Below are 144,179 nucleotides of genomic sequence, written 5' to 3' on the forward strand. Positions count from 1 at the left end.
TTCATGCCAGCATAATAAATGTAAATTCAAGATACCCTCAGGGCTTTCACCTAAACCCCCTTTATCAGGTTTGAAGATAGGAACCAGGTGCAGACAGTGTCGAAGTAACAAAAGTTTATTAAACAGAACACGGACAGGAAAAGGTACAGGACGGCAGACAGGCTCAAAGTCAGGTCAGGCAGAGGTCAGTAATCCAGAGTAGTGGGAGAGGGATCTATCAGACGACAGGCAGACTCAGACTCGGCAGGCAGAAAGGTCAAAACCGAGAGAACTAGAAAAACAGGAACTATAGACAAGACAGGAGCAAGGGGAAAACCTCTGGTAGGTTTGATGAACAAAACGAACTGGCAACAGACAAACAGAGAACACAGGTATAAATACACAGAGGATAATGGGGAAGATGGGTGACACCTGGAGGGGGGTGAAGACAATCACAAAGACAGGTGAAACAGATCAGGGTGTGACACAATGTCACTATGTCTATTATATAATTTTATGAGAAACACTTTTAATAACAAGAAAAGTAGTCTTACCTTCATAAAACAATACAATAGTTTCTAAAGGTTTCTAAAAGGTGAAAAATGTAATAAATACAAATATATATGTTTTTTAAAAACTCTAATCATACAACTACAATAATACAAAAATAATGGTTAAAAAAGCAGTCTTCAATAACAGCAAATTATTCCTATCCCCAACTGAACATCAATACCCCTACTAAACTCCTCTACTCAGTACATACCCCAACTTCACCAAATATATATTTTTTTGCTCTCATCGTATTTTCCATAACATGTTTATTTCATCAACCCAGTCATAGTTTATTCATTTTCAACAACACTCTCTGCATGTTCTTTTATTTCATCAATACAGTCATAGTTCCACCCATTTCATCAACACTTCTCAATTCCTTTCTGTCCCCATCAACTACCCAACCACTCTGTACTGTGATCGTGTCTGTGCCCAAGCTTGTATGTATTTAGGCTCTGGACGACCTTATAAGGACTTCTCATGAAGTAATGTTTACGTGTGTGTGAATGTGCACGTGTAATTCTGTGTGTGTGTGTGGGTATTTGCAGGCTAAAACAAAAACAACTCAACTCAAATCTGCCTATCCAATAGCAGTCAGTTATTCCTAGTCATTAATCTCTCAGATCTGATAGATCCCTCTCTGCCTTACCACTCAGCTAGTTTACAGCTAGGGACTGTTCCTCAAACTCAACAGTAATGGCCTTTACAATAAAGTGTGCTATCCTCAGAGCCTAGTGTCGTGACGTTGTATTAGTTAATGTGACGACTGTTGCTCATCGAATGATTAACGGTTTATAATTGCGTGATTAAATGAATTAAGCAATGAATCAAGCAATTATTAACTCATCAACCTGGGGCACCATGGGAAAATTATTTTGATTGAGTTTCTATTTCCCAAATTAACTCAAAGAATATCAGAATATCGATTTTACAACAGTCGCTAAATTAATCAACCTCTTGTCTCATGTCTGAATGTCGCATAATCCGTGAATCTGCACGAACCCGGGCTACACCAATGAGTTTACCACACCAATCTTAGTTGATTATTTATTTACTAGCAAGCTAAAATGATGATAAAAATACACATACACAAAACACAGTCTAGGCTATTGATTAGGACTTAGTATAACGGGCCAACACACTATGGCGCGTGTTACCCAAAATGGGGATTTAAAAGAGAGAGAAACAAAGAAAGTACACGAGAGAAATATACATTTGGGTTCATTTGTCAGCTATGCTTATCTAAACCTAGCCTTGCCCCGAACTGCCGCTCTTATGGGTCAGAATATAATGATGTAATTACGTGTTGGAGGTCTCAGGTGGGAAGCTCCGCGTGGGTCGTTTAGGCTTCTCAATGACGCACTTCTCCGGCGCAACTCTCTGGTTGTCCTCACGATGTCAGTGTCCTTCTTGGTTTAGTGGTCTGATCCCTCGCCCTTGATCTGAAAGGGGTCTTCTGAGGACAGACAGCTCTGTAGCTCAGAGCTCACAGCTTAGGACTCGAACGGTGTAGATACCACGATTCAATGGAGAGTGGAGGCTGGGTGGTTCGGCTTGAATTCACCCGCTTAGACACAGCTACTCGTCCGTAGCTCGTGTAGAAAAATATTCCTTTGTCTTCAACCTTGTGTTTCGTTTTGGGGTTCGTTGACTTTGTTAGACCTTCGCTGCAGCTTGGGGTCACTTAGTCTGATATGTTAATTCTTCACTCTCCTGTCTTATACCCTCGGGTCAGAAGTGGGCGTAACCGCCTTTAGGGAAATTCTCTGGGTGTACCAAGTTAAGGGACAAGGCCTAGATTTGACTAAAATCCAATTTTAGACACTAACTTCACATTTCATCCTTACCAAAACATTCTCTTTGGTTTGGATATTTTCCACACAACGTACAATGTATAAACATCAGGCATATACTGGGAAAACTCTTAAAGGTACAATGTTTTCATAATAACGTAATCTCTTAAACTTTAATAACAATACAAAAGTTACATACATTTTCATATTCCACCTCTCGTCATGACCACCATTGTGGCTGACGGAAACCATTGTTCCAAAGTCCCTATATTGCATGTTTAATGTTCTGAGGCCAGTTCTCCATTGTGAGGACAAAGGAATTTCTCTGTGACCTAAGGTTTATTATTGGCGTGAGGGGTCATAAAACCCCCACATCTTCAGACCCCTAGATCTCTCCTCCTCTGTTGGGGGTTTGGGAGATAATCTGTAGGGTGGTGGTCTCCTGTACCCTGACCTGATCAGGACAGTCATGACACTAGTGTCTATGCTGCCTCACTCCCGTTCCACCTGGTGCCTTCCCAGGATCATCCAGGGCAGAGCTTCCATCGTAGACAACTATAAGGGCCCCTATTTCCTGAGTTGACTGCGCACAGAATCACCCCTCCTACGACTCCTTACCAATGCACTCAGTACTACTAATATAGCCTCAAGTTCCCTTTACTCCAGTGACTCAGTCACGCAGTTGACTAATTAACCAGATGCAAAAAAAATCCTCAATCAAGTCACTTACAGAAACCCAGAGTAAAACGACATGCACTTGTATGACTCTTTGATGACACAGGGTTTCAGAACAATAAAGCAAGTTTATTCAAAATTCCAGAAACAGGCATAAAAAGTCCTGGCTCAATCAATCTATATCACAAATCAATAATCACACAAGCAATTACAATAAAATTATTATTATCTAAACCCCTATCAGGCTGCCAAAGCAATATTTTTGGTCTATTACAATTTTATGAAAAGCCCAGAATTTAATAATAATAAAAACAATCTCTTACCTTCTACAACTATAAACAGTCTTTTGTCACCCCCCCCCCCCCCCCGAAGATGATCAGTCCCTCAGTTGGTGATTCAAAACTGTAATAGCTACTTAAAACTTCTATCAATAAGGTAACCTTAAGGATTCCTTCTAGAAGTTTACTTTAACACTAAGAATAAAACCAAGTATAGTAAATAATAAAAATATTTATAAGCTAAAAAGCTACAGCAAAATTATTCTTCAGCAGACAAAGGTTCTTTTAGCGAGCCAAAGGAGACTCGTACCAACTAAACATTCCTGCCTCTTTTATGTCCTAATCCTTGTCCTAATGACGCCTCGCCTAAAAAACTCTTATGGTTTTGCTGACACCTCTACAAAATCTTGCACCTGCATCTGCAAACCCGCTCCTGACCCTTGAATGGGCTTTTTCAGCTAACCACTAACCACACATTTTTCCGTTAACCTAGGCTTTCTAAAACCACAGGCTCCTCCCCGCCCCAGGATCAAGTGAGTCGTGATGCAAGTAACCACTAACCCCCCAAGAAAGGTGCAGGTTATTGTAGGTCAAGATGGAACCCTTTGGCTTAACATCATCACCACTACTAGTTTTAAACATGAACACTTCCTTTTCCCTTCAAACCAACTGTCATGACTTCCCCCCCTCTCTCCCACCAGAGAGGAAGGGGGAGAAGTGGGCTGGAAGAAGCCACCGCTCCAAAACCACCATAAAAAAGTCAGACTACGGTTTGCAACTGCACATGGGGACAAAGATTGTACTTTTTGGAGAAATGTCCTCTCGTCTGATGAAACAAAAATATAACTATTTGGCCATAATGACCATCATTATGTTTGGAGGAAAAAGGGGGAAACTTGCAAGCCGAAGAACACCATCCCAACCGTGAAGCACGGGGGTGGCAGCATCATGTTGTGGGGGTGCTTTGCTGCAGGAGAGACTGGTGCACTTCACAAAATGGATGGCATCATGAGGCAGGAAAATGATGTGGATATATTGAAGCAACATCTCAAGACATCAGTCAGGAAGTTAAAGCTTGGTCACAAATGGGTCTTCCAAATGGACAATGACCCCAAGCATACTTCCAAAGTTGTGGCAAAATGGCTTAAGGACAACAAAGTCAATGTATTGGAGTGGCTATCACGAAGCACTGACCTCAATCCTATAGAAAATTTGTGGGCAGAACTGAAAAAGTGTGTGCGAGCAAGGAGGCCTATAAAAACCAAAATCAGTTACACCAGCTCTGTCAGGAGGAATGGGCCAAAATTCACCCAACTTATTGTGGGAAGCTTGTGGAAGGCTACCCAAAACGTTTGACCCAAGTTTAACACTTTAAAGGCAATGCTACCAAATACTAATTGAGTGTATGTAAACTTCTGACCCACTGGGAATGTGATGAAAGAAATAAATGCTGAAATAAATCATTCTCTCTACTATTATTCTGACATTTCACATTCTTAAAATAAAGTAGTGATCCTAACTGACCTAAAACAGGGAATTTTTACTAGGATTAAATGTCAGGAATTGTGAAAAACTGAGTTTAAATGTATTTGGCTAAGGTGTATGTAAACTTCCGACTTCAACTGTATCCAATAATTTTGCAACATTCAGAATGAGACTGATATGATTAATGGATATGAATAAAGATTAATGGATGACTGGTATGATAACGATATATTCTGATATATTCTTGAGTTAATTGGGAATGGTAACTCATTAAACAATTTTTTTCTGTGGTGCTCCAAGTTACTAAGGAGTTAATTGTTACATTATTAATTTAATCACGTAATAATTAAACATAGTTAATTGATTTGATAAAATAGCCGTCATCACTTTAATGGTAGTCACGTCACGACACAACCTTTAATATTCTAATTTCACTCAATTCTTATTTCACTCTAGCCTAACTTATTACTCCAGTGACATCTTAAACATTCAACATCCCATCATCATCCTATTATTTCAACATTATAACATTTCACTATCAATCTTGTCATGGAAATTCTACACAGGGACTCTCAAAGTCAAGCTTAAATGAATCATTCTTTATGGTCAGTTAACTGGAGAGGTTCCAACAAACTTGATGCACCATAATACACATCTGTCTGGAGCTCCGACGGGGTAGTCCCGTTAGATCTCTTATATGCTGCTTACACAGACAAATTATAGTTGCATGATTTAGCTTATTCATTATTCATAATGAATTCATCATTAATGTTTGGTTTATGCATGTGACCGACCAATACCTCATAAGGCTTCCTCTCTCCAAGCTGAGACCTTAAAACTGAGATATCCCTTTTGTTTTCAAAACAAGGTTCTGGGTGTCGTGACGTTGTATTAGTTAATGTGACGACTGTTGCTCATCGAATGATTAACGGTTTATAATTGCGTGATTAAATGAATTAAGCAATGAATCAAGCAATTATTAACTCATCAACCTCGGGCACCATGGGAACAGTATTTTGATTGAGTTTCTATTTCCCAAATTAACTCAAAGGATATCAGAATATCGATTTTACAACAGTCGCTAAATTAATCAATTTCCTCTACAGTCTCATTCTGAACGTCGCATAATCCGGGAATCTGCACGGACCCGGGCTTCACCAATGAGTTTACCACACCAATCTTAGTTGATTATTTATTTACTAGCAAGCTAAAATGATGATAAAAATACACATACACAAAACACAGTCTAGCTATTGATTAGGACTTAGTATAACGGGCCAACACACTATGGCGCGTGTTACCCAAAATGGGGATTTAAAAGAGAGAGAAACCAAGAAAGTACACGAGAGAAATATACATTTGGGTTCATTTGTCAGCCATGCTTATTTAAACCTAGCCTTGCCCCGAACTGCCGCTCTTATGGGTCAGAATATAATGATGTAATTACGTGTTGGAGGTCTCAGGTGGGAAGCTCCGCGTGTGTCGTTTAGGCTTCTCAATGACGCACTTCTCCGGCGCAACTCTCTGGTTGTCCTCACGATGTCAGTGTCCTTCTTGGCTAAGTGGTCTGATCCCTCGCCCTTGATCTGAAAGGGGTCTTCTGAGGACAGACAGCTCTGTAGCTCAGAGCTCACAGCTTCGGACTCGAACGGTGTATATACCACGATTCAATGGAGAGTGGAGGCTGGGTGGTTCGGCTTGAATTCACCCGCTTAGACACAGCTACTCGTCCGTAGCTCGTGTAGAAAAAGATTTCTTTGTCTTCAACCTTGTGTTTCATTTTGGGGTTCGTTGAATTTGTTAGACCTTCGCTGCAGCTTGGGGTCAATTAGTCTGATATGTTAATTCTTCACTCTCCTGTCTTATACCCTAGGGTCAGAAGTGGGCGTAACCGCCTTTAGGGCAATTCTCTGGGCGGACCAAGTTAAGGGACAAGGCCTAGATTTTGACTAAAATCCTATTTTCGACACTACCTTCACATCTCATCTTTACCAAAACATTCTCTTTGATTTGGATATTTTCCACACAACGTACAATGTATAAACATCAGGCATATACTGGGAAAACTCTTAAAGGTACAATGTTTTCATAATAACGTCATCTCTTAACCTTTAATAACAATTCAAAAGTTACATACATTTTCATATTCCACCTCTCGTCATGACCACCATTGTGGCTGACGGAAACCATTGTTCCAAAGTCCCTTTATTGCATGTTTTAATGTTCTGAGGCCAGTTCTCCATAGTGAGAGGACAAAGGAATTTCTCAGTGGCCTAAGGTTTATTATGGGCGTGAGGTGTCATAAAACCCCCCACATCTTCAGACCCCTAGATCTCTCCTCTTCTTTTGGGGGTTTGGGAGATAATCTGTAGGGTGGTGGTCTCCTGTACCCTGACCTGATCAGGACAGTCATGACATGGGCATACTGCCAAATTGCTCTACTGATAGTGAGGATTCCTCCCAGGAACATTCAATCAGTCACTTGCATGAACACAGATATGTGTTATTAGAAAAGCACAAAGTTTTACATCACATTCCCTCCTGTTATCATTCACTCTGTGATAATTATCATTACATTTTATTCATTTGGTTATTACTTAAACTATCAAAGAAGTAAGTAAACCAAATCAACGCATAAAACCAGACACTTTCAAACCCTTCATTCTGGGTAGTAAACAAAATAAACACATAAAACCAGACATTTCATCCGTTCAAACCCTTCATTCTGGGTTGTACAATCCATCTTGTAAAACCATTGCAGTAGAATGTTTTAACTTAACCTGTCTGGGCTAGGGGGCAGTATTTTCACGGCCGGATGAAAAACGTACCCAATTTAAACAGGTTACTACTCTGGCCCAGAAACTAGAATATGCATATTATTAGTAGATTTGGATAGAAAACACTTTCAGTTTCTAAAACTGTTTGAATGGTGTCTGTGAGTATAACAGAACTCATATGGCAGGCAAAAACCTGAGAAAAATTCAAGCAGGAAGTGGAAAGTCTGAGAATTGTAGTTCTTCTTTTGATTCTCTATCAAAGCTACAGTGTCTGTGGGGTGACGTTGCACTTCCTAAGGCTTCCATTGGCTGTCTAAAGCCTTCAGAAAGTGGTTTGAGCATTCTCCTGTCACTGGGCAGAGTATAGGAGCTCATTCACTGAGTGGTCTGCCTGGCAACAAAGGGATTGGATATGCGCAGTCACGCGAGCACGCTGTTCCTTCTTTTTCTTCTTGAATGAATATGCTATTGTCCTGTTGGAATATTATCGCAATTTTACGTAAAAAAATACCATAAAGATTGATTTTAAACAGCGTTTGACATGCTTCTAAGTACGGTAATGGAACATTTTGACTTTTCGTCTCTCGTTCCGCACTCGCTTTGGATAAGTGATCTGTACGCACGAACAAAACGGAGGTATTTGTACATAAATATGGATTATTTGGAACAAAAACAACATTTCTTGTGGAAGTAGCAGTCCTGGGAGTGCATTCTGACAAAGATCAGCAAAGGTAAGAGAACATTTCTAATACTAATTCTGAGTTTAGGTTGCCCCGAACTTGGCGGGTGTCTGAATAGCTCACCGTGATGGCTGAGCTATGTACTCAGAATATTGAAAAATGTGCTTTCCCCGTAAAGCTATTTTAAAATCTGACACAGCGGTTGCATCCAGGAGTAGTCCATCTATAATTCTTTCAATAATTGTTATATATTTTGTCAACGTTTATGATGAGTATTTTTGTAAATTGATGTGCACATTCACCGGATGTTTTGGTGGGAATACATTTTCTGAACATCACGTGGCAATGTAAAATGTTGTTTTTGGATATAAATATGAACTTTATCGAACAAAACATACATGTATTGTATAACATAATGTCCTAGGAGTGTCATCTGATGAAGATCGTCAAAGGTTAGTGCTTCATTTAGCTGTGTTTTGGGTTTTATTGACACATGTCCTTGCTTGGAAAATGGCTGTGTGATTATTTTTGTCTATGTACTCTCCTAACATCATCTAATGTTTTGCTTTCGCTGTAAAGCCTTTTTGAAATCGGACAATGTGGTTACATCAAGGAGAAGTGTATTTTTAAAATGGTGTTAAATAGTTGTATGTTTGAGAAAGTTGAATTATGACATTTTGTCGTTTTTGAATTCGCCCTGATATTTCACTGGCTGTGTCCCGCAGGTTGGACGCTAGCGTCCCACCTAGCCCATAGAAGTTAAGACCTTTGCTTCATACAGTTACACATATGCTTTATTACACAATTTCATTTATGGATTCTGCAATGATATTTCAGCTGGAGCTTTTGTCGTGAGTGGCATGTTAATGACAGATCGGTATATCAATCAGTGGAGGCTCCTCAGAGGAGGAAGGAGAGGACCATCCTCCTCAGTTAATTACATAAAATAAAATGTTTAAAACATTTAAAAAGTTATCCTTTTTAGATAAAACAATGCTAAATATAATCACGTCACCAAATAATTGATTAAAACTCACTATTTTGCAAAGGTTCAACCCCCTCCATAGACTTACACAGTAATTATGACAACTTCCGGAGGACATCCTCCAACCTAATCAGAGCTCTTACAGCATGAACTGACGTTGTCCACCCAATCAAAGGACCAGATAATTAATCTAGTACTGAAAGCATAAGCTACACCTATCTAGCACTGCAATGCATCAAATGTGGTGAGTAGTTGACTCGAAGAGAAAGAAAGAAAATAGTTTAACAGTTTTAAACAAATAATTTTATTCCTAAATGAAGGAGAAACAGAGAGCGATTTTGGCATTTTCTTCACTTTCAGTTTCACTTAGCTAGCAAATGCAGCTAGCTAGTTAATCCTACTGAAACATCCTGCTCAAACAGAGGGATGCTATGTTAGCTAGCTGGCTATCCAACACAACACTGGAACTCTTCCAAGTCAAGGGAAGATTTTGGTTTTACTAATTTATTGCCACCAGGGCCCGCCGATGTAACTGCTAACTGACTGTACACTGTAACGTTACTGCATGATTGTAGCTGGTTTACTAACACATTAGTTCTATTAGCTATGCTAACTATGACTTTACTTTAGCTAATATGGTGACAATGATGTAGGCTGTGTCTCTCTACCTGTGTGCACCTACGTTGTAAACTTTCATTCATAGGCTAGGTTGTAGCAACCTCATGATGGTTATAGGGACAATCTGAGTATCATGTAGTAGCCTAAACCTATCGCTGTTACATTTAACTGGGTGAATGGAATATGAATGACAGTCATTCAATATGCTTTATTAGAAATAAGGCCACGCTCATGATAAAAAAAATTGTCCTCCCTCATCTGAAACGGCACTGATATCAATGAATTTTTGGGTCTAAATTACAATACATTTTGCAGTGTGCAGAACTCCACAATCAAGCAGATACCCCAAATAAACCATTTTGGACAAGTCTGAATCAATTACGGGCATGATTGACCACTCGCACCTCTCTGATTCAGAGGGGTTGTGTTAAATACGGAAGACACATTTCAGTTGAATACATTCAGTTGTACAACTGACTAGGTATCCCCTTTCTCCCTTTCCATCACAGCACTCATTCTTCTGGCGTTTCTTCATTTTCTTATTCAGATAGTAGTTACGTTTGTCCTCCCAATGGCTCATGTTCAAAGTGGATGGCCCTTGATAATGTCCCGATTTCAATATCTGGGGAATAATCTGATTTACCCAAGCAGACAAATCTCTCACATGAGCCGCCACTGTCCTTTACGGTCTGTTATGTCTTGTCCATTTCCCTACCAGTACACCAGTAGCATGAGAGAAGGTTGGACGGGATCTCTCTCCATGCTCAATCCACATGGACTCATGTTGCACACATGAGAGAAAAGGCAGTTGACAGCTTTGACTGGATGCTGTGTACAGGTTGCTGGCTCGGACTCAGGTCTCTCGGTAGAAGTGGTGAAGGACCATAGTCGCCATTACTTCAGCCAGTTAGAGGGGGTGAGGTTCACACTGTTCTTGGTCAAATTATTCCTTCCTTGCGTTAGATACCATCTGTGTCACCTTCGCCATAACCTCGAGAGAGGACAGACCAGAAAAACTCTTTAGTTTAGGCCATTTCTGATTCAGGAAATCCAGACAAACTATTCACTGTATGACAAATTATTACTTCTACAAATATTCTTAATACAAATGTCTAAGACAAATGCCAAGGAGAATAACAACACACAGTTGAAACCATTTTTGCAAATTGGTTTATACTCCCCTATCATCTTGGCTATCTCACCGTTGAGTTAGAGGGCTAATCCTTAGAGAGAAATTCTGATCATCCAGTAGACCCAATCTGGTGAGATTTGTATTGAAGCAAGACAAAAACAAAACAGCAACAACAATACACTTCTTCATATAAAACTCCTTATCCTCCTTTGGACACATGACTCAGATCGTGATTCATGAGTCTCCAAAAAACAACACTTCCGGTTGAATCAAAATAACAAATCAAATAAAAATGACAACCCTTGATAACTCCATCTTAACATAATTGTATCCCATATTCCTGCTTACAAGTAAAAAGTAAAGCAGGAAGTACCAGTGCCTCGCTCAATACGGAAGTAGTCAGATGACGCAGATGCTAGCATTGTTTTGCTAGCACAGACTGGAATATGTTCCATAATTCATCCATTGACATTGAAGAGTATACCACCTCAGTCACCGGCTTCATCAATAAGTGCATCAACGGAGCGCCAAAGTCTAGGGCCAAAAGGCTCCTTAACAGCTTCTTCCTCAAGCCATAAGATTGCTGAACAATTAATCAAATGGCCACTCGGACTGTTTACATTGACCCCCCCCCTGTTTTTATAATGCTGCTACTCGTTGTTTATTATCTATGCATGGTCACTTTACCCATACCTACATGTACAAATTACCTCACCTAACCTGTGCCCCCTCACATTGACTCGGTACAGGTACCCCCTGTATATAGCCTCGTTATAATTATTTTATTGTGTTACTTTATTATTATTATTTTTACTTTTTATTTTTTGTAAATATTTTCTTAACTCTTTCTTGAACTGCGTTGTTGGTTAAGGGCTTGTAAGTAAGCATTTCACGGTAAAGTCTACACCTGTTGTATTCGGCACATGTGACAAATAACATTTGATTTGATTTGATCAGATGATACGGTGTCCCGTCAAGTGGAATAGGCACCTTCTAAAGTAAACAATCCCAGAGCCCCTCTCTTGTAATCTTATCAATTTTACCTGTTGTATTGACATATGATCTTGTGACATCAACTAGTCAAAATATAAAATCTGCTGTTTAACAAATCTGCTAGAAAATTCTGTGCTGGCTGGCTTATCAGCTCAATATTCGGAACAAAAAACATTTACTTGGATTTACTTCAATTCTGGACACAGTTCCACGTAATGGAAACAGATTGTTTTAGATGACATTACCTTCTTGCTTAAATCCTTGGTGCTACCCAAACTATAGATTTGAGTAATAATAATTGCAAATGGTCAAAATCATCTCTTATTTAATTATTCATACCTCTGTCCCAAATGTTCATACTGTGTCCTTTACAGTCTGTTTGAGTTCATTGAGTACTGGCGGCTATCTATTTGTCCACAGGAAAGTTATCTCTAACCCAAACAATGCTCAATCCCTCTGTTCATCATGTGACCTTGTATTAAAACATTTACTTATTCAAGTTACAAAGACATTGCATTATTACGGTGCTATCTGAAAGCCACTAATATTACCATTCACTTTGTTATGTTCACTAGTCTCCATATGTTTCCTTAAACTAGGACTCTTAAGACCCTCTCAATCACTACTGCTAATACACACGGATCACTCTCAAATGTTCTGCTTTCACCCCTATTGTAAGGTTTAAAACAAAACAAACATGATCACTTTTTCCATATTGGAAGGCATTGTTTTCATATTAGTCTACCCTAACAATGTTACTCTTAATATTTCTTATCAATTTCTGTTGGATATTCACTTTCTACTTCACACTTATTAAATGCCTACTATTTTAAGATGAACATGTAATGGGCAAATGTATAAAATGCACCGGTCAATTCAGAAGGGAAGAGAAAAAATGTCTGTGATCAACTTTCACTATAACTGGGCTGGCACTGTCTATCAGTCCCCTATAGATGGGGTGGCAGGTAGCCTAGTGGTTAGAGCGTTGGACTTGTTGCAAGATCAAATCCCTGAGCTGACAAGGTAATAATCTGTCATTCTGCCCCTGAACAAGGCAGTTAACCCACTGTTCCTAGGCCGTCATTGAAAATAAGAATTTGTTCTTAACTGACTTGCCTAGTTAAATTAAGGTAAAATAAAAAAATTGATGGCGTGCTCTGCCCACAATAAGTCTCTACCTAGCAACTTAAACTCTAGTACCCATTATACATTCATACATTGTTACTTTATCAAATCTAGTAACCCATTATACTATTAATTTATCTTAATACTTTTTACACCACTTACGTACGTCTATGAGTATGTATATGTGTATGTATATATGCATGTGTATATACAGTGAGGGAAAAAAGTATTTGACCCCTGCTGATTTTGTACATTTGCCCACTGACAAAGAAATGATCAGTCTATAACTTTAATGGTAGGTTTATTTGAACAGTGAGAGAAAGAATAACAACCAAAAAATCCAGAAAAACGCATGTCAAAAATGTTATAAATTGATTTGCATTTTAATGAGGGAAATAAGTATTTGACCCCCTCTCAATCAGAAAGATTTCTGGCTCCCAGGTGTCTTTTATACAGGTAATGAGCTGAGATTAGGAGCACACTCATAAAGGGAGTGCTCCTAACCGCAGCTTGTTACCTGTATAAAAGACACCTGTCCACAGAAGCAATCAATCAGATTCCAAACTCTCCACCATGGCCAAGACCAAAGAGCTCTCCAAGGATGTCAGGGACAAGATTGTAGACCTACACAAGGCTGGAATGGGCTACAAGACCATCGCCAAGCAGCTTGGTGAGAAGGTGACAACAGTTGGTGCGATTATTCGCAAATGGAAGAAACACAAAATAACTGTCAAATCTCCCTCGGCCTGGGGCTCCATGCAAGATCTCACCTCATGGAGTTGCAATGATCATGAGAACGGTGAGGAATCAGCCCAGAACTACATGGGAGGATCTTGTCAATTATCTCAAGGCAGCTGGGACCATAGTCACCAAGAAAACAATTGGTAACACACTATGCCATGAAGGACTGAAATCCTGCAGCGCCCGCAAGGTCCCCCTGCTCAAGAAAGCACATATACATGCCCGTCTGAAGTTTGCCAATGAACATCTGAATGATTCAGAGGACAACTGGGTGAAAGTGTTGTGGTCAGATGATAGCAAAGAGCTCCATTTTGGTCTCAACTCAACTCGCCGTGTTTGGAGGAGGAGGAATGCTGCCTATGACCCCAAGAACACCATCCCCACCGTCAAACATGGAGGTGGAAACATTATGCTTTGGGGGTGTTTTTATGCTAAGGGGACATGACAACTTCACCGCATCAAAGGGACGATGGACTGGGCCATTTACCGTCAAATCTTGAGTGAGAACCTCCTTCCCTCATCCAGGGCATTGAAAATGGGTCGTGGATGGGTAATCCAGCATGACAATGACCCAAAACACACGGCCAAGTCAACAAAGGAGTGGCTCAAGAAGAAGCACATTAAGGTCCTGGAGTGGAGGGAGCTGAAGGTTCGAGTTGCCAAACGTCAGCCTCGAAACCTTAATGACTTGGAGAAGATCTGCAAAGAGAAGTGGGGATCCCTCCTGAGATGTGTGCAAACCTGGTGGCCAACTACAAGAAACGTCTGACCTCTGTGATTGCCAACAAGGGTTTTGCCACCAAGTACTAAGTCATGTTTTGCAGAGGGGTCAAATACTTATTTCCCTCATTAAAATGCAAATAATTGTATAACATTTTTTGACATGCGTTTTTCTGATTTTTTTTGTTGTTATTCTGCCTCTCACTGTTCAAATAAACCTACCATTAAAATTATAGACTGATAATTTCTTTGTCAGTGGGCAAACATACAAAATCAGCAGGGGATCAAATACTTTTTTCCCTCACTGTATACATATATACACTACCGTTCAAAAGTTTGGGGTCACTTTGAAATGCATTTCTTTGTCAATTAAAAAACATCAAATTGATCAGAAATATAGTGTAGACATTGTTAATGTTGTAAATGACTATTGTAGCTGGATTTTTTTTCTGGTGTTTTGCTGGTACTATTTAATGAAGCTGCCAGTTGAGGACTTGTGAGGCGTCTGTTTCTCAAACTAGACACTCTAATGTACTTGTCTTCTTGCTCAGTTGTGCACTGGGGCATCCCACTCCTCCTTCTATTCTAATTAGAGCCAGTTTACACTGTTCTGTGAAGGGAGTAGTACACAGCGTTGTACAAGATCTTCAGTTTCTTGGCAATTTCTCGCATGGAATAGCCTTCATTTCTCAGAACAAGAATAGACTGACGAGTTTCAGAAGAAATGTTTTTGTTTCTGGCCATTTTGAACCTGTAATCGAATCCATAAATGCTGATGCTCCAGATACTGAACTAGTGAAAAGAAGGCCAGTTATATTGCTTCTTTAATCCGAACAACAGTTTTCAGCTGTGCTAACATAATTGCAAAAGGGTTTTCTAATGATCAATTAGCCTTTTAAAATGAAAAACTTGGATTAGCTAACACAACGTGCCATTGGAACACAGGAGTGATGGTTGCTGCGGTCACGTTCAAGGAGCTCCTTTAGCACCTCAGATTCAGTGACTGCCTGCAGGGAGAAACTTTGTAGTGGGGCAGGGGAAAAAGAGGGAGGAGCATCGGGGCTAGTCGCATTAAAAGGGGTGGGAGATTAGGAAATGTTGGACGGGCAAGGAGCCATGGCTGAGTCAAATAGGAATCCTGACTTAATGAAGTGGTGATTAAAGAGCTCAGCCATGTGCTTCTTGTCAGTAACAACCACATCATCAAGCTTAAGGGACATAACACAACCGAATATAATACCATATTATAGTAGGCCTATAATGCTACTGTTACACCAAAACACAGGAGGTTGGTGGCACCTAATTGGGGAGAACGGGCTCGTGGTAACAACTGGAGTAGAAAAAGTGGAATGGTAACAGATACAGTGCATTCGTTAAGTATTCAGACCCCTTGACTTTTCCCACATTTTGTTACGTTACAGTCTTATTCTAAATTTGATTAAATTGTTTGTCATCTGCCTTTTACTGAGGAGTGGCTTCCGTCTGGCCACTCTACCATAAAGGCCTGATTGATGGAGTGCTGCTGAGATGGTTGTCCTGGAAGTTTCTCCCATCTCCACAGAGGAACTCTGGAGCTCTGATCACCTCCATGACCAAGGCCCTTCTCCGATGTCTCAGTTTGGCTGGGCAGCCAGCTCTAGGAAGAGTCTTGGTGGTTCCAAACTTCTTCAATTTAAGAATGTGTTCTTGGGGACCTTCAATGCTTTAGAATTGTTTTGGTACCCTTCCCCAGATCTGTGCCTCGACACAATCCTGTCTCGGAGCTCTACGGACAATTCCTTGGTTTTTGCTCTGACATGCACTGTCAATTGTGGGACCTTATATAGACAGGTGTGTGCCTTTCCAAATCATGTCCAATCAATTGAATTTACCACAGGTGAACTTCACAATTATCACAACACATACAGTAGGTTGTAATATAAAAAAAATGTCTGCCATGGCTTCCCCAGTGATTTTACCCACGCAACACTACTGTTTATATAGCATCCAAAATATTTTTTACAATTGAGGAGTGCCAAGATGGGTGCTTCAATACAGCGCCCCCTGTCAGTCATCCAGGGTGTATACACATCATTGGTCCCAACCCACGTTTTGACAACTGAATGGGAACTTGCCTGCCTGCCCTCCCTACCATTTGAGTGATGCCAAATACATTTTATTGACAACGAAGATATGTGCTAACTGTGAATAAGTCGTTGAAGTGCAGCATAGCTATCTAGCAAAGTGATTCACATTTCTTGCTAGCTAACAACTGCACCTCTAGCTGTACCCATGCGTGAGTGAACCTAAAAGGAACTTCAGGGAGATAGCCCATACTAGTCACCTCGACATCATGCTCTCAGACGCCATAATGGGCAGATACAATGTTGCATCCTCTAAGTATCCCCATGATATTTATAGTGAGCTGCTGCCCCATAGCGGTCATGCTGCAGTACTGCATGGGCTGACACAGGAGAACACACCCTCAGACCAGCCAACATTGTTTTAGAGAATTTGGCAGTACATCCAACCAGCCTCACAACTGCAGACCATGTGTAACCACACCAACCCAGGACCTCCACATCTAGCTTCTTCACCTGCTGGATTGTCTGAAGGGGGGTGCTGAGGTGTATTTCTGTCTGTAATAATGCCCTTTTGTGCGGGGAAAACCATTCTGATTGGCTGGGCCTGGCTTCCCAGTGGGTGGACCTGGCTCCCAAGTGGGTGGACCTATGCCCTCCTATGGCAGAACCTCTGCCTAGTCATGTGAAATCCATAGATTAGGGCCTAATTGATTTCTTTTCATTGACTGATTTCCTTCTATGAACTGTAACTCAGTAACATTTTTGAAGTTGTTGCATATTTATTTCAGTATATTTGTTCAACGAAACGTTGAACTCATCGGTCCTCACTCTATAAAGTCAGAAGTTCCTGGGCACAGGTCATTCCGCCGTGTCCTCCTGACAGTGGTGGTTGCTGTTCTCTATCTGTCCCTGGTAATGTTAACCCGGGCTGGGGACAGGACAGAGGGAACTTCTTGTCCATCCTGCGTGGCCGCAGTCTACGAGCATCAGGTGATTCTGAACCCAGAGCCGCACATGCGTCTGTCCCTAACCGCGGCGCTCAAGCACATGATGAGAAACCTGAAGGTCTATGAGGAGCAGGCCGTGCAGGCAGCAGAACAGGTAGGTATACCTTGTTCCTTCATAACACACAGAGAAACAACCTCCACATCCCTCTCTCTTGCTCTCTCTCTCTGTCTCGGTCTTTCTAATTCAAAAGGCTTTATTGGCATGGAAAGTGTTGTACATTGCCAAAGCAAACATAGACACTCTGACTCTTTCCTCCAGGGGGCTCAGATCATTGTATTTCCAGAGGACGGTATCCATGGGTTCAACTTCAGTCGTCTGTCCATCTCTGGTTACCTTGAGACCATCCCTGACCCACTGACTGAGGACTGGAACCCCTGTACACAGCCTGACAGACACAATCACACTGAGGTATACGCACGCACGTGCACACACACCTTTACTTACCACTGTGGATCCATGTCTAATGTCATCAAATGTCTGTTAATGTGTGTTCTGCCCTGTTCTCTGTCAGGTCCTCCAGAGTTTGAGCTGCATGGCTCGACGTCACCAACTATACCTGGTGGCCAACATGCCTGACCTCCAGCCCTGCCCTCTCATCCCCACCTTGACCCCTCTCAAACCCCCTGCCCCCCCGATGGGCGCTGGCAGTTCAACACTGATGTAGTCTTCAGGTTGGTGATAAATGGGTTGTTTCGGTTTTAAACACGTTTCTTGATCCTGTGAGAAAATAATTTATTGTACAGGGAGCACTACAGGTATTCTAAACCTCCAGAGGTTCTCTTGGAATAGGGGAATTGATTTTCATTGATTTCCAAAACCTTTTTAGTTATACAGGAGGGACTTGGAATTATGTTTTTGCTTTTCATCCTAAGCGCACCCTACCAGCAACCATTTTCTACAGGAATTTATTTTATTTGTATAATAATTGTATTACTTTTACAAGGATTTGGGTTATATAGATGAAAATACATTTGGTTTTCTCATTCACTGCAGGTCTGATGGTTCCCTGGCGGCTCGCTACCACAAACAAAACCTGTACTTCGAGAAGGAATTCGATACCCCGCCCAGACTAGAGGTGGTGACCTTTGACACGCCGTTCGCCGGACGGTTTGGAGTGTTCACCTGCTTTGACATCCTGTTTCATGACCCTACTGTCAGACTACTGGAGAAGGTACACAAAGTCGCACAATGTTTCATTATGGATGCAAATGAATTCATCAAAAGTCTTAATGTTTATCTGCATCTCTCTCAGGGTATAAGACAGATGATCTTCCCCACAGCCTGGATGAATCTGCTTCCTCTACTAACAGCGATTCAGATCCAGAGAGCGGTCAGTCTGGGAGCTAACGTCACTCTGCTGGCGGCTAACCTCAGGCATGACAGCAAGGCTATGACGGGCAGCGGCATCTTCACCCCTAGTACTTCCATCTATCACCACGCCTTCCACCACCCTGGGGGGCCAGAGGAGGGGAAGCTGCTGGTGTTGAGGATACCTGTACTGGACAGTGACTGGCTGGCAACACAGAAGCAGGCAAAGAGGCAGGGGGAGAAAGGAGGAAAGAGTGAGGCAAAGGGGCAGGGGGAGATAGGAGGAGAGGGTGAACCTCCCTCTGCCGCTGTTCCTTCCTTCCCTCTCTCCCACTCCCTCCCCCTTTCAATGCCTCTATGATGGGTGACCTGTTCTTCTTCAGGTTGCTGCTTGATTCAGAGGGCCAGCTGACTGTGTGACGGTCTGCTCTGCTGCCACCTGCAATACCAACGGTCCACACAGGGTGGCAATACGGAGCTCTATGCTCTTGGGGTGTTCGCTGGCAATCACACGTTTGCCGGACGCTTCACCTTGCAGGTAGGGAGAAACATTTACATTACATGCATGCATTACAACCAGGGTTAGGGTCAATTCCATTTACATTTCAGTCAATTCAGGAAGTACACTGAAATGTAAATTCCAAATCTCTTCAATGCTTCTTAATGAGGAAATGTAGAATTGGAATTTTTACTTTCTGAATGAAATTGACCCCAACCCTGATTACAACTTACATTTGAAACTGGTAGGGATCCTGTGTTTATGTATACATGCAATGTTTTTTTATTTACTACAGCTGTGATCTTACATTTACATTTTAGTCATTTAGCAGATGTTCTTATCCAGAGCGACTTACAGATGCAATTAGGGTTAAGTGCCTTGCTCAAGGGGGTATCGACAGATTTGTCATCTAGTTGGCTCATGGCATTAATGATTACCCCCTCCCCCTCCAGGTGTGTGCGTTGGTCCGGTGCTCGGGGTCAGAGGTCAGCTCCTGTGTAAAGGAAGTGGAGGAGGCAGAGTCTAGAGTGGACTTCCGGTTGGAGGGGAAGTTCGGAACGCGTTACGTTTACCCGTCGTTGCTAGGTAGCGGCATGGTTGTAGATAAACCCTACCGGATCGAGAAGACCACCGATGGTCGAGTGACCATGGAACACTCAGGGATGTCTGTCGGACTGGTGACTGCATGTCTCTACGGCAGGGTGTACGACCAGGACTAGGGTGTGTGAGTGCGAGAGAGAACAATAAAATAAATGTTCTCCAACCTCTGTTCTCTAGGAGACAGAACGCGTCTCCTTCCTGAGTGGTATGACGGCTGCGTGGTCCCATGGTGTTTATACTTGCGTACTATTGTTTGTACAGATGAACGTGGTACCTTCAGGCGTTTGGAAATTGCTCCCAAGGATGAACCAGACTTGTGGAGGTCTAAAAAAAAATTCTGAGGTCTTGGCTGATTTATTTTGATTTTCCCATGATGTCAAGCAAAGAGGCACTAAGTTTGAAGGTAGGCCTTGACATACATCCACAGGTACACCTCCAATTGACTCAAATTATGTAAATTAGCTTATCAGCAGCTTCTAAAGCCATGGCATCTTTTTCTGGAATTTTCCAAGCTGTTTAAAGGCACAGTCAACTTAGTGCATGTAAACTTCTGAACCACTGGAATAGTGACAGTGAATTCTAAATGAAATCTGTCTGTAAACAATTGTTGGAAAAATTACTTGTGTCATGTACAAAGTAGATGTCCTAACCAACTTGCCAAAACTATAGTTTGTTAACAAGAAATTTGTGGAGTGGTTGAAAAACAAGTTAATGACTCCAACCTAAGTGCATGTAAACTTCTGACTTCAAATGTAGTTGAATACATCATGACTGTTCCCTATAATATAGTTGAATACATAATGCCACCTAGTGCTCTACATGACACCCTTGGTCCTGAAGTGTGCACTACTAAAAGCATTGGCTTGGTTTAGGTATTTCCTTACAAATTGTTGAAGGAAAGTGAACAAGTGCACACTTCAGAAGGAGATTGGGACGCACCCTCTATTCCTTACATGTGCTTCATCTATTCCCACCATCATTTGGAGAACTCAAGCATTTCAAAATAATCAATCATTGTTTTATTCGTTATCAGTCATTATTGAGAACATTGCACCATATTAAGTCCATATTTTGTCTTGACTTCTCTCCCCTGGAAAAGGCAACATTTCACTCATGTTTCCTTTCTCAGGTAGTGTAGAAACATTCAGGGTGTGAAGTGTTAAGACTGACGATACCTTAGTGACTGAGGCCTTACTAACTCACTACTAACTCCTCTCCTGGAGGAATCAACTCTATGAATCAGACAGTAGTAACTAGTATTATAACTCTTCTGTGAGATTCAGTGACTTGATTCAGTATTGACTCCGCATTAGGTGAACAATGATAAGTTCTGTCTCTGTCCATTATAATAAATTAAACTTAACTAGAATAAAACTAGTCTGGGTACTAGTCTGTTTAGCTATCATTCCACTCCTGTCATGCTAAACAGCTTTGGCATATGACACAGAGTACAAGGAGTGGAATATTCACTAAACACACTGGTACCCAGGCTATAACAGACTGGTACCCAGGCTAGAAGAAAACCCCTAAAGGAAGAGCTCTGGAGATGCAGAAGAAATTAGAGATGTAAAGTCTGTTGGTCCGTTTGGCTAGGATTGTCCCTCTGCTCTCTCCATACGTACAGCCCCAGCCCTTTCATTGTCATAGGGCAGATGTTTGGTAACAAGGACCAATCCTAGAGGACCGGAGCTACCCACCCTTGCCACTCAGTCCAGAAGACGCCAGTCCTCATTTTACTTTAGTATTAAACCTCTTCTTGGTAAGGGACGAGAGGACAGAATGTCGTGGAGTGAGTGGTTCAGAGAGTAGAGTCCTAAAATCCTGCCAAAGAGGAGGTGGTATATTCAAGGTAGGCGTGTCTTCAGTAGGTCTCAGAATCAGAGTCGTTAAACTCATTATCGTCGTCGGGGGAAACGCAGAGTAGGCGGTCCTGCCTGCAGTAGGAGGTGTGGTCAGTTCTTAGAGGGGGAGGGGACTCAAATGCTACTCCTTTTGATTGGTGATTGGAGTAGTGATTGACAGATTGTAGCGTTGCCATCGTGACACGAGGGGAAGCAGGACGCGTTGCTATGGAGACCAGGGGAGAGGCGGGCAGCATGGAGTTAAGAATGAGAGCAAGACAGTCGGCTACATCCCTGTTAGGTGCACAGGACAGGGCTGGAGTATAACCTAGGAGGGAGAGAGAGAAAGAGGGCGAGTGTGTGTGAGAGAGGGAATGTGTGTGCATAACACCTCACATAACTCTGCCCCAAAACAATGAAAACTTCCCACCCAGTGGCATATGGGCTATTAAAGTGAGTGCTGATGCAGAGCCATGATAAGCAGTACCCACTTTGCCAAAGGCAGGGGCGCAAAATATGTATCTTGCCCATTGCGTCTCCCCATGGTGCGGTTGGAGATGCTGCGCCAACAATGCTCTGTCAATGTCATCTAACATATCATGTAGGCTCGTCCAGGGTTTCCCAACCCTCTCCTCGGCCCCCCAGACGTTTCACATTTTGGTTTTAACCCTAAACTGGCACACCCGATTCAATTAGTCAAAGCCTTTGATTAGTTGATTAAATGAATCAGGTTTTCCAGTTTAGGGTTAAAACAAAAATGTGAAATGTCTGGAGTGGCCTTAAGAGAAGGTTGGGAAACCCTGGACTAGCCTATACGGTACAAATAACATATAGCCTCGGTGGCCTTTTCTGTAGCTTACAGACAGACCAAATTTATGACAATGTCATGAGAAACTTTAGGCCTACATCATGTGTTTCTCCAATCCAATAGCTAATCATGATAATTAGCGATTTCAAGTTTTTAGCTCTATTCATCAATTTATAAGCTGACCATGGCTGAGAAAAATACAAACCGCATTTTCCAATATAATGCGATGCTTGATAAAGCCGGAACAGTTTCCTTTCAATAATAACGTTTTGTTCCTCAAAATCATTGTCACGTGGTTAATAATACAATGAATAAAAATACAAATCTAAAATTCAACTAATGCGAGAGCACTAGCCTCTGTCATATATATGGACACACTGATACACCGTGAGCTATTGGCGGCTAAAGAAATGAGCACATGGAACTTATAGATTGCCTATAGGTCAATGCAACAGTGCTGTAGGCCTATAACTTTCATTGCCAACTAAGTAAAAATAAGGAAAAATCCTGATGAAAATACAGGTTCTTTCAATCGCATTCAACCCTCTACTCTGCCTGTCAGCCTCCCTTTCTATCGGTCTTGATTTGAGCATTTGCTAGTAAAGTGCAACATTGTATAGAATCAATCAACTGGGTCTGTCCAGAAGGGGTCACTATAGCGAACTCGCAACAACTAGCTGGGCCCTAAGAGTTTCTTGCACCAGTGAGCTTGGGACGGACACAGCTGTTTTTGGGCAAAGGATACGTTTTCAGGTATTTTATGACGTTTCCACTGGATATTTGGGATCCTCCGAGCGTGACATTTTGCTCTTTCACACGGAGGCTTGGTGATTATCGAGGGGGAGAGTGTTGGACATTCTTTTTCATATATTAGAGACCGATTTTCATACGAATATTCTAAAATTTACAAAGGCAAAAGAAATGAGCGCATTTTCCCACCACACAATCGTTTCCATCAAACTGACTTGTTGCGGATAAAAGACTGATGACAGTGCACCTACAAATACCTTTTGCGGTTAAATTCCCATGTACCGAATAAAACATTAGAAAGTTAAATGGGTTTCCATCACATTTGACTCTACTGATGGTTTACTCACAATACATGTTGTGTTATATAGTGAGTGTGCCCACTCTGGTATTGGCACGTGCACTCTAGCCAACAGCTCACGGACACAGTGCGGGTATATCCTACATGATGAGATTAGACACAGTGCGGGTATAGCCTACATGATGAGATTAGACACAGTGCGGGTATATCCTACATGATGAGATTAGACACAGTGCGGGTATATCCTACATGATGAGATTAGACACAGTGCGGGTATATCCTACATGATGAGATTAGACACAGTGCGGGTATATCCTACATGATGAGATTAGACACAGTGCGGGTATATCCTACATGATGATTAGACACAGTGCGGGTATATCCTACATGATGATATTAGACACAGTGCGGGTATATCCTACATGATGAGATTAGACACAGTGCGGGTATAGCCTACATGATGAGATTAGACACAGTGCGGGTATATCCTACATGATGATTAGACACAGTGCGGGTATATCCTACATGATGAGATTAGACACAGTGCGGGTATAGCCTACATGATGAGATTAGACACAGTGCGGGTATAGCCTACATGATGATTAGACACAGTGCGGGTATATCCTACATGATGAGATTAGACACAGTGCGGGTATATCCTACATGATGAGATTAGACACAGTGCGGGGATAGCCTACATGATGATTAAACACAGTGCGGATTTATCCTACATGATGATATTAGACACAGTGCGGGTATATCCTACATGATGAGATTAGACACAGTGCGGGTATATCCTACATGATGAGATTAGACAGTGCGGTTATAGCCTACATGATTACATTATTATAGACAAAATAACTAAATTATTTTTATTTGTCAAATGGGAGCCAAGCATCGATGATCATGTCACTAGAATAAGACCCTCAATATTTATTGGAAAGGAGCATCAAGCTCATCACCTTGCACTTTCCCCGGCCTATGTGGGAGAACCACACAACCTGTCATCGCGTGACTCCAAGTTTACATCAATATGATGGGTTATTATAACAATATTTGAGTTTCCGCCGATATTTATCACATAATTCATTTTACCGACACAAAAACATCCCACCTTGTCTAGGGCATTTTGTTTTGTCGACATTTGGAAAGTTTACTGACATATTTTCTGTTTCCATCGGGCCTGTCTGTGATGTCATTTTTTTATCCAAGATGTACTTTACGCGCATAAAAAGGTTGGCTGGAAACATGATTTGTGAGGAACTATTATCGTTCACAATGGATAAAAAATAAAGACGACTTACTGTGGTGGTGAATTATAGCTGCAATATGTAACTTTTTGGGCAACCACCAAATTCACATAAAGGTGAGTTATAGATCTGTCATTCTTCATTGAAAGCAAGTCTAAGAAGCTGTAGATATTTTCTGTGTGTGCTATTTCTGTGCTTCCCATTCTTAAATGTAGTTTTTGCATCTTTAACTTTCAGTTTTCTACAGCAGCTTCAAACAGCTGAAAATACATATCTTTGGTTATGAAAAACATATTTCACAGCAGTTTAGCGGGTACAATTATTCTTTAGACTATACGTGCTTGTTTTGTCACAAACAGAAATTAGGCAAACTATTTGAATTTTAGCAACAAGGAAACGGCAGAGAAATTCTGCATAGTGCAGCTTTAAGACTAAAAATCTGACATCCCCAAATGGGCACTTTCCTGCAGCAGGCCAGGTAGGGTCAATTCAGAAAACGTGGGACATCATATAAACTGGGACAGCTTAATCTGACATGTTTATTTCTTGTTCTGAAAATCAAAACTATTGTTACTAAGCCTTTGCAGAGAAATCACATTACTTCATTGGTGTGACAGAGGGTGGCAGAGCAATCTTCAACCAGGGAGCTCACCCTCAAAGTACATAGATCAGTCACATAGCCTTTTTCCCTGTTTCGATGTTAAAGTTGTAAAAATGGTGATGTATGTGCATTCTATGTTCTGGTGCATCAAAATAAAATAAGTTGCCAATCTAATGTTTATATTTTGTACATTTCTGAAATCCTCAAGATGTTTCCTAAATCACACAAAATGGAATTATCATTGGGGTACAATTAGGACTGTCCCAGTTTATCTAACCTGCTGTCCTAGTTTATCAAATGCAAACTGAAAATATGGTTTTGGTTCAGCGTACACAAACGGGTGTGTCATGCAGTCTGTAAATATGATAAACATTTGTCATTCTTGTGTGATTAGGAAACATCTTGAGGATTTCAGAAATGTATCATGTGTTGGGCTAATATGTTGGATAGATGTCGAAACATGTTACAGAAGAGGGAAATGCAAAAAGTGTCCCATGTATTCCCAGTTCCCCCTATTATGCGTGCTCCGGCATGCGCAATAATTGTCGGGAGACAGGTGAGTACATTCTGGAGAGAGACTCGCCTATATCTTCGCTACACACCCCTCCCCTTCCTCGTCTCAACATTTCACATTTTTATTAAAAAAATGATATTTCAGATCCTTATCACCAACAGCTACAACTCAATGAGCTAGGTCTATTGTCACGCACGCGGCCCACATTTACGGCCTTTCCAACTCGGCATAGGCTCGCCCGCTGGTGATTTGAAACAATACACAGCAATTTTGTTAAAGAAGCTAATGAGCCTCTGGCTAAGTCATGCTCTCTGGTGAAGTATTTTATTTATTTATGTATAGATGAGTAATTATATCATTTTGGCAAATGTATAAAAATTTACTTTAGGGGAAGTTTAGCGGTAGCTGATTTTCAGAGTTTGAATAGCAAAAATGATTAGTCTTATGTCTGTCAGGTATCAGGACTATAAAGCCAATGCAACTGCATGTTTTACAAATGGTAATAAATGCATGGATGTGCATTCATAAAAGTGCATTGCGGGCCAACACTGAAGGCCAGGGTTCCCCAACTGACGGCCCGGGGGCCGAATTAGACCCGCGGGTGATTTTATTTGGCCCCCCAAGTTTTCTGAGCATTTTTTATTTTGGAAAACTGTTCCAAAGTATAACACATAAGAGAGAGATATGTCATAAACACATGTCAGCAAGGTTTGAAATGATTGTGTCTAATAAAATATATCTGTTTGGGCTTCTTGCGGTCAATTTACAGTTTACAAATGATTAGTAATTATGTTCTGGCCCCCTGACCATCCACTCCAGAAAATAAATCAGGCCACGGCTGAATCTAGTTGATGAACCCTTCTGTAGGCTATAGTCTAGGCTACTATTCTACTTTGCAGGGATACGAGGATGGTTGGAATTTTTTGGTGTCTTGCCTTGCGCAGCATACTGGCCAGGACCGGGCCTGTGTGTGTATGCTTGCGTGTCAGTATGTGTGCTTGTATGAGAGTTTGAGGGTGTGTGTGTGTGACAGTATTATGATACTGACCGTTCTCATCCACCGCTAGAACACTGGCTCCTTTCCCCAGCAGCTCCTGAACTACGACGGTCAGACCATTCCTCGCTGCTACATGGAGGGGCCTGAGAGAGGCCGCGAGAGAGAGAGGAGAAAGAGGGAGAGAGAGACAAACACACACACCTGCAGAGTGAAGTCATACTAGCCTAATAACATGCTCACTAATAACACTATGTTGGGTTGTGGTGTGTTCCATTTCTGAAAATCATTTGGGGTACGTACGTCTGTAGAGAAGTGTTGGTGCAGTTGATAAAGTTTCTGTCTGATATCTTCTCTAGTATCAACAACGCACTGGTCTCATGGCCCTGATGGTGAGAGAGAGATGGAGGAGAGAGGGATAGAGAGAGGGTAAAACATTTAACAAACAGTAATTTGATTAACAATATATGGTGCATGTGTGAGTATTACCTTGCTACAGGCCAGGTGAAGAGCTGTGTTCTTGTTAGTATCCTGTAGTGTGAGGTCTGCCTTAGCACTCCTCACCAACACCTCTATATGAGAGAGACACCAGAAGAGGTAAGGCGTGAGGGATAGGTAGAGGGGAGGAGAAGGGTAGAGAGTGTGTACTGACCCACAGCGTTGGTCTGTCCGTTGTGAGCTGCCATCATCAGCGGCGTGGTCTGTGTGTGTGTGTCGGAGGTGTTCGCCTGAGCTCCGTGACTCAACAACAACGACACACACTCCACGTGGTCCGAGAATGCTGCCGCATGGAGGGGAGACCTACAAAAGGGTGACAATATTCACTGTTACATACACTACCTCACGTTCTGCGAGTCTGTAGGGGTGGACCTCCCAACACCTCCCCAAAAAACTCAGTCGGGTCTCAACTTAGAAGGGCTCGTGCGCATGGGCTCTGACATCCTGGGGGCCCACATTGATTTTATTTACTCTCACTAAGATATCATATTAACATGGTCATGGCAAAATTCATGGCAACATTTGGAAAATTGCAGGAAATTTGCTTTAAACTGCAAAAATGTCTCAACCCTATGGCAAAATGTGTAGAGTTTCATGAAATTAACTATAAAACTGCTAAATGTTCTCTGCCCCATTGCAAAATTTGTAGAATTGCATGAAATTGGAAAAACACAAAAAAAAAAGGGGGGGGGGGCTAACATGTTTTGCCCGTTAGGTACGACATTTCGCTTAGGGCCCCCAAAAGACTAGTGTGTGTGTTTAATAGTGTGTAATAAAACACTACTGGACAGTTTATTAGGTACACCATCCCATTCACAAAAATGGATCGCTCCTACAGACCGTGAGTCACATGGCCTTGGCTTGCTATATAAAGCAGGCAGACAGGCATCCAGTTACTGTTTGATTGAATGTTAGAATTGGGCAAAACAAGTGACTGAAGCGACTTTGAGCGTGGTATGATCGTCGGTGCCAGGCGCACCAGATGCACTACCTCAGCAACAGCTGCGCTCCTAGGCTTTTCATGCACGACAGTGTTTATCGTTTACCGAGAATGGTGCAACCAAAAACATCCAGTCAGCGGCAATCCTGTGGGTGAAAACAGCTCGTTGATGAGAGAGGTCGAAGGAGAATGGCAAGAATTGTGCAAGCTAACAGGAGGGCCACAAACTGACAAATAACAGTGCAGTACAACAGTGGTGTGCAGAACGGCATCTCAGAACAAACTATTTGTCGGTCCTTGTCACAGATGGGCTATTGCAGCAGACGACCACACCGGGTTCCACTCCTATCAGCTAAAAACAACAAGAAACAACTTCAGTTGGCACACAATCACCAACACTGGACAATTAAGGACTGGAAAAACATCGCCTGGTCCGACAAATCCCGGGCCCTGTTGCGTCACGCTGATGGCAGAGTCAGGATTTGTCCATGGCCCCATCCTGCCTAATACAGGCTGGTGGTGGTGGTGTAATGGTGTTGGTGGTGTAATGGTGTGGGGAATAGTTTCCCGGCACACGTTAGGTCCCTTGATACCAACTGAGCAATGAACGTTTCCGACAACTTGTAGAATCCATGCCCCGAAGAAGTCAGACTGTTCTGGAGGCAAAGGTGGGTCCGAGCCAGTACTAGATGGGTGTACCTAATAAACGGTCCAGTGAGTGTATATATGCGTGTAATAATGTGTCTCACCTGCCCTTGGTGTCTGTAGTGTTGACTATAGCAGAACCCAGAGAGTTGATCAACATCTCAGCAACTCCCTCGTTGTCATTCATACTGAAACAAGCAGAGAGGAAACACTTTCTTTCTCCTTTAGGTGCTAGATCAGCTTTAATATTACAGATAGATTGAGGCTTCTATCAATGTCATTGCCTGGATGATTTCCAATCACACTTTTACACTCATTTAATATTTTATTTACCCGATGTAACACAAATGACACCTTTTTAGTGATCATATATTTATTTAGGTGGTCATACACATACTAGGACCTGTGAATCTCAGCACACGAGTGACTGACTGGGTTCGAACCCTCAAGACTGTGTTAGCACCCTGAGCTTAAGCCTAGACATTAGTTGTGAGAGTTGAGGCTTACACAGCACAGTGCAGAGGGCTGAAGTTGTTTCCCTGTGTCTTCTTGAACACGTCCTGTTCCAACAACAACTCTACACACCCATCATAACCTGGAGCGACAGAGAAACAGTCAAGAGCAAATCACCGTATTGTCTATATATCATTCTAGTTGATCATTCATTCAGATCAGTTAACCAACATTAATCTGATGATTCTCTAACGCTGTGTGTTTACCATTGTAGCAGGCCCAGTGCAGAGGTGTGTATCCGTGGTTGTCGGTAAGAAGTGTGTGTGTGTGCAAAGCATTAGTAGCCTGTAGTAGTGCTCCCAGCACCCCGGTGTGTCCGCAAGCTGCTGCCAGGTGTAGCGGAGAGCGCCCTGCCCGGTCACATACACACACACTCGCCCCGCGCTGCAACAACGCCTCCACACACTCTTCATGACCCGACACCGCCTGGAGAAACAAAACAGATCATTAAAAGTGTGTGTGTGTGTAGTGTGTACGGTGTACAGTGCATTCGGAAGGTATTCCGTTTTTCACTTTGTCATTATGGGGTATTGTGTGAAGATTGATATGGGGGAAAAACGATTTAATCCATTTTAGAATAAGGCTGTAACGTAACTAAATATGGAAAAAGTGAAGGGGTCTGAATACTTTCCAAATGCACTGTATGTGTATATGGTGTGTGTGTGTGTGTGTGTTTCTGCGTTTGTTCTTGTGTGTATGTGAATATATAGTGTGTGTGTGTTTGACTGTATAGGGACTAGGGAGTTTGTGTGTCTCACCCCGCGGTGTAGTGCAGTCCTGCCCCAGAGGTCTTTAGCCTCTACATCAGCTCCTCTACTCAGTAGAGAATACACACTCTCTGTGTGTCCGCTCAGTACCGCCAGCATCAGAGGGGTCCTACACACAATCAATATATTTACCAATCACTCAATCAATCCATCATTGATTAATCAGGCAAATCTAAAAGTTAGCTAGCTCACACAGTCAATACATTAGTCTCTCACACACACTTACTGTCCGTTGGCATCTTGTACGTCTACAGAGTTGTGTGTGTCTGTGTTGTTGATGAGGAGACGGAGACAGTCAGAGTGGCCGTTCATCGCTGCAGGAGACACACACTCAGGGTTAGGGAAAAAGATGGGTATGCAATGTGTGTGCGTGTAGTCATTGCGCGCCTGCTGGCGCTGTGGCGCGCCTGCTGGCGCTGTGGCGCGCCTGCTGGCGCTGTGGCGCGCCTGCTGGCTCTCATATACATATAATACCTGCAGCATGTAAGGCTGTCCTCTTCAGTGTGTAATCCTTGGTGTGTGTGTGAGCTCCATGGTGCAGTAACAGTGACACACACTCCTGGTGGCCCCTGGAGCAGGCTAGGGAGAGCGGGGTCCAGCCCTCAGGGGTCCGAATGTCCACCTCCAACAGACCGGCAGCCAACACCTCCAACACGCCACAGTGACCATGGTACGCCTGGAGAACACACACCAATCAATACAAATCTATATGTTTATCACAGTGCTTCCCAAACTCCCTTGCATTGTGCCCCATGTAAAGCATTTAGGTTTTTCTAGTAACCTACAGACTAACTGGCAGCAGAGTGTGTGTGACTCACCGCGAGGTGAAGGGGGCTGATGAGGGCGTGGTTATCAGAGTCACTCAGGATGTCTGTTCCTGATGTCTCCATCAGCTGAGAGACAGAATGCCTTCGTTATTATTCTCTAAAAAGCTAGAACATTAGAACAAGCAGCAGGGTACTCCTCTCCCGTGTCATCAGACCACTAATGTAGTCCAGCTACTTACCACGTCTAGAGGAGTCTCCCTGGATATCTGAAAAACAACAAGACACCATGTCAAACCCAGTCACTACTTGTAGTGGGAAGTAGGTAATGGTGTCCAGGTAGGTCATGTACGAGCAGGATGTACTAACCAGTTCAAGGCAAAGTGTGTGTCCGTATGCCGATGCATAGTGGACTGGGTTGTAGCCCTGTCGGTCTCTGATCCCTGGGTTGGCATCGCTCCTCAACAGATACTCTACACACCTGACACACACACACACACACACACACACACACACACACACACACACACACACACACACACACACACACACACACACACACACACACACACACACACACACACACACACACACACACACACACACACACACACACAGAGGGTCAGACAGGACAGACAGGACAGGCAAGACAGACAGACAGGACAAACAACTACTAACTTTCCCTCTGTGCCAGCAGCAGCATAGTGTAGAGGAGAACAGCCCCTCTCATCCAGCTCGTTGACTCCAGCACCAGACCCCACGAGGGCAAACACACACTGAGATTTACTGTTACAACAGGCATAGTGAAGAGGAGTCCTGGAGAGAAGAGAGTTACTGTCACAACAGGCATGGAGTCCATTTGCTTCCTTTTAAGAAATGTTTTGCAACAGAATCGACATAATGAATACACCCCTGGAGAGAAGAGGAAGAACAATACTTCATCTTCTTTGCATAGAATGGAAAAGTGTCTTTATGCAGGCATGTACGCACACAAACACATAGGCTGAATGTAAAGCTGACTTTTCCACTGACCTTCCAAACCTGTCCTTTCTGTTGAAATCTGCTCCTGTATTCAACAACAGATTCAAACACTCCAGGTTCCTGATGGAGAGAGGGAGACCGAGAGAGAAATGGAAATTGTACAGTAGAACATTGGATAGAACAGCTAACTGCAGAAAGGACTTAAAAATCCAAGAGCAAAGGACAGAGAGAGACTAAAAAAGGGAGGGTTTAAAGAGTTCTTGTTTCACCCTCCTGCAGCTGCAGCATGAAGACATGTCCTTCCAAAGTGGTCAGGAGTGTCTATGTGGAAGTCTGAGGAGAGCAGTTTCCTGCAGCAGTCAGAGAAGCCACTGAGAGCTGCCAGATGGAGGGGGAACATGCCATGGACGCCACGCCTGTAACAAACATCACGTCAGCGGTGCTTAGCCAGGTGTGTGTCACAATGATAGTCTCCACTCCGTCTAGTAAGTGAGTGTAGACTTAGCGGTGTTGTCGCCATGTGTGATAAGTCTGTCTGTGTGTATACATACAGTATATATACAGTACCAGTCAAAAGTTTGGACACACCTACTCATTCAAGGGTTTTTCTTTATTTTTACTATTTTCTACATAGTAGAATAATAGTGAAGACATCAAAACTATGAAATAACATATGGAATCAAGTAGTAACCAAAAAAGTGTTAAACAAATCAAAATGTGTATATTTGAGATTCTTCAAAGTAGCCACCCTTTGCCTTGATGACAACTTTGTCACCTGGAATGCATTTAAATGAACATATGTGCCTTGTTAAAAGTTCATTTGTGGAATTTCTTTCCTTCTTCATGCATTTGAGCCAATCAGTTGTGTTGTGGTGGTATACAGAAGACAGCCCTATTTGGTAAAAGACCAAGTCCATATTATGGCAAGAACAGCCCAAATAAGCAAAAGAGAAATGACAGTCCATCATTACTTTAAGACATGAAGGTCAGTCAATAAGGAACATTTCAAGAACTTTTAAAGTTTATCCAAGTGCAGTCGCAAAAACCATCAGGCACTATGATTTAACTGGCTTTCATGGGGACCGCCTCAGGAAAGGAAGACCCAGAGTTAACTGTAAGTTCATTCGAGTTACCAGCCTCAGAACGTGTAGCCCAAATAAATGCTTCACAGAGTTCAATTATCAGACACATCTCAACATGTTCAGAGGAGACTGCGTGAATCAGGCCTTCATGGTTGAATTGCTGCAAAGAAACCACTACTAAAGGATACCAATACTAAGAAGAGACTTGCTTGGGCCAAGAAACACGAGCAATGGACATTAGACCGGTGGAAACTGGTCCTTTGGTTTGATGAGCCCAAATTTGAGATTTTTGGTTCCAACTGCCGTGTCTTTGTGAGACGCAGAGTAGGTGAAAGGATGATCTCCGCATGTGTGGTTCCCACCATGAAGCATGGAGGTGGTGGTGTGATGGTGCTTTGCTGGTGATACTGTCTGTGATTTATTTAGCATGTTTAGCACAGCATTCTGCAGCGATATGCCATCCCATCTGGTTTGCACTTAGTGGAACAATCATTTGTTTTTCAACAGGACAATGACCCAACACACCTCGGCAGCTGTGTAAGGGCTATTTGACCAAGAAGGAGAGTGATGGAGTGCTGCATCAGATGACCTGGCTTCCACTGTCACCCAATTGAGATGGTTTGGGATGAGTTGGACCGCAGAGTGAAGGAAAAGCAGCCACCATGTGCTCAGTATATGTGGGAACTCCTTCAAGACTGTTGGAAAAGCATTCCAGGTGTAGCTGGTTGAGAGGCAAAGGGTGGCTACTTTGAAGAATCCAAATACAAAATATATTTTGATTTGTTAAATAGTTTTTTGGTTACTACATGATTCCATGTGTGTCATTTCATAGCTTTGATGTCTTCACTATTATGCTACAATGTAGAAAATAGTAAAAATAAAGAAAAACCCAGGAATGAGTAGATTTGTCCAAACTTGAACTACCGTTCAAAATTTTGGGGTCACTTAGAAATGTCCATGTTTTTGAAAGAAAATACAAAAAATTGTATTTTAAAATAACATGAAATTGATCAGAAATACAGTGTAGACATTGTTAATGTTGTAATTGACTATTGTATCTGGAAACGGCTGATTTTTAATGGAATATCTACAGGGCCCATTATCAGCAAACATCACTCCTGTGTTTCAATGGAAAGCTGTGTTAGCTAATCCAAGTTTATCATTTTAAAAAGGCTAATTGATCATTAGAAAACCCTTTTGCAATTATGTTAGCACAGCTGAAAACTGTTGTTCTGATTAAAGCAATAAAACTGGCCTTCTTTAGACTACTTGAGTATCTGGAGCATCAGCATTTATGGGTTCAATTACAGGCTCAAAATGGCCAAAAACAAAGACATTTCTTCTGAAACTTGTCAGTCTATTCTTGTTCTGAGAAATGAAGGCTATTCCGTGCGAGAAATTGCCAAGAAACTGAAGATCTCGTACAACGCTGTGTACTACTCCCTTCACAGAACAGCGCAAACTGGCTCTAACCAAAATAGAAAGAGGAGTGGGAGGCAAGTTCAGCCGTTTCCAGCTACAATAGTAATTTACAGTATTAATGTCTAGACTGTATTTATGATCAATTTTATGTTATTTTAAATATACTTTTTTTTGTGCTTTTCTTTCAAAAACAAGGACATTTCTAAGTGACCCCAAACTTTTGTATGGTAGTGTGTATCCATCCATCTATCGATATACAGTGCATTCGGAAAGTATTCAGACCCCTTACCTTTTTACATTACAGCGTTATTCTAAAATTGATTTTTAAAAGAAATCTCAAACTACACACATAAGGACAAAGCAAAAACAGGTTTATATAAATGTTTGCAAATGTATTAAAAGTAAAAAACAGAAATACCTTATTTCCGTAAGAATTCAGACCCTTTGCTGTGAGACTCAAAATTGAGCTCAGGTGCATCCTGTTTCCATTGGTCATCCTTGAGATGTTTCTACAACTTGATTGGAGTCCACCTGTGGTAAATTCAGTTGATTGGACATGATTTGGAAAGGCATACACCTGTCTATATAAGGTCCCACAGTTGACAGTGCATTTCAGAGCAAAATCCAAGCCACGAGGTAGATGGAATTGTCCGTAGAGCTCCGAGACAGGATTGTGTCGAGGCACAGATCTAAAGAAAGGTACCAAAACATTTCTGAAGGTCCCCAAGAACAGTGGCCTCCATCATTCTTAAATATAAGAAGTTTGGAACCACTAACACTCTTCCTAGAGCTGGACTGAGCAGTCGGGGGAGAAGGGCCTTGGTCAGGGAGGTGACCAAGAACCCGATGGTCACTCCGATAGAGCTCCAGAGTCCCTCTGTGAAGACGGGAGAACCTTCCAGAAGGACAACCATCTCTGCAGCACTCCACCAATCTAGCCTTTATGGTAGAGTGGCCAGACGGAAGCCACTCCTCAGTAAAAAAGGTACATCACAGCCCTCTTGGAGTTTGCCAAAAGGCACCTAAAAGACTCGAAGACCACGAGAAACAAGATTATCTGGTCTGATGAAACCAAAATTGAACTCTTTGGCCTGAATGCCAAGCGTCTAGAGGAAACCTGGCACCATCCCTACAGTGAAGCATGGTGGCAGCATCATGCTGTGGGATGTTTTTCAGCAGAAGGGACTGGGAGACTAGTCAGGATCAAGGGAAAGATGAATGGAGCAAAGTACTGAGTGATCCTTCATGAAAACCTGCTCCAGAGCCCTCAGACTGGGGCGAAGGTTCACCTTTCAACAGGACAACGACCCTATGCACACAGCCAAGACAACGCAGGAGTGGCTTCAGGCCAAGTCTCCAATGTCCTTGAGTGGCCCAGCCAGAGCCCGGACTTGAACTCGATCTAACATATCTGGAGAGACCTGAAAATAGCTGTGCAGCAACGCTCCCCATCCAACCTGACAGAGCTTGAGAGTATCTGTAGAGAAGAATGGGAGAAACTCCCAAATACATGTGTGCCAAGCTTGTAGCGTCATACCCACGAAGACTCGAGGCTGTAATCTCTGCCAAAGGTGTTTCAAAAAAGTATTGAGTAAAGGTTCTGAATACTTATGTAAATGTGATATCATTTTTTATTTTATTTGCTGAAATGTCTAAAAACCTGTTTTTGCTTTGTCATTGTGGGTTATTGTGTGTAGATTGATGAGGGAAAAAAACTTTAATCCATTTTAGAATTAAGGCTGTACCGTAACAAAATGTGGAAAAGGTCAAGGGGTCTGAACACTTTCTGAATGCACTGTATATACACTTAACAGAAAAATAAACACAGAATGCAACAATTTTAATGAGTTACAGTTCATAGAAGCAAATCAGTCAATTGAAATAAAATGTATTAGGCCCTAATCTATGGAATTCACATGACTGGGCAGGGGTGCAGCCATGCGTGGGCCTGGGAGGGCATAGGCTCACCCACTGGAGAGCCAGGCCCAGCCAATCAGAATTTGTTTTTCCTCCCCAAAAAAGGTCTGTATTACAGACAGAAATACTCCTCAGTTTCATCAGTTGTCCGAGTGGCTGGTCTCAAGACAATATCGCAGGTGAAGAAGCCGGATGTGGAGTTCCTGGGCTGGCGTGGTTACACTTGGTCTGCGGTTGTGAGGCCGGTTGGATATACTGCCAGATTCTCTAAAACGGCGTTGAAGGCGGCTTATGGTAGAGAAATTCCCATTAAATTCTCTGGCAACAGTTCTGGTGGTTAATCCTGTAGTCAGCATGCCAATTGTACGCTCCTTCTAAACCTGAGACATCTGTGGCATTGTGTTGTGTGACAAAACGTAACATTTTAAAGTGCAGTTGTGTATTGATCAGGCTGTTAAAACCCTTCCTACAATTGAGGAGTAGAAAAACATTGCCTGTTCCGATGAATCCCGTTTCCTGATGAATCATGCTGACAGGCAGAGTGAGAATTTGGCTTAAGCAGCATGAGTCCATGGACCCATTTGGCCTGGTGTCAACGGTACAGGCTGGTGGTGGTGGTGGTGTAATGGTGTGGGGAATAGTTTCCTGGCACACGTTAGGTCCCTTGATACCAACTGAGCAATGTTTGAACACCACAGTGCATCTGAACATTGTTGCTGACCAGGTTCATCTTTTCATGGCTACAGGGCGGTCCGACACAATAATAGATGGGTGAACCTAATAAACTGACCACTGAGTGTTTATATATGTGTGTGTGTGTGTGTGTCTTACTTGGCGGTGTTGGCTCCGTGTGTGAGCAGAGTGTTGATCAGTAACTGGTGTCCGTAGCGAGCAGCGATGTGAAGAGGAGAGTTCCCATTCTTATCCTCACAGTCCACCTCCGCACCTACACACACACACGCACACGCACACACACGCACAGACAGACAAAGAGCAAATAGTAGGATGTTTGAAATATTAATAGACCAATAGAAGTGAGTGTGTGTGTGTGGTGTTTTGGGGCGGGCCTCACCGTTTTGAATGACAGCCTGAGAACGAGAGAACCTTCCATGGACCGCTGCCATGTGGAGAGGGGTCTTTCCATCCTTACTCTGGAGGGGGGAAAGAGAGAAAGAAAGCAAGACATTTCATTCTGTTTGTCAAAAGAATTAACTATTAGCTGTGATGTCCCCTGTGTTATAAACCTTCCTATTCAGATCAGGACTGGGTGATGTTCCCTGTGTTATAAACCTTCCTATTCAGATCAGGACTGGGTGATGTCCCCTGTGTTATAAACCTTCCTATTCAGATCAGGACTGGGTGATGTTCCCTGTGTTATAAACCTTCCTATTCAGATCAGGACTGGGTGATGTCCCCTGTGTTATAAACCTTCCTATTCAGATCAGGACTGGGTGATGTCCCCTGTGTTATAAACCTTCCTATTCAGATCAGGACTGGGTGATGTTCCCTGTGCTATAAACCTTCCTATTCAGATCAGGACTGGGTGATGTCCCCTGTGTTATAAACCTTCCTATTCAGATCAGGACTGGGTGATGTTCCCTGTGTTATAAACCTTCCTATTCAGATCAGCACTGGGTGATGTCCCCTGTGTTATAAACCTTCCTATTCAGATCAGGACTGGGTGATGTCCCCTGTGTTATAAACCTTCCTATTCAGATCAGGACTGGGTGATGTTCCCTGTGTTATAAACCTTCCTATTCACACCCCACACCATATGTCCCACTACTACCCTGTGTGCCTAGGAGCAGTGTGTGTGTGTGTGTACCCTGATGTTGACGTTAGCTCCGTTCCCAAGCAGTAGTTCCAGACACAGCGCCCCCTGGCGGGAACAGGCTGAGAAGTGCAGCGCAGACAGACCCCTCTCATTCACCTGTTAGAGAGAGAGATAAAGTTACAATATACACACCAACACACGTACACACACGTACACACACACACACACACACACACACACACTTGTACCTGGTTGATGGAGGCTCCAGCCTCTATGAGTTCGTTGACCACCACATCCTGGCCATTATAACTGGCCATATGGAGAGCAGAGTTACCATAAATATTACCCTGGTTTATCTAGAGAGATGCAGGGAGAGAGCGGGAGGGAGCGGGGAGAGAGAGGGAGCAAGCGCGGGGGGAGAGGGCGGGGGGATAGGGAGCGAGGGCGGGGAGAGAGGGAGCGAGGGCGGGGAGAGAGGGAGCGAGGGCGGGAGAGCGAGGCGGGGAGAGAGGGAGCGAGGGCGGGGAGAGAGGGAGCGAGGGCGGGGAGGCGAGGGCGGGGAGAGAGGGCGGGGGAGAGAGGCGGGGAGAGAGGGCGGGGAGAGAGGGCGGGGAGAGAGGGAGCGAGGGCGGGGAGAGAGAGAGCGAGGGCGGGGAGAGAGGAGCGAGGCGGGGGAGAGAGAGCGAGGCGGGGAGAGAGGGAGCGAGGGCGGGGAGAGAGGGAGCGAGGGCGGGGAGAGAGGGAGCGAGGGCGGGGAGAGAGGAGCGAGGGCGGGGGAGAGGCGGGGAGAGAGGGCGGGAGAGAGAGGCGGGTGGAGAGGGCGGGGGAGAGGGAGCGAGGCGGGGAGAGAGGCGGGTGGAGAGGGCGGGGAGAGGGCGGGGGAGAGGGAGCGAGGCGGGGGAGAGGGAGCGAGGGCGGGGAGAGGAGCGGGAAGGGCGGGGGAGAGGGAGCGAGGCGGGGGAGAGGGAGCGAGGCGGGGAGAGCGAGAGCGAGGCGGGGGAGAGGGAGCGAGGCGGGGGAGAGCGAGAGAGGGAGCGAGGGCGGGGAGAGCGAGAGAGGGAGCGAGGGGCGGGGAGAGCGAGAGAGGGAGCGAGGGCGGGGGGAGAGCGAGAGAGGGAGCGAGGGCGGGGGGAGAGCGAGAGAGGGAGCGAGGGCGGGGGGAGAGCGAGAGAGGGAGCGAGGGCGGGGGGAGAGCGAGAGCGGGAGAGAGGGCGGGGGGAGAGCGAGAGCGGGAGAGAGGGAGAGGGCGGGGGAGAGAGCGAGAGCGGGGAGAGAGAGAAGCAGTTAGTTTGTGTATCTCAATAAACAAATGTACACCCAGCCCCAGCAGGTATTGGATGATGTGTGTGTACCTGTACACCCAGCCCCAGCAGGTATTGGATGATGTGTGTGTACCTGTACACCCAGCCCCAGCAGGTATTGGATGATGTGTGTGTACCTGTACACCCAGCAGGTATTGGATGATGTGTGTGTACCTGTACACCCAGCCCCAGCAGGTATTGGATGATGTGTGTGTACCTGTACACCCAGCCCCAGCAGGTATTGGATGATGTGTGTGTACCTGTACACCCAGCCCCAGCAGGTATTGAATGATGTGTGTGTACCTGTACACCCAGCCCCAGCAGGTATTGAATGATGTGTGTGTACCTGTACACCCAGCCCCAGCAGGTATTGAATGATGTGTGTGTACCTGTACACCCAGCCCCAGCAGGTATTGAATGATGTGTGTTTACCTGTACACCCAGCCCCAGCAGGTATTGGATGATGTGTGTGTACCTGTACACCCAGCCCCAGCAGGTATTGGATGATGTGTGTGTACCTGTACACCCAGCAGGTATTGGATGATGTGTGTGTACCTGTACACCCAGCCCCAGCAGGTATTGGACAGTGGTAGTCATCCCACTAGAGGCAGCAGCATGTAGAGGAGTATAAGAGTTCTTATCTTTACAGTCTATCTCTGCTCCACTCGACACCAACAACCTCACCACCTCCATATGACCTGGAGGGAGATGTAGAGAGAGAGGAAGAGAACATTTTGTTAGCATACCATTTCATACCATTTTGTTAGCATACCATTTCATAACATTTGTTAGCATACCATTTCATAACATTTGTTAGCATACCATTTCATACCATTTTGTTAGCATACCATTTCATAACATTTGTTAGCATACTATTTCATAACATTTGTTAGCATACCATTTCATAACATTTGTTAGCATACCATTTCATAACATTTGTTAGCATACCATTTCATACCATTTTGTTTCTAGAAAAAAATCTAATCATCAAATCAAAATGTATTGATACAAGCGTTTTAACATTATAATCCCTGTGTAGTCTATATCTCTTACCCATGTAGGCAGCCCAGTGGATGGCTCGCCTGTCTTTCTTATCAAAGGCGTCGATGTTAGCTCCTCTGGAGAGAAGCAGCTTCACCATCTGAGACACACACACACACACACACGTGAAGTCATACTAGCCTCATGAAACGGAAACAAATTTGTCTGTGAATGTGTGTGTGTTACCTCCAGGTGTCTGCTGAAGGCAGCATGGTGCAGGGCTGTGTGAATGTGTGTGTGTTACCTCCAGGTGTCCGCTGAAGGCAGCATGGTGCAGGGCTGTGTGAATGTGTGTGTGTTACCTCCAGGTGTCCGCTGAAGGCAGCATGGTGCAGGGCTGTGTGAATGTGTGTGTGTTACCTCCAGGTGTCCGCTGAAGGCAGCATGGTGCAGGGCTGTGTGAATGTGTGCGTGTTACCTCCAGGTGTCCGCTGAAGGCAGCATGGTGCAGGGCTGTGTGAATGTGTGTGTGTTACCTCCAGGTGTCCGCTGAAGGCAGCATGGTGCAGGGCTGTGTGAATGTGTGTGTGTTACCTCCAGGTGTCCGCTGAAGGCAGCATGGTGCAGGGCTGTGTGAATGTGTGTGTGTTACCTCCAGGTGTCCGCTGAAGGCAGCATGGTGCAGGGCTGTGTGAATGTGTGTGTGTTACCTCCAGGTGTCCGCTGAAGGCAGCATGGTGCAGGGCTGTGTGAATGTGTGTGTGTTACCTCCAGGTGTCCGCTGAAGGCAGCATGGTGCAGGGCTGTGTGAATGTGTGTGTGTTACCTCCAGGTGTCCGCTGAAGGCAGCATGGTGCAGGGCTGTGTGAATGTGTGTGTGTTACCTCCAGGTGTCCGCTGAAGGCAGCATGGTGCAGGGCTGTGTGAATGTGTGTGTGTTACCTCCAGGTGTCCGCTGAAGGCAGCATGGTGCAGGGCTGTGTGAATGTGTGTGTGTTACCTCCAGGTGTCCGCTGAAGGCAGCATGGTGCAGGGCTGTGTGAATGTGTGTGTGTTACCTCCAGGTGTCCGCTGAAGGCAGCATGGTGCAGGGCTGTGTGAATGTGTGTGTGTTACCTCCAGGTGTCCGCTGAAGGCAGCATGGTGCAGGGCTGTGTGAATGTGTGTGTGTTACCTCCAGGTGTCCGCTGAAGGCAGCATGGTGCAGGGCTGTGTGAATGTGTGTGTGTTACCTCCAGGTGTCCGCTGAAGGCAGCATGGTGCAGGGCTGTGTGAATGTGTGTGTGTTACCTCCAGGTGTCCGCTGAAGGCAGCATGGTGCAGGGCTGTGTGAATGTGTGTGTGTTACCTCCAGGTGTCCGCTGAAGGCAGCATGGTGCAGGGCTGTGTGAATGTGTGTGTGTTACCTCCGGGTGTCCGCTGAAGGCAGCATGGTGCAGGGCTGTGTGAATGTGTGTGCGTTACCTCCGGGTGTCCGCTGAAGGCAGCATGGTGCAGGGCTGTGTGAATGTGTGTGCGTTACCTCCAGGTGTCCGCTGAAGGCAGCATGGTGCAGGGCTGTGTGAATGTGTGTGCGTTACCTCCAGGTGTCCGCTGAAGGCAGCATGGTGCAGGGCTGTGTGAATGTGTGTGCGTTACCTCCAGGTGTCCGCTGAAGGCAGCATGGTGCAGGGCTGTGTGAATGTGTGTGTGTTACCTCCAGGTGTCCGCTGAAGGCAGCATGGTGCAGGGCTGTGTGAATGTGTGTGTGTTACCTCCAGGTGTCCGCTGAAGGCAGCATGGTGCAGGGCTGTGTGAATGTGTGTGTGTTACCTCCAGGTGTCCGCTGAAGGCAGCATGGTGCAGGGCTGTGTGAATGTGTGTGTGTTACCGCCAGGTGTCCGCTGAAGGCAGCATGGTGCAGGGCTGTGTGAATGTGTGTGTGTTACCTCCAGGTGTCCGCTGAAGGCAGCATGGTGCAGGGCTGTGTGAATGTGTGTGTGTTACCTCCAGGTGTCCGCTGAAGGCAGCATGGTGCAGGGCTGTGTGAATGTGTGTGTGTTACCTCCAGGTGTCCGCTGAAGGCAGCATGGTGCAGGGCTGTGTGAATGTGTGTGTGTTACCTCCAGGTGTCCGCTGAAGGCAGCATGGTGCAGGGCTGTGTGAATGTGTGTGTGTTACCTCCAGGTGTCCGCTGAAGGCAGCATGGTGCAGGGCTGTGTGAATGTGTGTGTGTTACCTCCAGGTGTCCGCTGAAGGCAGCATGGTGCAGGGCGGTACGTCCACCCCGGTCCGACACATTGACGTTGCTAAGCAATGGGACGAGTGCCTCGGCAACGCGGATAGCCTTGTTGTTGGCAGCAACATGGAGAGGAGTCTGCCAGTTCTTATCCCGCGCGTTCACATCAGCACTGTGTTTTATCAACATACACACTGCATCCTGCGTACACACACACACACACAAAGAAAGAGAGTTGACATAATCACTGTTTCAACAAGACTGATGCAGTATGATCTAGAGAAAGAGCATTGATGAAGGTGTGTGTGTGGTGTGAGTGACAGTCTGTTACCTCGCTGCAGGAGGCAACAGCTCGGTGAAGAGGAGTTAACCACTTATTGTCTTTAGCATTTACTCTGGCTCCTAAAAAAACACAGGGAGAGAAAAGGTTAACTTTCCTCGGACAGAGAGTGGGTGGGGACCCACGAGCTACTAGGGGAAACCCCCATGATCCTTTGAGAGGCCCATACGTGTAAGGGGTTAAAATAGACCATCGCATCACCTGATACTGTTCCATCACAACACACAGGGAAACAACCTCCACATGTCTCTCCCTATCATTTCCTCTCCATCAATGGCTGATGTCAACATTGGCTGCTGTGACCAAATTCTCATACTAAGTCTTCCAATTGAATAGGCATCTTAGTTTTTTCAGGTATAACAGGCAGACGGGTACAACAAACAGGCAGACGGGTACAACAAACAGGCAGACGGGTACAACAAACAGGCAGACGGGTACAGGTATAACAGGCAGACGGGTACAATATAACAGGCAGACAGGTACAACAAACAGGTAGACGGGTACAGGTATAACAGGTCCAGTACAACAGGCAGACAGGTACAACAAACAGGCAGACAGGTACAACAAACAGGCACAACATAACAGGCAGACGGGTACAACATAACAGGCAGACGGGTACAACAAACAGGCAGACGGGTACAACAAACAGGCAGACGGGTACAACATAACAGGCAGACGGGTACAACATAACAGGCAGACGGGTACAACATAACAGGCAGACAGGTACAACATAACAGGCAGACAGGTACAACATAACAGGCAGACAGGTACAACATAACAGGCAGACAGGTACAACATAACAGGCAGACAGGTACAACATAACAGGCAGACAGGTACAACATAACAGGCAGACAGGTACAACATAACAGGCAGACAGGTACAACAAACAGGCAGACAGGTACAACATAACAGGCAGACAGGTACAACATAAACAAGCCAAATTTAGCCCTCGTACAACAGCTGATATTCTCAAAGCTGACAGAACCCAGCCAAACCCCAAACAGCAAGCAAACATGTAACAGGCATGACAGGAAACATAACAAAACATAACAGGCAGACAGGTACAACAAACAGGCACAACAAACAGGTACAACAAACAGGTACAACAAACAGGCAGACAGGTACAACAAACAGGCAGACAGGTACAACAAACAGGCAGACAGGTACAGGTATAACAGGCAGACAGGTACAGGTATAACAGGCAGACAGGTACAGGTATAGTATAACAGGCAGACAGGTACAGTATAACAGGCAGACAGGTACAACAAGCAAACAGGTACAGTATAACAGGTACAGTACAACAGGCAGACCGGCACAGTATAACAGGCAGACCGGCACAGTATAACAGGCAGACAGGCACAGTATAACAGGCAGACAGGCACAGTATAACAGGCAGACAGGCACAGTATAACAGGCAGACCGACACAGTATAACAGGCAGACAGACACAGTATAACAGGCAGACCGACACAGTATAACAGGCAGACCGACACAGCATAACAGGCAGACCGGTACAGTATAACAGGCAGACCGGTACAGTATAACAGGCAGACCGGTACAGTATAACAGGCAGACAGGTGAGATGTGTACCTGAGAGGATGAGGAGTTCGATGATGTCAGTGTCTCCTAGGTAGGCTGCAGCGTGGAGCGGGGTCCTTTTCTCACTGTCCTGGTAGAGACCAGAGCAGAAACAAATGTCACACACACACCTTTTATGTTAATTTTAGGAGGGAGGTACATCTAATTTCAAACTAGCTTCAATGTTCATAATAAACTTGAACACACACACACACCTTCTCACTATGCTGCCAGTAGACAAGAGGGAGCACAACTATGTCCCACACAACAGCGCAGCCAGCCAAGTGTGACAGGGTAGCTTCCTGGATCACAACCAAGTGGATGACTTGACTTCCCCTCTCTCCCTGTCCCCCTCTCTCCCTGTCCCCCTCCCTCCTCATTTCCAGGAGTCTGGTAGACACTGCAGGGCAGCTGGGAGGAGGGTCAACTACTACTGTACTTGGCAGGGATCTCACTAGAAGCCAGACTAATGACAGCATCACTCCTCCACTCCTCTTACCCAACATCTTTGGGCAGCTTTCCCGGACAGAGATTAAGCCTAGTCCTGGACAAAAAAAATCTAGCTCAATGGAGAGTCTCCATTGACATTTCTTTGTTATCCAGAACAAGGTTTAATTGGTATACGGGAAACCGCCAAAAGATGTCACAATCAACTGTTTAAGAGAGCATCTTCATTTTCACCTGCAATTAACTCAGGAAAGGTTGACAACAGTGTGTTAGATTGTTGTGGCCAATCATTGGTCAGTGTGTGTAGTTTTGACCAGGGTTCTGTCAGACCACCAGGGAGCCAGGGAACAAGGTAATAAAGGCAGGATGACAGGATGATGGAGGGATTTCTCTCCTCCCACTGCTCTCCCTGGGGGGTGGCCTATCGACCAGTGGTCCTGTGTGTGTGTGTGTGTGTCTCGCTGGTGTGAGAGTGACCGATGAGTGAGTACAAGAGTACCTCTGTCGCTGTCCCTCTTCATTTCTGTAATGAGGATGTTTTACCGTCTGTCTCACCATACAAAGCAGGTCCTCTGTAGAACTAACTAACCACGCTAGTCAATCTGGATGGACGGAACAATCAATTCCAGCTCTTTCTCTCCCTCCCTCCCTTCCATGCCCTCCCCCTCTTCCTCTGCATTTCTCCATTACTTGCCTGCCGCCCTCTTCTCTTTCTCTGCATCTCTATCCCTTGCCCATTCCTCTCTCTAACCCCCCCAGTCTAACTCCCTCCCTCTCTCTTTCTCTACTTCCCTCCATCTCTTGTTCTCTCCATGCAGCAGAGGGCAATCAGGGGAGTACCGTAGGTCGTAAACAAAGTCACATGACGGAGAGGGAGGCCTGTAATAGGTCAGACTGAAAACTGCTGACTCAAACAATATAGAGACAGGGGGAGTAGATAGAGAGGGGTTGGGAGAGAGGGAGAGAAAGAGGGCGCGGGGGTGAGAGGGAGGGATGACGGGGGAGTGAGAGGGAAAGAGAGTGGGCTGAACAGAAAGGGAGTTGAAAAGAAGAAAGGTAAGGGCAGGTTAGTTCCTGATTGATTGGCTGAAAGACTCTGGCCTCTCAACATTGATTTAGTAAGACACCGAGAGTACAGACACATTGGCTATTCCTCAATTGTCTAAAAACTCTGTCCTCTCTTCCTGTCCTTCAATGCACTGGTCTGAAAGAACTGACCAGGAAAGCCAGCCTAATAATGAGAACTGACCAGGAAAGCCAGCCTAATGATGAGAACTGACCAGGAAAGCCAGCCTAATGATGAGAACTGACCAGGAAAGCCAGCCTAATGATGAGAACTGACCAGGAAAGCCAGCCTAATGATGAGAACTGACCAGGAAAGCCAGCCTAATAATGAGAACTGACCAGGAAAGCCAGCCTAATGATGAGAACTGACCAGGAAAGCCAGCCTAATGATGAGAACTGACCAGGAAAGCCAGCCTAATAATGAGAACTGACCAGGAAAGCCAGCCTAATGATGAGAACTGACCAGGAAAGCCAGCCTAATGATGAGAACTGACCAGGAAAGCCAGCCTAATAATGAGAACTGACCAGGAAAGCCAGCCTAATGATGAGAACTGACCAGGAAAGCCAGCCTAATAATGAGAACTGACCAGGAAAGCCAGCCTAATGATGAGAACTGACCAGGAAAGCCAGCCTAATAATGAGAACTGACCAGGAAAGCCAGCCTAATAATGAGAACTGACCAGGAAAGCCAGCCTAATGATGAGCTTCCACCTGTCAAGTCTTTGACAATCATTGCAGATGAAGGGTGAAGAGGAGATGAGGAGTGGATGGATTTGCACGCAATTCAGAGCAAGAGATACTTATGGACTGACTGACTCCTGTCTGTGTGTGTGTACAGTAATGTTACCTGTACGTTGACATCCTCCTTCTTGAATATGAGGGAGCGGACTTCATTAGGGTCCACACTGAAGATGGCTTTCAGCAGAGAGGGCTGTATGGGAGGACAGAGAGAACTCAGTCACTGTGTGTCTGTGAAAAAATATATGTATTTATTTTGGATTATTTAGTATTATAGCTACTATTATTATTGTTGTCGCTGTCATAATATTTAGGTGCATCACTTCACCTTGGCAACATTGACTATCATTCATGTCATTAAAGCAGATTGAATTTGAGTGAGTGAGAGAGAGACACAACAAGAGCAAACAATGGAAAGAATAGATAGCGAGAAAAACAGAGAGAGAGATGGAAAGGTGTTAGATAATTTTCCTCTGAATGACTTGGCTAGATGACTAACAAGACAGAACCTGTTAACATCCTGCTTGCTAACGTTACTACAGTTTGGTTACATGCTGACGATTACGACAGGGCTTTCTCATCTAAAAGGACCCATGAGCACCAACATCTGAAGGTCATAGGAGCAAAAAGCTAAGAGTCTATATTTGAGATATTAATTCATATAAAAAATGTTCAACCATTTCCCACAGTTATAAGCATAGGCTTTGATTTCTGGTCAAACAGTTGTATTAGACAGCATCTACCAGAATAAGTATTAAAAAGGCATAAAAAAAAAGACCCCTGGCAATGAATAACAACAATTATATTTACACTAAACAAAAATATAAACGCAACATGTAAAGTGTTGGTCCCATTTTTAATGAGCTGAAATAAAAGATTTCAGAAATGTTCCACACAAAAGGCTTTTTCTCTCAAATGATATGCACAAATTTGTTTACATACATATGAGCATTTCTCCTGTGCCAAGATAATCCATCAAGACACTGATTAAACAGCATGATCATTACACCTTGTGCGGGGGACAATAAAAGGCCACTCTAAAATCTGTTTGGTCACACAACACAATGCCACAGAGCGTGCAATCGGCATGCTGACTGCAGGAATGTCCACCAGAGCTGTTGCCAGAGAATTTAATGTTAATTTCTCTACCATAAGCCGCTTCCGTCGTTTTAGAGAATTTGGCAGTATGTCCAACCGGCCTCACAACCGCAGACCACGTGTATGGCATCACGTGGGCGAGCAGTTTGCTGATGTCAACGTTGTGAACAGAGTGCACAAACAAGTGCATTTTATCAATGGCAATTTGAATGCACAGAGATACTGTGACGAGATCCTGAGGCTCATTGTTGTGCCATTCAGCCACTGAAATCACCTGTTTTAGCATGATAAAGCACAGCTAAATGTTGCAAGGACCTGTACACAATTCCTGGATGCTGAAAATGTCAAGGTTTTTCCATGGCCTGCATACTCACCCATTGAGCATTTTTGGGATACAGCGTGTTCCAATTCCCAGCAACTTCACACAACCACTGAAGAGGAGTGGGACAACATTCCACAGGCCACAATCGACTGCCTGATCAACTCTATGTGAAGGAGATGTCGCGCTGTATGAGGCAAATGCTGGTCACACCAGATACTGACAGATTTTCTGATCCACACCCCTACCGTTTTTTTAAGGCATCTGACCAACCGATGCATATCTGTATTCCCAGTCATATAAATCCATAGATTAGGGCCTAATGAATTTCAATTGACTGATTTCCTTATATGAACTGTAACTCAGTAAAATCTTTGAAATTGTTGCATGTTGCGTTTATATTTTTGTTCAGTATAGTTTTGGAAAATTATTATCCTTCTGTTTAAGAAACATTGCCTTGCCCCTTTCTGTTACCAGTAACCCACATACACCACATGGCCAAAAGTACGTGGACACGCATTCAAATGAGTGGATTCGGCTATTCCAGCCACACCTGTTGCTGACAGGGTATAAAATCGAGAACACCGCCATGCAATCTCCATAGACAAACATTGGCAGTAGAATGGCCCGTAATGAAGAGCTCAGTGATTTTCAACGTGGCAATGTCATAGGATGCCACCTTTCCAACAAGTCAACTGTAAGTGTTGTTATTGTGAAGTGGAAACATCTAGGAGCAACAACGGCTTAACCGCGAAGTGGGAGGCAACGCAAGCTCACAGAACAGGACCACCGAGTGCTAATGCGCGTAAAAATCGTCTGCAACACTCACTACCAGGTTCCAAAATGCCTCTGGAAGCAACGTCAGCACAACAACTGTTTCGTTGAAATGGGTTTCCATGGCTGAGCAGCCTCACTCAAGCCTGAGATCACCATGCACAATGCCGAGCATCGGATAGTGGTGTAAAGATCACCGCCATTTGACTCTGGAGCAGTGGAAACAGGTTCTCTGGAGTGATGAATCACGATTCACCATCTGGCAGTCAGACGGACTAATCTGGGTTTGGCGAATGCCAGGAGAACGCTACCTGCCTGAATGCATAGTGCCAACAGTAAAGTTTGGTGGAGGAGGAACAATGGTCTGGGGCTGTTTTTCATGGTTCGGGCTAGGCCCCTTAGTTCCAGTGAAGGGAAATCTTAACGATACAGCATACAATGACATTCTAGACGATTCTGTGTTTCCAACTTTGTGGCAACAGTTTTGGGAAAGCCCTTTCCTGTTTCAGCATGACAATGCCCCTGTGCACAAAGTGAGGTCCACACAGAAATTGTTTGTCGAGATCTGTGTAGAGGAACTTGGCTGGTATGCACAGAGCCCTGACTTCAACCCCATCGAACACCTTTGGGATTAATTGGAACGCAAGATCAGTGCCCAAACTCACTAATGCTTGTGGCTGAATGGAAGCAAGTCCCTGCAGCAATGTCAGAAAAGTGGAGGCTGTTACAGCAGCAAAGGAGGACTAACTCCATATTACTGCCCATGATTTTGGAATGAGATGTTCGACATCCACATAGTTTGTTATTGTACAGTGCATTCTGAAAGTATTCAGACCCCTTGACTTTTTCCACATTGTTACGTTACAACCTTATTCTAAAATGGATTAAATAGTTTTTTCCCCTCAACAATCCACACACAATACCCCATAATGATAAAGCAAACAGGTTTTTATATTTTTTTTGCAAAAATAAAAAACGTAATATATTTACCTAAGTATTCAGACCATTTACTCAGTGCTTTGTTGAAGCACCTTTGGCAGTGATTACAGCCTTGAGTTCTATGGGTATGATGCTACAAGCTTGGCACACCAGTACTTGGGGAGTTAATTCCATTCTTCTCTGCAGAGCCTCTCAAACTCTGTCAGGTTGGATGGGGAGCGTCGCTGCACAGCTATTTTCAGGTCTCTCCAGAGATGTTCGATCGAGTTCAAGTCTGGGCTCTGGCTGGGCCACTCAAGGACATTTGGAGACTTGTCCTGAAGCCACTCATGAGTTGTCTTGGTTGGGTGCTTAGGGTCGTTGTCCTGTTGGAAGGTGAACCGTCGCCCCAGTCTGAGGTCCTGAGGGCTCTGGAGCAGGTTTTCATCAAGGATCTCTCTGTATTTGCTCCGTTCATCTTTCCCTCGATCCTGACTAGTCTCCCAGTCGCTTCCGCTGAAAAACATCCCCACAGCATGTTGCTGCCACCACAGTTCACCGTAGGGATGGTGCCAGGTTTCGAGCAGATGTGACTCTTGGTATTCAGGCCAAAGAGTTCATCAGACCAGATAATCTTGTTTCTCATGGACAGAGTCCTTTAGTTTCCTTTTGGCAAACTCCAAGCGGGTTGTCATGTGCCTTTTACTGAGGAGTGGCTTCCGTTTGGCCACTCTACCATAAAAAAACCAAGATTGGTGGAGTGCTGCAGATGTCCTTCTGGAAGGTTCGCCCATCTCCACAGAGAAACTCTAGAGCTCTGTCAGAGTGACCATTGGGTTCTTGGTCCACTCCAGACCAAGGCCATTCTCCCCTGATTGCTCAGTTTGGCTGGGCGGCCAGCTCTAGGAAAGGTCTTGGTGGTTCCAAACTTCTTCCATTTAAGAATGATGGAGGCCACTGTATTCTTGGGGACCTTCAATGCTGCAGACATTTTTTGGTACCCTTCCCCAGATCTGTGCTTCGAAACAATCCTGTCTCGGAGCTCTACGGACAATTCCTTCCACCTCATGGCTTGTTTATTTCTCTGAAATGCAGTCAATGGTGGGACCTTATATAGAAAGGTGCGTTCCTTCCCAAATCATGTCCAATCAATTGAATTTACCACAGGTGGACTCAAATCAAGTTGTAGAAACATCGCAAGGACGATCAATGGAAACAGGATGCACCTAAGCTCAATTTCGAGTCTCATTGCAAAGGTTCTGAATACTTACAGTTTAAGTCGGAAGTTTACATACAGCTTAGCTAAATACATTTAAACTCAGTTTTTCACAATTCCTGACATTTAATCCTAGTAAAAATTCCCTGTCTTAGGTCAGTTAGGATCACCACTTTATTTTAAGAATGTGAAATGTCAGAATAATAGCAGAGAGAATGATTTATATTAGCTTTTTTTTTCTTTCATCACATTCCCTGTGGGTCAGAAGTTTTAATACACTCAATTAGTATTTGGTAGTAGAGGTCGACCGATTAATTGGAATGGCCGATTAATTAGGGCCGATTTAAAGTTTTCATTTAAAAAAAAAAAACGATATCGGTAAATCGGCATTTTTGGACACTGATCATGGCCGATTACATTGCACTCCACGAGGAGACTGCGTGGCAGGCTGACTACCTGTTATGCGAGTGCAGCAAGGAGCCAAGGTAAGGTGCTAGCTAGCATTAAACATATCTTACATATCTTACATGGCATATATTGCACTTTTATACTTTCTTCAACACTTTGTTTTTGCATTATTTAAACCAAATTGAACATGTTTCATTATTTATTTGAGACTAAATTGATTTTATTGATGTATTATATTAATAAGTTAAAATATGTGTTCATTGTTCATTCAGTATTGTCATTATTACAAATATATATATATACACTGCTCAAAAAAATAAAAGGGAACACTTAAACAACACAATGTAACTCCAAGTCAATCACACTTCTGTGAAATCAAACTGTCCACTTAGGAAGCAGCACTGATTGACAATACATTTCACATGCTGTTGTGCAAATGGAATAGACAACAGGTGGAAATTATAGGCAATTAGCAAGACACCCCCAATAAAGGAGTGGTTCTGCAGGTGGTAACCACAGACCACTTCTCAGTTCCTATGCTTCCTGGCTGATGTTTTGGTCACTTCTGAATGCTGGCGGTGCTCTCACTCTTGTGGTAGGATGAGACGGAGTCTACAACCCACACAAGTGGCTCAGGTAGTGCAGCTCATCCAGGATGGCACATCAATGCGAGCTGTGGCAGAAAGGTTTGCTGTGTCTGTCAGCGTAGTGTCCAGAGCATGGAGGCGCTACCAGGAGACAGGCCAGTACATCAGGAGACGTGGAGGAGGCCGTAGGAGGGCAACAACCCAGCAGCAGGACCGCTACCTCCGCCTTTGTGCAAGGAGGAGCAGGAGGAGCACTGCCAGAGCCCTGCAAAATGACCTCCAGCAGGCCACAAATGTGCATGTGTCTGCTCAAACAGTCAGAAACAGACTCCATGAGGGTGGTATGAGGGCCCGACGTCCACAGGTGGGGGTTGTGCTTACAGCCCAACACCGTGCAGGACGTTTGGCATTTGCCAGAGAACACCAAGATTGGCAAATTCGCCACTGGCGCCCTGTGCTCTTCACAGATGAAAGCAGGTTCACACTGAGCATGTGACAGACGTGACAGAGTCTGGAGACGCCGTGGAGAACGTTCTGCTGCCTGCAACATCCTCCAGAATGACCGGTTTGGCGGTGGGTCAGTCATGGTGTGGGGTGGCATTTCTTTGGGGTGCCGCACAGCCCTCCATGTGCTCGCCAGAGGTAGCCTGACTGCCATTAGGTACCGAGATGAGATCCTCAGACCCCTTGTGAGACCATATGCTGGTGCAGTTGGCCCTGGGTTCCTCCTAATGCAAGACAATGCTAGATCTCATGTGGCTGGAGTGTGTCAGCAGTTCCTGCAAGAGGAAGGCATTGATGCTATGGACTGGCCCGCCCGTTCCCCAGACCTGAATCCAATTGAGCACATCTGGGACATCATGTCTCGCTCCATCCACCAACGCCACGTTGCACCACAGACTGTCCAGGAGTTGGCGGATGCTTTAGTCCAGGTCTGGGAGGAGATCCCTCAGGAGACCATCTGCCACCTCGTCAGGAGCATGCCCAGGCATTGTAGGGAGGTCATACAGGCACGTGGAGGCCACACACACTACTGAGCCTCATTTTGACTTGTTTTAAGGACATTACATCAAAGTTGGATCAGCCTGTAGTGTGGTTTTCCACTTTAATTTTGAGTGTGACTCCAAATCCAGACCTCCATGGGTTGATAAATTGGATTTCCATTGATTATTTTTGAGTGATTTTGTTGTCAGCACATTCAACTATGTAAAGAAAAAAGTATTTAATAAGATTATTTCATTCATTCAGATCTAGGATGTGTTATTTAAGTGTTCCCTTTATTTTTTTGAGCAGTGTATATATTAAAAAAAAATTGCTGATTAATCGGTATCCGCTTTTTACAATTATTTTTAAAATCGGTATCGGTGTTGAAAAATCATTAAAAAAAATTAAAAAAAATAATAATAATAAAAATCAAAAATATATAGAAAAAAAAAAATAATCGGTCGACCTCTATTTGGTAGCATTGCCTTTAAATGGTTTAACTTGGGCCAAACGTTTCAGGTAACCTTCCACAAGCTTCCCACAATAAGTTGGGTGAATTTTGGCCCATTCCTCATGACAGAGCTGGTGAAACTGAGTCAGGTTTGTAGGCCTCCTTGCTCGCACACGCTTTTTCAGTACTGCCCATGGGATTGAGGTCAGGGCTTTGTGATGCCCACTCCAATACCTTGACTTTGTTTTCCTTAAGCCATTTCGCCACAACTGTGGAAGTATGCTTGTGGTCATTGTCCATTTGGAAGACCCATTTGCGACCAACCTTTAACTTCCTGACCGATGTCTTGAGATGTTGCTTCAATATATCCACGTAATTTTCCTTTCTCATCATGCCATCTATTTTGTGAAGTGCACCAGTCCCTCCTGCAGCAAAGCACCCCCACAACATGATGCTGCCACGGTGGTGTTCTTCAGCTTGCAAGCGTCCCCCTTTTTCCTCCAAACATAACGATGGTCATTATGGCCAAACAGTTCTATTTTTGTTTCATCAAACCAGAGGACATTTCTCCAAAAAGTACAATCTTTGTCCCCATGTGCAGTTGCAAACTGTAGTCTAGCTTTTATTATGGCGGTTTTGGAGCAGTGGCTTCTTCCTTGGTGAGCTGCCTTTCAGGTTATGTCGATATTGGACTTGTTTTACTGTGGTTATAGATATCTTTGTACTCGTTTCCTCCAGCATCTTCACAAGGTCCTTTGCTGTTGTTCTGGGATTGATTTGCACTTTTCGCACCAAAGTACGTTCATCTCTAGGAGACAGAACGCGTCTCCTTCCTGAGCGGTATGATGGCTGCGTGGTCCCATGGTGTTTATACTTTCGTACTATTGTTTGTACAGATGAATGTGGTACCTTCAGGCATTTGGAAATTGCTCCCAAGGATGAACCAGACTTGTGGAGGTCTACAATTATTTTCTGAGGTCTTGGCTGATTTCTTTTGATTTGAGTTAAAGAGTTAGAAGGTAGGCCTTGAAATACATCCACAGGAACACCTCCAATTGACTCAAATGATGTCAATTAGCCAATCAGAAGCTTCTAAAGCCATGCCATCATTTTCTGGAATTCTCCAAGCTGTTTAAAGGCACAGTCAACTTAGTGTATGTAAACTTCTGACCCACTGGAATTGTGATACAGTGAGTTAGAAGTGAAATAATCTGTCTGTAAGCAATTGTTGGAAAAATTACTTGTGTCATGCACAAAGTAGGATGTCCTAACCGACTTGCCAAAACTATAGTTTGTTAACAAGAAATTTGTGGAGTGGTTGAAAAATTAGTTTGAATGACTCTAACCTAAGTGTATGTAAATTTCCGACTTCAACTGTATGTCAATAAGGTATTATTTTTTATTTGAAATTTGCACACATTTCAAAAACCTGTTTTCGCTTTGTCATCAAGGGGTATTGTGTGAAGATAGAGGATTTAAAAAAAATGTAATACATTTCAGAAGACTAACAAAATGTGGAAAAAGTCAAGGGGTCTGAATACTTTCCAAATGTACTGTATCTTTAAGATATTTTCTAATTTCTCTCCCTCATGAGGTAGAATAAAAAAAGTTCACAGAAGTAACAAGGTAGACCTAATAATTAGTTATAGTTTTGACTGATATCAAGTTTGTTTATGAATTATTAAGTGAATAAAACTCGTAATTCTGTAACAAATCAGTTTCGGAATTACTGCAATTGAATTAGCTACAATGGGAAATCATAGTAGTCACAAACCACAGTTGGGTTATCAGCTACAGTCCACTGGAATACTGTTATGTTCAGCTCATAACAGTTTTTTACCCCTCTTTCTGTCGTCTGCTGGTCAAAGCATATTATGACAACAACATCTCAAATAAGCAAAGAGAAACGGCAGTCCATCGTTACTTTAAGACATGAAGGTCAGTCAATCCGGAACATTTCAAGAACTTTCTTCAAGTGCAGTCACAAAAACCATCAAGTGCTATGATGAAACTGGCTCTCATGAGGACCGCCACAGGAAAGGAAGACCCAGAGCTACTGCTTCTGCAGAAGATAACTACACCTCGCAGGCCAAATAAATGCTTCACGGAGTTCAAGTAACAGACAACATCAACTGTTCAGAGGAGACTGCGTGAATCAGGCCTTCATGGTCGAATTGATGCAAAGAAACCACTACTAAAGGACACCAATAAGAAGAAGAGACTTGCTTAGGCCAAGAAACACAAGCAATGGACATTAGACCGGTGGAAATCTGTCCTTTGGTCTGATGAGTCCAAATTTGAGGAGATTTTTGGTTCCACCCGCAGTGTCTTTGTGAGATGCAGAGTAGGTGAACGGATGATCTCCGCATGTGTGGTTCCCACTGTGAAACATGGTGGTGGTGGTGTGATGGTACTTTGCTGGTGACACTATCAGTGATTTATTTAGAATTCAAGGAAAAAAACACAGCATTCTGCAGCGACACGCCATCCAATCTGATTTGCGCTTAGTGGGACTATCATTTGTTTTTCAACAGGACAATGACCCCAAAAACACACCTCCAGGCTGTGTAAGGGCTATTTGACCAAGAAGGAGAGTGATGGAGTGGTGACCAAGAAGGAGTGGTGCATCAGATGACCTGACCCCCACTATCACCTGACCTCAACCCAATTGAGATGGTTTGGGATGAGTTGGATCGCAGAGTGAAGGAAAAGCAGCCAACAAGTGCTCAGCATATGTGGGAACTCCTTCAAGACTGTTGGAAAAGCATTCCTCACAAAGCTGGTTGAGAGAATGCCAAGAGAGTGTGCAAAGCTGTCTTCAAGGCAAAGGGTGGCTACTTTGAAGAATCTCAAATGTAAAATCTATTTTGATTTGTTGAACAATTTTTTGGTTACTACATGATTCAATATGTGTTATTTCATAGTTTTGATGTCTTCACTATTATTCTACAATGTAGAAAATAGTACAAATAAAGAAAAACCCTTAAATGAGTAGGTGTGTCTAAACTTTTGACTGGTATTCTATATTCAAGCATGGTGGTGGCTGCATCATGTTATGGGTATGCTTGTCATCGGCTAGGACTAGGGAGTTTTTGGGGATAAAAAGAAACGGAATAGAGCTAAGCACAGGCAAAATCCTAGAGGAAAACCTGGTTCAGTCTGCTTTCCAACAGACACTGGGAGACAAATTCACCTTTCAGCAGGACAATAAACTAAAACACAAAGCCAAATATACACTGGAGCTGCTTACAAAGACGACATTGATAGGGCTTGAACAATTTTTGATAGGGCTTGAACAAATTTTGTACAATCCAGGTCTTCAAAGCTCTTAGAGACTTACTCAGAAAGACTCACAGCTGTAAATTGCGGCCAAATGTTATTCTAAAGTTTATTGGCTCAGGGATGTGAATACTTACGTAAATTAGATATTTCTGTATTTAATTTTTAATACATTTGCAAAATGTTCTAAAAACATGTTTTCACTTTTTCATTATGAGTATTGTGCAATTGCTTTAAATGTAATCTATTTTGAATTCAGGCTGTAACAACAAAATATGGAATACGTCAAGTGGTATGAACACTTTCTGAAGGCACTGTATGTTTCCATCTTAATTCGGAACAGAGTTTTTGGCAAACCTGGTCACATAAAAAAATTAGGGAGATTACCCTAATTTTGTTACCAAACTTTGCATCTGCACAGTTCTTCCAGTAAATGTGTTTTTGTTATATTCTCTGTGTAAATTGTTCAAAGTATTGTTCAAAGTAGTCCTTGTGCATGGAGTTGTATGGTTTGTCAAACTTTGAAATCAATGGTTTTGGTTTAGAATACATTTTAAAGTGAACATTGAGTCAAAGCATCATTCCGTTACAGTGGAATTGCCCTATAGCAGCTTTATTCTGGGCTACAGTAGTGAGTTTGTGTGTATCAAACAGCATACTGGACCACAGTCCCCATGTTTTTCTATAAACCACCTCAATCCATTCTGACCCTAAAACCAACTCTGCCAGTCAGCACTGCCGCCCCCCTCTTCTCAGGTGTCTGGCATAACAGGAGTACAGGCACGGGGGGGGGGATCAGTCAGTGTATATGGGAAGGGGGTCAGTTTTATGACACTGGCAGCTGCAAAGCCCAAAAGAATTCACTCACAAACACACACATGCCTGACACGCACTCTCTGAAAGGTCCCCCCTCCACACACACACACACACACACACACACACACACACACACACACACACACACACACACACACACACACACACACACACACACACACACACACACACACACACACACACACACACACACACACACACACACACACACACACACTAGCCGTATCACTCTGTTTGCCACTTGTGTCTGCAACAGAAAGCCAGCCAGGCTGTAAGGGGTTAAAACACAACCTGGCCACCTGGTCTGTCAGACTCCAGCTGGTCTGAGGAGAGAAGGAGTGTAAAAGAGGAATGAAGGCTTCTGTCTGAGGAGTCCTTATTGAGAGAGAGAGAGAAAGGGTGAATGAATCTCCTCCATCCATTCATCTCTCACTCCCTCCTTTTGCGGGTGTGGGAGAGCATGGTGATGCCTGATACTGGCTGTGATTAGTACACAGATGTGCCCCCCACACACACACACACACCACCAATGTTTAACATGGGGTTATTTAAATCAAAGCATAGCTATCATTTTCTCGCCTATAAATAACAATACAACAGTGAGGCATGTTAGTATCTGTCTGTACAGGCCATTATAATTATGACACTGACTGACTACAAGACAAGAACCAACAACACTCCTATTCTTCTCTCTAATAGGCAATTCTCTAACTTCCCATGGAAAGCTATATGGACTAGTCAATGGAGTCCCCATTTAAATCGTTTTTTAGTCCAGGACTAGGCTTCATCTGTGACCGGGAAATCTTTAGAGTGGCAGGTTCTACCCTCTTATCTAAAACTCCATACCGGATCTGCAGCCACATTGGTTGGGTCTCTTTTAACAAATGTAGTTCATTATGCAGAGGACTATGCAAAATGTTAGGCCCATGTCAAAACTACAAATGTAAATCTTCTACTGGCAGCCAGTATCTTCCTTATCACTACCAGTTAGGATGTTTGAACCATTATAACACTAGCCATAACCAAACACTAGCTAAAGGCTTGGTGCATAGTTCACTATTAGCAACATTCAACCTTATATTGTGTGTGCTGTGCAGTATACGCATCTGTATTGTTTTGCCGGGTGCTATTTAAATTGTGCGTGACAGATTCCCTCTCGAGGACAACAAATTATTCTATTGAAAACATTCACAAGCTAAGTGCATCTCTAACCCTGGCAAAAACGTTAGGCTAATCCACAGCCAACCAAAACAGCGGATGTGGTCCCTCAGTCTCACCTTGTCTTCCTGAGCTCTGCGACATACGGCATGATGGGACTTGCGGTCCGGAGAGGGTTTGGGGTGAAGGAGGGGAGAGGGGTGAGGAGGAGAGGGACGAGGAGGAGAGATATGTTCATCTTCCTCCTCCTCCTCCAGCACCACGATACACACACGGCTCGCACGCTCCGACCGCATCGTTAACACACATATACAACGTACCCCCCTTATACAGACACACACATTGTACCGCTCACATACACACACGGCTCTGTAGTTCCAACTGCCCTCGTTCTCTTAAAAACACACTGTACCCCCTCTCCACACACCAGCCCCCCCACTGTAACAGTGCAGCTCCTGGGGTATAATATAATCCAAGCTGAAAGCAGCTCTGTCCTCTCGATGTCCTCCACTGTTCCCGAGCTACAGCAGTCTGGCAGCTCCCTCTCCCTCACACACACACACTCTCTCTCTCTCTCTCTCTCTCTCGACACACAGTGGCTAGGGATTCCTCAGTATAATGGCAGCAGCGGCATGCGGCAGACTGATCTGCCTGGCTAGCACACAGGAAGCTACATATCCTCACTGCCGCCTGTGCTGCTGTAGCCAAACACACGCTCACATACATACACACACACACACACACGCCCTATGATTAGTGAGGACAATGCTGTGAGCCGGAGCTGTGTGTATTTGTCTGCATTTGTTGCTCTATTCAGAAAGCTGCTGAAACCAGCGCTTTCAGAGAGACAGAGAGAGAGAGAGAGATGAGAGAGAGAAGGGGGAGGGGGCGAGAGATAGAGAGAAAAAGAGGGGATGGGGTATGGTGAAAGGGGGAGGGGAGAGGGAGAGCGAGGGGACAGCTAGCAGTAGGTAGGTAGCTCAGCAGCATAGCTATCCTCTTGTTCTCAGTCCAGACAGACAAGCACTGACAAAAAGGTCACATCCTGGATCTGGTGCAGCAGTACTGGTCTACACTGTAGAAGTCTGCATTGTTCTGTAGTGGTCTGTACTATATAAGTCTGTATTGTTCTATAGTGGTCTGTACTATATAAGTCTATTGTTCTATAGTGGTCTGTACTATATAAGTCTGCATTGTTCTATAGTGGTCTGTACTATATAAGTCTGCATTGTTCTATAGTGGTCTGTACTATATACAGTGGGGCAAAAAAGTATTTAGTCAGCCACCAATTGTGCAAGTTCTCCCACTTAAAAAGATGAGAGAGGCCTGTAAGTTTCATCATAGGTACACTTCAACTATGACAGACAAAATGAGAGAAAAAAAATCCAGAAAATCACATTGTAGGATTTTTTATGAATTTATTTGCAAATTATGGTGGAAAATAAGTATTTGGTCAATAACAAAAGTTTAATCTCAATACTTTGTTATATACCCTTTGTTGGCAATGACACAGGTCAAATGTTTTCTGTAAGTCTTCACAAGGTTTTCACACACTGTTGCTGGTATTTTGGCCCATTCCTCCATGCAGATCTCCTCTAGAGCAGTGATGTTTTGGGGCTGTTGCTGGGCAACACGGACTATCAACTCCCTCCAAAGATTTTCTATGGGGTTGAGATCTGGAGACTGGCTAGGCCACTCCAGGACCTTGAAATGCTTCTTACGAAGCCACTCCTTCGTTGCCTGGGCGGTGTGTTTGGGATCATTGTCATGCTGAAAGACCCAGCCACGTTTCATCTTCAATGCCCTTGCTGATGGAAGGAGGTTTTCACTCAAAATCTCACGATACATGGCCCCATTCATTCTTTCCTTTACACGGATCAGTCGTCCTGGTCCCTTTGCAGAAAAACAGCCCCAAAGCATGATGTTTCCACCCCCATGCTTCACAGTAGGTATGGTGTTCTTTGGATGCAACTCAGCATTCTTTGTCCTCCAAACACGACAAGTTGAGTTTTTACCAAAAAGTTATATTTTGGTTTCATCTGACCATATGACATTCTCCCATCCTCTTCTGGATCATCCAAATGCGCTCTAGCAAACTTCAGACGGGCCTGGACATGTACTGGCTTAAGCAGGGGGACACGTCTGGCACTGCAGGATTTGAGTCCCTGGCGGCGTAGTGTGTTACTGATGGTAGGCTTTGTTACTTTGGTCCCAGATCTCTGCAGGTCATTCACTAGGTCCCCCCCGTGTGCTTCTGGGATTTTTGCTCACCGTTCTTGTGATAATTTTGACCCCACGGGGTGAGATCTTGCGTGGAGCCCCAGATCGAGGGAGATTATCAGTGGTCTTGTATGTCTTCCATTTCCTAATAATTGCTCCCACAGTTGATTTCTTCAAACCAAGCTGCTTACCTATTGCAGATTCAGTCTTCCCAGCCTGGTGCAGGTCTACAATTTTGTTTCTGGTGTCCTTTGACAGCTCTTTGGTCTTGGCCATAGTGGAGTTTGGAGTGTGACTGTTTGAGGTTGTGGACAGGTGTCTTTTATACTGATAACAAGTTCAAACAGGTGCCATTAATACAGTTAACGAGTGGAGGACAGAGGAGCCTCTTAAAGAAGAAGTTACAGGTCTGTGAGAGCCGGAAATCTTGCTTGTTTGTAGGTGACCAAATACTTATTTTCCACCATAATTTGCAAATAAATTCATTCAAAATCCTACAATGTGATTTTCTGGAATTTTTTTCTCATTTTGTCTGTCATAGTTGACGTGTACCTATGATGAAAATTACAGGCCTCTCTCATCTTTTTAAGTGGGAGAACTTGCACAATTGGTGGCTGACTAAATACTTTTTTGCCCCACTGTAAGTCTGTATTGTTCTATAGTGGTCTGTACTATATAAGTCTGTATTGTTCTATAGTGGTCTGTACTATATAAGTCTGCATTGTTCTATAGTGGTCTGTACTATATAAGTCTGTATTGTTCTATAGTGGTCTGTACTATATAAGTCTGTACTATTCTATAGTGGTCTGTACTATATAAGTCTGTATTGTTCTATAGTGGTCTGTACTATATAAGTCTGTATTGTTCTATAGTGGTCTGTACTATATAAGTCTGCATTGTTCTGTAGTGGTCTGTACTATATAAGTGTACTGTTTTATAGTGGTCTGTACTATATAAGTCTGCATTGTTCCATAGTGGTCTGTACTATATAAGTCTGCATTGTTCTATAGTGGTCTGTACTATATAAGTCTGCATTGTTCTATAGTGGTCTGTACTATATAAGTCTGCATTGTTCTATAGTGGTCTGTACTATATAAGTCTGCATTGTTCTATAGTGGTCTGTACTATATAAGTCTGCATTGTTCTATAGTGGTCTGTACTATATAAGTCTGTATTGTTCTATAGTGGTCTGTACTATATAAGTCTGCATTGTTCTATAGTGGTCTGTACTATATAAGTCTGTACTGTTTTATAGTGGTCTGTACTATATAAGTCTGCATTGTTCTATAGTGGTCTGTACTATACAAGTCTGTATTGTTCTATAGTGGTCTGTACTATATAAGTCTGTATTGTTCTATAGTGGTCTGTACTATATAAGTCTGTATTGTTCTATAGTGGTCTGCACTATATAAGTCTGTATTGTTCTATAGTGGTCTGCACTGGTCCTTAATGGTGTCTATGTTGCTGTGTCTATGTTGCTTTGTAGTGGTCTATAAGACTGTAGGGGCCTGAACTGGTCTGTAATTATGTCTGCACTGGTCTGGTCCATAGTTTCTGTACTGCTGGTTTGTAGTGGCCTGTACTGGTTGGTGTTTTTATTCAGGCACAAAGGCTCTGCTGTGTTCTCCATTAGGATAAGAGAGGCTTTATCCCGCTCACAGAACTTAAAGAGAAGTGTATGCCAGTGTGTGTATGTGTGTGTGTGTGTGTGTGTGTGTGTGTGTGTATGCCAGTAACCCCATTGGTGCATTGGTGGCTGAGCTTCCCCTATTCCCTCATTATAAAAACTGGAACAAACTGGCAAGACAACTAGAGCAGTGTGTGTGTGTGTGTGTGTGTGTGTGGTCTGTTGTAACTGTTTTCATATGGGAGGCAGAGCCTGAGAGCCTAGAGGAGCATTCTAGCCTAGCCACAAAACCCCATTAAATCAGTGTGTGCGCGCGTGTGTGCATGCATTCTCCCGCTTTGCTTTGTGTGTGTGTGTTGGAAGACTTGCAATAGAGCAGATGTAAATCATATGACCAGTCTGTGTCCCCAGTCTGTCTCTATGGTATAGACATCGGAGGGGCTATCAACACCAGATTTGGTCCATTTACAGAAAAACAGCACCAGTTAGAAGAACCACAGAACATGTCTATTCTGGGAAACATTGTCCCATAAGGGTGTACTGACATATAGTAACATCCCACGGATGATCAAAAGAAATAGGATGCACCTGAGCCCAATTTGGATTTTCATAGCAAAGAGGTGTGAATACTTAGGTAAAGAGATGTGTGTGTGTGAGAGAGAGAGAGAACAGGCATGCTTACCCTGATCTTTTCTCTAACCCTGCTCACAGGAATCTGTGTGTGTTTGTAATGTAAGACTCATTCACACATGGATGCTCACACGTACCCAAACACACCCAAGGCCTACACACCCACGGCAACGGGTAAGTATTTGTATTCAGTAACATAGGGACAACCAGCTCCAGCCTCATGTGAACGGATCCACACACAGTCCTGCATCAATCAATACAATTTGGGTTTGCGCTTTGAGGCTTGAAAACTGACAAACCACATGTGTGGTTCCCATTGTGAAGCATGGAGGAGGAAGCGTGATGGTGCTTTGCTGGTGACACTGTCAGTGATTTATTTAGAATTCAAGGCACACTTAACCAGTATGGCTACCACAGCATTCTGCAGCGACACACCATCCAATCTGATATGTGCTTAGCGAGACTATCATTTGTTTTTCAACAGGACAATGACCCCAAAACACACCTTCAGGCTGTGTAAGGGCTATTTGACCAAAAAGGAGAGTGATGGAGTGCTGCATCAGATGACCTGGCCTCCACAATCACCTGACCTCAACCCAATTGAGATGGTTTGGGATGAGTTGGACCACAGAATGAAGGACAAGACTGTTGTAAAAGCATTCCAGGTGACAACTTCATGAAGCTGGTTGAGAGATTGCCAAGAGTGTGCAAAGCAGTCATAAAGTCAAAGGGTGGCTAATTTAGATATATTTAACACTTTTTTGGATACTACATGATTCCATACGTGTTATTTCGTAGTTTTGATGTCATCACTATTATTCTACAATGCAGAAAATAGTCAAATAAAGAAAAACCCTTGAATGAGAAGGTGTGTCCAAACTTTACACACACACACACACACACACACACACACACACACACACACACACACACACACACACACACACCCTTATTTTTGGCACTAAACAGTCTAAACCCTGTCTACGCCAGGGGAAGGGTTCTACTAAGCTATATGGAATTGTTTTAAGGTCATACCAAGGATAATTTTACTATTTGATTTAGAATTTTAAGACCCCTTGAAGTATCAAAATATATATACATTTGTATATTATTTGATGAAAATGTGTATTTCTTCTTACTGCTATTAGCCCATACAAACGCATTGAATAACAGATACTTTTTTGGGGACTATCTAATAAGGAAGTTTGTTCTCAAGTCCGTCCTATATAAAATTCAGAAAGCATTCAGAATCCTTGACTTTACACATTTTGTTGTTACAGCCTTATTCTAAAATGTATTACATAGTTTCCCCCCCCAATCTATACACAATACCCCACAATGAATAACCAAAAACAGGTTATTCAAATTCTTTGCAAACGTATTAAAAATATAAAACTGAAATATACCATGTACATAAGTATTCAGACCCTTTACGCAGTACTTTGTTGAAGCACCTTTGGCAGCGATTACAGCCTTGAGTCTTCTTGGTTATGACGCTACAAGCTTGGCACACCTGTATTTGGGGAGTTACTCCCATTCTTCTCTGTAAATCCTCTCAGCTCCGTCAGGTTGGATGGGGAGCGCCGCTGCACAGCTATTTTCAGGTCTCTCCAGAGATGTTCGATCACGTTCAAGTCCGGGGTCTGGCTGGTCCAATCAAGGACATTGAGACTTGTCCCGAAGCCACTCCTGCCATGTCTTGGCTGCGTGCTTAGGGTCGTTGTCCTGTTGGAAGGTGAACCTTCGCCCCAGTCTGAGGTCCTGGGGGCTCTGGAGCAGGTTCTCATCAAGGATCACTCTGTGCTTTGCTCCGTTCATCTTTCCCTCGATCCTGACTAGTCTCCCAGTCCCTGCTGCTGAAAAACATCCCCAGCGCATGATGCTGCCACCACCACGCTTCACCGTAGGGATGGTGCCAGGTTTCCTCCAGAAGTGACGCTTGGCATTCAGGCCGAAGAGTTCAATCTTGGTTTCATCAGACCAGAGAATCTTGTTTCTCATGGTCTGAGTCCTTTAGCAAACTCCAAGCGGGCTGTCACATGCCTTTTACTGAAGAGTGTCTTCCGTCTGGCTACTCTACCATAAAAGGCCAGATTGGTGGAGTGCTGCAGAGATGGGAGAACCTTCCAGAAGGACAACCATCTCCACAGAGGAACTCTAGAGCTCTGTCAGAGTTACCATTGGGTTCTTGGTCCACTCCTTGACCAAGGCCCTTCTCCCCCGATTGCTCAATTTGGCCAGGCGGCAAGGTCTAGGAAGAGTCTTGGTGGTTCCAAACTTCTTCCATTTAAGAATGATGGTGTTCTTGGGGACCTTCAATACTGCAGACATTTTTTGGTACCCTTCCCCAGATCTATGCCTCGACACAATCAGGTCTTGGAGCTCTACGTATAATTCCTTCGACCTCATGTTTTGGATTTTGCTCTGACATGCACTGCCAACTGTGGGACCTTATATATAGATGTGTGTGCGCCTTTTCAAATCATGTCCAATCAACTAAATTTACCACAGGTGGACTCCAATCAAGTTGTAGAAACATCTCAAGGACGATCAATGTTTTTGCTTTGTCATTATGGAGTATTGTGCGTAGATTTGTCCTCATCAATATATATTTAATCAATTTTAGAACAAGGCTGTAACGTAACCAAATGTGGAAAAAGGGAAAGGGTCTGAATAATTTCCGAATGCACCATAAGAAAGATCAAGATTTTTCATTTTATATTTAACCCATTATTTTTAGCACTAAACAGTCCCAATACATTCACTGTACTTCCATTCATTTTTTCAACTGGTACCTGGGGACCTTCAGATGAGTCTTGTGAGCATCCTAGAGCAAAACATGTGCGTGTTCGTGAGAGAGGGGTCATATTAGTGTGTAACCCAAACTGGTCGGACGCTACAGACAAAAGTTGGCAGATCAGCTGTACCAAATTCAGGAAAGTCCTAAGACGCTTGTGTGTGTGTGTGTGTGGGGGGGGGTCTTGGCGCAAAACGGAGACCACCATTGTGTTCGTGAGAGTCTCATCTATATATACTGAATAAAAATATAAACGCAACATGCAACAATTTCAATGATTCATATAAGGAAATCAGTCAATTTAAAATGCATTAGGCCCTAATCTATGGATTTCACAAGACTGGGAATACAGATATGCATCTGTTGGTCACAGTTACCTTACATTTAAAAAATAAAATAAAACCAGTTCCTGGTGTGACCTCCATTTGCGTCATGCAGCGCAATACAACTACTTCGGAATAGAGTTGCTCAGGCTGTTTATTGTGGCCTGTGGAATGTTGTTCCACTCCTCTTCAACAGCTGTGTGAAGTTGCTGGATATTGGCGGGAACTGGAACACGCAGTCGTACACGTCGATCCAAAGCATCCCAAACATGCTCAATAAACATGCTCAATGTGTGACATGTCAGGTGAGTATGCAGGCTATGGAATAACTGGGACATTTTCAGCTTCCATGAATTGTGTACATATCCTTGAGACATGTTGCCGAGCGGAGGATGAATGGCACAACAATTGGACTTAGGATCTCGTCACGGTATCTGTGCATTCAAACTGCCATAGATAAAATGCAATTGTGTTCATCGTCCGTAGTTTATGCCTGCCCATACCATAACCACCCGCCCCCGTCGGGCACTCTGTTCACAACCTTGACACAATGTCAGCAAACCGCTCGCCCACACAACGCCATACACGAGGCCGGTTGAACATACTGGCAACTTTATGTTGGAGGCGGCTTAAATTCTCTGACAACAGCTCTGTTGGACATTGCTGTAGTCATCATGCTAATTGCACAATCCCTCAAAACTTGAGACATCTGTGGCATTGCGTTGTGTGACAAAACTGCACTTTTTAGAGTGGCCTTTTATTGTCCTCAGCACAATGTGCACCTGTGTAATGATCATGCTGTTTAATCAGTTTCTTCATATGCCATACCTGTCAGGTGGATGGATTATTTTGGCAAAGGAGAAATGCTCACTAACAGGGATGAAATACAAATTTGTGCATTTGAGAGAAATAAGCTTTTTGTGCATACGGAACATTCCTGGGATCTTTCATTTCAGCTTATGAAACCAAAACTTTACATAGTGTTTGTATTTTTGTTCAGTGTAGTTTGTAGGCCAAACCGTTCGGACGCTACAGACGATTTTGAGCGAAGAACGATTTTCGGGATGTCTCATGGTCTGACAAACACCGTTCTAGTTCTGACACCTTTTACCGTAGATGCGGAAGTGCGACATCGGCGGATTGAGACGCATCAGATCTCTAGCTTAAACTAATATATTTTTATGGGGATTTTCTGATTATGCTAACTCAATTTCCGCAGGGGCGCAGACATCAAATCTAGGGGGGTTAAGTTAGATGGAGAGTGGCGGTAAACAGCAACTTTAAAGTCTTTCCACAGATTTTCAAAGGGATTTAAGTCTGGGCTTTAGCTGGGCCACTCAAGGACTTTCACATCCTTGTTCTGAAGCCATTCCAGTATTGCTTTGGGTGTATGTTTGGGGTCATTGACCTTGGGCAAAGATTTACATTCCAGTCTCCCAGGTTGTTTGCACTCTGAAGCAGGTTCTAATCAAGGATTTGCCTATATTAGGGTCCATTCATTGTTCCGTCTATCCTTACCAGTCTCCCAGTCCCTGCCGCTGAAAAGAATCACCATAGCATGATGCTGCCACCACAATACTTCACGGTAGGGATGGTGTAGATGGGTGATGAGCTGTGCCTGGTTCTCTCCAGACATAGTGTTTTTTATTCAGGCCAAAGAGTTACATTTTTGTCTCATCAGATCATAGAATCTTTCACATGCCTTTTTTTGTTGCAAACTCCAGGCGTGATGTCATGTGCCTTTTTCTCAGCACTGGATTCCATCTGGCCACTCCCATAAAGCCCAGATTGGTGAGGTGCTGTAGAGACTGTTGTCCTTCTGACAGGTTCTCCCATCTCAGCCGAGCATCTCTGTATTTCTGTCAGAGTGGTCATTGGGTTCTTGGTCATCAACATGACTAAGGTCCTTCTTGCCCGGTTGCTCAGTTTGTTCGGACGGCAAGCTTTAGGCAGAGTCTGGGTAGTTCCACTCTAGAAAAAGTTTTATACCCTTCCCCAGATATATGCCTCATCACAATTCTATCTCAGAAATCTACAGACAGTTCCTTGGATTTCATGGTATAGTTTGTGCTGACATGCACTGTCAACTGTGGGACCTAAATCATGTCCAAACAATTGAATTGGCCACAGGTGGACTCCAATCAAATTGTAGTGACATCAAGGATGATAACAAAAATAATTGGATGCACCTGAGCTCAATTTGGAGTAAGTGTCATAGCAAAGGGGAGTGAATACATTTATAAAAACATGTTTCCACTTTGTCAATATAGTGTAGTGTGTGTATATGGGTGATACAAATCTATGTAATCCAATTTGAATTCAGGCTATAACACAAAATGTGGAATAAGTCAAGGGGTAGGAATACTTTCTGAAGGCACTAAGAACACAAACAGCACAGAAATACAATATGAAAAAAATAAGGAACAGCATGTCAGAAATTGGCTCAATGTTATTGGAACACACTAAACAAACAAAATGAAGATGTATGGATAAATCACTTCTCAAATATTTTTGGCTCTATAACAAAGAACAAAAACATATACATGATCATTTACAAAACTTAGAATTAGCTATTAAAGACTACCAGAACCCACTGGATTCTCCAATTACCTTGAATGAACTACAGAAAAAAAATACAAACCCTCCAAACCAAAAAGGCCTGTGGGGTTGATGGTATCCTAAATGAAATTATATAATATATTGACCACAACTTCCAATTGCCTATACTTAAACTCAATAACATCATCCTTAGCTCTGGCATCTTCCCCAATATTTGGAACCAAGGAATGATCACCTCGATCCACAAAAGTGGAGACAAATTTGACCCCAATAACAACCGGGGGATATGAGTCAACAGAAACCTTGGGAACATCCTCTGCGCCTTCGGAAAGTATTCAGACCCCTTGACTTTTTCCACATTTTGTTACGTTACAGCCTTATTCTAAAATTGATTAAATAAAAAAAAATCCTCAGCAATCAACACACAATACCCCATAATAAGAAAGCAAATTCAGGTTATACATTTTTGCAAATGTATTAAAAATAAAAAACAATTAACATTATTTCTTGAGACGTTTCTACTAGAGGTCGACCGATTATGATTTTTTTTCAACGCCGATACCGATTATTGGAGGGCCAAAAAGGGCCAATACCGATTAGTCGGCCGATATTTTACCGATGTATTTACTTGTAATAATGACAATTACAACAATACTGAATGAACAACTTATTTTAACTTAAAATAATATATCAATAAAATCAATTTAGCCTCAAATAAATAATTAAACATGTTCAATTTGGTTTAAATAATGCAAAACAAAGTGTTGGAGAAGAAAGTAAAAGTGCAATATGTGCCATGTAAGAAAGCTAACGTTTAAGTGCCTTGCTCAGAACATGGGAACATATGAAAGCTGGTGGTTCCTTTTAACATGAGTCTTCAATATTCCCAGGTAAGAAGTTTTAGGTTGTATTTATTATAGGAATTATAGGACTATTTCTCTCTATACGATTTGTATTTCATATACCTTTGACTATTGGATGTTCTTATAGGCACTTTAGTATTGCCAGTGTAACAGTATAGCTTCCGTCCCTCTCCTCGCTCCTACCTGGGCTCGAACCAAGAACACATCGACAACAGCCACCCTCGAAGCAGCGTTACCCATGCAAAGCAAGGTGAACAACCACTCCCAAGTCTCAGAGCGAGTGACGTTTGAAACGCTATTAGCGCGCACCCGCTAACTAACTAGCCATTTCACATCAGTTAAACCAGCCTTATCTTGGGAGTTGATAGGCTTGAAGGGGTGTGTATAATTTGTGGAACGTTCCAACAGGAATCTGTTACAAAAAACGTAAAGTAAAAGGTTGCCAACCAACAACGCATACAAAGTAGCAACGCATACAAACCTAGCTAACTAGCTGCCGAATAGGCATCAACTCAACACGTAGCTTATTCTTAATTTTTGTCCATAGGCATCCAGAGTGAGGACAGACATTTTTCGGAATAAACGTGATGAGTGAAAAACGCAATGAAATAGACCACTCCCTACCCGGTATCTCATTCTGCCGCTATACAACTTTGTATGCGTTGTATTTTGGCAACCTTGTTATTTACGAAGTTTTTGGAATAGATTCCTGTTGGAACGTTCCACAAATTATACCCACCCGGCTTGAAGTCATAAACAGCTTGAAGCACAGCGAAGACCTGCTGGCAAAACGCAGGAAAGTGCTGTTTGAATGAATGCTTACGAGCGTGCTGGTGCCTACTACCGCTCAGTCAGACTGCTCTATCAAATATCAAATCATAGACTTAATTATAACATAATAACACACAGAAATACGAGCCTTAGCTCATTAACATGGTCGAATCCGGAAACTATCATCTTGAAAACAAAAACGTTTTTTCTTTCAGTGAAATACGGAACCGTTCCGTATTTTATCTAACAGGTGGCATCCCTAAGTCTAAATATTCCTGTTACATTGCACAACCTTCAATGTTATGTCATAATTACGTAGAATTCTGGCAAATTAGTTCGCAACGAGCCAGGTGGCCCAAACTGTTGCATATACCCTGACTGCATGCAATGAACACAAGATAAGTGACACAATTTCCTGTTAGCAGGCAATATTAACTAAATATGCAGGTTTAAAAATATATACTTGTGTATTGGTTTTAAAGAAAGGCATTGATGTTTATGGTTAGGTACATTGGTGCAACGACAGTGCTTTTTTCGCAAATGCGCTTGTTAAATCAACACCCGTTTGTCGAAGTAGGCTGTGATTCAATGATAAATTAACAAGCACCGCATCGATTATATGCAACGCAGGACACGTTAGATAAACTAGTAATATCATCAACCATGTGTAGTTAACTAGTGATTATGTTAAGATTGATAGTTTTTTTATAAGATAAGTTTAATGCTAGCTAGCAACTTACCTTGGCTTCTTGCTGCCCTCGCGTAACAGGTAGTCAGCCTGCCATGCAGGCTCCTCGTGGAGTGCAATGTAAGGCAGGTGGTTAGAGCGTTGGACTAGTAACCGGAAGGTTGCAAAAACGAATCCCCCCTGAACAAGGCAGTTAACCCCCGTTCCTATGCCGTCATTAAAAATAAGAATGTGTTCTTAATCTGACTTGCCTAGTTAAATAAAGGTGTAAAAAAAAAAAAATTATTCATTCATTCATTCATTTATATATATATATATATATATATATAAAAAATGATTAAAAAAAATGAATACCACATTTTTGGGGGCCAAATCGGTGGCCCAAAATACCGATTACCGATTGTTATCAAAACTTGAAATCGTCCCTAATTAATCGGCCATTCCGAGTAATCGGTCGACCTCTAGTTTCTACAACTTCGAGTCAACCTGTGGTAAATTCAATTTATTGGACATGATTTGGAAAGGCACAGATCCTGTCTGTATTTGGAAAGGCACGCACGTCTAGAGTAAACTTGGTACCCTCCCTACGGTGAAGCGTGGTGGTGGCAGCATCATGCTGTGGGGATGTTTTTCAGCAACAGGGACTGGGAGACTAGTCAGGATCGAGGGAGAAATTAACAGAGTAAAGTACAGAGAGCTCCTTGATGAAAACCTGCTCCAGAGCCCTCAGACTGGGGCGAACGTTCACCTTCCAACAGGACAACGACCCTAAGCACACAGCCAAGACAACACAGCAGTGGCTTCGGGACAAGTCTCAATGTCCTTGAGTGGCCCAGCCAGAGCCTGGACTTAAACCCGATCGAACATCTCTGGAGAGACCTGAAAATAGCTGTGCAACAATGCTCCCCATCCAACCTGACAGAGCTTGAGAGGATCTGCAAAGAAGAATGAGAGAAAATCCCCAATTCCACGTGCCAAGCTTGTAGCGTCATACCAAAGAAGACTCGAAGCAGAGTATGATAGCTAAGGAGATGGAAAAAATGTGGGCGTTTGATTGCAAATATGCAGAGGGATTCGAAAAGGGAACACACTAGAAGGCTGTTGTAATCTGGAGACAGGTGTTTTATACATCTTCAAACTAAGGGAAACCATGGCACCCATGACAGAGGGAGAATCGTTCATCCATGGTTGTGAGTGTTCATGATGTCACTGCAACAACTGCCTTTAGTCTTCAAATATTTGGTTGTTTAGTGCACTACAGTACTCGCTCTGTTTAGCACATGGCCTCACGTGAACCCTTAAAGAGATGGGTGGGGATAAGGCTTAACAGGGTGTGAACGATGCTGAATGGATGTAGACAAAGAGCTCTCCAGTAGGTATACCAAAACATTCCAGGGCCATTTTCTCAAAAGTGGGTTTAAAAGTTTATCAACTTTCAAAGCATAATTACTTTCCTATGGTTCCTCAACTGTAGTGTATGATATACCATTTTCTAGAGTCTCAACTTTTGTCCAATGTAAAAAACACAATTTCAAATTTTGCTACGTAAGACCGAATCGAGCCGGTCGGTCACATTTGTATTGTTTATTTTCTTTTGAAACTTTTGTGAGTTTACTGTTCATTTCTGAATGTTTACATTTACTGTACATTTGAGTCAGGGGATTTGGTAATGTTCTCTAGTTGCGCCGTGATTGGCTCAGTGTTCTGTCAGTCATGGAGACATTACGTCACTGCAAAATTTACAGGTAGAGCTAGAAAATTCCCAGCCCCTTGGGTGCTGCCATAGAGTTATATTAGAAGTGCCCATCCAAGAAGGCTCAAGGTCATTGGGCACAGATATACCGTGATTTCATGTCATTTTATCTACCGTAGCTTTGATTGGACTGATCATGTCAACGTCATACTTTCAAAATCTTAGCTACCAAGCTAGCAGTCATCATCATGAATCAAGTCGACAATCTAATGGCAAATCATTTCATGAAGAGAAATTATAGATAAAAACGTATCAGTACGAAATGGCAAATTCAACAATGAGTGGTTTGGAAGGAATCAGTGGCTAACTGCAAGCCTCGCAAAGCAATCCCTAGTCTGCTATTCAGTGGAGTGGGTGTTAGGTCCACGTCTGGGTTTAAGGGTCTCTTTTCCAAGCTTCAAAGGATAAACATTCAACACTGGCCATGCTGTCAATCCAGCATGATTTCTGCCGCATTCAAAACAACTGGAAACTCAGAACTGGGAAATCTCAGATTTCAGTGAGTTCAAGACAATAGGGAACTCTGGGAAAAAAAACAGTCATCCAACTCGGTATTCCAAGTTGGGAATTCAGGCCTCTTTCTATAGCGCCGACCTGAAGATCACTGACGTCATGATTCAACCTTGTTTATTTCCCCAGAGTTCCCAGTTGTCTTGAAAGCACCATAAATCCGGAGAATGCCAGACTTTGATGACAAAGTTTGATGACCAAATTTGCCCACGAAGGACCACCGCGCCACCTTCCTGTTGAAGTGAATACAGTACATCAAGGTGAGTCCAAAAATGTAATGTATGCTGCTGCAAAAATGATGTAATATGCTGTGTATGTTGTGTAGTAAGCTGTTCGTAGCCCATGTGCCTCACCCCCCCAAAAAAAATCCCTTCCCCCACACAATTTAGCCTACTGTTCTGACTTGGTGGTGCACATGTAGCCTATAGCCTGTTTTAGAGAAATGTAATCATTGAATATTGTAAGAGCTTTCATTGTCTGTTTATATGCCCCCTTTATTTATCCTATGGTTCTGACTTGATGTACAAGGAGAATACTGTAAGAACAGCCCATGTTCTGAATTCTGTCGCTGTACATTTCAAAAGTGCTGAACAAATAGTTATATTGACTACATCCGTCCTAGCTCATTAATGCCTTAATTAAGCAATAAGGCCCGAGGGGGTGTGGGTATATGGGCAATATACCATGGCTAAGGGCTGTTCTTAAGCATGACGCAACACGGAGTGCCTGGATACAGCCCTTGGCCATGGTATATTGGCCATATACCACAAACCCCCAAGGAGCCTTATTGCTATTATAAACTGGTTACCAACGCAATTACAGGGGTATAAATAAATGTTTTGTCATATCAGTGGTATTCGGTCTGATATACCACGGCGTTCAGTCAATCAGCATTCAGGGCGTGAACCACCCAGTTTATAATCAAAATTACAGATTGCCTCTTATGCGCTCGTTGTCCACTTATGCAATAGTCAGTAGAAACCACAATTGTTTAAGCAAGTCTAACTACATCGACGGGTCAGCAGTGGAGAAGCTGGAAAGTTCCTCGGTGTACATATCACCGACAAACTGAAATGGTCCATGCACACAGACAGTGTGGTGAAGAAGGCGCAACAGTGCCTCTTCAACCTCAGGAGACTGAACAAAATGTGGCTTGTCACCGAAAACCCTCTAACTTTTACAGGTGCACAATCAAGAGCATCCTGTAGGGCTGTATCACCGCCTGGTACGGCAACTGCACCGCCCACAACCGCAGGGCTCTCCAGAGGGTAGTGAGGTCTGCACAACACATAACTGGGAGCAAACTACCTGCTCTCCAGGACACCTACAACACCCGATGTCATGGGAAGGCAAAAAAGATCATTAAGGACAATATCCACCCGAACTACTGCCTGTTCACCCCGCTTCCATCCAGAAGGCGAGGTCAGTACAGGTGCATCAAAGCTGGGACAGAGATGGTAAAACAGTTTCTATCTCAAGGCCATCAGATTCTTAAATAGCCATCACTAGCACAGAGAGGCAGCTGCCCACCTACAGACTTGATATCATTGGCCACTTTAATAAATGGAACACTTGGCACTTTAATAATACCACTTTAAGAAAGTTTACATATGAGATAAGTAATGCGAGATATGTATCCTGCATTATCTATTCTATACTATCTATTGCATCTTAGCCGCTCTGTCACTGCTCATCCATATATTTTATATATTCTCATGCCATTCCTTTACTAGATTGTGTGTATTAGGTTTTGTTGTGGAATTGTTAGATATTAGGTTTTGTTGTGGAGTTGTTAGATATTACCTGTTAGATACTGCTGCACTGTCAGATCTAGAAGCATAAGCATTTCACTACACTCGTAATAACATCTGCTAAACATGTGTATGTGACCAATAAAATGTGATTTGAAGTCTGGTAAATCAGCTTTGTTTTTTTATAAGGCAGTAAATAAGCCTTAACGAACAGTTTGTGGGCGCCGTTTGTCACCGTTAGTGTTGTGGCTTTGCTGGCATGCATCGATATTTTTGTTGTTGTTGAGTTTGGCCCACCAAGATTTACATGCTGAAATTGACACTGGTGTGTGTATTCCTAAAAACACATTTCAGAAGAATCAAAACACCCTAGGAACTGGAGAATAGACTAGCCGACTACAACAGACAGGGAGTGTTAAGGCAAGTGTGTGTATATTGGAAGGATATTGGCAGACAGAGGGTGCATACTCTTGAGTAGGCAGTACACTAAACAACTTGTAGAGTGTCAAGGACCTTTGGATACACTCACGTGCAAACACCCCTTTTGGACTTTACACCTGTTGCTGACCAGCTGAGAGTTATCTGTCATGACGCCAGGTGACTTTACATGTAGCTATGCTTTGACAAAGTCATTTTCTGGCAAAAATAAGTTGGCTAAAGCAATATAACTTACATATATACCAGGCTTTAACTTCGGCTAAATATATAGCTAGCTAATTATGAGAGTTTCGAGTCGTTTGTACTTTATGCAAACGACCCAAATGTAGGCTAATTTAGCTAAACGACAGGCTGTTTCTTTAAGTAACGTTAGCTCGGATAGTTACTAATAGCTAATTAGCCCTCAACTTACCTGGTCTCGAATCTTTAGAACCATCGTTTTTCTTGGTTCGCCGATGTCTTAGATTTACCGGCGTGTCTAGCTAACCGGCTGCTGAGGGTTATGGCCCGTTATAGTCCCGTTTGCATCACGCTCTCTCCTTCCAAAGACAGGAACGCAAGAAACCAAACAAACCCAACAACATAACAGCCGCTAGTAAGAAGACTATTGATTGGCTAGAGGCAAGTTCCCCCCAGCAGCAATAACGATGCTGGTTAGCCAGCTGCAGATGAGCGTTGCGAATAAGGGATTCGTTTATCTGTCCCGGGTTACCAAGTGTGTGGAGTTTGAACCGGGTGAAAAGTGATTGCATTTGTTTTGGAACCAGGCTGCCTGCCTGCCTGCCTGCCTCCAGGGCGTGAGCCGAGTGCCCCGCTCTGGCCGACTGCGATGTCGACTCAAAACTACAGTGACGCAAAAAAGCATGTGGAGTGATGAGTAGGATTCTGTGTTTTCACATGCAAAAGTGATTGGTTTTGACAAAAATGCTTTTATCTGCCTTCCCAAGGAAAACTAGCTTGAAAATTCAAACATTTATTTTATGGAAAAGAGATGTTGTATGTTTCTGGACGATGCACAATGATGACTTCCTTGTTGACAACATGACCAAGCCAGATTTTGAGAAGGGCATTCCTCCCTGCTTTCCCCGATGGTGACGGGCAATTTCAAGGTTCAGCCCTGGCCAGCCCCAGCCAGCGTAATATAACTCCTTCCGTGTTTCATTGAGAAAATCCATTTAGAAAATATTTGACATAATGGACCTAGAATAAAAATGTGGGATAGATAGGCGCAGGGGAGCAACTTTCACTGGGGATGGGAACGGAGACGACATGTCCCCCACATTATGAAATTGCATTTTTGTCCCCCCAGGTTTATCATTGGAATGGGATACAACACGAGGCTAGGGTGTGCTTTAGGACCAAGCGGACTTCTCCGAGCGGGCTGATGTTTAGAGTGTAACAGAACTGGAGAAAACAACTATATATATATAAGTTATTTGCCCCCACTTCTAAAACCAAAGTTGCGCCCGTGGTCATAGGTCTACTGTATGTGCATCTCTCAGATTTGACAATTGATTGAAAACTCCCACTATTAATCATTATGAAATAGATTAGTTCAACTGTAAACGTTAACTGTAGCTAGTACCTCTACACAGCAATTCTAATAACTACTTTTGCCCTTCCCTGTAGCTCAGTTGGTAGAGCATGGTGTTTGCAACGCCAGGGTTGTGGGTTTGATTCCCACGGGGGCCAGCACAGAAAAAAACAAAAATGTATGAAATGAAATGTTTGAAATGTATGCATTCACTACTGTAAGTCGCTCTGGATAAGAGCATCTGCTAAATGACTAAAATGTAAAAATGTGAGGAGATCTTGTGAAATAAAAACCCTACAACCTGTCAAGCACTAAGGGGATTCGATAAAGCTGGGTGCCCAGGTAAGCAAAGTTGGCACAAAACAAAAGTGACGTAACTAAGTACGTGTGGAGTAATGAGTATGTGTATGTGTTTTCACATGTAAAAGTGATATTGCTTTTGATACAATACAATATTACTATACTTCCCAATGAAAACTAGTTTGAAAATTCAAACATATATTTTATGGAGAAGAGATGTATAGACCATGCACTATGCTGCCTTGTTGAACACTTCCAAGCAGCAGATTCTTGCTTGATTTGAGAAGGGCGCTCCTCCCTCACCGCTTTTGACATGAATGTCACGGGCCATAGACTGGTGCTCTGCGGCAAAACAAAACTACCTCATGAAGCTGGTTGAGAGAATGCCAAGAGTGTGCAAAGCTGTCATCAAGTCAAAGGGTGGCTACTTTGAAGAATCTCACATATAAAATATATTTGGATTTAACACTTTTTTAGTTACCACATGATTAAATATTTGTTATTTCATAGTTTTGATGTTTACAGTATTATTCCACAATGTAGAAAATAGTAAAAATAAAGAAAAACCCTTGAATAAGGACAGTGGGGGAAAAAAGTATTTGATCCCCTGCTGATTTTGTACATTTGCCCACTGACAAAGAAAGGATCAGTCTATAATTTTAATGGTAGGTTTATTTGAACAGTGAGAGACAGAATAACAACAAAAATATCCAGAAAAACACATGTCAGAAATGTTATAAATTGATTTGCATTTTAATGAGGGAAATAAGTATTTGACCCCCTCTCAATCAGAAAGATTTCTGGCTCCCGGGTGTCTTTTATACAGGTAACGAGCTGAGATTAGGAGCACACTCTTAAAGGGAGTGCTCCTAACCGCAGCTTGATACCTGTAAAAAAGACACCTGTCCACAGAAGCAATCAATCAATCAGAATCCAAACTCTCCACCATGGCCAAGACCAAAGAGCTCTCCAAGGATGTCAGGGACAAGACTGTAGACCTATACAAGGCTGCAATGGGCTACAAGACCATCGACAAGCAGCTTGGTGAGAAGGTGACAACATTTGGTACGATTATTCGCAAATGGAAGAAACACAAAAGAACTGTCAATATCCCTCGGCCTGGGGCTCCATGCAAGATCTCACCTCATGGAGTTACAATGATCATGAGAACGGTGAGGAATCAGCCCAGAACTACACAGGAGGATCTTATCAATGATCTCAAGGCAGCTGGGACCATAGTCACCAAGAAAACAATTGGTAACACACTACGCCGTGAAGGACTGAAATCCTGCAGCGCCCCAAGGTCCCCCTGCTCAAGAATACATATACATGCCCGTCTGAAGTTTGCCAATGAACATCTGAATGACTCAGAGGACAACTGGTGAAAGTGTTGTGGTCAGATGAGACCAAAATGGAGCTCTTTGACATCAACTCAACTCGCCGTGTTTGGAGGAGGAGGAATGCTGCCTATGACCCCAAGAACACCATCTCCACCGTCAAACATGGAGATGTAAACATTATGCTTTGGGGGTGTTTTTCTGCTAAGGGGACATGACAACTTCACCGCATCAAAGGGACGATGGACGGGGCCATGTACCGTCAAATCTTGGGTGAGAACCTCCTTCCCTCAGCCAGGGCATTGAAAATGGGTCGTGGATGGGTATTCCAGCATGACAATGACTCAAAACACACGGCCAAGGCAACAAAGGAGTGGCTCAAGAAGAAGCACATTAAGGTCCTGGAGTGGCCTAGCCAGTCTCCAGACCTTAATCCCATAGATAATCTGTGGAGGGAGCTGAAGGTTCGAGTTGCCAAATGTCAGCCTCGAAACCTTAATGACTTGGAGAAGATCTGCAAAGAGGAGTGGGACAAAATCCCTCATGAGATGTGTGCAAACCTGGTGGCCAACTACAAGAAACGTCTGACCTCTGTGATTGCCAACAAGGGTTTTTCCACCAAGTACTAAGTCATGTTTTGCAGAGGGGTCAAATACTTATTTCCCTCATTAAAACGCAAATCATTTTATAACATTTTTGACATGCGTTTTTCTGGATTTTTTGGTTGTTATTCTGTCTCTCACTGTTCAAATAAACCTACTATTAAAATTATAGACTGATCCTTTCTTTGTCAGTGGGCAAACGTACAAAATCAGCAGGGGATCAAATACTTTTTCCCCCCACTGTAGGTGTGTCCAAACTTTTCACTGGTACTGCATAATGCATCAGTAAAGTAGATACAGTCTCGTGGTCAGGGCCAGTTATAGCCTTCTGGGGGCCATAAGCGAGATTTGGTTGGCCCCCCCACCTCGCAGCTAAACATTTTAGTGGCCACCCTCTTGACAGTGGAGATATATATTTTTTGTTTCAAGTACATTTCCTGCAATTCTACACATTTTGCTATCGGGCGTAGAGAAAATGTTGCAGTTTTAAAGCACGTTTTCTGCGATTCTACACATTTTGTCATGGAGCGGAGAAAAAACGTAATGTTATAACATTTCCTGAAATTCTACCCATTTTGCATGTTTGCAGTTTTAAAGATGCACTACGCAGAAATTGCTCTCCCATTTCCTGGTTGCTCAAATTCGAATAGTTCGCCTAATTTCAGTTTGTGACAAAACAAGCAAGTATAGTGTAGCGAATCATTGTACCATCCGAACGGCTGTGAAATATATTTTCCATAATCAAAAATATTGTATTTTCAGCTGTTTGAAGCTGGTGTAGAAAACCAAAAGTAAAAGATCTATAAACAAAAATAGCACACATAGAACATATCTACAACTTCTTAGACTTGCTTTCAATGTGAATGACAGATCTATAACACATTTATTTCTATGTGAATTTGGTCAGGTTCACCCAAAAAGTTACACATTGCAGCTTTACAGCTAATTTCCTGCAATTCTACAAATGTAATGACTTATGCAATGTTAAAATAGTATCTGAGTGAGAATGACTAACAAAATCAATGTGGGCCCCATGAAGGCCAGGTCGGTATTTGGCCAAAATTACTACAAGTTTAGATAGCTGACTAAGCTGACTAGACTAACTACCAATCTAAAAATGATTAGCTGACATGGCTAAATGAGTGACTGCCAGTGACTGTAATAACCAGAGAAAAACTGCTGATGCACAATCACATTTATTGTATTCTTAGTGTATTCTACTATCCCTACTCTCAATAGTAAGTTTGAGGCCCGACTGAGTTCCCTAATGGCTGGGGGCCCTAAATGACCTCATGTCACTTATGCCTGGAACTGGCCCTGCTCAGGGTGGTTGATTGACATGCAGTCTGTCCCTATAATGACTGTTATTAATAGCTTGTGCTGTCACTGGATAGGCTACCTCTGACCTTTTGCCTGAAGAGTCTCCCCGACCTGGGGACATTCCTTATCAAATGTATATCAGTGAATAATGTGGCTCAGATATGAGATACCCAGGAGCCATCGGATTAAAGTCTATAGACCAGACAGATTAATACAGTATGGTCCACTGAAGATGAAAGGACGCCACCTTGCAGCGACAGAAGTCATGACATAGCACTGGCTACAAATCAGCTGCCAAGGGGAGTGTATTTTGGTGCTTTCAAGACAACTGGGAACTCTGGAAAAAAACAAGGTCAAATCATGACGTCAGTGATCTTCAGGTCGGAGCTCCAGAAAGATGCCTGAGTTTTCGAATTAGAATTCCGAGTTGGATGACCGTTCAAAACTATTTTTCCTAGTCGGAACAATTTTTCCCCCTTAGTTCCCAGTTGTTTTTAACGCATCATTCATGTTGTATGTAAGTGAGAGATGCCCTACAGCTACTCTAAGCCCTGCAGCCATCTTAGGCTAGACTGCTGCTAAGCTGGTGAGTGTGAATGTTTTTACAAATCTACATCTCCTAAACCGTGTTAAGCTGCTAACAGCAGCACCTGCTAACTGTAGCTGGAGTGTGTGGTTGCAGAGAGAGGAAAAGAGTGAGGGAGAAAAGTGAGACAGAGTGGGAGGATGCAAGGGACTCTGAAGGAGAGAGAGAGAGATCACTGAAGAGCAACACGTGCCACACACCACACAGTGGTCAGTTAGTTACCATTTTATTATTAGTGTTATACTGATCGGAGTTCAGGGTCTCCAAAGGAATAGTTTGATAAGCATGATGCAAGAAACACCACAGAGTAGGGGTCTCCAACTCTGTTCTTGGAGAGCTACCCTCCTGTGCAGGATTTTGCTCCAGCCCTGCTCTAACACACCTGGTTCAGCTGCTCCTCATCGAGACCTTGATTGGCTAAATTGGGTGTATTAGAACAGAGCAGGGTTGAAGCAAAAGCCAGTAGTTCTCCAGGAAGAGGGTTGGCAACCCCTGGTTCTAGAGTCTAGAACCCACCCCTGGCTCTAAAATCTTTCGATTTCTCTGGTTCTAGAGTCTTGAGTTCTTTTCAGTCTAAAATGACCATGACATTCTGTTTGATCTTTGTCTTTTGTTAAAGAAAAATATGAAAATAGAGTTGACAGACATTTAGGCACACTATAGACACGTACTGTACACAGATATGCACACGGTTCATTATCATAGATTCATAATGTACTAGGAGATCCCAGTTTTTCACAGCAAAGTTTCATCAAAATCTACATGAGGCTGTGTTGTCTCATTGTGTTCACCCATTAGATTCTGTTCCCATTCATTTCATGATTTATACAACACAGGATCATGTTGATGTGGGGTAAATGCTATGAAAACCTGTCCCTAAGGGATTAAAAAACATCAACAGCCAAGCCGTCTTGAACGGGAGGAGAGTGTGGAGGCTTTTAAGGTGAAGTCCTATGGGGTTCCCCTGGTCAACTCTCCAGTCCGGGGACAAATATCCACCTCCCTTTAAAAAGGTGTCACAGCTCAGAGTTAATGTCCTCACGCTGTCAATCACAGTCAAGAGCTGCTCATTGCCAGCCAATCACAGCAGACGAGAGACAGTTCCATCCAATGGCAGCAGTGGAATGGAGCTCTGTTCGGCCAATGGAAGAACTCCGGTAGTAAGTGCTCTTCAGCAGTGATTCTATTGGTTCACAGGAACACAGTATTCCTGCAATTCTATTGGTCAGATGACAAAGTCTCTCCTGTCATTGGTTCATATAACAGGATGCAATTCCCATCCAGAGGCTTTAGCTCGACTGGCTGGATCACTCCTCTTTCCTGCTACTGACATATCAGCACGGAAACCACAGATTCATCAGGAGTGAGAAACCCCCCCAAAAAACACAGACTTATAAAACAAGTCTAAATACATTTTTTTTGTTTTGTTTTTTTAACATCGGAATGTAGGTTGTTGGGGTTAGAATACTTTTTTTCTTTGGGGAAGGGGGATAATTCTTTCACCTTTTCTACAATTTTTCAAAACATTTTAGTTTACATTTTATACAATATACAGTTATTCAAATACACATGCATTAAAGAAAAATATTGCACAAAATGAATGACAATAAAAGTGTGATTAAGTAAGGATATCAGTGGGTTTTCTCTTTGTAACGTAGTGCTGCGAGTGTGTGTGTGAGAGCGTTACTATAGCATGGTCTCTTGGTCTGTATTAAGGCTGCTTCACTAAAGCTCACACTGGCACAGTGTCTGACTGGGGAGGGCTGCATCTTACTGCTACACACACAAACGCACAGAAACACACACAAACCTCTAAAAGACCTAACACAGACAGACAGGACCCACAGAGTACATTGTAATAGGCATACCTGTGTATGCGAAAACACCCGACAGACAGTCACCTCTACAGACGGCAACATTCACACAGTCTGGCCTGTTTCATTTCATTCTGGCTCTGTCCAAAATGGCACCATATTCCTAATATAAAAGTGGACTACTATTAGGCTCCGTCTGTCCAAAAGCAGTGCACTAGAATGGGGTGCCATTTCATATTTACCCAGGTCTCAGCTCTAGAGAGAGCAGGTGAGCTGTGCATTCTGGTTTCTTCTTCTTTCACATGATTAACAATAGGAAGCACAGTGAGTAGACTAGAGCTGTCTCTATCCTGCCTGTCTACACACAGACACACAAACAGCTAGGGCTTTGGTTGTCATGGCTACTGACCGGTGCATTAAAAAAGGGGAAATGGCCTTTAGGCCAAACCCTGCCTCCTTGTGTCCGAAAGGATTATGGCAGGCATGGATGATGTCACATTGTGTAAAAAAAACACAAAATAACAAAAACGTGAAAAAACACACGCCTTGCAGAACCGGATGTGGTTGACACTGCAGGCCCATTCTCTGTCTCTATTTCCTCATCTGTCTCCTGCTGTTTAAAAGCTTACAGTATAAGTCAGACCCATATATACCCGTAGAAAAAGAATCTATTAATTCTATTTCTATGTACAGGTACAGTATATACACAACATATGCCATTCAACCTATGTGGGTCGTTCTACGAAATGAGTCCCTTTTGCATCCCTTTGATATTTTTAGTAGAAATTGTGCGGCAATATTGATTTTTATAGCTGCAATATGTTACTTTTTGGGCGACCCGACCAAATTCACGCAGAAATATGAGTTATAGATCTGTCACTCATTGAAAGCAAGTCTTAGAAGCAGTATATATGTTCTGTGGGTTATTTCTATGCTTCACGGTCTTAAGTTTCATTTAGCAACTTTTACTTTCGTTTTTTGTACACCAGCGTCAAACAGCTGAAAATACAATATTTTGGGTTATCGAAAAGCTATTTCAGGGCGGTTTACATAGTACAATGATTCTCTTCCCTGTACTTGCTTGTTTCGTCATAAACTGAAATTAGGTGAACTACTAGAATTTTCGCAACCAGGAAATGGCAGATCGATTTCTGCATAGTGCATCTTTAAAAGCCTGTTATATTAAATGAAGTGACCACATGGACAATTCAACACATTTGATTTTTAATATGAATAGACTTGCTGAAGTGCCACAATTCTGCATTTTGCCATGTCCCTCTGTGCACTCTCTGTGACTTCTAGGAAGATGTTAACCCAAGTTTTCACCATCACTGTGAAGACTAAGTTATATTGTTGCTTTGACAATGTAATTTGTGAAGAGTATTTATTTAGTGTGATTCATTCAGGTAAACCCTGTTAAATGAACTATCCTATTCCTTTTTTTAAAAATTCAAATGAAAAATTGAACATTTAACAGTAAAATTATAATGTAAAAGCAGATGAGCTGGTTATACTCTTTTTTTGCCATTTTCTCTTGATTTGTGGTGGAAAACTGAGTGGGTTGAGGATAACACGTCAACCCCGTTACTCATAGATACAAAGGCAAAAAATGTTTTAACAATTCATTGTTTTTTGTGAAGCTGGTATTCAATTGCCCCTCCCTGTTGCACACAAGAGCCTTCCATTCCCCCGGTCACAAGGGATTTATGGCTGATTTAAGATGAAATCGTCACCCTGTTACGGTCAACCCTGTTACGGTCAACCCTGTTACGGTCAACCCTGTTACTTTATCTGGCACTTACATTTAGCATGTTTGTTTCTTCATTTTAGTCATTTAGCAGACACCCTTATCCAGAGCGACTTACAGGAACAATTATGGTTAATTGCCGTTAAAGGCACCGACAGATTTTTCACCTAGTCGGCTCGTGGATTCCAACCAGCGGCCTTTCGGTTACTTGCCCAATGCTCTTAACTGCTAGGCTACCTGCCACCCAGTTATTTTTTTCTTTAACCTCTTGAGATGGGAAACTATGCTTTTTATTAGGTTGAAAATATGCTCTTCATTAAATCTACATTTCTTTCCCACCAAATTACTCTAACCCTGCGTTTCCCCAAACTTGGTCCTTGGGACCTTAAGGGGGTCCCGCATGTTTGGGTTTTTGCCCTAGCACTACAAAGACGATTAATAAACTCATCATCAAGCTTTGATTACTTGAAATCAGCTGTGTAGTGCTAGGGCAAAAAAAACTGAACCCAGGACCGAATTTGGGAAACACTACCCAAAAGGGACTCATTACATGAAACGACCCATGTATTTCTCTATACATAGCTCTGCTCTCTGGTATCAGTAACGGAGATCAGCTGCTGTGTATATCAGAGCAGCTGTCAGTCTGACCACACATCTACAATAAAATAGTTTAGTAGGAAATAAAAAGTACAAAAATAAAATAAAACCCAAATGAGGTCTCTAAACTGTGCACAGGAGAGGAGAGGGTGTGTGTGAGTGAGTAGAGGAGAGTGTGAGAGGCATGTAGGGGAGAGGAGGAAGAGTTAAGTGCTCGGATGGCCCAAAAAGCACCTCTGACATAGAAAGAAGGACACGCACACCTCTTCTCACCAGCACACATACACACCCTCCCCACTACTCCACTACTCCCCTCCTCCCTCTGTTACCTCACGGCGTGTGAGCGAGTGTGTGTGTCACCAAGTACACTGCCCAATCCCAGTCTCCTGTCACCTCTTCAGGGAGGTGCTCTTAAGTTTCTGTGTGTATCTAGCTGTGCGCGGCGAACGGGAGTGCAGTTTGACAAACAGCTCTGGGAACTTGTACTGAGGGAACATGGTCTCCAGGAATCCTTCTAGGAGCACGTAGACCAGCCGACGATTCATTGGTCCGTGTTGGAACATGTCAAACACACGAAGGATGCCTTTACGAGTCGTATCCGCCCCTATGATGTGCTTCAACTCATCTAGAGGAGGATAGAGTGAGAAATGATGGATTAATAGTGAACAAGTGTGTTCAGTCTGTGTGTGTGTGTGTGTGTGTGTGTGTTTGTGTGCATTACCTGGCATGATTCCCAATAGGTTGGTCTTGGCGGCGACCCGTGTCCTCATGCGGATGTTCTTGTCCCGGCGGGGCGGAGACTCTGCTAGGATTCCGTTGGGCCAGTATGAATCCCTGCACAGGGACGGGACCACAGAGAGTTACCTTCTAACCAATCACACACAGCGATCTAATAGTGCGTGTGTGTGTGTGTCTGTCACCTGAACTTCTTGACGTAGTCTGCCACCTGTTCTGGAGCTGTCATGAAGTCCACATGATCAACAATCTTCCTGCAGAGACCAGAGGGGCAGACAATACAGTCAGATCTCTGTATGTGGCCCTGGTGTGTGTGTGTGTGTGCATGTGTGTGTACAGTACCTGTTGATAGTGTCTCCGTATGTGGCTCTGATGAGTTGCTGCAGAAGGTTCTTGATGTTCCTGCGAAGCCACTGGTTCCTCTCCTTCAGGTCAAACACCTCATCCATCAGCAGCAGCATCACACGCAGAGGGATGTTATCATCCACCTGGAACACACACACCTCCCAATGTAAACGTCATACCACTATATTGCTTTCACTAATTGATCATGTTTCAGAGGAGAGGTGGGACCGTGTGCTAGTCGGGGTGTGGTACTCACGTTGTCGTCCAGCTGGGCCGAGACCCGGCAGTGCTCTGGGTCAATGTCAGACTTGGGGAGCAGTGGGGGCACCTGGACATCAGACAGTAGAGTATAGTCAGATGTATAGTCTAAGTATAATTAGTACATGGTCAGTCTGGTTGGACTTTTAAGGTTAGAGAGTGTAGCAAGACTGTTGAACATGGACTGTTTGATGTTGCCCCAGTTTCTCAGACATGCGTCCAATGTCGGTTATGTTAAGGTTGTAGTATAGGTAGTAGGCCCGTGAACGTTTAAATGTTTAATTGGGATCCTTAACGTTAAGAAAAACCCTTTCATAGATGCAGAAAGTAAACAGCATAGTGGGTCAAATTCCGCAACAACTAAGATCGTTGAAGCGCGAGGCTCAACTTCTCCGCTGTTTTGGTGCCCTGGCAACCACACTGAACAGCGTGAAGCGAATCAGTGCACATTCGCAGACACTGTGAGAGCCAAGTGTTGCATCTCAGTATCCTAGCCTATTCATCGATGATAGGCCTTGCTTTACTGACGCTGTGAGACGTTGCAAGCCAAGAAATTGCGAGATACAGTTTTTGATTGGCAGGATAGGCCTAGTGCACGGTTCTGACTTTCTGCCTGGTGGCCGACCCGCCTAGACTGTGCCCCTCCCCTCTCTCTCCGTTCCTCGCTAGCTCGCTATGAAAGATGCAAGTGTTTCTGTTTTCAGAAGTATGGCAACTAAGTCTCCTCTGTTCCAAAAATTCTGAATCTTGACACTCAGAAATAGGAGTCGACGTGCAAGGAGTTCTTTTGGAGTCGACACTCCACTACTTCATCGTTGTTAACATTTGGAAAAATGGTAGAGAAAGACAAGCGACGGCAGCGAAACCCTGTAGGGCAATACTTTGACAAGTTAAATGAGAAGGAAATGTAAACTTTGTAAGGTGGAATTGAGGGACAGTAATGGTAGTACAGCTGCAATGCTTCACCATCTGAAAGGGACGCACCATGAGACCTAAACTGTTGCTGGCAGCAGCACAGCTGCATCGCGTGGAATTATGTGCATTTTCTTACCGTTTTAAATGGAAAACCAATATGATTTTTTCAGTTTAAACGTTAAGAAATGTTTTCCATTTGTCACATCCCTAATAGGTAGAGTCCTTACCTTGAACATGGACTGTTTGATGTCCTGTCCCAGTTTCTCTGACATGCGTCCCATGTTGTCAGCAGCAGTGTTCATCCCTTCAGCCAGACTATCTGGCAGTCTCTTCACTGCGTTCGACACGTTACGCATCGAGCTACGCAGCGGGTTCACAAACGTATCCATCTGTTGAGACATGTGGCTCAGTTGGTAAACAATGACGCTCGCAACGCCAGGGTTGTGGGTTCGATTCCCATGAGGGACCAGTATGAAAATGTATTCACTAACTACTGTATAAGAGAATCTGCTAAATAATGTAAATGGGCCACACACAGACAAACACGCGACAGGTGAGTGTAGTGAGCGATGCCGTAACTAAGCCACTTGAGTATGTACAGCTGGGCAACGGGAGTGTTTTTAAATATAAAAAGATATATCATTTAGCAGACACTCTTACCCAGAGCAAGAGTGTCTGCTTACAGGAGCAATTAGGGTTAGGGTTAGGGTTAAGTCCCTTGCTCAAGGACACGTTGACAGATGTTTCACTTAGTCGGCTCGGGGACTCGAACCAGCGATCTTTCGGTTTCTGTCCCAAAGCTCTTAACCGATAGGCTATCTGCCGTGTGTGTGTGTGTGTGTGTGTGTGTGTGTGTGTGTGTACCTTGCGTGCGAAGTCTCCCTTGCCCTTGCTGTATTGCTTATTCTCCAGGAAGTCATAGACATATGGGACGAGAGTAGGACAGGCCTTCACCATCTCTGGATTCAGCAGCAGCTAACACACACACACAGAGAGAGAGAGAAGAGAGGAATGGTCATAGCCACGTAAAACAGGTATACTAAAGAAACAACTACACACACACACTCCTACCTGTAGGTATGCGTTGAGATCTTTTTTCCTCTTCTCCAGGAAGTCTCTGTCCATGTTGTTGAACGTCTTCTTCCCTGGCAGCTTCAGGATCGACGTCAAGTTCTCAAACTGGAATATATCAAACACACACATACATGCCAGGTTCCCAAAATGGAGGTACAACACACAGGCTTCCACCACTTTGAAGTAGTCGACTGGGTGGGACTTGCTATGGGTTAAGGCAGGATCACATCATTTCATCCAGGTAAGCAAAATTCCATAAGTGCAGGAGACAGTAAATCACCAACATTGGCTTTATACCTGTTCAGACTATATGCACTCCAGCACATTAGGTGGTGTTATGCACCTTTTCAGTTTATTTACAAACTGCCAATGCACTCTTAGAAGTAGAATAAACGTACAACTTTAAAATGGAGATGCTGTCACAGAAGATGCAATTGCAAGGATAGAAGGTATGCCACCTTTCCAAATCTATGTACACACCTTAGAAGTCAGAAGGACTTTGTTATAGGAACACATATATTTACCTTTACCTGCTCCGTGATCCTCATGTGGAAGTCGTGGAAGTCGGAGTAGCGGCGGTAGGTTTTCCAGGAGTCCTCGCTGCCGTCGTGGTTACGGCGGCACACGGTGATGGCGTAGAGGGCGTAGGTCTTGCCGTGGTCGTTACACACCCCTGTAGCACCCAGCAGCCCCAACCCCATACCCAACCCAGCCCCGGGGAGACAAGCATCAGCTACTGATACACAGAGCCCAGGGGGAAGAGGAGGCAGGAGAGGGCGAGGAGGAGGAGGAGAGGGATAGGGAAGGGAGGCAGGATAAACAGGAAGTGCACAGACAGAGACAGAGAAGGGGAATGAGGACAGATGACAAAAAGTAGCAAAGGAATAAGTGAAGGAAAAAGGAAAAAGAGAAGAAATGGTAAAGGTGATGAAATAATGAAAGTGTAAAAAGAAAAGTAGCAGCAAAATGAGATGGTAACATGAGTGATACAAGTTGATGGTTAATGTGAGGAGATGAGGTTACAGGTCAAAGGGTGATGAGAGGGGAGGTGGGGGCTAGTCGGGGGAGTGGTCAGTAGTTCAAAAAGGCACACACACAGTCCTGGCCATAAAAAAAGTTACTCGTCGCACCGCTGTAAAATCTTGCCCACCCTGCCCTTGCTATTTTATCATCCAAGACACATCTTCCATGCCATAAATAATGGAACTCACTGGACTGCCGTCTTGTAGTGTTAGGAGACAACACTGCATCTAGGCTCCTTACAGCATCAAGGCATTTTGACAGGGTAACGCTTTTAAGGCCACTACTGTTGTACCCACACATATCTGAATGAAACCACATTAGTAGTCAGTAGTCACACATGCAAGTGAGGGGACAATGGTAGTTGGTTAACTTTCAGTAGCACACTAGCTTACAATACATCACATCCCACCACAGACAACACACTCATCTGACTGGATATCACAAGTCTGAATTCAAGTGTGTGAGTACCTGTGTCAGAGATGAAGGCGTGTAGCTGTATATTGTCGTCATGGCAGGAATTCGAAAGGTCATCCAGAGACTGTAAACAGTGGAGAGAAACAACCATTAAGAACCAGAGATACTGCCAATCTCTGGACTAACATCCAATCAACACCTGTGATACTGTTAATCCCTGTACTAACAGCCAATCAACAGCAGCGACACTGCTACTTCGACCGCAATAAAAGTCAACCATTTCCTAACAGTTGTTAAATCTTAACAACTCTATAGCAGGGTAGCGAACACCAGAGGTCCAATAACACCGGTTCTAAAAGACAGTACCGTGACTCGGGCTGTATTTCATGACTGCACTGAGCGCTGGTGTGTCTCAGGGACTGACCAGGACTTACCAGATTAATGCTTCCTGTTGGAGAACCGTTGAACGATTCTGTAGAGGAAGAGAGAGAAATAGTTTGAGATATAGGACAACAGTTTCTCTTCAAAGTCATGGGGAATAGGTTAGGCCAGGGGTGTGAAACTCATTCCACGGAGGGTCGTGTGTTCTGTTGGTTTTGTTATTTGTTTTCAATAGGTGTCCAACTAAGACCTAGACAACCAGGTGAGGTGAGTTCCTAACTAATCAATTACCTTCATTGATAAAACAGGGGAGAAGCAAAAACCCTCCTCTCACCCCTGGGTTAGGGTTAAGCTATGCTTACAGTGCACAGACAGACCGTACTAACCTCCATCTCCGTCATCTGATCCTCTATAAGAGGGTTCTTTCAGCATGTCCAGTTCAGCTAACATCCTGATGTAGAGGGGACTCTGTCTGAACGACGGGTAGTACCTGTCATCACGAAGCATCATGTCATACACCTGCAACACACACACCAGAACACATGGGAATACTTTATTTGGATCCACAACGAAGCATTGAGTACAAAGGTCTCCAATATGCTTGCTAGCTGTTACAGTCTCCGACAGTTGATAACGTTTTTAATCAGACTAACAAAAACACACTTTTCTCTGGATGTCGTCGAATATCTCTGGCGTGGGGTCGCCTTCCTTCTGTAGCTTCTCTCTCAGTTTGACTACAGACACCTCATCTACCTGCACCCTGGGGGACGCCTGGAGAGAGAGAGGGGAAGAGGGAGAAAGAGAGAGAGAGGAAGAGGGAGAAAGAGAAAGGAAGAGGAAGAGGAAGAAAGAGAGAGAGAGAGAGAGAGAGAGAGAGAGAGAGAGAAAGAAAGGTGGACAAAAGTTTAAGAAAATGTGTGGGTTTGAGCACGTGTTGCAAAAGTGTATGTGTATGTTGTGAAAGCGTGTGTGTTACCTTATCAGACAGGTACTGTTCATAGACCCCTAGTGCTGCAGCCTTCAGCAGTCCTTTAGTAGAACCTCCCTTCTTTCCATCCTTCTGCCATCCCTCCATCACCTCTAGTTGTTGCTGGGCTGTTACTCTGTAGCCCTCTACTGTCAGCCAGAAGAACAGCTCTGCCTGGGCCCCAGCCGCCTGCATGTAGTCTACAGGAGAGGGCAGAGGTCAGAGGTAAGGGGTTAGGATGTTCCTCTGTAGCCCTCCACTGTCAGGCACACACATGCCTTCACACACATGCCTTCACACACACACACACACACACACACACACTTTGTTTGCTGTTGTATGTGGTTTTTCCAGTGTCTTCTGTCTGTGTTGTCCCACGTCCCCACCGGAGACCATTTGACTCTTGCCTGGCAGTCATTGTAAATAAGAATTTGTTCTTAATTGACTTGCCTGGTTGGAAACTGTGTTAACAAACCTCCAAACGAGCTTCAATGCCACACAACACTCCTTCCATGGCCTCCAACTGCTCTTAAACGCTAGTAAAACTAAATGCATGCTCTTCAACTGATCGCTGCCCGCACCCGCCCATCCGCCTAGCATCACTACTCTGGATGTTCTGACTTGGAATATGTGGACATCTACAAATACCTAGGTGTCTGGCTAGACTGTAAACTCTCATTCCAGACTCATATTAAGCATCTCCAATCCAAAATTGAATCTAGAATCGTCTTCCTATTTCGCAACAAAGCCTGCTTCACTCATGCTGCCAAACATACCCTAGTAAAACTGACTATCCTACCGATCCTTGACTTCGGCGATGTCATTTACAAAATAGCCTCCAATACTCTACTCAGCAAATTGGATGCAGTCTATCACAGTGCCATCTGTTTTGTCACCAAAGCCCCATATACTACCCACCACTGCTACCTGTATGCTCTCGTTGGCTGGCCCTCACTACATATTCGTCGCCAAACCAACTGGCTCCAGGTCATCTATAAGTCTTTGCTAGGTAAAGCCCCGCCTTATCTCAGCTCACTGGTCACCATAACAACACCCACCCCGTAGCAGGCGCTCCAGCAGGTATATTTCACTGGTCATCCCCAAAGCCAACACCTACTTTGGCTGCCTTTCCTTCCAGTTCTCTGCTGCCAATGACTGGAACGAATTGCAAAAATCGCTGGAGTCATATCTCCCTCACTAACTTCAAGCATCGGCTGTCAGAGCAGCTTACCGATCGTTGCAGCTGTACACAGCCCATCTGTAAATAGCTCATCCAACCAACTACCTACCTCATCCCTATAGTTGTTTTTTTGTTTTCTGCTCTTTTGCACCCCAGTATCTCTACTTGCACAATCATCTTCTGCACATCTATCACTCCAGTGTTTAATTGCTAAATTGTAATTACTTGCCACTATGGCCTATTTATTGCCTTACCTCCTCACTTCACAGAGTGTATTACAGATTTTCTATTGTATTATTGACTGTATGTTTGTTTACTCCATGTGTAACTCTGTGTTGTTGTTTGTGTCACACTGCTTTGCTTTATCTTGGCCAGGTCGCAGTTGTAAATGACAACTTGCTCTCAACTGGCCTACCTGGTTAAATAAAGATGAAATAAAACAAATAAAGGTTAAATAAAATATAAAAACAAGTCGGCTTGCATGACAGTGTTGTGTGTGTGGTACAGTACTAACCCATAAAGAATTGCAAGGCGATGTTGTGAACAAGGATGTGTTCCAGCGGTATGATGCACAGCTTGCCGAAATTAGCTGCTAGTTTTAGAGTATCTACTTCCTACAGCAGAAATAGAGAGATGAGATAAGGAGAGATAGAAAGCGTGAGAACGAGAGAGAAAGAGGTTTAGTAAGTGTGTGTTTAACTCATTTTCACTGTTCATCAAACTCTCCATAATAGCCCATGTCTGACCTTCCCTGACTGTAGCCTCTGTATCCTGGTCTCACAGACCTTCTTCACAAACAACAGACTGTTGATCTGATTCTTTATAACATTGATATCTGAGAGAGGGAGAGAAAGAGGGAAGGAATGGGATGGAGGGAGGGAGAGGAGAGTGGAATGAGAGATTAATATATATATTTTTGAGGGATTGTATGTATAAACTCAGCAACAACAACAAAAATGTCCTCTCACTGTCAACTGCGTTTATTTTCAGTAAACTTAACATGTGTAGATATTTGTATGAACATAAGATTCAACAACTGAGACATAAACTGAACAAGTTCCACAGACATGTGACTAGCAGAAATTGAATAATGTGTCCCTGAACAAGGGGGGAGGGGGGGTCAGAATCAGAAGTAACAGTCAGTATCTGGTGTGGCCACCAGCTGCATTAAGTACTACAGTGCATATCCTCCTCATGGACTGCACCAGATTTGCCAGTTCTTGCTGTGAGATGTTACCCCACTCTTCCACCAAGGTACCTGCAAGTTCCCGGACATTTCTGGGGGGGAATGGCCCTAGCCCTCACCCTTCGATCCTGGAGGGGATTGAGATCCGGGCTCTTCGCTGGCCATGGCAGAACATTGACATTCCTGTCTTGCAGGAAATCACGCACAGAACGAGTATTATGGCTGGTGGCATTGTCATGCTGGAGGGTCATGTCAGGATGAGCCTGCAGGAAGGGTACCACATGAGGGAGGAGGATGTCTTCCCTGTAACACACAGCGTTGAGATTGCCTGCAATAACAACAAGCTCAGTCCGATGATGCTGTGACACACCGCCCCAGACCCATGATCCACCTCCAAATCGATCCCACTCCAGAGTACAGGCCTTGTTGTAACGCTCATTCCTTCAACGATAAACGTAAATCTGACCATCACCCCTGGTGAAAAAAAATGTGACTCGTCAGTGAAGAGCACTTTTTTCCAGTCCCGTCTGGTCCAGCGATGGTGGGTTTGTGCCCAAAGGCGACATTGTTGCCAATGATGTCTGGTGAGGACCTGCCTTACAACAGGCCTACAAGCCCTCAGTCCAGCCTCTCTCAGCCTATTTCGGACGGTCTGAGCACTGATGGAGGGCAGTTGTTGTTGCCATCCTGTACCTGTCCCGCAGGTGTGATGTTCGGATGTACCGATCCTGTGCAGGTGTTGTTACACGTGGTCTGCCACTGTGAGGACGATCAGCTGTCCGTTCTGTCTCCCTGTAGAGCTGTCTTAGGCGTCTCACAGTACGGACATTGCAATTTATTGCCCTGGCCACATCTGCAGTCCTCTATTGCTATGGTGACCAGTCCTCCTTGCAGCATGCCTAAGGCACGTTCACGCAGATGAGCAGGGACCCTGGGCGTTTTTCAGAGTTTATTTTATTTTTACCTTTACTTAAGAACACATTTTTATTTTCAATGACGGCCTAGGGGCAGAACGACGGGGATTCGAACTTGCAACCTTTCGGTTACTAGTCCACTGCTCTAATCACTAGGCTACCCTGCCGCCCCAGCAGAAAGGCCTCTTTAGTGTCCTAAGATTTCATAACTGACCTTAATTGCCTACCGTCTGTAAGCTGTTAGTGTCTTAACGACCGTTCCACAGGTGAATGTTCATTAATTGTTTATGGTTCATTGAACAAGCATGGGAAACAGTGTTTAAACCTTTTACAATGAAGATCTGTGAAGTTATTTGGATTTGTACGAATTATCTTTGAAAGACAGGGTCCTGAAAAAAGGGACATTTCTTTTTTTGCTGAGTTTATTTTATGGTAAAAGTGTGGTGTCATGCATGTCTGTGTGCATGTGTGTACCGTCTCCTGCGGTGTCCAGTGATCGTAGGTACTGTAGTTCCTCCAGGGCCTTGTCTTTAACAGCCTCCAGCTCAGACACTTTGTCTGTCAGCTTCAAGATGTTCATAAATGCCTCGTAGTTACAGCTAGAGTCCCGGATCTACACACATATACACACACAAACACGCATGCAGGCATACACACGCGCTTATGTAACATTTATATCAGTTGATGAATGTTATTGATCTCTACTAACCTTATACAACTGGTTGATCAAGTGGTAATATTGATAATGATATTGATTATCAATGTGATTACTGATACTGACCATCCAGATAACGAACTGGTTGATGTAATCAGGATCACTCAGCTGGTTGACCAGGGGAAGGAGAACGCCGCGAGCCAGAATCTCCTGGGACATGGACACAATCAAATTACATCACATAAAATATGACTTTATGCCATTTAGTAGACAGCTTTTATCCACTTACATTCATGCGTGCATAGATATTTATGTATGGGTGGCCCCAGTGGGTATCTAACACACAACCCTTGGTGTTGCAAGTGCCATGCTCTACTGACTGAGCCACTCAGGACCACACATCACACTCAATTTCATGTTGGTTTGTGTGTTTCAGTGTGTGTTTGTGTCACAGTGTGAGTGTGTGCTTGTCTTGTGCGTGTGTGTGCGTGTGCGTGTGTGTGTGTGTGTGTGTGTGTCTCACCCTAAGGAAGTATCTCATGTTCTTGTTGTGGAAGTCTCCAGGAGGTAGTAAAAGGTAGAGCAGCACCTCACACAAGTCCCTTAGGAACCCTGACACAGAGACACACACAGAGATGTCAGTACCTGAATGTCAACATTATGATGTACACCAAGTATACCAAACATTAGGAACACCTTGCTAATATTGAGTTGCAACCCCCCTTTTGCCCTCAGAACAGCCTCAATTCATCAGGGCATGGACTGTACAAGGTGTGGAAAGCGTTCCACAGGGATGCTGGCCCATGTTGATTCAATGCTTCCCACAGTTGTGTCAAGTTGGCTGGATGTCCTTTGGGTGGTGGACCATTCTTGATACACACGGGAAACGGTTGAGCATGAAAAACAAACCAGTGTGCCTGGCACCTACTACCATACCCCGTTCAAAGGAACTTAACATATTTTGTCCTTCCTTCATCTACACTGATGGAAGTGGAATTAACAGGTAACATCAATAAGGGATCACAGCTTCCACCTGGATTCACCTGGTCAGTCTCATGGAAAGAGCAGGTGTTCTTAATGTTTTGTTCACTCAGTGTGTGTGTATATATATATATATATATATATATATATATATATATATATATTCAAAGTTGCTTCAACTTTCGTGTTGAGGTGCAGCGTGTGAACCTTCCTCGCTCTAATGGGAAGTGTGTGTGTCTACCTTCTTCATCCTTCAGGGAGGTGCAGACCACGTCTCTGCAGACGTTCCTCTCCATCTCTACCTCCGCCTCAAAGAATGACTCCACCATCTCCTCCAAGTCCCCTAGAAACACATCACCACCATCTTCATCATCATCATCATCACCTTCATCAACATCACCACAATCATCATGTCAGAGAGAGGGAGAGTGCATGTCTGTCGGTGTGTGTGTATTAGTACTCTGTTTATTGTCATCCCTGCGCTCCAGTCTGTCCTGGGCCTTTCTGAAGACTCGGAGGTGAGTAGCGAAGTCATCCACCAGTCTGGTGGTGAAATAAGGCTGCCAGTCCACCTCTTTAGACCTGTATAATATTAATAATAACACACTAGTTATAGAGAAGTAAGGAAGAGCAGTAAATCACCAGTAATATAGTAGTAATAGAATGTTACCGTGTAGAGAACTGGACCAGAGCGTTCTGGACAGTCTGTCTGATTTCCAGCAGGAAAGACTCATCCTCACTCAGAGTGTAATACCAATACTGAATATAATCTCTCAATGCAAACTGGATGACCTGGAGAGGGAGAGGAGGAAGAGAGAGAGTGTTTGAGTGAGAGAAACTGGCCAGTCATTATTGTAGGTGAGAAGTCCATTTTCATTAAACCCACAGTGGCCATACAGAACACAAGAGGGAGATAAACCATGCAGGACCACACACACACAAACACACAGTGACGTCTGCAGAGAGACAGTGGGGCTGCTGATCCAGGCAGGTCATGATCTAATTAGGCTACTTAATGACATGTTCTCACTTTATCTGGCTGCTATAGCAACTAAGTAACTAGCACTTTAGTGGAGACATTTCAGTCACAGCTATCATTCTCTAGGACTAACAGAGGGAATATGTCTGTTATGTTCAACACTGAGACACATACATAAACATCTACTAAGACAGTCAGAAATACAAACACACCCCTTTGCTACAGAGACATAAATGTCTACATTGAGATAGTTGCAGACTAAAACTGGTGACTTGGCTTCAATCATAGTTGTATAGACAGAACCCAGTAAACAGAAAGTATCTGTGTGTCAGCACTGTGCTCCCTCTCCGTTTGTTTTCATCTGCCCATCCTTCATCCATCTGTTACTTACCTGTTGCAGAGGCTCGTCTATGTAGTTGGAGCCAGTCAGTCTCCTGTCTATCTTTATAGGCTTCTGCTCCAACCTCATCTCATCCAACGTCTGGGGGGGAAAGAAAGAGATGAAGGGGGAGGGGAGAAGAGAGAGAGTCATTATTTGTGTGAGTGTGTGTTGGTGAGTGTGTGCATGTGTGTGTTTCATACCTTCAGTATACCCGTTTGCGTGGCTGGCAGGTAGGAGTGTTCACACTTCTCTAGATGTCTCTCTGAGTTAGTCTTCCCAAACAACAGAGTGACCGCAAAACCACTGGAGGAGGAGAGGAGAGAGGGAGAAGACAGGTAAACCAGATTCATTAGTAATCTCAGTAAAAACCTATTGAAAGCTGGGATACAACCAAGACAGATCATTTCACATAAACATCTATAAATGACTTAACTTCAAACAGGTTTTGCACACTTACCCGCCTACAACGCAGCAGATATAGAAGGCCAGGTAGAAGATAGCGAAGGGTCCGAAAGTGATGAGGAACAGCACCACTCCTAGACCCCCCCATCCCCAAACAGACAGACTGGCCTGGAGGGGGGAGGGAGGGGGTTAACTTCTTATGGATGGTGGCAGTATTGAGTCGCTTGGATGACTGACGAGCCCAGAGTAAACTGCCTCCTACTCACTCCCAGAAACTAAGATATGCATATTATTAGTAGATTTTGATAGAAAAAAACTCTGAAGTTTCTAAAACTGGTTGAATGATGTCTGTTAGTATAACAGAACTCATATGGCAGGCAAAAACCTGACAAAAAAATCCAACCAGGAAGTGATTTGTAGTTCTATCTAATCCCTGTTCAAACTACAGTGTCTGTGGGGTCATTTTGCACTTCCTACGGCTTCCATTGGCTGTCAACAGCCTTTAGAAACGTCTTTCATGTGTCTCCTGTTACTGGGCAGAGAATAGGAGCTCAGTCTATCAGTGGACTGCCTGGGAGCAGTGAGTTGTTCACTGCGCGGGCACGTTGGCGCGCCTCTCCTTTTTCCTCTGTAATGAATACGCTATTGTGCGGTTGGAATATTATCGACGTTTTATTTTAAAAAGACCCTAAGGATTGATTGTAAACATCGTTTGACATGTTTCTACGAACGGTAATGGAACTATTTGACTTTTTGTCTCTTATTTTACGCACACGCGTTATGCCTTTGGATAGTGATCTGTACGCACGAACAAAACGGAGGTATTTGGACATAAATATGGAGTATTTCAAACAAAAAGAACATTTATTGTGGAAGTAGGAGTCCTGGTAGTGCATTCCGACCAAGATCAGCAAAGGTAAGGGAATATTTATAATACTAATTCTGAGTTTAGTTGACTCCAGAACTTTGCTGGTATCTGTATAGCTTGCTTTGATGGTTGAGCTCTGTACTCAGAATATTGACAAATGTGCTTTCGCCGAAAAGCTATTTTAAAATCTGACACAGCGGGAGCATTAAGGAGTAGTATATCTATAATTCTTTCAATAACTGTTGTAAATTTAATCAACGTTAATTATGAGTATTTTTGTAAATTGATGTGCTCATTCACCGTAAGTTTTGATGGGAATACATTTTCTGAACAATGTAAAATGGGGTTTATGGATATAAATATGAACTTTATCAAACAAAACATACATGTATTTTGTAATATTGAGTCCTGGGAGTGTCATCTGATGAAGATCATCAAAGGTTAGTAATTGATTTTAGCTGACTTTCTGGTTTTTGTGAAGCCTCTGCTTGCTTGGAAAATGGCTGTGTGATTTTCGTGTTTTGGTGCTGTCCTAACATAATCCAATGTTTTGCTTTCGCCGTAAAGCCTTTTTGAAAGCGGACACTCTGGTTAGATTAAGGAGAATCTTATCTTTAAAATGGTGTATAATACTTGTATGTTTGAGAAATTTTAATTTTGAGATTTTTGTTGTTTTGAATTTGCCGCCGTGCACTTTCACTGGCTGTCGTCATATCGATCCCGCTAACGGGATCAAGCCATAACAGGTTAACATATAGCAATCACCCAACTAATTTCACATTTGAACTGTGGCGGTCTAAGGCACTGCATCTCAGTGCAAGAGGCGTCACTACAGTCCCTGGTTCAAATCCAGGCTATATTACATCCGGCCGTATTGGGAGTCCCATAGGGCGGCGCACAATTAGCCCAGCGTAATCCAGGTTTGGCCGGGGAAGGCCGTCATTGTAAATAACAATTTGTTAACTGACTTGCCTAGTTAAATAAAGGTTAAATAAAATATAAAACACTACAGAAAGTCAGATCGAGAGAAAGCGAGAGGAAGAGAGTTTCTCATCCTCAGGTTTCCTGTTATTGTCAGAGCAGGAAAAAGAGAAACTGCTGACCTCACTGCTAACATCGCTAGCTCTCTCACTGCATCCTAACCTGATCTCACACAGCCTACAAGCCTAATGCTAGCAATCTAACTGCTAATGCTAGCACTTGCATTGCAATCTGTGACCTAGCTAAGAAGTAAATGCGAATGACATTTCAGTTGAAGGCATTCAGTTTTAAAACTGACTAGGTATCACCCATGTAGACTAGGCTGTTTGACATATACACTGAGTGTACAAAACATTAGGAACACTTTCCTAATATTGAGTTGCACACCCTTCTTTTACCCTCAGAACAGCTTCAATTTGTCAGGGCATAGACTCTACAAGGCATCGAAAGCATTCCACAGGGTAGCTGGCCCAGGAAACTGTTTAGTATGAAAAACCCAGCAGCGTTGCAGTTCTTGACACAATTAAACCGGTGTAACTGGCACCTACTACCACACCCTGTTCAAAGGCAGTTAAATATTTTGTCTTGCCTATTCACCCACTGAAATGGCACACACACACAATCCATGTCTCAATTGTCTCAAGGCATAAAAATCCTTCTTTAACCGGTCTCCCCCTCATCATCTACACTGATTGAAGTGGATTTAACATGTGACATCAATAAGGGATCATAGCTTCCACCTGGATTCACCTGGGCAGTCTATGTCATGGAAAGAGCAGGTGTTGCTAATGTTTTGTACACTCGGTGTATAATGTCTTCTACGGAGAGAAGTTGTGATTCGCCCAGAAGAATGTACCGCCAACTACATCGAGTCACTATCAGTCAATAATTGTAAAGCTGTCCATTATTTAATGTTTTCCTTCTCTAGGTTTGTCCTGTGTAACTGCAAGCTTCACTTTGGGTGCTGAAATCTGTAGTTTTTGACAAAAGTAGCATTTTACGCAACCTCTTGTTTGTTAGCAGAGGAGGAGGACCCCATCAAAATCAGATGTTTTTGATTCAAAACAGACAACTCTATAGCAATCAGGACAAGCACAGGTACACAGTAAGGATTAAAGAATGGATATTTTTTATACTTTTATAAAGTATTGAGTTACTGCATGTTTGAAGTCGCTAACTTCCTACTCCATTGGAAAACTGTGGATTAGGTGGCGCAATTTGACAGACTACTACAGATTTCAGCACCCAAAGAAAAGCTTGCAGTTACAGACAAACAGATACAAGGTAAGCATAAAAATAGACATTTTTACTAGTTTTGGCGGCACACTCTTCTGGGCGCATCACAACTTAAAGGCCCAATGCAGTCAAAAAACATGATTTGCCAGTGTTTTTTAATATGTATTTTTCAACACTGAGGTTGGAAGAATACTGTGAAATTGTGACAATTATGATAATGCCCTTTTAGTGTAAGATCTGTTTGAAAAGACTGCCTGAAATTTGAGCCTGTTTTGGTGGGATGGAGTTTTGGCCTGCCTGGTGACTAGTTAATTTCTCTTGGGTAGGGGGCAGTATTTTCACGGCCGGATGAAAAACCTACCCAAATTAAACTGCCTATTACTCGGGCCCAGAAGCTAGAATATGCAGATTATTAGTATATTTGGATAGAAAACACTCTGAAGTTTCTAAAACTGTTTGAATGATGTCTGTGAGTATAACAGAACTCAAATAGCAGGCAAAAACCTGAGAATAATCCAACCAGGAAGTTGAAAATCTGAGGCTGTAGTTTTTTTTTTAATGAATTCCCTTTCCAAACTACAGTGACTTAGGGGTCATTTTGCACTTCCTAAGGCTTCCACTAGATGTCAACAGTCTTTAGAAAGTTGTTTGAGGCTTCTATGGTGAATTTTGAGGGAATAACAGCCGGTTCAAGCAGTGGACTGTCTGAGGTCATGTAGTTACTTCATGCACATTCACGCATGGCTAGCATTTATTATTTTTCTTCTGTAATGAATACGCTATTGTCCGGTTGGAATATTATCAATTATTTATGTTAAAAGCACCCTAAGGATTGATTGTAAACATCTTTTGATATGTTTCTACAAGCGGTAGGTAATGGAAATTTTAAGCTTTTCGTCTATTGATTTGCGCTCCCGCATCATGCCTTTGGAATAGTGTTCTGGACGCGCCAACAAAACGGAGGTATTTGGACATAAATGATGGACTTTATCGAACAAATGAACATTTCTTGTGGAAGTGGGAGTCCTGCGAGTGCATTCCGCCGAGGATCAGCAAAGGTAAGGAAACATTTCTAACACTAATTTAGAGTTTTGTTGATGCCAGAACTTGGCGGGTAACTGTATAGCTTGCACTGATGGCTGAACTCTGTACTCAGAATATTGAACAATGTGCTTTCTCCGTAAAGTTATTTTGAAATCTGACACAGCGGTTGCATTAAGTAGTAGTATATCTATAATTCTTTAAATAATTGTTATATATTTTGTCAACGTTTATGATGAGTATTTCTGTAAATTAATGTGCACATTCACCGGAAGTTTTGGGAGGCAAACATTTTCTGAACATCACGCGCCAATGTAAAATGCTGTTTTTGGATATAAATATGAACTTGATCGAACAAAACATACATGTATTGTGTAACATGATGTCCTATGAATGTCATCTGATGAAGATCGTCAAAGGTTAGTGCTTAATTTTAGCTGTATTTCTGTTTTTTGTGACGCCTCTCCATGCTAGGAAAATGGCTGTGTGGCTTTTCTTGTTTAGGTGGTGTCCTAACATAATCTAATGTTTGGCTTTCGCTGTAAAGCCTTTTTGAAATCGGACAATGTGGTTGCATTAAGGAGAAGTGTATCTTTAAAATGGTGTAAAGTAGTCGTATGTTTGAGAAATTTGAATTATGAGATTTTGGTCGTTTTGAATTTGTCGCCCTGCTATTTCACTGGCTGTTGGGAGTGTGTCCCGCAGGTGGGACAGTCACGTCCCACATACCCAAGAGAGGTTAATAGACCAATAAGAAAGAGTTTCAAATCTCTCTGCCAATAACAGCTAGTTCAGTTTTCCCCTCCCCACTCAGACCACTCCCAGACAGACCTAGCAAAATTCTTGCTTGAGAAATTGCTCTTTGATAAGAAGCTATTTTGTTACTTTTTGACCATTTTAATTTAAAACAATCACTGTAATGTACTTATATTTTTAACCAGAAATGATTTGATATTGAGATTTTTTTTTAAAAACGGCTGCATTGGACCTCTGCAGAAGATATATGTTGGAGTTAAGTCGCTTAGCTACCGGTGAACCAGTTTCATGCTTACAAGCTAACTGCTAATGCTATGCTAGCTTTCTCACTGCATCCTGAAGTCTTACACAGCCTAAATGCAGACTAACACTAGCAAGCTTATGCTAGCAGACTCTGTACGTAACCCAGTCTCCAGCCAACACTGGCACACATCACACAGGCGAACAAGATACAATCGGTTTATTCATTACCTCAGGTCATTAGCCTACATCTGAGGGATTCTTCAGGCTACTTGAAAGACAGCCAGGTTAACAGCTAAAGCTGGTCCGGAATCTATTTTGCATGAGGATTGTCTACCAGGGTCTAGATCACAGTTCATTTGTTCACATTCTTCAGATGTTTGCTGTGACAGCTAAAGGTTCCAGGAGTGCTAGGTGAAGTGATATGGGTGAGGCAGGTGTGTGTCCACCCACAGAGTAGTGTGACAGTCACAGAGGGGGCACTCAGGTGGAATGTGGCACTCCAGGTGCAGGAAGGAAGATCGCAATAGGTGAGGTGAGAATGGTACTGTGTGTGTGTGAGTGTGTGCGTCACTCAAGGAAGCAGGCACTCCAGGTGCAGGAAGGAAGAGAGAATTAGGCCATGGGGAGAATCTCAATTGCATACTTCTAGCGTCCTCTCTCCTCTCCTCAAAACCCACATTTATTTGTGTGTGCCCACATTTTTCAACTTTGGGGCACACATGCTCCTTGTAAAAGAGTTCAGCGTAGAGCCCTGGGACGGTAGGTCTCCAGGAACAGGTTCAGAGAGCTCTGCTATAAAGTATTGTGTGAAAGGAAGGAGGACCCCAGGGGAATAAAGAAATAAAAAGAAAGTGATCTGTCCATGATCTGATTCAGAGTCACCCTGCTGCTGATCCCTCTCACTGTAGAGTCACCCTGCTGCTGATCCCTCTCACTGTAGAGTCACCCTGCTCACTGTAGTCACCCTGCTGCTGATCCCTCTCACTGTAGAGTCACCCTGCTCACTGTAGAGTCACCCTGCTGCTGATCCCTCTCACTGTAGAGTCACCCTGCTGCTTCACTGTAGAGTCACCCTGCTCACTGTAGTCACCCTGCTGCTGATCCCTCTCACTGTAGAGTCACCCTGCTGCTGATCCCTCTCACTGTAGAGTCACCCTGCTCACTGTAGAGTCACCCTGCTGCTGATCCCTCTCACTGTAGAGTCACCCTGCTGTATCCCTTCACTGTAGAGTCACCCTGCTCTGCCCTCTCACTGTAGAGTCACCCTGCCTGCTGATCCCTCTCACTGTAGAGTCACCCTGCTCACTGTAGAGTCACCCTGCTGCTGATCCCTCTCACTGTAGAGTCACCCTGCTCACTGTACAGTCACCCTGCTGCTGATCCCTCTCACTGTAGAGTCACCCTGCTCACTGTAGAGTCACCCTGCTGCCAATCCCTCTCACTGTAGAGTCACCCTGGTCACTGTACAGTCACCCTGCTGCTGATCCCTCTCACTGTAGAGTCACCCTGCTGCTGATCCCTCTCACTGTAGAGTCACCCTGCTCACTGTAGAGTCACCCTGCTCACTGTAGAGTCACCCTGCTGCTGATCCCTCTCACTGTAGAGTCACCCTGCTCACTGTAGTCACCCTGCTGCTGATCCCTCTCACTGTAGAGTCACCCTGGCACTGTACTCTCTGCTGATCCCTCTCACTGTAGAGTCACCCTGCTCACTGTAGATCACCCTGCTGCTGATCCCTCTCACTGTAGAGTCACCCTGCTCACTGTAGATCACCCTGCTGCTGATCCCTCTCACTGTAGAGTCACCCTGCTGCTGACCCTTCACTGTAGAGTCACCCTGCTCACTGTAGATCACCCTGCTGCCAATCCCTCTCACTGTAGAGTCACCCTGCTGCTGATCCCTCTCACTGTAGAGTCACCCTGCTCACTGTAGAGTCACCCTGCTGCTGATCCCTCTCACTGTAGAGTCACCCTGCTCACTGTAGTCACCCTGCTGCTGATCCCTCTCACTGTAGAGTCACCCTGCTCACTGTAGAGTCACCCTGCTGCTGATCCCTCTCACTGTAGAGTCACCCTGCTCACTGTAGAGTCACCCTGCTGCTGATCCCTCTCACTGTAGAGTCACCCTGCTCACTGTAGAGTCACCCTGCTGCTGATCCCTCTCACTGTAGAGTCACCCTGCTCACTGTAGAGCCACCATGCTGCTGATCCCTCTCACTGTAGAGCCACCATGCTGCTGATCCCTCTCACTGTAGAGTCACCCTGCTCACTGTAGAGTCACCCTGCTCACTGTAGAGTCACCCTGCTGCTGATCCCTCTCACTGTAGAGTCACCCTGCTCACTGTAGTCACCCTGCTGCTGATCCCTCTCACTGTAGAGTCACCCTGGTCACTGTAGAGTCACCCTGCTGCTGATCCCTCTCACTGTAGAGTCACCCTGCTCACTGTAGAGTCACCCTGCTCTCACTGTAGAGTCACCCTGCTGCTGATCCCTCTCACTGTAGAGTCACCCTGCTCACTGTAGTCACCCTGCTGCTGATCCCTCTCACTGTAGAGTCACCCTGCTGCTGATCCCTCTCACTGTAGAGTCACCCTGCTCACTGTAGAGTCACCCTGCTGCTGATCCCTCTCACTGTAGAGTCACCCTGCTCACTGTAGTCACCCTGCTGCTGATCCCTCTCACTGTAGAGTCACCCTGCTCACTGTAGAGTCACCCTGCTGCCGATCCCTCTCACTGTAGAGTCACCCTGCTGCTGATCCCTCTCACTGTAGAGTCACCCTGCTCACTGTAGTCACCCTGCTGCTGATCCCTCTCACTGTAGAGTCACCCTGCTCACTGTAGAGTCACCCTGCTGCTGATCCCTCTCACTGTAGAGTCACCCTGCCTGCTGATCCCTCTCACTGTAGAGTCACCCTGCTCACTGTAGTCACCCTGCTGCTGATCCCTCTCACTGTAGAGTCACCCTGCTCACTGTACAGTCACCCTGCTGCTGATCCCTCTCACTGTAGAGTCACCCTGCTCACTGTAGAGTCACCCTGCTGCTGATCCCTCTCACTGTAGAGTCACCCTGCTCACTGTAGAGTCACCCTGCTCACTGTAGAGTCACCCTGCTGCTGATCCCTCTCACTGTAGAGTCACCCTGCTGCTGATCCCTCTCACTGTAGAGTCACCCTGCTCACTGTAGAGTCACCCTGCTGCCAATCCCTCTCACTGTAGAGTCACCCTGCTCACTGTAGAGTCACCCTGCTCACTGTAGAGTCACCCTGCTCACTGTAGAGTCACCCTGCTGCTGATCCCTCTCACTGTAGAGTCACCCTGCTCACTGTAGTCACCCTGCTGCTGATCCCTCTCACTGTAGAGTCACCCTGCTCACTGTAGTCACCCTGCTGCTGATCCCTCTCACTGTAGAGTCACCCTGCTCACTGTAGAGCCACCCTGCTGCTGATCCCTCTCACTGTAGAGTCACCCTGCTCACTGTAGAGTCACCCTGCTGCTGATCCCTCTCACTGTAGAGTCACCCTGCTCACTGTAGTCACCCTGCTGCTGATCCCTCTCACTGTAGAGTCACCCTGCTGCTGATCCCTCTCACTGTAGAGTCACCCTGCTCACTGTAGAGTCACCCTGCTGCTGATCCCTCTCACTGTAGAGTCACCCTGCTGCCAATCCCTCTCACTGTAGAGTCACCCTGCTCACTGTAGAGTCACCCTGCTGCCAATCCCTCTCACTGTAGAGTCACCCTGCTCACTGTAGAGTCACCCTGCTGCTGATCCCTCTCACTGTAGAGTCACCCTGCTCACTGTAGTCACCCTGCTGCTGATCCCTCTCACTGTAGAGTCACCCTGCTCACTGTAGAGTCACCCTGCTGCCAATCCCTCTCACTGTAGAGTCACCCTGGTCACTGTACAGTCACCCTGCTGCTGATCCCTCTCACTGTAGAGTCACCCTGCTCACTGTAGTCACCCTGCTGCTGATCCCTCTCACTGTAGAGTCACCCTGGTCACTGTACAGTCACCCTGCTGCTGATCCCTCTCACTGTAGAGTCACCCTGCTCACTGTAGTCACCCTGCTGCTGATCCCTCTCACTGTAGAGTCACCCTGCTCACTGTAGAGTCACCCTGCTCACTGTAGAGTCACCCTGCTCACTGTAGAGTCACCCTGCTCACTGTAGAGTCACCCTGCTGCCAATCCCTCTCACTGTAGAGTCACCCTGGTCACTGTACAGTCACCCTGCTGCTGATCCCTCTCACTGTAGAGTCACCCTGCTCACTGTAGTCACCCTGCTGCTGATCCCTCTCACTGTAGAGTCACCCTGCTCACTGTAGAGTCACCCTGCTGCTGATCCCTCTCACTGTAGAGTCACCCTGCTGCTGATCCCTCTCACTGTAGAGTCACCCTGCTCACTGTAGAGTCACCCTGCTCACTGTAGTCACCCTGCTGCTGATCCCTCTCACTGTAGAGTCACCCTGCTCACTGTAGAGTCACCCTGCTGCCAATCCCTCTCACTGTAGAGTCACCCTGGTCACTGTACAGTCACCCTGCTGCTAATCCTTCTCACTGTAGAGTCACCCTGCTGCTGATCCCTCTCACTGTAGAGTCACCCTGGTCACTGTAGAGTCACCCTGCTCACTGTAGTCACCCTGCTGCTGATCCCTCTCACTGTAGAGTCACCCTGCTGCTGATCCCTCTCACTGTAGAGTCACCCTGCTCACTGTAGTCACCCTGCTGCTGATCCCTCTCACTGTAGAGTCACCCTGCTGCTGATCCCTCTCACTGTAGAGTCACCCTGCTCACTGTAGGTCACCCTGCTCACTGTAGAGTCACCCCGCTGCTGATCCCTCTCACTGTAGAGTCACCCTGGTCACTGTAGAGTCACCCTGCTCACTGTAGAGTCACCCCGCTGCTGATCCCTCTCACTGTAGAGTCACCCTGCTCACTGTAGAGCCACCATGCTGCTGATCCCTCTCACTGTAGAGTCACCCTGCTCACTGTAGAGCCACCATGCTGCTGATCCCTCTCACTGTAGAGCCACCATGCTGCTGATAGTGATCAGGATAACACTGTGAGCTGTATGTCTATCAGCTCATCTACATTAGATAGATAACGTGGCTGAGAACCATCAATACAGGAGGAAGGTTTATAAAGACAAACTCAGCAAAAAAACAAATGTCCTCTCACTGTCAACTGCGTTTATTTTCAGCAAACTTAAGATGTGTAAATATTTGTATTAACATAAGATTCAACAACTGAGACATAAACTGAACAAGTTCCACAGACACGTGACTAGCAGAAATTGAATAATGTGTCCCTGAACAAAGGGAGGGGGGGTCAAAATCAAAAGTAACAGTCAGTATCTGGTGTGGCCACCAGCTGCATTAAGTACTGCAGTGTATCTCCTCCTCATGGACTGCACCAGATTTGCCAGTTCTTGCTGTGAGATGTTATCCCACTCTTCCATCAAGGCACCTGCAAGTTCCCGGACATTTCTGGGGGAAATGACCCTAGTCCTCACCCTCCGATCCAACAGGTCCCAGACGTACTCAATGTGCTCGTCGCTGGCCATGGCAGAACATTGATATTCCTGTCTTGCAGGAAATTCCGCACAGAACGAGCAGTATGGCTGGTGGCATTGTGATGCTGGAGGGTCATGTCAGGATGAGCCTGCAGGAAGGGTACCACATGAGGGAGGAGGATGCCTTCCCTGTAACGCACAGCGTTGAGATTGCCTGCAATGACAACAAGCACAGTCCGATGATGCTGTGACACACCGCCCCAGACCATGATGGACCCTCCACCTCCAAATCGATCCCGCTCCAGAGTACAAGCCTCGGTGTAACGCTCATTCTTTCAACAATAAACGCGAATCCGACCATCGCCCCTGGTGAGACAAAACCTCGACTTGTCAGTGAAGAGCACTTTTTGCCAGTCCTGTCTGGTCCAGCAACGGTGGGTTTGTGCCCATAGGTGACGTTGATGCCGGTGAGGACATGCCTTACAACAGGCCTACAAGCCCTCAGTCCAGCCTCTCTCAGCTTATTGCGGACAGTCTGAGCACTGATGGAGGGATTGTGCGTTCCTGGTGTAACTCGGGCAGTTGTTGTTGTCATCTTGTACCTGTCCCGCAGGTGTGACGTTCAGATGGACTAATCCTGTGCAGGTGTTGTTACACATGGTCTGCCACTGCGAGGATGATCAGCTGTCCATCCTGTCTCCCTGTAGCGTGGTCTTAGGCGTCTCACAGTACGGACATTGCAATTCATTGCCGTTGCCACATCTGCAGTCCTCATGCCTCCTTGTAGTATGCCTAAGGCACATTCACGCAGATGAGCAGGGACCCTGGGCATCTTTCTTTTGGTGTTTTTCCAGAGTCAGTAGAAAGGCCTCTTTAGTGTCCTAAGATTTCATAACTGACCTTAATTGCCTACCGTCTGTAAGCTGTGTCTTAACGACCGTTCCACAGGTGCATGTTCATTAATTGTTTATGGTTCATTGAACAAGCATGGGAAACAGTGTTTAAACCCTTTAAAATAGATTTTTACGAATTATCTTTGAAAGACAGGGTCCTGAAAAAGGGAAGTTTCTTTTTTTGCTGAGTTTAGGTATTGTTTTCTCACTCTGATACATAACAATAGACAAGTGCAAACCTGTATATCAGTAACCAACAAACATACTACAGTTAGATAGGTAGTTGGTTGACGAGACACTACCAATCGTATTATATCAGACACGTACGATCAGCCCGTCACATAACATGCTGGACCAATCTAATATCAGTGACATATGATGGGATGACCAGAGCCAATCGTATATCAGTTCCCAGCAGCCAATCAAACCACCGACATTAACTTCAGTTGGCTTTAATCTTTTTCAGGAATGACCAGAGCCCATCGTTGAGGAGAGATGGTAAAACAAGGAGCCAGATGTTTCACCGGATGTATAAATCTGAAGCATCCGGTTAGAATTCCCACTACCCACCAAATATGATGAGGAGAGGAAGCCCAGTGGCCTGCAGTGGGAGAGTATGGAGCGAGATGAAACTGGGCCGACATTCTGCAGATTTTCTCATCGAAGAAAAGCCCAACCTCAATACAGTTTTCTATTCCCAAAACTACAATCTGTTACAAACAGAGTACAATACGTTTTGTAGGCGTGACCCTTCACAAAAAATTCAGAAATCGTGCTGTTTACAAGGAGGGAGAATTTGCATACTTTACAGAGAAGGCGTTCCCTAACGGAAATATCCAAATACATACTAGGATCTCGCTAGCTCGTGTTTGACTCTGGCCACCTCCTTGCTTGTTCTGCCCACTTTGCTTCATTTGCTCCATTGAAAATGACCCAGACAAACTCTTGGGTTAGTTATAATTATCTTTGGTAGAACCAGTCCAACTACAGGGTTTTGACTGGATGGGATACAGCCTTTGTCAGATTTGACTTTTCGTAGCAGGTTAGAACTAACATAGCAGGTTAGGAAAATAGGTTAATGTTAGGAAAAGGGTTAGTTAAAATGTAACAACAAAAAATAGTGACTTCAATTTAACAAAAGCTATATCCCTTCTAGCCATGACCCGACTAGAGAGCAGCAGACACTTACTAGACTAGTTGGGAACATGACTCAGTTTGTCAGAACCATAGCAACAGTGTTCTAGGATGTGTTGAAACATGGCCACTCCTCCTTCATAGCAACAATAGGCCCTAGTCTTAATCCTATTCATGGGTTGCACATTTCTTCACAACATTGTTTTGAAATTTTGTTTTAGGACTGATGCCCAGCTGAGCATTTAGTCTCAATGGGTGCTGATTTGGGATGCACGATATATCGGTAAGCATATCGGAATCAGCCGATGTTCGCTAAAAATGCCAAAATCGGCATCTGCCCGATGTCTAGTTTAACGCCAACGACTGGAGAAATAAGCTCAACTGCGTCTGCAGCAGAAGTGATACCCTGTCATGGCATTGAAACACCTGCTCAACAAAAATGCCAACACAGACCGTGGAGTTAACTTGGAAAAGTACTCTACTAGAGCCTGTGAACAAGCGAGTCGGTGGCATTCTCTCTGAGCCTCTACTGTGTCGACACCATGCTCGATGCTAGGTACAAGGACCGCTACCTGGATGCAGACAAGGAACAGGGTGTACGTGAAATGTTAGACAGCTGGACAAGATGGAAATGGACACAGTGACAGTGTGCACAGAGGATGAGAGGCCACGGACAGACAGAGCTGAAACTTAACTGCTTGACATGTATGACAAAATCCTGGTTGAGACTGAACAAATGAACAATGAAACAGCACAGCAAGTAAGTGAAAGAAATAGGTTTTGATTATGTTTTTCTGGTAATGGGGACATACGTAAATGGCAACAAAATAACTTTTTGGTCAGTATGTGTGTTTCAACTATTTAACTGTACTAGAATGATTAAAAGGACGCTAACATTTTAAATATCGGTATAGTTTTTTTTGGCAAGGAAAATATTGGATATCGGTATTGGCCAAAAATGTCATATCGGTGCATCACTAGTGCTGATGAAGATTTAGTGAAAAGTGCATTACTGTGGCTTGGAAACACAATGACATTTCAGAAGGAGGCAAATAATTAGTAGGAAAAGCTTTTGTCATCATTGTTACCTTGCCAGATTTTGTTTAGATACAGTATAACTAACTAGCTAGCTAAGATTGAGGGGAGAGCACATTTCCAGAGGTCAGGTCACTCACGCTTCTGTGTAAAAGCTGATGGTGGTGTTGAGTAGTGCAGCAGTATTACAGCTATAAGGACACACACACACTGGATATGTCTTGACCTTTCCAGGGGTCAGGGTGATGGTGTTGAGTAGTGCAGCAGTATTACAGCTATAAGGACACACACACACTGGATATGTCTTGACCTTTCCAGGGGTCAGGGTGATGGTGTTGAGTAGTGCAGCAGTATTACAGCTATAAGGACACACACACATTGGATATGTCTTGACCTTTCCAGGGGTCAGGGTGATGGTGTTGAGTAGTGCAGCAGTATTACAGCTATAAGGACACACACACACTGGATATGTCTTGACCTTTCCAGGGGTCAGGGTGATGGTGTTGAGTAGTGCAGCAGTATTACAGCTATAAGGACACACACACACTGGATATGTCTTGACCTTTCCAGGGGTCAGGGTGATGGTGTTGAGTAGTGCAGCAGTATTACAGCTATAAGCGTCACACTAGGCAGGAGCTAGCAGCAGCATACTCTGAATCATTCCAGCTTAAACAGATTTAACATACACCATCTGTTCCAATCAACCACGCTGGATAGAGCCGGGCTATCCCTTACACAACTTTATATCACCAACACACACACACACACACACACACACGCATATTAGTGTACAAAGTCGCACACTGTACAAGTGCACAATACACACACATAGCGTTTCCCCTCGCTCACATAGTCAAACAGGCTTGTCAGTCCCTTGCTGCTAACACATTCACCTGAGAGTAAACAACAGAGTCATCATGGCCAAACAACAACACATGGCACTGACTGACTACTGCAGGTTATTGACCTCTGTGTTACACAGCCTATTACATTACATTATTACAAACAGGGGGATTTAGAAACACTAGCATGCACTGTACCATACATATACTACAGTAGCTAAGAGGATGGGCTGTCACGTCTTGGCCTATATTTCAGGCCAAATCCCAAGTTCTTCTCTAGACTAGCTCTAGTGAGAAGCAGCATACTAGCCAGGTATCATCTGAGACACAACCTACAGAATGTTACTCAGACACCCTGACTGAGGAATGAACATTATACCGCACACACTTGATTGTTAGACCCGCCTGGTATTCAGTCAATCAGGGTCTTTATACTACTAACAACAGCAGGGATAAGGAGGCCTCTCCTCATTCACGAGGTGCCTGGCTGCTAGCAGACGTCCTTGACTCCCCACACACACACACACACACACACACACACGTACACACACACGTACACACACACACGTAAATGGTGTTAGAGGGCCCATATGAGCGGGCCTGGGCTAGGGTTATCAAAGCACCAGCGTCACAGTGGAGCCGCCAGGGAACAATCACTGTCTGAATATAGGGACAGACAGGTAGGCCAAGTTATGATATGGCTACTGACTAGCCCCCTCTACTTTGATAGAGGCTAACCTTATCAGGGCTAAAGACAGACAGACAGACAGACAGGGACTAGTGGGAGAGAATACAAAACAACAGCTCACCAGCCACAACAAAACAACGCGTCACAAATGATAATGTACGGTAGCAAGAAGGTTCAGGAAAAGCATTCCAACAGAAAGGGGTCAGACGTTTTAATAAAACTCCTCTCTGCCCACCATAGCCTCAGACAGCTGCGAAGAGTCTGCCCTATAGCTGCCTGTAGTCCTGCCTGGCTGTCCAGTCTCTCATACACTCCACTGTATAATGTCCATCATTCAAACTGACAGTCCTCCTGGGACCTTAATCGTCCTCCGATGACCCAAATGAAGATGAAATAGTGTGCAAATCTAGATGTATTCTCATAACTCGCAACCCACCTCAAGTTCCCAGGGCCCACTTTGGCTCCCGACCCATAGTTTACCTGAGCTAGAGGATGACAGGGCTTATTAAACCACTACAGGGTTAACTTCTACTACTTACAGACTGAGCTAGCTGACCCACTCCTCCACTGGCTTAGAGAGCCTCCACTCTCCAGTATACTACTGTACCAGACTAGACTACAGACTAGTGGAGACTGGAGAGGATGACACAGGTGTTCACAAACACAAACTATCACAGGACAAGAGCTGAGGGTTCCAGACTGAAGCAGCACAAAGCATTCCTTGTAGACTCCCTAAAAAAAGTAGGACATGTAGGACATTGCACAACTCCCTGCCACATGAAGTCAGCCCATACAGGTTTCACTTCCCTCCATTACCACAGCCCCTGTGACCAATGGCAGTGACTGAGGGGTAAGGGGGGTAAGGGGGGAATCAAATGTATTTTATGAAGCCCTTTTTACATCAGCAGTTGTCACAAACTGCTATACAGATACCCAGCCTAAAACCACAAACAGCAAGCAATGCCGATACAGAAGCACAGTGGCTATGAAAGACTCCCTGGAAAGGCAGGAATGTAGGAAGAAACTTAGAGAGGAATCAGGCTCTGAGGGGTGGCCAGTCCTCTTCTGGGTAAGAGGTCAGGGGTTAGCGAATATATGTTTCAACTTTGTCAGCAGCACAGCCCCCTTGGCCCCAAAAACAGTCAGGAGTTACTGACATTGGGTGAGGGGTTAGGGTTTAATGAGTGAGGGGTTAGTAGTTGAAGGATTAGCTCAGCACATTAAAGCTCTCCTCTGAGAAAGTGAGTGGATCTCCCAGAGGGGAGTGAGGGAGCTGGGCTGAGTGGGGCTGGAGGCCTCAGTATGATGGATACTGGGCTGCGTGCTCCTCCTGCTCCCATAGAACTGCACTGTGACCTGGGCCAGTTAAAGTTCCCTATTAGGGTGACCTTAGACTGATGCAGGACGCGTGTGCGTGCGTGGCGGAGCAGTTCTGATGGACTGACGCCTTCCTGTCAATAAGCCTTGATTAAGACATACTAATGAGATTTAGCTGTGAGAGAAACACATATCCTTGAGGGTGCATATTACACTGTAAGACCAGTTACTCCACAACAGTCAGCTCCCTTCAGTCAGGCTGGCTACTGTGCTCCAGGTTGTGTCCAGGTTGTGACTGGTTAACTCTAAAGGTTAGAGACAAGAATACTGTTTTATACTGGGGTGTGATATCTAGCACAACACAATGCCCTCTTTCTTCCATAACATACCAGATTAACTGGAGACAATGTGCCATGTCAGCCACAACTTAAACTTACCCCAGTGAGGTCATATAGACCTGCTAGTAATCAGAGTTAGGGGGCAGCAGGTAGACTACTATTTAGAGCTTTGGGCCAGTAAATGAAAGGTTGCTGGATCGAATCCCCAAGCTGACAAGGTACAAATCTGCCGTTGAACTGCCCCTGAACAAGGCAGTTAACCCACTGTTCCCCGGTAGGACGTCATTGTAAATAAGAATTTGTTCTGAACTGACTTGCCTAATATATATATATATATATATATATATATATATATTTTTTTTTTTTAGGATAGTGACTGACTATAAGCAGTAGAGCTATAAAATACCTCTCCCAGCAGAGATTTAGGAGATATAGTCTAACATTAGATTAGGCCTACCACCCCTGGCAGAGAGCAACACACCATAGGTCTCCAACATAGGAAGGGCTTTGATACTAGGGTAAAACTGTTGGATATTGACCTGGTAGGTAGGCCTAATTACCAGAGAACTGTAGAGGCCTATATAGAGAGAGTTGCTTTATAAGCAGTTATAACTACATTAGCGGTAAGTAGTCTAGTCAAACAGACCAGGTTCAATGGGCGTAGAGCATTATCTTTAGATAAAACCCTTGGAATGGAAAACACTGTCAGTTGAGACAATACAGATTAGAGTAATGAGAAGTACTGCTGAACTAACACAACTCCCAATTCCACATGACAGGCAGTCATATGTTCTTCACACATCCATTTCAGACACTGGTCTGATCTGGATAGAAACTTGACTAGCCCCATTTAAAGGAACAGGAAGTGGGGCTGGATAGAAACTCTTACTTATTACCACTTTGATGAGAACTGTAGCTACTTTGCATGTAGCTAGCTAGCTAAATTAAATAACACCATAGGAAATGTAGGTGCAACCGCATAGGCATAATTGGAACACATAGCTAGCCTACATAACAGAATTTATGACAGAAGGTACCAGAAACTTGACTGGTGACAGTTCCAGGTGTAAGCCAGATAATGTAATGATGGGGCAGACAGACTAAACGTCACGTATTTACCTAAATGTAGCTGCCTAACATCAAAATGGATGGCTAATGTTACACATAGAACAGGGCAGAGCAGTAACAAGTAACTACTTAGAAAGCTAGTAAGTTGGTCAAATGTCAAATCAGAAAGACACATAGCTAGTTAGCGAACTGTGATAAGGTTGTGCTATAACATTAGTTAACGTTACTAATTAACGTTAAAGTTATCTAATGTTACTAGTATTTAGCAGGCTAAGTTATATTGCTAGGAAGCAAATGGAGCAATTGACATCGATGTTGTTAGCCACCTAGCCCAAGAATGTACTATTGAATGGGCTAGCCACCACCTAACTAGCCAGCTAGTTAATAACTACTTTTGGACGCGCCCATTCCATTCTCACCTGAATCAGTTGAGCTGAAGAGATTCTCCTGTTAGCAACGTCGTTACTCATAATAATGTAAACGCATAACGTTGGTTATTCCACCTAGCCAGAGAGCTAATTCCAGCACGGTATTGTCACCAAGGATAACTTCAGCTCATCGTATTAGCCATCTAATCCTGGACTAACTGACAGAGCAAGGAGTTTTTTTTTTTCAAAACAGACAAGCCTGTCGGTGCGCATCGTCCAATGTTTACCTGTGGTCGGATGCTAAACGGTTAGCTAGCTGTTTGGCTGCTGTCACTCAACGCTGTCACTGCCCAGCGCGGAAAACAAACTATAGACTCGCCTTTAAGCGAGTATGAACTTACCTCTGCAAACATCGTTTACAATGTTGTAGATGTCGTAGCTTGGGCTAAACCCGCCACATTGTACAAGGCACAAATATATGGATTTTCTGGTTTAAAAGCGGTTGTATCTCCACTCTCCGTAGTCTCTTCGGAGAGTCGCCATGTTGCACAAGCTTTACGTCTCGGGCACCCCTTTTCTCGACGTCGCTCTCTGATTGGCTGAAAATTGTTACGATGCAAGCAACACACCCGTGACTAAGTGTTGTTGAATTCTACAAACATTCTCATCTACTACTTTAACAATTGCGACTGAGCCAAATACTTTCACTGAAACACATAATCAACATTTGATTGTATGTTATATTCGGTGGGGAAAGTTAACTTAGATTGTTTGCTACTGTTTTGCAGATAGGCGGGCCCACAGCATTGTTTGATGGACTGCATACATGACAGCTGCCTAAGAAAATGTAGTAAAGCCTATCTCTCTCTCAACATAAAATCAATTAAAGTTACAAATAACTATCAAGTGCATGATTGACACGTGGTTGACAGCCAGAGGAGGCAGGTGGGAGTTATAGGAGGACGGGCTCATTGTAATGGCAGAAATGGAATAAATGGAACCGTATCAAACATATTACCAGCCTCTGTTGACAACTAGCCATCTAACCTGCAGAGAGAGAGAATCACATGATTGACCAGTGACTGACCAGTTACCACATAGATGCATTATTCAGGGTCCCACTGGTAACATTGGCTATACCTTACACCTTTGTATGCTGGCACTAGAGAGAGAGAGGAGAGAGTCCAGAAAAGAGCTGTTAAATTCTAGCACCACCTAAAAGGAAGCGATTCCCAAACCTTCCATAACAAAGCCATCACCTACAGAGAGATGAACCTGGAAAAGAGTTCCCTAAGCAAGCTGGTCCTGGGGCTCTGTTCACAAAACACAAATAGAGCCCTAGGACAGCAACATAATTAGACCCAACCAAATCATCAGAAAACAAAAATATAATTACTTGACACATTGGAAAGAATTTACAAAAAAAGCACAAACTAGAATGTTATTATTTTTGAACTTCTGAGTGTAATGTTTACTGATCATTTTTATGGTTTATTTCACTTTTTGTTTATTATCTACTTCACTTGCTTTGGCAAAGTTAACATATGTTTCCCATGCTAATAAAGCCCTTGAATTGAATTGAATTGAATTGAGAGAGAGAGTCAGAGAGAGAGAGAGATCACAGAGACAGAGAGATGCGCAACACAATTAGACCCAACCAAATCATGAGAAAACAAAAAGACAGTTTCTTGACACATTGGAAAGTATTAACAAAAAAACAGAGAAAACTAGAATGCTATTTGGCCCTAAACAGAGAGTACACAGTGGCAGAATACCTGACCACTGTGAGTGATCCAAAATTAAGGAAAGCTTTCACTATGTACACAGTCAGTGAGCATAGCCTTGCTATTGAGAGAGGCCGCCGTAGGCCAACCTGGCTCTCAAGAGAATACAGGCTATGTGCACACTTCCCACAAAATGAGGTGGAAACTGAGCTGCACTTCCTAACCTCCTGCCAAATGTATGACCATATTAGAGACACATATTTATGTTTATTTATTATCACTTTTGTACTTTAACTATATGCACATTGTTACAACACTGTATATATACATAATATTACATGTTAAATGCCTCTATTCCTTTGGAACCTTTGTGAGTGTAATGTTAACTGTTCATTTTTTATTGTTTATTTCACTTTTGTTTATTATCTATTTCACCTGCTTTGGCAATGTAAACATATTTTTCCCATGCCAATAATGCCATTTCAATTTAATTTCATTAATAGAGTGAGGATGCTTACCTCTTTCCAAGTGGGCAGGGCCCCAGCAGGGTCACACAGTAAGCAGGGGTAGAGTTGAATATAGTCCCAGGCTCTGCTGCCAGCACCAGGGAGGTAAGCCACACACTAATTAGCGTCAAAGTAGATGTCATGCAAAACTACAAATCCCTATAAACTCCTGCACGTCATCTCGAGCTGACACCTTTGCTAACAGGTATTCTGTCAATTTACAACTTGCACAAGACAGTTCACAGAATTGTCAATTTAAAGAAATCTAGCCAATTTATTAATTACTACATTTAGCTAACATTAGATAGTTAACCCAGAGATTCTTATCTTTGCCTCGATTCAGCAGTCTGGTCCAGATCATCATGGCATTTGTAGTTCTTTATGACACCCACATTAGCAACTAATTAGCATTTACATTTTCTTTTGGGGGGGGTAAATACAGGCGAATACATTGATAAAAGTCACCATATCCTAGAGAGATTTGCACAGTTATCAAAACATCACACCAGGGTCAGTCTAAACGAAATACAGCCCTTATTTGAAGTGTTTCTAAAATCCCCTATGGGAAAATTTTATGGTGAAAAAATGATTGAAACCATTTCCCTGTTTGACCGTTAGGTTTTATGGGTATTACGACTCATACTGTGGAACTGTAATGAGTCCGTCTCCAATTCTCTTCTTCTACTATTTCTGTGAGTTGTCAAACAAACTAAAAGGGTGCACACTGCCACCTAGAGTGTGTTGTTTGCACAGGTATAAAGCCAAGGTTGGTGATTTACTGCTACCTGGAGTTATGGACTATTTCCTCACGAGTATAATTATTTGGCTGATCCCTCCTGGTGACCTGGGTCCGTATCCACAAAGCGTCTCAGAGTATAACATTTGTCTTAAGTGCTGAGAATAGAGACATTTTACTCATACGCTTATTGGTAAAAAAACAAAACAATGCATGAAGCCTCTTTAGTCATAAGAGTCCTACCTAGTCGACAGATATTTAGGACACCTCATGCTTATACATTTGGTAAATGAAGGCATCTAGGGGTTCTGTTAACTTTGATTGAGTTTGATGAAAATTATAGACTTTTCAAACGTTTTATGCAGCATTATTGGCAAGTGACTTGATGCCTACTGTGTCAAAGCAATTTAGAGTTGTTAAAACGGGAGTGTTGAGTGTGTTGATATAACTGTAATATTGTCCAAATTCCGCTTGTAACAAACATCAGAATTGGTAAAAAAAAAAAGGTTATGCATGGCAACATATTAGATAATAATTAAGAGTAGGCAAAGTGATCGTGTCAAGCAAAAATGACATCAAACGTTTTTCCATTGCAACATTTGATGTACAGTCACATTCACTGTGGTTGTCTGAAGCATACTATAGAGTTCACAGCTGGCGATGCCTTACCGTGATTGGTTATTTCCCATCATTTGTAACAATGTCAATGAGCGTCATCCTGATCTTTGTTTTACCTCAAATTGTCTTGGGGTGGCAGGTACCCTAGTGGTTAGAGCGTTGAGCCAGTAACTGAATGGTTGCTGGTTCAAATCCCTGAGCTGACAAGGTAAAAATCTGTAATTCTTCCCCTGAACCCATTGTTCACCGGTAGGCTGTCATTGTAAATAAGAATTTGTTCTTAACTGACATTCCTGGTTAAATATATTCCTGGCTCAAAGTTTGTCTGGGCACATAATCCTAAAACCTACTCTGAGATGGGATGTTTTGTTGTTGTTGTCTTAAAAGAGGTTTTAACAGGATTCCTAGGACCTTTTCTGAGATGTAGTTGACTACTTAAAAATGGTGAAAGTCCTCAGTGGCGCTGCCCATGCTTTTGGGCACTAGAGTCCTCTATCTATCTCTATGGTTTAAACCGTGAAGGTTGAAAATAATAAACTTGCCCTTCATAGATATATGAAAAAAACTGGTAAGGGGCCCGGGGGCTCTGTGGGTAGGAATACCACAAATCTTCAGGGATTGTTTGGGGAACGTTTTTTAGGACAACCTCAGGACAATGTTAGGATAACCTCAGGACAATATTAGGACAATCTCAGCTGAGTCTGAATGGAGCACAGTGCAGGGATAACCCTGCAAGCCTTTACTTTATTAAAATCAGGCTTCTCTTTTTCTTTGAATACTTTTATTGAAAACAGGGTGGTTGCCGTAGCAGGATATAAAGCAATATGAAGGAGAGGAAAAAGGAAGAGAAAGAGAGGAAGAGAATATATGTCACACCCTGACCTTAGAGAGACGTTTTATTTCCTCTAGTTTGGTTAGGTCAGGGTGTGATGTGGGGTGGGCAATCTAGTTTTTGTATATCTTTGTGTTTGGCCGAGTATGGTTCCTAATCAGAGGCAGCTGTCTATCGTTGTCTCTGATTGGGAATCATACTTAGGCAGCACTTTTTCCCTCCTTCAGTTGTGGGATTTTGTTTTTGTACAGCTCAATGAATGCTTGCAGAAAGTGACGTTTTGTTGTTTTGTTTGTTTGTTTGTTTGTTTGTTTGTTTGTTGTTTTGTTTGTTTGTTGTTTTGTTTGTTTGTTGTTTTGTTTGTTTGTTTGTTGTTTTGTTTGTTTGTTGTTTTGTTTGTTAGTTTAGTGTTCTGAGTATAAATAAAATGTAATCATGTGCACTTACCACGCTGCACCTTGGTCTCCTCTCTACGAGGAGCGTCACAATATATAGGTGGAGAAAAACAAAGGAGAACAAATGTCGTTTTTTTTCATCTGAGTTGACTTCACAGGCCAGCTTTTTGTGTCTCCAGTTTCAGGCTTTGTGTGTTATTCTGAGAATGGAGAAGAACCACACAACAGGAGCAGAGAGAGAAATAGCTCTGCATCTCCCGAGGAAGGGGGAGATAATTTTTCCTCTCACCCTCCCAGTCTCAAATCGTTCACCATTTCTCCCCCCTCTCCCCCCCCAAGACTTCTGCTGACACACAGCAGTCTGCAGCTCACACACACACACCGATCTAACTCAGAAAGCAGGGGAGGGTTTAGGAAACGAGCTCAATATTTACCTTTTTCTTTCTGTCTTTTCCTCTCTACCTCCCGCCACTTTCTCCATCTTTCTGTGTCTCTCTCTTTGCTCCCTCTCTCTATCTTTCCTTCAGTTCTACAGACACACACTGGGAGGAGAAACATTACAACATTTATCTACAGTGAAATTCACTGCGTTGTATGAAGGGTGCTATTTAGACTTCACAGCTGGCAACTGGTTATTCCCAATCATTTGCAACAATGTCAGTGAGCGTCATCACTATCTTTCCGTTGCCGTACCTGAATCTGTCGTGATTATCAGCTGACATAAACTTTTAGGAGTTGATTTACTCCTAGCTCTAATTTTGTCTGAGCAGTGTCTTCATCATCCTAAATCTGACTCTGAGCTGGGAGTTTTTTTTGTCTTAAAACAGGTTTTAACAGGATTCTTAGGACCTTTTCTGAGATGCTTTGGGCCCTGATACGGGCCCTGATCTTAATGAGCACTTGTTTCCTTTGAAATGGGGTCTGTTTGAATAGACTAAAATAAACAGCTTTGTATGAGTAAAAAAACAAACATGCAATGCTAGCTCCATCCTGGGGCAAAGTGGACTGATTCCATGGATAGAGAACAGGAGATCATTGATTTGATTCTCACTGATGCCGTGCCACAATAAATGTTTGCATGATTAATGCCTGAGAAAATTCATTTCCATGTGTTCTATCTGTGATTGGAATTCAAAAAATTTTGCCCAAACTAAGCTAGCAGTGTTATTAAAAGTCTTATTTAAACATGCTCTCAGAACGTTATTTAATTACTTTCAAATAACCTATAATTTCCATTCTCAGAAAGTTAATAAAACCTTCCAGGAGAACTTTCAGGGAATCAGAACCTCCCTGTAACCTAAAAATTCCCAGAACAGGTGACATTTTCACTTTCGTTCTGAAAATGTTAGGGTTCACTGGTCAGGAAACGTGTAGCTTTGTTCCCAGAACAAATGAGAAACCAAACACTTACGTTCCCACAACTTCCAAGGAACCAAATGTGCTTATCTTTGGGATATGACCTATTCTGCACCATTGTACTAAAAGACAAGCCAGGGAGAATATCAGCCATTTCTATAGGAACAGAGGAGGGTAAAACAGCAATTTTTCCATAGCCTAAGTTTGGCTGTTTATTTTGCTTAGTTCTAAGGTATGCGGCTAAGTGATTCTGACCCCCCTTCTGGGACCCCGGCAGAGTGGATCAGGTTAAAAAGCAAGTCGGCCAAGGGAGTTTCAGGGCGGTTCTAAGCTCACAGCAGGTCACTGATGCGGTGGACGGCAAACATTGGAGGTGCGTGGAGGAGAAAGGCGCAGAGAGTGAACCCCACGTGAGCGCGCGCACACACACACTCATACACACACACACACACACACACACACACACACACACACACACACACACACACACACACACACACACACACACACACACACACACACACTAAGATGTGCAACATTTGCCCATTATTCTTAGCAAAGTTCTTCAAGCTCTGTAAAATGTGTTGTTGATTATTGCTAGTCAACCATTTTCAGATCTTGCCATAGATTTTCAAGTAGATTTAAGTCAAAACTGTAACTCGGCCACTCAGAAACATTCACTGTCTTCTTGGTAAGTAACTCCAGTGTAGATTTGGCCTAGTGTTTTAGGTTATTGTCCTGCTGAAAGGTGAATTCATCTCCCAGTGTTTGTTGGTAAGCAGACTGAAGTTTGCCTCTAGGATTTTGCATGTGATTAGCTCCATCCCGTTTATTTTTTATCCTGGAAAACTCCCCAGTCCTTAACGATTACAAGCATACCCATAACCTCCCTGGTCTTTGTGGTAGAATCTGTGTTTGAAATTCACTGCTCGACTGAGGGACCTTACAGATAATTGTATGTGTTTGGTAAAGAGATGAGGTAGTCATTCAAAAATCATGTTAAACACTCTTTTAGTCAATGCAACTTATTATGTGACTTCTTAAGCAAAGTTTTACTCCTGAACTTTTTTAGCCTTGCCATAACAAAGGGGTTGAATACTTATTGACTCAAGACATTTCAACTTTTCATTTTTTATTAATTTGTAAACATTTTGAAAAAACATAATTCCATTTTGACATTTTGGGGTATTGTGTGTAGACCAGGGACCAAAAAAATCTAAATGTAATCAATTTTAAATTTACGCTGAAACACAACAAAATATGGAAAAAGTCAAGGGGTGTGATACTTTCTAAAGGAACTGTATTGGCCATTAGGTGGCGAACTCTCTCCTATAAAAGGAGGAGGGCTAAGTCGCTGACCCGGGAATTCCACACACAAACACACACACACACACACACACACACACACACACACACACACACACACACACACACACACACACACACAGTGGGGTCTGACGAGGTAACTTTTCCCTAAGTGGTAAATCCAGAAGAGGCTGGTGGGAGGATTATAGGAGAATGTGCTTATTGTAATGGCTGGAGTGGTATATATGGAACGGAGTCAAACATGTGGTTTCCATATGTTTGATGTGTTTGATACTGTTCCATTGATTCCATGCCAGCCATTCCAATGAGCCCGTCCTCCTATAGCTCCTCCCAGCAGCCTCCTCTGGGTAAATCTCTCTAATCACCCTCCTACCCAACATTTTTATCTCTACCCTGAAACCCTCTCATAATATTAGCACCTCGATAGATACATAAACATGAGAAGTAAATCTGTCCCTATCTGGATCCCCTTATTATGCACAGACTAACCTCGTTGGGTTGGATCCTGTTCCCTCCCCTAACCCACATATTTTTTAATAACGTCAGTTACGTTTTCTAATCTCTTTGATTTCCCATTATAATTAAATCCATGAAAATCAACCCAGTTTTACCTATTAAAACAAAACAAGCGTTTTTTTTGTTGCTCTGGCACACATAATTTCACTTGGAATAATGTTAATAACACATTTCTACAACACTATAAAAACAGCATAAATAGCTACTTGATATTATTAAATGTATATATGTTTACAACCATAGCCCCATTCTAAAACTTTATATTCCATAAATACATATGATATAATCGATGTAGTCAATCTGATATCTGATCACTCAGATAGATCCTGATCAGCTGTTTACCAGTATAGGTCCGCCATGAACTGAATATCTGATCAATTAACCAATTACTCAATCAATCTGGTTCTGATCACCCTGATAGATCAGGTCAGGTGTTCTCTGACAGGTCCGTCATGAAGGAGTTGTAAAAGATGCCGAGGTGAAGCATCAATCAAACTCACCAGTCTGATTAATTGACCTGGCTCTGATCACCCTGATGGATCTATGTGATCCTGATCATGTCAGGTGTTCTCTAACAGGTCCGTCATGAAGGAGATGTAAATGATGGCGAGGCGGAGCGTCTCGATGCGTGACAGCCTCTTCTCGTAAGCAAAGGTCGGCACTTTTCTCCGCAGCTCGTCAAATGCCTCGTTGAGACTGAACATCCTCTTCCTCTCCCGGACGTTCGCCGCCTGACGCTGGCCCACATTGATCACACGCCTCCGCTTCGACCGCCCGGTGTGTGTGTCTGAGGTGTGTGTGTGAGATGTGTGTGAGAAAGAGCCTGGGCTGTAGTAGGTGTAGGCAGATGTGCTCCCTGTGGCCATCTCATGCAGGGGATGTCCATGTCCGGTTTGTTCCCCCTCGCTTGTACCTGTTTCCCGGTGGCTCCCGTTAACATAGGAGAGGTTATAGTACCGGCCCCGGTAGCCAGTGGCTGGGAGAAAGCTGTCCATGAGCTGTTTTGAACCCGAAGTGGACTTTGGGTGAATCTCCATGAGGTTTATATCACTGACAAAGTCATACAGTGCCGAGTCCCCAAGACGGCCCTGCCTCTCCATTTATAACACACAAACACACACACACACAAGCACGCACACGCACGCACACACACACGCGCGCACGCACACACACACACACACACGCACTCACCTCACACACACCTACTCACGAGTCTTCAAGGCTTCAGCAGCCTCTCTGTCTGGAGGGAGAGTTCATTTAATGAATATATAGTCCTGTTACTTTAGGAACTCAGTCAAGCACAATAATCTATAATCTGAGCCGTGACTAGATTAGGGTCTGGCTCCATGAAGGTAAACGCTCCAACACCATTCACTTTAAGCCTGATGATAACCGGACACAGTCGCCTGCCTTGGTTGTGGTGGAAGACATCAATCCTCCTACCGTTATTCCAGATTTTCAAATCCTATGTAGGCAGTTGGGGCCAAAGGATCATGAGTTTAATTTAAAAAGTGTAGTAAAATCTTTTTGCCAAAATATTGGATGAAAGACACACCAATCTTGTTTAATGTTCTTGTTATGATTTTTGAATAGCTGTCTAGTCCACTCCCCACCTGAGGTTTCCAAATCCTGTCAGGCTGCGAATGGGTGCGTTCCGAGTTCCTCTTTGGCTCGAGTCCAACCGCCAACCGTCATCTGTCCTGCTGTTTTAATAAATCCCTTCTCTCCTCTCCCCCAGCGCCACGCCTTTCATGTCCTTATACTTCTAAACGGAGTCCATTTCAGAAGTTAACTGTGAGCTGATCTCCATGGAAGTGAACTGAGCTGGGTAGGATAGGAGAGTAGTACCCTAAGGTCGGGCCCACCATTTGATGTGTTGTTCGTCTGAACGCTTCAAGCTTTAATGAGGTAGTGAAGAGGAGAGCCAGTCCAACCCGAGGGTCATTCAGTCCTGTTTGCTCTCCTCTCTCTCCTTCGCTTCATAGGCTAAATAATGACACTTCTACCACTTACACAGGCCAGAGAGGGAAAGACACCAAATAGTACATTCCCAACTGTCGCTATCCTCCACAAGGCTTTCTGTTGCAAATTAGTGTAAATAGCTGCTCGTTCCCATGGTAGGAGGACAGTGTCCACACAACAGTATGGGCCTGGATGGGAAGCCAGGGAAGAGGAGAGGAGGAGGAGAGGATAAGAGGTGGAGAGAAGGAGAGAATGAAAGGAAGAGAGGAGTGGAGGGGAGGGAGAGGAGGAAATAGGGAGAATAGACCAAAGGAGGAGAGGAGACCAGATGTGGAGAGGAGAGGCCAGAGTTACAGGAGAGGAGGAGAGAAGTACAGAAGGAGAGGAGAGAAAGAGAGAAGGCCAAGGTTTAACTAGGGGTCCTCGGGAATGGACCTTACTCACACTGGAACACTGTGGGAAATTTCATCATGACCTGGGGTGCAAACTCACAACCCTCTTCACAAAACTCACAACACTTCATACTAAAGAAGCAACATCATCCATACCACAGTCCCAGAAAAGCCATACAGTCTGGGTCTGGGGGAGCAACATTACAACAGTGTGTGTGTGTGTGGGGTGGTGTAAAGCACTACTTAACCTCTACGGGATGGGTGTCCCCAAACCAGGACGGTTGTTGCTAATTTTCACTAATGTGACTAGAATGACATTGTATACGTCAGCCAACTTTCCAGGACATATCAGCAGAAAGCTTCAATTATTGTTAATCTAACTGCACTGTCCAATTAACAGTAGTTATTACAGTGACAAAATACCATGCTATTGTTTGAGGAGAGTGCACAACAACAACAAAAACTTTTATCACAGCAATTGGTTTGATACATTCACCTCTGAAGGTAAATAATGTACATACATTCAGTAATCTTGCTCTAATTTGTCATCCTGAGGGTCCCAGAGATAAAATGTAGCATAGTTTTGTTTGATAAAATCCATTTTTATGTTCAAATGTAGGAATGTCTCTGGCTCCCCACCCACCCCGCCCGGCCTTCTAGATGTGTGAAAGTTAGTGTATAAGCTAATGATCCATCATGTATGACATTCCTGGGAGTGTGTAAACTTACATACCATAGCATTTTTGTTTGTTCTCTATAGTTATGTACCTGAAAATGTATACATTGACCAATTCGGCACATTTGGGCAAACTCCTGGCAAAATATTGTGAAGTAATGTAATTCTTCACTGGATCAGTCTGAAATTTTGCACACATACACTGCTGCCATCTGGTGGCCAAAATCTAAATTACACCTATACTCCTATCTGAAAGTATGGCATTTCTCTTTCATTTCAAAGATTACGGAAAAAAAATGTAAAGACGTTTTTTTGTTTGTATTATCTTTTACCGGATCTAATGTGCTATATTCTCCTACATTCATTTCACATTTCCACAAGCTTCAAAGTGTTTCCTTTCAAATGGTATCAAGAACATGCATATCCTTGCTTCAGGTCCCGAGCTACAGGCAGTTAGATTTGGGTATGTCATTTTAAGCGAAAATTGGAAAAAAGGGTACAATCTGTAATTTTGGGGGTATCTTACCTTACTATTTATATTTTTGACTACTTTTACTTTTACTTCACTACATTCCTAAGAAAATAATGTACTTTTTACTCCATACATTTTCCCTGACACCCAGAAGAACCCATTACATTTTGAATGCTTGTCAGGCTAGTAAAATGGTCCAATTCACACACTTATCAAGAGAACATTCCTGTCATCCCTACTGCCATCCCTGGTCATCCCCTGGCTATCCATCAATTTTTAAAAACTATAAAATGATGCCGTCTGGTTTGCTTAATATAAGGAATTTGAAATTATTTAAAATTTTACTTTTACTTTTAATATTTAAGTATATTTTAGCAATTACATTTACTTTTGATACTTAAGTATCTTTAAAACCAAATACTTTCAGACTTCTACTCAAGTGGTATTTTACTGGGTGACTTTTACTTGCGTCATTTTCTATGAAGGTATCTTTACTTTTACTACAGTATGACATTTGGGTACTTTTTCCACCATTGTGTGTGTGTGTGTGTGTTCAGGTGCATGTATGTCAGCACTAAACAGCAAAGTTTAGTGGTTCTCCTTAATCTCTAACCCCTTCCCCAAGACCTGCCCCACACCTCTCTCTCTCTCTCTCTCTCTCTCTCTCTCTCTCTGTTGTCCTGGTAGGAGGGTAAACGATGACATTCCGGTGGTAGTTGTGGAAATGCTGTGAAAGCACAGCTGTACTAAGATATGAGGTAATCTCACCCTGGGGCTGCTGGGTAAATATTGGTCTTAAATAAGAAATAAAAACCCAAGGACACACACACACAGATTTATATTAATCCACTTGAAAAGCACATTTTAATCTGACCATCAGTCTGTATCAGTCTCTCTCTGTTTATTATCTATGCATAGTCACTTTAACTCTACCTACATGTACATATTACCTCAATTACCTCGACTAACCTGTATCCCAGCACATTGACTCTGTACCGGTACCCCCTGTACATAGCCTCGCTACTGTTATTTTACTGCTGCTCTTTAATTATTTGTTATTTTTTACATACCTATTTCTTACTTAACACTTATTTTTCTTAAAACTGCCTTGTTGGTTAAGGGCTTGTAAGTAAGCATTTCACTGTAAGGTCTACACCTGACGTTTTCAGAGCATGTGGCATATAAAATTTGACTTGATTTGATTTATTGACCCACAGACTGCTGAGCTGTTTAGACAGTGGTCATCTCTAACTAATGACTACAGACTGGTCTTTCCTACCAGTGTGTGTCTGTAGAACTGAGGCAAAGATAGAGAGAGGGAGCAAAGAGAGAGAGACAGAAAGATGGAGAAAGTGGCAGGAGGAAAAAGGAGACGGGGGAAGGGAAGGATGGTGAAGGATTTGAGAAACCAAGGCTGTTGAGTCTGCCAATAAGAATGTGGTGATTGACAGAGTCGAAAGCCTTGGCCAGGTCGATGAATACGGCTGCATAGTATTGTCTTTTATCGATGGCGGTTATGGTATCATTTAGGACCTTGAGCGTGGCTGCACCCATGACCAGCTCAGAAACCAGATTGCATAGTGGAGAAGTTACGGTGGGATTTGAAATGGTCGGTGATCTGTTTGTTAATTTGGCTGTCGAAGACTTTAGAAAGGCAGGGTAGGATAGATATGGGTCTGTAACAGTTTGGGTCTAGAGTGTCTCCCCCATTTAAGAAGAGGGGGATGACTGCGGCAGGTTTCCAATCTTTAGGGATCTCAGACGATACGAAAGAGAGGTTGAACAGGCTAGTAATAGGGGTTGCAACAATTGCAGTGGATAATTTTAGAAAGAGAGGGTCCAGATTGTCTAGCCCAGCTGATTTGTAGGGGTCCAGATTTTGCAGCTCTTTCAGAACATCATCTACGATAATCGAGAATTTCAATAAGCATTTTTCGACGGCTGACCATGCTTTCCACCTGGCCATCCCCACCCCGGTCAACAGCTCTGCACCCCCCACAGCAACTTGCCCAAGCCTCCTCCATTTCTCCTTCACCCAACATCTGGATTTGGGTAGGGATGGCCAGGTGGAAAGCATGGTCAGCCGTAGAGAAATGCTTATTGAAATTCTCGATTATCGTAGATTTATCGGTGGTGACAGTGTTTCCTAGCCTCAGTGCAGTGGGCAGCTGGGAGGAGGTGCTCTTATTCTCCAATGACTTTACAGTTTCCCAGAACTTTTTGGAGTTTGTGCTACAGGATGCACATTTCTGTTTGAAAAAGCTAGCCTTTGCTTTCCAAACTGCCTGTGTATATTGGTTCCTAACTTCCCTGAAAAGTTGCATATCGCGGAGGCTATTCGATGCTGATGCAATACGCCACAGGATGTTTTTGTGCTGGTCAAGGGCAATTAAGCACATCCCAGTTTAGGTCACCTAACAGTACAAACTCTGAAGATAAATGGGGGCCAAGTAATTCACATATGGTGTCCAGGGCACAGCTGGGGGCTGAGGGGGGTCTATAACAAGTGAAAACGGTGAGAGACTGATTTCTGGAAAGGTGGATTTTTAAAAGTAGAAGCTTGAACTGTTAGGCACAGACCTGGATAGCATGACAGAACTCTGCAGGCTATCTCTGCAGTAGATTGCAACTCCACCCCCTTTGGCAGTTCTATCTTGGTGGAAAATGTTGTAGTTGGGGATGGAAATTTCATAATTTTTGGTGGCCTTCTTAAGCCAGGATTCAGACACGGCTAGGACATCAGGGTTAGCTAAGTGTGCTAAAGCAGTGAATAAATCAAACTTAGGGAGGAGGCGTCTGATGTTAATATGCATGAAACCAAGGCTTTTACGGTTACAGAAGTCAACAAATGATAGCGCCTGGGGAATAGGAGTGGAACTGGGGGCTACAGGGCCTGGGTTAACCTCTTCATCACCAAGAGGAACAGAGGAGGAATAGGATAAGGGTAAGGGTACAGCTAAAGGCTATAAGAACTGGTCGTCTAGTGTGTTGGGGACAGAGAATAAAAGGAGCAGATTTCTGGGCGTGGTAGAATAGATTCAAGGCATAATGTACAGACAAGGGTATGGTAGGATGTGAGAACAGTGTAGGTAAACCTAGGCGTTGAGTGATGTTGAGAGTGGTTTCGTCTCTGGAGGCACCAGTTAAGCCAGGTGAGGTCTCCGCATGTGTGTGGGGTGGTATGAAAGAGCTATCTAAGGCATTTTGAGCTGGACTGAAGGCTTTACAGTGAAATAAAACAGTAAAAACTAGCCAAGACAGCAGTACACAAGGCATATTGACATTAGAGAGAGGAATAAAGCAATCACAGGTGTTGATCAGGAGAGCTAAGACAACAACGGATAAATGGCGAAGAATGGGCAAATCGGGTCAGTTAGGTACATACAGGACCTGAGTTCGAGTCTGGGGCCAACAGGTAAACAAAATGAGGTGTTATTGAAACAGTCCAGGGGGCATTTGTTAGCTGAGTGATCATAGGGTCAAAAGAGCAGCAATAGGTGAGTCAGGGTGCTGTTCGGTAGTCACTACTGCGCTAGGCGAGCAGGGGACACAGCGTTCAGAAAAGCTAGCGGGCCCGGGCTAGTAGATGGTTCTTCGGCGACATCGTAACAGAATAGCCTGTTGAGACCACATCGGGCCATCATGTCGGCAGTCCAGTCATGATGGATGGGCGGGGCTCCGTGTCGACAATAAAGGGTCCAGGCCAATTGGCAAAGGAGGTATTGTAGCCCTAGAATTAGCTGGTATATGGGCCTAGCTTGAGGCTAGCTCAAGGCTAGCTGGTGCTTTCTTCGGGACAGAGGTGTTAGCTAACAGTAGTCACTCGTTTCAGCTAGCTAGCTGCAATTATCCGGAGTAATGATCCGGTGTAAAGATCCAGAGCGGCAGGAATCCGGTGATATGGTACAGAGAAGTAGTGCGATATGCTCTGGGTTGATATCGCGCTGTGCAGACTGGCAAGTGTTGTCCGAGCTAAGGCTGGCTGATGACGGGGAAAAAAGGCGAGGACCGCAAGTTGTGGCTAACAAAGACTAGTAGCTAGTTAGCTGGCTAGCTCCCGATGGAAGTCCTAGTTATAAGGAATAAAAATAGCAGATCCATACCACATTGGGTGAGGCGGGTTGTAGGAAAGTATATTTAGTTCGTAGATAGAAAGTGAAATTAAGATATATACTAAAAAGACGGGCTATTTACACAGGATAAGACACTGGATAAGACAAAGACAGATACACACGTCCTACTGCAGCGCCATCTTGGATAGCATGATATACTGTAACGTAGTTCGAATCTAGATTATGGATTGATGATATACAAATATCAAACAGTTATTTTAACAACTCCAAAGCAATTTCATGTGGCGCAGCAACCACTGACTTGCTGCATTTTTCTATTTTCAAGACACCTGCTGGTAACTCGTTACTGGTTAGGACATCTCCTGAGGTGTCCTAAATATCTGTTGACTAGGTGAGACGCTTATGACTAAAGAGGCTTAGCTTTTATTTTTACTATAAGAGTAGGTGTAAAATGTCTCTATTCTCAGCACTTACGACCAATTTTCTACTCTGAGACACTTCATGGATGCAGGCCCAGGTGTGGCCAATTAGTGGGTGCGGCCAAGACATCTGAACACACTTAACAAGGATTGAGAGAGTTTTGTTGACGCTGAGAAGGAAATGTGTGTTTTTAAATAAAATTATTAAAATTTTCTTTAAACTTTACTAATGTTTTCTGGTGGTTTTTATGGAGTTTTCCTAATGTTCTGAGAACCTGCAGAAAATGTTATGCTGATCTACTGAAATTCCTACAGAAGAAGGTTGTTTCTTAACATTCTCTGAATGTTCTGAGAACATGACTTTAAATAGAACCATGAGGAAACATGTAGAAAACGTTATGCTTAAGTGCTGAAATTCCCACCTAAGAAACATATAGTTTTCAGAACCTTATGTGCTAGCTGGGTATCCTGCATCATTCCCAGAACATTGTGGAGTTGTATGCAAAATAACCCTAGGACAATGACGCTTTCACCAAGCTCTAAGAAACATATGGTTCTCAGAACGTTATGTGCTAGCTGGAAGGCTACATCTATTATCTGCAAATAACTATACTTATCATTTGGCTATGACTGTTTTCATGACCTTTACAAGAGTTAAGGTAAATTGTACAAATTAAACCTGACTGATTTGCTTAAAGAAATCCAATTAATTTGAATGGTCTTTTGGAAACACCAAATTGCGCATTTGTGCCCTAGTGTAGAACCCACGGAGGAAGATTTGACAAGCACCGCTACATCTCTCCTATTAACCTTGCCAGCTTTGAATACATCAAAATATGCACATTTTACTTTTTAAAATCAGTCTTTCCCAAACTTCCCATGTGCAACTATGCATTGGTAAAACATAAAACATTCTGAAATCATTTCTGGGTACTCTGGTGTTTTTGGCTCAGAAGGCATAATGGACCATGAGCGAGATTAGTTTCTTATAACGGAAACGTTCCTCCTGCTCCTTCCACCCACCCACCCCCTCCTGCTGTCACATTATGATCTCACCCAATCACGCCGCTCCCCAAAATTTCCGCGCGGCGCGCTTCACTGTTATAAAGACCTCCAACTGGCAGAGAATCCCCTCCTTGATGCACGGAGCTGGCGCCAGACTGGATCAACGTTAACTATCTACACTCCTCTCTGAAAGGGACAAAGCTGTATGGGAGAGTGAAAGAAAGAAAAAGAGAGAGGGGAAGGGAAAGAGAGAGAAAAGAAGTAGGGAGTGAGAGAGAGAGAAAAATACAGATCTTTACTCCTCTGTTAAAGGGAAAGGATCCACTAGGTTACCAGGGGCTGTGTACCAATGCTGTGACCCGGGTCAGGGTCTAAGTACATTGGTCAGGGATTAAGGGTCAGTGATCAGGTGATGTTTGGGGACTTGATGCTTTCCCCATTGGGTTGTCAGTCTCCGGTTTACAGCATTGGGAACAGCGAGGAGGAGACAGTTCAACACCGGAGGCCCTGGAGAGGCACCGGAAAACAGCGGGCAAGCTGAAGAAGACCGAGGGTGCAGGACAAAGAGGAAGAAGAGGGGAACCGGAAAAGCTGCAACCCTGTGAAGAAGAGATGGAAGAGGAGGAGATGAAGTGACAGAAGTGATGGGAGGGATATCAGCAGCGTGAGCAGCCCACCCAGATCTCTGGAGGATGTGCAGAGTCAGTGTGTCATGGCCAACGTATGGGAGCGACAGAGGGCCCAGTCACTCAACCAGGCCTTCGCCTCACCACGATAGATCATCCCTGCGCTGCCCTCAGACAAACTCAGCAAGATGCAGACACTCAAACTGGCCATGCGGTAACAAGGTAGGCTACCTACTGTTATGATGATGATTTAATTAACCAATTAACCAATCAATTAATGGCTTATTTGAGTGGTTATAATTTAAAGTGCTTTTATGTCATAATTTGAGGTGCGAATCTTGTATAGCATTTTGGGCTGCAATTTCATTATAAAAGGTGCCAAAGAAATAACGATGATGATGATGATGAAGGCGATGTTGATGATTCTTCTTCTTCTTATTCTAGACTTCCTCCACCACGTGCTGCAGGGCAAAGGGATGGATCTGGATTTGAATGAGGGGCCTGTGTCTGCAGCATCCATCTGTGGTTATGTGGCCCACGAGCATCTGAGCTATGCCTTCTCAGTATTGAGGAGGGAGGACGGAGGAGGGAGGAGGGAGCATGGTCCAGGTCTGGTACATCACACTAGCTCTCACTCCTCACTCCACTGTAGAGGCACAAACAGGGTAGGCTGGGGTTTTATTTCTCACTTTCTTACATTCGTTCTGCGATTGATGTACAACACACAAATAAAGACAAGTTTGATTACCGAATTACACTAATCAATAATTATTGTTTAACAATATATTTATTAACATTATTTAAATTCACCTGTTTACACAGACTGGCAGACTGCACCAAGTGTTTACACAGACTGGCAGACTGCACCAAGTGTTTACACAGACTGGCAGACTGCACCAAGTGTTTACACTGTTTGGCAGACTGCACCAAGTGTTTACACAGACTGGCAGACTGCACCAAGTGTTTACACAGACTGGCAGACTGCACCAAGTGTTTACACAGACTGGCAGACTGCACCAAGTGTTTACACAGACTGGCAGACTGCACCAAGTGTTTACACAGACTGGCAGACTGTGCCAAGTGTTTACACAGACTGGCAGACTGTGCCAAGTGTTTACACAGACTGGCAGACTGCACCAAGTGTTTACACAGACTGGCAGACTGCACCAAGTGTTTACACAGACTGGCAGACTGCACCAAGTGACCTCTACACTATTTCCCCCCATGGGGATTGGAAACAGATGAAGTATCAGTTTCTGTATCTACAAGTTTATACAAAGTTATACTGCTTTTTTTTCTCCTGGGATTCTGAAATAACTATGTATTTATTGATGTACAACAGTGAAGAATGGGTCAATTTCTAAATGCATTTCTAGTTTTGTAGAGTGTAATTATTTCATTTTTATAATTATTTTCTGAAATAGAAATGATTGCATGTTTGAATTTATATTTAAGTCATTTACCTAATGCTCTAATCCAGAGCGAGGGCATACACAGTAACAGGACTGATGTTTTAAAATAGAGCCAAGCTGGAGTCATATTCTATACAGGACGCTGCCATCTAATAGTTCAAATGAATGGTTCAAATCAAACTGACTACATTTTTTTATTCAACTTTTTATTTTGACAGGGAGTCATGCTGAGGTCAATGTCTCTTTTGCACATGAGCACATAGACAAACAAATCAATTATAAAAGCTTTAACAAGAGAAAGGTATTTTATTTCATTTGGAAACAGCATAACATTTTGTACAAGCAGAATAGTTTGATCATCCCACCCACTAAACAGAACAGGGGTAGGCAACCCTGTTCCCGGAGTGGCGCAGGTACTGCAGGATTCTGTTCTAACTAGCTTCCACACCAGGGGTGCATTCAGTTTGCTAGAACGTGTGCTATGTTGGGCACGATTTGTACTGAATGACATGTTTTCCCAAAACGTTCTTGTACGTTCTTGAACAGACTTTGAGATACGTTTGCTCCATTCAGTGGGTGTGCAGGGGTGTGGCTTAGTGCCGGGGTGTGAACTAGTCATTCCTTACACCACCGTTTCCGTTCAATTGAATGTTCTGTTCTGTTTTTATGTACAGAACGAAGCCCTGGCCAACTGAGCAAATTGATCAGTTCAGTGATTGCTTAAATTCAACACACCTGGTCTTCCAGGTCAGTTAAATCAAAAACATGAAGTGCCTGCGGCCCTCCAGGACCAGGGTTGCCTACCCCTTGACATCGAGGAAAGGGAACCGCTGTACATCCAACCGCGCATGGGAAAACACACCACTCCTCTTCTGACAGTAAGTGGAAATTATATCATGTCACTCTGTTACATTTGAGTTTATTTGAATGAATTTCAAGCATGGCACAAAGTCAGAGAAGATTCAATCCAAACCCTTGGTAGAGGGGCTCAGTGAATGTGGAGTGGAATGTGTGCAGGTGGGTCAGTTTTTCAGAGGACAGTTAGCCAGCTGGCCTGTCCAGATCCATTCCAAGAGAGTTGGAGTGTGAGTGGGGGACATGTATGGCAGTACTCTTCCCATTGTGCCTGGCAAAGTAACTGTCATCATCTCAGTTCAGACTCCAGGACTTGTCATTGTATCCAAGCAAACGGTCTTCATCAATTCCTCTCCTGTTGATTCCTTGATATGTCACTCCTATATAAGCCCCTCTCCCAATCCAATTTGCCTCCCAGTAACAGTGCCCAGTCAGACCCTGTCCACACAGCACCTGTAGCCAGACCTTCAATCTCTTTGGGTGATCAGGATAGGGCTGCTGCATCCACATCCGTGTTACTCGTCTGTTTCCCTCAGAAAGAGAGAGGTATTTACTGTATGTGCTGTGTTTGGGTCCAGAGTGAGCTCACTGGCATCTGAATGAGAATGAGAAGACAAAATGAATAGAAAAATCAATATTACAATGTCATAAAACTCATACGAATGTACAAAACTCACAAACTTATCAACACGTGCTCAGTTCAATTGTAGCCCCATCATAATATCTATGCAGTAGCCCTTTTCCTCGTGGTGAAATGGCAGAATGGGTTTGAGTCAAAACCCTTTACTACGACCTGGTAGACTCACCTCACAAGATGTTTTCAGGATAAAAAGTGCAGTCGTTTGTAACAAAGACGGGTTTTATAGAATTCCAGCCGAAATGTAGTTGCATTGATCCTCTGTTTATACTCTGCATTTCCTTCTTGTCTTAAAATGCATACTAACTCTCCACAGAAGTCATGATGACTTACATTTCATAAGCCCAGGTTTGATCCTGCCCTTTCCATCATGGTCCACGCTAATGAAACTGAAGAACAGACTGAGTATGGACATACACAACCAGTATGGAAAGTGTATAAAGTAAACCGTATAAAACAAATGTATTATTTCAGCCCACCACATATTTATTATTTACCTGAGTTTCTCCAGTTCACAGAGTGGATCATTCAGTACAGCAGAGAGCAGGTTTACTCCTGAGTCTCTGGGTTAATTGTAGTTTAGCTCTTTCAGGTGTGAAGGGTTTGAGGAGGTTCCGGACCGTGGACCGTTGCCGGAGGTTCCGGGCCGTGGACCGTCACCGGAGGTTCCGGGCCGTGGACCGTCTCAGGAGGTTCCGGGCCGTGGACGTCTCAGGAGGTTCCGGACCGTGGACCGTCTCAGGAGGTTCCGGACCGTGGACCGTCTCAGGAGGTTCCGGACCGTGGACCGTCTCAGGAGGTTCCGGGCCGTGGACCGTCTCAGGAGGTTCCGGGCCGTGGACCGTCTCAGGAGGTTCCGGGCCGTGGACCGTCGCCGGAGGTTCCGGACCGAGGACCGTCGCCGGAGGTTCCGGGCCGTGGACCGTCGCCGGAGGTTCCGGGCCGTGGACCGTCTCAGGAGGTTCCGGAACCGTGGACCGTCTCAAGAGGTTCCGGGCCGTGGACCGTCTCAGGAGGTTCCGGGCCGTGGACCGTCTCAGGAGGTTCCGGGCCGTGGACCGTCTCAGGAGGTTCCGGGCCGTGGACCGTCTCAGGAGGTTCCGGGCCGTGGACCGTCTCAGGGGGTTCCGGACCGTGGACCGTCTCAGGGGGTTCCGGACCGTGGACCGTCTCAGGAGGTTCCGGACTGTGGAACGTCGCCGGAAGCTCTGGACTGGGAACCGTGGCCGGACGCTCTGGACTGGGGACCGTCTCAGGAGGTTCCGGAATGTGGACTGTCTCAGGAGGTTCCGGACTGTGGACCGTCTCAGGAGGTTCCGGATTGTGGACCGTCTCAGGAGGTTCCGGACTGTGGACCGTCTCAGGAGGTTCCGGACTGTGGACCGTCTCAGGAGGTTCCGGACTGTGGACCGTCTCAGGAGGTTCTGGACTGTAGACCGTCTCAGGAGATTCCGGACTGTGGACCGTCTCAGGAGGTTCCAGACTGTGGACCCTCTCAGGAGGTTCCGGACTGTGGAAAGTCGCCGGAAGCTCTGGACTGGGAACTGTCACCGGAAGCTCTGGACTGGGAACTGTCGCTGGAAGCTCTGGACTGGGAAGGCGCACTGGAGGCCTGATGCGTGGGGCCGGCACAGGATGTAGCGGACTGGGGAGGCGCAGTGGAGGTCTGGTGCGTGGAGCTGCAACAGGACGTACTGGGCTGTGGAGGCGCACTGGAGACCTGGTGCGTAGGATCGGCACACATGGCACCGGACAAATGACACGCTCCTCAAGGCGAGTGTGGAGAGCTAGCACAGGACGTACAGGGCTGGGTAGGCGTATTGGAGACCTGGTGTGTGAAGCCGGCACAACTTTCCCCAGACTGATAGCACGCTCCTCAGGACGAGTACGGAGAGCTGACTCAGGTGGCATTAAACCGATAACACGCTCCTTAGTGCAAATGTTGTGCATCCTCCACCAATTCAATAACTGTCATTTCTCTCTCCTCCAAATTCTCCCTCAACTCACTGACGGTCTCTGATTCTCTCCGTTCACTCTCCTCCAGTTTCTCCCTCTCCTCCCAGACTGGCTCTGGTTCACTCCTCGGCTTCGCCGACCACCCCTATGTGGCCGCGAACCCCGGCGTCATCGCTGTCCTCCATCATAACCTTCCGTCTGCCGCTCCTGCCAAGGAAGGCGATCCTGTCCTGACAGGATTTCCTCCCAAGTCCAGGATCCCTTCCCATCCAGGATCTCCTCCCAAGTCCAGGATACACTCTCCTCCTGGGCACGCTGCTTGGTCCTGTTGTGGTGGGATCTTCTGTCATGTTCGTCGTAATGATTGGACCAAGGCACAACGTGAGTAGCATCTTTATTATAACGTGAAACTTCAGCAAAATACAAAAACAATAAATGATCAAACGAAACGTGAAGACAGTGAAGTGCAAATAGGCACCTACACAAAAACAAGATCCCACAAAACACAGTGGGGAAATGGCTGCCTAAATATGATCCCCAATCAGAGACAACGCTAAACAGCTGCCTTTGATTGGGAACCATACCAAGCACACCAACATAGAAATAAGCAACATAGAACACCCCCAATCACGCCCTGACCTACTATACCATAGAGAACCAAAGGCTCTCTATGGTCAGGGCGTGACATTACCATTCTGTATTCTGTATACTTCTGGCCCTTCTTTGGACACTGTGTTAACTAACCTCCAGACGAGCTTCAATGCCATACAACTCTCCTTCCATGGCCTCCAACTGTTCTTAAATGCAAGTAAAACTAAATGCATGCTCTTCAACCGATCGCTACCAGCACCTGCCGCCCGTCCAGCATCACTACTCTGGAAGGTTCTGACTTAGAATATGTGGACATCTACAAATACCCAGGTGTCTGGCTAGACTGTAAACTCTCCTTCTAGACTCACATTAAGCATCTCCAATCCAAAATTAAATCCAGAATCGGCTTCCAATTTCGTAACAAAGCATCCTTCACTCATGCTGCCTAACATACCCTAGTAAAACTGACTATCCTACCAATCCTTGACTTCGGCGATGTCATTTACAAAATAGCCTCCAACACTCTACTCAGCAAATTGGATGCAGTCTCACAGTGCCATCCATTTTGTCACCAAAGCCCCATAGACTACCCACCACTGCGACCTGTACGCTCTCGTTGGCTGGTCCTCGCTACATATTCGTCGCCAAACCAACTGACTCCAGGTCATCTATAAAAGAAAAAACATCAACAACAAACAGCAAATGCATCCAACACATTTGTAGAGTCACAAGCTTGATGTAGTTTTTATTTATATATATATTTTCACCTTTATTTAACCAGGTAGGCTAGTTGAGAACAAGTTCTGATTTACAACTGCGACCTGGCCAAGATAAAGCAAAGCAGTGCGACACAAACAACAACACAGAGTTACACATGGAATAAACAAACATACAGTCAATAACACAATAGAGAAAAAGTCTATATACAGTGTGTGCAAATGAGGTAGTCAGTGCGTGCTATGAATATGGGACCAAATACTTTACTTTTTACTACTTTAATACACATACCGCTATGGATGAAAATACCCCCAAATTAAAGATGACTGTCTGCACTTTAACCTCAGTCATTGTATCATTTAAAATCAACAAGGCAAATCAACAAAGTGCATCATCCAGCAACATATCACTTTTCCATTAAATAAATGTTGAATATTCCTTGGGAAGGCAGATAATGTGTTTTTATCAAAAGCAATAACTTTTGTATGTGAAAACAGTATCCTACTCATCACCCCACTTGCTTAATTAATTTGCTTTTGTTTTGAGCCAACTAACCATGATGGCGTTCCTACCCCAGGGCAGCTCAGTGTAAACAAGCCCAACGGTAGGGCAGGAATCTGCTGAATACTCGTACTACAGATCGGATGCATGTGCGCCAGAGGTAGTTTGGAGGTAAACAAAGTGCTCAAAAGGACTTTATTTCGTATTTTGGAGAACTGACAGCCTGTGCATACAGAGAAATGTTCGCCACTCTAGCATAATCTTTACTTTGGTGAGCTACAAAAGTAGCAAGGCTATATATTGACGCCAGCCACTAAACAAAATTCCCCTGAACAATTTGTTATTGAGAGCGCAGCTAAATGACACCCTGGACCAGAGCTAGCATACGATCTACTTTGCAGATCAAATGCATATCTTTCCGAAATAGCTACTATTTAGAATATCCTTGCTGTTGCGTGCCTGAGCACGAGAACAGAATCACAACAGTTTGTATGATCATAACAGCTAAACACAATGAGTGGTTCCCAATACATATAGGCCTATTGTTCTTCTAACCTGCACAGGCCCACATCAGTGGCAGCCTTCCCTGTAGCTCAGTTGGTAGAGCATGGTGTTTGCAACACCAGGGTTGTGGGTTCGATTCCCACGGGGGGCCAGCACAGAAAAAAAAATGTATGAAATGTATGCATTCACTACTGTAAGTCGCTCTGGATAAGAGCGTCTGGTAAATGACTAAAATGTAAATGTAAGATGAGGGGGGCGATAATTTATTTTATGAGCATGGCCTTATTTCTATTTCAGCATTTTGGATGACTGTCATTCATATTCCATTCACCCAGCTCAATGTAACATCGATAGATGTTTTTTTTCAACAGAATCGGCGGAATGAATACCACCCTGAATACAACTTTCCGGAATGAATGCACCTTTCCAAGCCAAATCTTCATATCATAACCGCTAAACGCTACATGGTTGTCACCATATTATCTAAAGTCATAGTCAACATACAGTACCAGTCAAAAGTTTGGACACCTACATATTCAAGGATATTTCTTTCTTTTACTATTTTCTACATTGTAGAATAAAAGTAAAGACATCAAAACTATGAAATAACACATGGAATTATGTAGTAACCAAAAAAGTGTTATACAAATTAAAATATATTTATATTTGAAATTCTTCAAAGTAGCCACCCTTTGCCTTGATGACAGCTTTGCACACACTTGGCATTCTCTCAACCAGCTTCATGAGGTTGTCACCTGGAATGCATTTCAATTAACAGGTGTGCTTTGTTAAAAGTTCATTTGTGGAATTTCTATCCTTAATGCGTTTGAGACAATCAGTTGTGTTGTGACAAGGTAGTGGTGGTACACAGAAGATAGCCCTATTTGGTAAAAGACCAAGTCCAAATAAAATCAAACTGTATTAGTCACATGCGCCGAATACAACAGGTATTCACCTTACAGTGAAATACTTACTTACGAGCCCCTAACCAACAATGCAGTACAAATAAGAATAAGAAATAAAAGTATTGTAACGCCCTGGCCATAGAGAGGGGTTTTTGTTCTTTATTTTGGTTAGGCCAGGGTGTTACATTGTTCTATGTTAATTTTTCTATGTTTTTGTATTTCTTTGTTTTGGGCCGTGTGTGTGTGTGTGGCTCCCAATCAGGCACAGCTGTAGTTCGTTGTTGCTGATTGGGAGTCACACATAAGTAGCCTGTTTTTCCTTTGGATTTTTGTGGGTGATTGTTTTCTGTTTAGTGTGTTCCTGACAGAACTGTTGCTAGTTGTTTTTTTGGTTTCTTTTGTATCTTTTGTATAGTGTTCGTTGATCATTAAATCCTTTCATGATGAACACATCCTCCGCTGCACCATGGTCTCATTTGAACGACGGCCATTACAAGTATCAAGTAATTAAAGAGCAGCAGTAAAATAACAATAGCGAGACTATATATGGGGGTACCGGTATCGAATCAATGTGCGGGGGCACTGGTTGGTCGAAGTAATTGAGGTAATATGTACATGTAGGTAGAGTTATTAAAGTGACTATTCATAGATGATAACAGAGAGTAGCATCGGTGTAAAAGAGAGGGGGAATAGTAGCCATTTGATTAGATGTTCAGGAGGCTTATGGCTTGGGTGTAGAATTAAGAAACCTTTTGGACCTAGACTTGGCGCTCCGGTACCGCTTGCCGTGCAGTAGCAGAGAGAACAGTCTATGACTAGGGTGGCTGGAGTCTTTGACAATTTTTAGGGCGTTCCTCTGACACCGCCTGGTACAGAGGTCCTGGAAGGTAGGAAGCTTTGCCCCAGTGATGTACTGGGCCGTATGCACTACCCTCTGTAGTGCCTTGCGGTCGGAGGCCGAGCAGTTGCCATACCAGGCAGTGATTCAACCTGTCAGGATGCTCTCGATGGTACAGCTGTAGAACCTTTTGAGGATCTGAGGACCAATGCCAAATCTTTTCAGTCTCCTGAGTAGGTTTTTTCGTGCCCTCTGCCCTCTACAGTCAACAAGCACTTTAGCAGTTACACTGGCGGGCAGAGGTGGAAATACATTTATAAAACCAAAAGCTTACCTTGGCTTGGAATAGTTCCAGTGTTGGATAGCTATAGCCAGCTACCTAACATAGCATGCCTTGCTGTTTGAGCCGGGTGTTTGAGTTGGCTACACTAGCTAGCTGTGAAAGTGAAAAAAATACATTAAAATATAACTAGCTCTGTCTCTCCCTCTCTCTCTTGCTTCATCATTTAAAAAAATTAAATTTCAAAACATTTAAACTACTGTCTTCCTCTCTTTGAGTCAACTACTAACCACAATTTATCCACTGCAATGCTAGCTAGCTGTAGCTTATGCTTTCATGACCTAGATTCATTCTCTGATCTTTGGAGGAAGGAAGCTAGCTGTCCTCCGGCTACATCATGGTGCTACCC

The 144,179-nt window shown here is 43.9% G+C and overlaps 4 protein-coding genes and 2 pseudogenes across 13 annotated transcripts; 3 read left to right on the forward strand and 3 right to left on the reverse strand.

Annotated features, from left to right (window-relative positions):
- The first annotated feature begins 17,511 nt into the window (after positions 1 to 17,511).
- LOC106588721 (biotinidase-like) lies at positions 17,512 to 19,324 on the forward strand (annotated as a pseudogene). The gene is made up of 6 exons (XR_006762327.1): positions 17,512 to 17,697; positions 17,863 to 18,012; positions 18,116 to 18,275; positions 18,598 to 18,775; positions 18,857 to 19,202; positions 19,296 to 19,324. The product of XR_006762327.1 is annotated as a biotinidase-like (transcript).
- A 3-nt stretch (positions 19,325 to 19,327) lies between these two features.
- LOC123730898 (biotinidase-like) lies at positions 19,328 to 20,147 on the forward strand (the record flags this gene model as incomplete). Its single annotated transcript, XM_045709220.1, has 2 exons — positions 19,328 to 19,450; positions 19,864 to 20,147. Coding segments are annotated over 2 exons (390 nt in total), but the record flags the coding sequence as incomplete, so codon positions are not given.
- An 860-nt stretch (positions 20,148 to 21,007) lies between these two features.
- LOC106588741 (serine/threonine-protein phosphatase 6 regulatory ankyrin repeat subunit A) lies at positions 21,008 to 76,667 on the reverse strand. Of its 4 annotated transcripts, none has more exons than XM_045709295.1 (28): positions 76,409 to 76,667; positions 47,147 to 47,230; positions 44,800 to 44,878; positions 43,202 to 43,272; positions 42,871 to 43,071; positions 40,725 to 40,812; positions 40,227 to 40,369; positions 38,619 to 38,726; positions 38,422 to 38,526; positions 37,669 to 37,747; positions 37,428 to 37,542; positions 32,445 to 32,591; positions 32,227 to 32,295; positions 31,873 to 32,010; positions 31,564 to 31,675; positions 31,437 to 31,463; positions 31,249 to 31,323; positions 30,905 to 31,106; positions 30,657 to 30,744; positions 30,422 to 30,539; positions 29,870 to 30,089; positions 29,658 to 29,745; positions 29,255 to 29,338; positions 27,720 to 27,868; positions 27,557 to 27,639; positions 27,371 to 27,453; positions 27,122 to 27,213; positions 21,008 to 22,180 (listed from the first exon to the last, which is right to left on the reverse strand). In XM_045709295.1, exons 1-28 carry the CDS (start codon positions 76,430 to 76,432, stop codon positions 21,873 to 21,875), a joined length of 3,180 nt encoding a protein of 1,059 aa, XP_045565251.1. In that variant the 5' UTR covers positions 76,433 to 76,667; the 3' UTR covers positions 21,008 to 21,872. The 4 variants fall into 4 exon arrangements, with proteins under 4 accessions (XP_045565251.1, XP_045565250.1, XP_045565252.1 ...); XM_045709294.1 differs by lacking the exon at positions 76,409 to 76,667 and adding an exon at positions 59,186 to 59,742; XM_045709296.1 differs by lacking the exons at positions 42,871 to 43,071; positions 43,202 to 43,272; positions 44,800 to 44,878; positions 47,147 to 47,230; positions 76,409 to 76,667 and adding an exon at positions 42,175 to 42,705.
- Positions 76,668 to 81,885: 5,218 nt separating this feature from the next.
- Positions 81,886 to 117,254, reverse strand: LOC106588736 (sorting nexin-13). 6 transcript variants are annotated; one of them, XM_045709232.1, is made up of 26 exons: positions 116,992 to 117,237; positions 98,680 to 98,792; positions 98,423 to 98,525; positions 98,232 to 98,321; positions 97,532 to 97,653; positions 97,322 to 97,443; positions 97,103 to 97,204; positions 96,404 to 96,492; positions 96,007 to 96,090; positions 95,700 to 95,838; positions 93,872 to 93,960; positions 93,640 to 93,739; positions 91,955 to 92,145; positions 91,642 to 91,749; positions 91,365 to 91,497; positions 91,032 to 91,069; positions 90,652 to 90,721; positions 89,691 to 89,896; positions 89,158 to 89,265; positions 88,951 to 89,061; positions 88,314 to 88,475; positions 87,170 to 87,241; positions 86,911 to 87,056; positions 86,754 to 86,822; positions 86,555 to 86,667; positions 81,886 to 86,458 (listed from the first exon to the last, which is right to left on the reverse strand). In XM_045709232.1, the coding sequence occupies exons 1-26, from the start codon at positions 117,040 to 117,042 to the stop codon at positions 86,223 to 86,225; spliced, it is 2,967 nt and encodes a 988-aa protein (XP_045565188.1). In that variant the 5' UTR covers positions 117,043 to 117,237; the 3' UTR covers positions 81,886 to 86,222. The 6 variants fall into 6 exon arrangements, with proteins under 6 accessions (XP_045565188.1, XP_014033493.1, XP_014033492.1 ...); XM_014178018.2 differs by having other exon boundaries at positions 89,685 to 89,893; positions 116,992 to 117,236; XM_014178017.2 differs by having other exon boundaries at positions 89,685 to 89,896; positions 116,992 to 117,236.
- Positions 117,255 to 124,704: 7,450 nt separating this feature from the next.
- ferd3l (Fer3 like bHLH transcription factor) lies at positions 124,705 to 126,842 on the reverse strand. The gene has a single exon (XM_014178008.2). The coding sequence runs from the start codon at positions 126,047 to 126,049 to the stop codon at positions 125,510 to 125,512; it is 540 nt and encodes a 179-aa protein (XP_014033483.1). The 5' UTR covers positions 126,050 to 126,842; the 3' UTR covers positions 124,705 to 125,509.
- Positions 126,843 to 139,234: 12,392 nt separating this feature from the next.
- The window catches only part of LOC106588719 (DNA-directed RNA polymerase I subunit RPA43-like), a 6,113-nt pseudogene continuing 1,168 nt past the window's right edge, over positions 139,235 to 144,179 (forward strand).

This window comes from Salmo salar, chromosome ssa27 (assembly GCF_905237065.1).
Source record: "Salmo salar chromosome ssa27, Ssal_v3.1, whole genome shotgun sequence".
Lineage (NCBI taxonomy): Eukaryota > Metazoa > Chordata > Actinopteri > Salmoniformes > Salmonidae > Salmo > Salmo salar.

Excerpts from the sequence above, each read along its gene's own strand:
- LOC106588741 (XM_045709294.1), bottom strand. The coding sequence starts at position 59,362 with ATGCGGTCGGAGCGTGCGAGCCGTGTGTGTATCGTGGTGCTGGAGGAG. Across the intron at positions 37,543-37,668 it reads TCAGGCTGTCATTCAAAACG|GTGCGGAGGTGGACTGTGAG; the intron begins GTGAGGCCCGCC and ends GTGTGTGTGTAG. Across the intron at positions 29,746-29,869 it reads GCACTGGGCCTGCTACAATG|GTTATGATGGGTGTGTAGAG; the intron begins GTAAACACACAG and ends CTGTCGCTCCAG.
- LOC106588736 (XM_014178017.2), bottom strand. The coding sequence starts at position 117,042 with ATGAGTAACGACGTTGCTAACAGGAGAATCTCTTCAGCTCAACTGATT. Across the intron at positions 98,322-98,422 it reads CGCAAACGGGTATACTGAAG|ACGTTGGATGAGATGAGGTT; the intron begins GTATGAAACACA and ends TTTCCCCCCCAG. Across the intron at positions 91,498-91,641 it reads TCGACGACATCCAGAGAAAA|GTGTATGACATGATGCTTCG; the intron begins GTGTGTTTTTGT and ends TGTGTGTTGCAG.
- ferd3l (XM_014178008.2), bottom strand. The coding sequence starts at position 126,049 with ATGGAGAGGCAGGGCCGTCTTGGGGACTCGGCACTGTATGACTTTGTC.